Here is a 144,179-nt window from a genome sequence, read left to right as displayed (position 1 = left end):
TTATCTGATGTTTCCGCCGTGTATCTGAGAGAAATTTGTCTTTCCCCAATAGAGATGAGAGCTGTGAAAAGTGCAAAAAATCAGATACTAATCGATACTAAATAAAGTTATTCACAGTACAGAAGTGAACCTTTCCTGAAAAGCTTTAGAAGAGCTTTTCTTGAGCTGCATCAGAACAAGTAAAAGAGCACAGAGATTAGTATATGCTCCTGGACCACTGAGGGATTACGGTATTTTTCAAACTATAAGTTGCACTTTTTGGAGGAAATGTATTTTATAAAATCAGAGACTAGGAACCGACATTTTATCTTGAAAGTCAAGTTCTAGTAATAACAATAGAACAGAGAACAACAGACTGTTACTGGACAGTTCTTCAGATAACTATAACATAAACAACAGAACAGAACAAGTTTACCAAACTCTCCATCTCACTCCAAATCACTAAATCTATTGAATTCTTCATCATCGGTGTCACTTCAGAGCAACTCCTCGACCTCCGGAGGTAAACAGAGCACCTCTTCCTCTTCTGTGTAGCTGTCGTCAGACTCAGCATCAGTTCAGTTAGAATTATTCCGGCCTTTCTGAATCCCGACAGGATGATTTCTGTTGTCAATGAAGTCCAGGCTTTGTCCATCCGTCCAGTGACATCAGGAAAGGAAGTCACAGGAAGTAACAACAGCTGATATACGACACGTCACCACCAACACCGGTGACAGTTCTGAAGAAGGCTTGCAGCTCGCAGCCGAAACATGTCAACAAGGTAAATACGCTTTACTACATTGTCTTTAAAAAGAACCCAAGAAGTTAGACTTCCACAAAAATTTCATGGTGCACACTCCCGGTGTCACAAGTTTCTCACTCTTTCCAAACTTTCTTTCTGTTGCTCGATTATCGTTTTCAGCTGCAGATTTCACAACTTGCAGCTTGTAATCTAAAAAATTTGATTTTCTTTTGGGGGCATTTGTGTTCAGCCTTCTCAGTCATCTTTATAATTTAGTTTAAATTTTTAATTTCCAGTGGTACAGAAGTAATGGTGCGATCGACTGACATGATACAGACAGGACAGAGGCTCTTTCCGCAGGAGACATGTGCAGTAGAGTGAAGTGACAGTGGTACAGGAGGAACAGGAGCAGCAGATACTGACACACAAGACTAGAGCCTCTCGCAGCTGTCAGTGTGAAAATGTTAATATATAAGTAGCACTGGAGTATAAGGAATCACCCAAACCATGAAAAAAGAACAACTTATAGTCTGAAAAACGGCACACAGATATAAGACCAAGTGGAATATAAAAGAAAATACTATGATTTGATTGAAAATGACACCGTTTTGTCTAAAGAAAGTGTTTTCATCATTGTGGTATCAGAATCGGTATCGAGTATCAAGTCTATTCTTTATCTTAACATCAAAGTTGAGTTTGAAATTTACGTATCGTGAAAACACCAGTACAGATTTATTGTGGACACAGCTCTTGAAGTTAAAATAAGTTGGCTGTGCACTGTCTGGGCCTAAATAGAAAGCATTGCACTGTCCGAGAATCAGGAAGTACACAATTAGCATGCTAGTTGATGTGGGCAAAGAGCTTATAATGAATGAGGTAATGCATTAGTTTCGTTTCTCACATTTTTAAGACAGTAAAAATCAGGTAGAGCGCCTTTAAAAATCACAATGTGGTGGTGGTTTGGACAACAATAGCAAAAAAGTAAAATGATGTGTGTTTTGGATCATAAAAATAGACATAAACATGGGTACACAGTCTGCCCAGCATGGCCTGATCTAGCCTCTGGCACAGTCTGTTGTAGTTTTGATCCCTCCCCTCGTAATCACTGCTATAGAAAATCCAGCACATGACTGCAGGGAGTGGGAGGTTAGATAAGGTTTTGGAAAAAGCTGCAGATTTTTATTGGAGAAGACATATTGATTTTTTATTCTGGCAATAAAAAGTAGTTTTGCATTGTTGCATATAAAGTCCGCATCTGCTCGTCTCCATAAATGTTATGGCTCTGCTTCGAATGTTCCACAAATTTATATTAGGCCCGTATATTATCCAATCCTGGAGGGAAGCAGGGGACACTAACAGGCAGAGTTACAAGGCAGGTCTATGTAGAGGCAAGCACGCTCTGTTAATTTATTTTTTTTATAATTTTTTATTTATTTTTTTTCTTTTGGAATGCAAGTTTAAGCAAGTGCCTTACTGTGGGGCATTCTAGGCAAAATAATATATCTAACAGTGAGTTAGATATATCTAATTAATTAATATATCTAACTTTGAGTGGAAGTAACACTTCCACTCAAAGTTACATGTCAGATCTTTTTTTTAAATGTAAACACTTATATTCAAGTTAACTGTCGTACTCTGGAACATTCTAGGCAAACCAATACATCTCCATCGGAAACAAGCAGGTGGCACTACCAGTCAAAGTTACAAGTCAGATCTGTGTAGAGGCAACATGCTCATTTTTTTTTTTTTTTTTCAGGCAAAGCAATATATCTCCATGGAAACAAGCAAGGGAAGCTACCAGGCAGAGTTACAGGTCAGAGCTATGTCGAGGCAAGCTTGCTCAATTAATTTTGTTTTCCTTTTTAAAATTAAACCATGCAAGATATGGAGTGTAAAGCCTTACTGTGGAACATTACAGTCAAAGCACTATATCTCCATGGAGATAAGGAGGTGAGTACCAGACCGAGTTACAAGTCAGATTTATGTAGAGGCAAGCATGCCCAAATTAAGTTTTTTTGTTAGTTTTTTTAGTTTTTTTTTTTTTTTACTTTTTAAAATTAAAACACTACATACAAGATCATTTTAATGCCCTTGGGTCATTCCAGGCAAAGCAGTAACATCAAACATGTGGTATACTCTGCACTAGAAAAGTTACATAGAGTCCCTTTAAGTAAGTAAGTCATTTTTAATTATTATTATATTTTTTATTAATATAGCACTTTTCACAGACATTTGTCATAAAGACACTTTACAGATCATTATTCATTCACTCCAGACCCGGTGGCTAAGCTAATATTACAGCAGCAGCTGCCCTGGGGCAGACTGACTGAAGTGCAGCTGCCATGCCAGTCAGTGCCATCGGTCCCTATGATCACCACCACCACTCACACACACATCACTTTCATACTAGACAACGTGGGTGAAGTGCCTTGCCTAAGGACACAATGACAGTTTTTGTGACTGGTGCCCCCCTGTGGCACTTGATTTTCCCAGTGTCTCCCATCCAAGAACTAACCAGGTCCGGCCCTGCAGACCTTCTGGGATCTGACAGGATCAGGCTTTGACAAACCAGTTTAACAAACTCTTAAAGGCACTGCACCTGAGTGGAGCGTCCAAAGTTATTCCTCACTTAGCTTGTGCATTCAGAGCATCCTAATGATTCACCAAGATGAGTTTACAACTTTCAGAGACCAGAGTGGAGTTTTACCTTCATGGTAATGCTAACTACAACTAGCAAGCTGACACACACTTCCTGATTAAGTGACAATAAAACACTTTATAATTATTTACAGGCAGTAAACAGTGAATTTATTTCGACCTCAAGAGCTGCTTATTCCACAAATCTGTACTGGGAAAAGACACATTTTTCTTAAATACATGGGGGAAAAAAGTGATACTGGCCCTTTAATTTGTAATGTTAGAGTTGTCTGCTTGTCCGAGAATCAGAAAGTGCATAGTTAGCATGCTAGATGACTTTAGTATTAGAGCGTGAAAAGCAGAAAGAATAACTTAAGACCATTGCAAAAACTGAACTAGTTCTGTTTTGTACGTTTTGAAGAAAGTAAAAATCACAAATCACGGCTCCTTTAAGTTTAACTTAATGGTAACGCTAACTACAACTAGCATGCTGACACACACTTCCTGATTAACTGACCATAAAATGCTTTATAATTATCTGCAGACAGTACACAGTGGACTTATTTCAACCTCATGAGCTGCTTATTCCACAAATCTGTACTAAAACAAGACACATTTTGCTCAAATACATTGAAATAAATATGGTACTGGCCCTTTAATTTGTAATGTAAGAGTTACAGAATCAGGAAGTGTGTGGTTTGCATGCTAGTTGACTTTAGCATTACAGTGTGAAAAGCCCAAAGAATAATTGGACCATTGCAAAAACTGAACTAGTTCTGTTTTACACATTTTTAAGAGAGTAAAAATCACATACAGCGCCTTGAAAAACAACTACAACATCTACAACTAGCATGTTAATACACACTTCCTAATTATCTGACAATAAAACGCTTTATAATTATCTGCAGACAGTACACAGTGAATTTATTTCAAACTCAAGAGCTGCTTATTTCTCAAATCTGTACTAGAACAAGACACATTTTGCTCAAATACATGGAAAAAAAATGTAGTACTGGCCCTTTAATTTGTAATGTTAGAGTTAGAGAATCAGGAAGTGTGTAGTTTGCATGCTAGTTGACTTTATCATTACAGCGTGAAAAGCCCAAAGAATAACTGGACCATTGCAAAAACTGCACTAGTTCTGTTTTACATGTTTTTAAAAGAGTAAAAATCACGTAGAGCGCCTTGAAAAACATCTACAACATCTGCAACTAGCATGCTAACACACACTTCCTGATTATCTGAAAACAAAACGTGCTATAATTAGATGCGGACAGTACACAGTGGGTTTATTTTGACCTCGACAGCTGTTTATACACTAAATCTGAACTGGGGCAAGTCACATTTTGTTCAAGTACACGGGGAGAAAAAAAGTGGTACTGGCCCTTTAATTTGTAATGTTGGTTTGACAATAGTGGAGCACATAAACAGTATTTGAACCCGAAGCAGGGACACGGTGTTGGTGACAGACTAAAATAGATCTGTTTATGTTGGCAGCAAATTTTTGACTCAGAGCTGCGAAATCCAGAATCCCCACTGTCAGAAGTTTCACGAACACATCACTACGTGTTTCATAAGCAGCTCCCTCACGGTGACACGACCTCACGTACCCTCCCAGTTTTATCAATGGGAACACGGATTTAATAAGTCAAATGTTGACAGGTTTTTGCCAACACTCGATGCCATGTTGGTTCTGTTTTGTTTTTTTAAGTTCTATATTACGCTATTTTCTGATCTGTTATAATAATGTTTCCGCATTACAAACATATACAGAAATTTGTGTTTTTTTTAATCACACAAACCCTGCACATTTAGGCTGAGTTCTTCTCTCAAACCGAAAACACTCTGTTCCACCTTGTGATGTCATCTGGTAATAAACTCTCCACTGAACTAAAGTTAAAAGGTGCTGTAGCTGTTAACATCAAAACTATAATAACATTTACTGATGTTGTATTTGAGTGACCTCCATTACACTGGAAATAACATTATCTACAGAAGTTAAAATGACGTTTTACTTTATTTGAGTTGATTCAACTTGACAAGTAAAATTATCTACCAATGGAATAAGTGTGTTTTTTTAGTCTAGCAACATGTATTTTAATATTTTAAAGGTTGTATGGAGGATTTTTTTTTTTTTTGAAATTGTCAATGATAGCATTATAGAGGTGCTGTAGCCTTGTAATTATGATGACCAAAAAAAAGAGAATAAAAATTCATCAACTCTGGACGTGGTGGGGCTAAACATTTGCCAATAGATAACGACACTGCCTCGTTATCTGTTAGCTGACAGGCTGTCAATCAAAATCTCCCTACGTTTCTAGCGTAACTGACTTGCCTGCGCGCTGCCGTTACGTGGTTTACGTACGACTGTCACGCAGTCCACAGACGCAAGCCGCACAGACGCTGTTTACTCCACCAACGCAACAGTTCTTAGCGGCTTTTTTTGACCTATATCTTCCTCGCAGTTCGCACAAAGTTTGTTGCAATGGCAGACAAGAATCCAGGAGCAGTTAGCCGCAAAAGAAAGTCCGTTTTTGAGGTCGCTGAAAGAAGAAGACAAGGGGAAAAGCAGCGAAGCCAAATTAAGGTGATTCTTGTAGATTCATTCCAGTGATGGCGCAACTGAAGCAGACGCAGGGTCTAAAGACTGACGCACTGGTCGCCAAATTACTCCTGGACAGGAAACTTCTGCTTATTATGAAAACGTACTTTATTTCCAAGAGCTAGACAAACGTTTTTCAGGACACGAATGCGATATCCTATGTCTGAAAACGTAATTTTCAAGGCAAAGAAAGAGTCCGCTTGCTGCTGCATGTTGTAGTAGTAGCTAGTTCATTCGCACGGAATCTCCGCGCACCCTTCTCTGCACCCCTTTCCTGCTCCTCTCCTCGCTCCCCGCTCCGCTCTTCTCCCTGCTCCTCACTTCTTCTCAGTGCATGGAATCTCCGCGCACCCCCCCCCCCGCTCCTCACTTCTCCACCTTGCCTAACCAACACTGTAGTTAGTTGTTTACAAGTCATGTGCAGCGCACCGGCTGTAAACAAACCTGTTTCTGGCATAAGGAGGAGGAGGGAGGAGGCGTTTCTACGTAGGGAGCTGTAGGGGAGGGGGGGTGGTTTCACACATGCGCAACATTTGAAAAAGGACAAACAGTCGCTGGATTTCTCGTTCCTTGGAAAATCCTCTATACAACCTTTAAGTACAAAAAGTCTTGTTCCACTGGCAGATAAATGTACCGGTATTTTTCGGAATATAAGTTGCACTTTTTTTCATGATTTGAGTGGACAGCTGCGAGAGGACGCACTAGGCTTCTGTGTCAGGTTTCTGCGCATGACTCCTGCAGAAAGTAGCGAAATATCCAGCCGAAAACGGTAATCAAGCAGCAGAATGAAAGTTTGGAGTGAGTGAGAAACTTGTGAGGGGCCAGCTTCACGGCAACCGGGAGGATGCACCATGTAACATTCCTGGAAGTCACTGGATGGATCAACAAAGCCTGGACTTCAGTGACATTGAAACCATCCTGTCGGGGTTCAGAAAGGCCGGAATAATTATAACTGGAACTGATGCTGAGTCTGACGACAGTGACACAGAAGAGGAAGTGGCGCTCTGTTTACCTCCGGAGGTCGTGGAATTGCTCAGAAGTGACACCGAGGACGAAGAATTAAATAGATTTAGTGATTTGAAGTGAGATGGAGAGTTTGGTAAACTTGTTCTGTTGTTTATGTTATATTTATCTGAAGAACTGTTCATATGTGACTTTAACAGTCTGTTGTTCTCTGTTCTATTGTTATTACTATAACTTGAATTTCAACAGGAAATGTCGGTTCCTGGTCTCTGATTTTATGAAATAAATTTTCCCTAAAAGAGCGACTTATAGTCCGGTGCGATTTATAAATGTTTTTTTCTTCTTCATTACACATTTTTTGGCTGGTGCGACTTATACTCTGGAGCGACTTATATTCCGAAAAATACTTGTCAAGTGAAAACTCAAATCATGAGGAAACTTTCTTAATTCAAGTCATTTTAACTTGACTAGTTTTTATTTTTTGCAGTGTAGCTCTCAGCTGTTCTTTGCTGGAGAGCTTTGTTGCATGTTTTTTTTGGGTTGATAGGGGAAACCGGAGTGCCTGGCAGAAACACACCTAGACACGGTGAGCACATGCAAACCACACAGAAAGTCCCAGGCAACCCAGGGATCGAACCCAGAATCTTCTTGCTGTGAGACATGAGTGCTACATGCCACCAAAACTACCACTATATGACATCACAAGGTGGAACAGAGCATTTTGAGCTTTGGAGATGTAGTCAGACTAATAATAAAGAGTTACTCAAACATGTGTGAATGAAACAAAACTCTAAGTATGTTTTCGATAGTGGAACAAAATTATAACATGGCTAAAAGCTCACAAGACACAATTTTGTGTAATATAGGACCTTAAAATGATTTTTTTCAGTACAAAATTATATACAAACATTGCAAATATTTTCTCAATTGAATGTCCCACATAAATTGTTGAAAAAGCTGAGACACTCAAAAAAGTACAAAATTATTAAAAGCCTTTATCGCCACATGACAAAGATAAAGTTACAATTTTTTACTTTATCTGCAATGTGGTAATAAAGGCTTTTAATTATTTATGTACTTTTTGAGTGTTTTTGAGACTGGTCCCTGCATTGAAGAGCACTAAACACACAATTTTGCACAATCTCTGTACATCCAAGTAGCACTCCGGCCCCCTACAGTTTTACACAGTGATTGTTTTCATTAAAAAGTGCAAATTCTAACATAATGATCCACAGGTGTCAAAGATTCTAACTCTAAGCAGACTCCAGAACTGCAGGTCTTCTTTAAATCACTCTAGTATTTGCTGGTGTGGATGTTTTTTTGTAACACTATCTGTGAGTTCAATAGGACATTTTCCAGTTGTGTTTGGAGCTGTTAAACCTGAAGTGTTCAAGTGTTACAGACATGAAGCAGCTCTGAGGCGACGACCGGCCCAGCGCTGCAGGAGATCCACTTCCAAGAAACTCCTCGCTCTGAGCCTCTGCGCAGGATCATCGTCAACAACTCAACCAGAGAGGCCCGACGCTGGAGATGTTTTACTGCACGTCTTCAGGTTTGTCTTCTATGCAATGTCATTTCTTTATTTTAATCGGTTTGCAGTGGTCCAGAGTTATTCCTGCGTTCAGAGCATCGTAATTATTCACCACAGTGACTTTATAAGCGCTTTTCACAACTTTCAGGGGCCAGAGAAGAGATTTGCTACCCTTTGCTTCAAGAAATAGACCAATGCCACAGGTAAGTATGTAAATAAAAAGGACAACAACGTGATTTAAAATATGTAATTAAACTAAACTAAAAAGGGGCAAGTAAAAATTTAAAACAATTTATTTCTACAAAAAACCAGGAAAAAACTATAAAATGGCCAAAATTTATAAAATCTACGAAAATAAAAATCAAACCTTGCACTCTAGGCGGAGGAACCAAGTCCAGAAACAGAAATAAATGTTAAAAAATAAACCAAACAAGGATGACTTGAGAGGGGGCAGCCCAACCCAGAACAAAACAGAATGTGCTACCACAAAATCACAACAAAATAACTTAAAAACCCACCAAAAGGTACAGGCCAAACCCATCCCAAGTACGACCCGGAAACTTAAACCTAGAAGCCTTAAACTTAAAACTTAAAAACTAAAACTTTAAACTAAAACTTAAAACCTAAAAGCCTAAAAACCTTAAACTTAAAGCTAAAAGTCCAAGAACACCAACGATAAAAAACATGTTTATTTAAAGGTGTAGTTGAGCTAAAATATGATATAACCTTTAACAAACAATATAAAACAAAACAGTAGCAGACCAAATCCTACAATAAAAGGACAGGCCAGGTCTGTCTCCAGTTTACTTTAGCTCTAAAATAGTTAAGAACTAGGGATGTAACAATAACTGAAATATCGTGATATCGTATCATCAAAGTTCTCTCAGCAATATCGTGGTCCATCACAATATATCGAATTACAAGTCTCTTTGCTTGGATTAAGAGTTATGGTGCAGCAAGAGCTAAGAAAAGACAAAGGAAACTACATAGACCATGATCCTTTTCTCCATTTCAGCACAGACTACATGAAGAAATTCTTGAATAACAGTTCTATGTCTTGATTGGATTGTTTGGATTAAGTCTTGTCAAGGCATTTTAAGAGGAAAAAGTAGCATATTCACAGTTTTGTTATCCTCCACAAAATATCGCAATGAATATCGTACCGTGAGATGTATATTGTAAAAATAGCATAAAGATATATCAAGAGATTTGGATATTGTTACATCCCTAATCGTGAGCAGTCCATGTATCATTCGTTCAATCATTTTTCAATATAAAACCAAAAATAAGAAAACAAAAAAACAACTGTTTTCTTCATTATTTGTCTCCAAAACCAAAATGAAAAAAACGAATAACGATTCATTTTTCAGTTTGATTTTGTGTTTAAATGAATAATGGAAAAAAACTCAACCAGGACTAAACCAGGACTAAACCAGGTCCGAGACCAGACCGAGACTGAGACCAGGATTGAGACCAGGACCAGAACCGGGACTGAGACTGGGACTGAGACTGGGACCAGACCAGAACTGAGACCGGGACTGAAACCAGGCCCAGACCAGGACTGAGACCAAAGATTGAGAGCGGGAACAGGACCGGGAACGGAACCAGACCAGGACTGAAAACGGCTTAGTCCTGGTTTAGTCCTGGTTCAGTCCTGGTTCAGTCCTTATGCAGCGCAAAAATCTGGCATCGCAGTTTAAATCACGGAAACGAGAGATGTCCATTATCCATTTTTTCCATTATTAATTTAAACACAAACACGAAAACCGAAAAAACGAATAGTTATGTTTTTTCATTTTGGTTTTGGAGACAAACAATGAAGAAACTAGTTGTTTTTTCATTTTCTTATTTTTGGTTTTATATTGAAAAACGAATGATACACGGATTGTGAGCCTCCCCACCATATCGTGAGCGTTCCCACGGTATCACAATAAATATCGTACCGTGAGGTTCATACTGTGACGATATCGTATCGTGAGACTTGGACATTGTTACACCCCTATTAAAAATCCAGTAAAATCTGTTTAAAAGAGCTAAAATAATTAAAATGAAGGAGATTATTAAAATTTTAACCTGACATCAGCAGCACTGAGGCTTTACCACGCGGCGTATTTAAGCCCGACCTCCTTTGGCACAGGAAGATGGCATCAGGTAAATCTAAAAATAAGTGAGCCCCCTGCTGTCCGCCACACCAAGAACAACTAGCATGCTAATCGGACAACAAAACACTTCATGATTAGACGCAATCACGCAGACAGTACGACAGACTTCGCTTTGGGTTCTGCACGTACCTGAATGCTGCTCTGTGATTCGTCCGCCCACCGAATTATCCTTACAACGGGCAAACTCCAAGATGAATTTTCATAAGTCTGTGAAAAATATTGTGCAAATCCCTCTTGGCGTGCACAGCTAATCCAGAAAAGGACACTGCGGTATTTTGGAAACCTGTAAAGAATCCTCCTACACTGAAAATTTCTCTGATCTGGCCAAGATTTTAAAACTTATATCAGGTTATTCATCTTGTTTTAAAATTCATTATCTACTTCAGGGGTCATCAAATTAAGCCCCGCCGGCCGACTCTGGTTCTCCACTTTAAACAGCCCCCTCCACTTGAACTGGTCCAATGAGGCAATCCTCAAAAGTTGTCATGGCTCATTTTTTTTAATTACTTTCTGGCAAATAATAACACATCTGCCTCTTGTATTTTCTTGATTTTTTTCAGTTAGAAGATGATTTTTATGTGAAGTATTTATATTTATATTTAAATTATTATATGATATATTTACTTTTGCCGCTGAATTTTTGTCACTTAACAAACTCGAGATCAAACAGTGACAGTCAACACACGAGTAGAGTTCTTTAGTGCAGTTAAGGACGGCAAAATGTCTCGTGTTAAAGTACAACAACTTGACAGGAAGTACAGAGTTTTCAAAGAACAGTGGACGCCCAACCATTTTTTTGTTCAGTGTAAGGACCGTGCAGTTTGTCTGATATGTAAAGAAAGCGTGACGGTTTTCAAAGAATATAATCTGCCTCCTCAGGGTGAAACCATTCTATTATACGGCCGACCCGACCTCCGCAGCAAAAGGAAAGGTACACTTTACTGAGCGTGTGTGACTGCAAGGAAGATTGTGATTAATGTGGACACAGAATCAAGAAAGCTGCAAACCAAGACGTCTGGGAAGCTGTGGCACCCAACCCTATACAGGACAGAACACAATTAAATTGAATTAAGAAAAGCACACTTTCGTTGATAGATAATTATACTTGTCAAGTTGAATCTACTCAAATAAAGTCAAATGTTCTTAATTTAAGTCATTTTAAAGGTGCACTGTGTAACATTTCTAGTGCCAAGGGCTTGGCTCCATGGAAATGTTATTGGTTTGTCTAGAATGTTCCACATAGTGTTGTGGTCAAGACCACGCTAATCAAGACCAAGACCTCTGAGGGTCAAGATCGAGACAAGACCGAGACTTTTAAAGGCGGAGACCAAGACAAGACCGAGACCACAGCCCATCGAGACCAAATTGAGAACATTTTGTCATTTTCAACATTTATTATTTATTTGTATTTTACAGTTATTATGGCACAAATATATATCAGTGTTTTTATAAATCTATCTCCATTTTATCACTTGTCGAGTGTCAGACCTCAAGACCAAGACAAGCCCGAGTCCAAACGCCTTTGAGACCGAGTCCAAGCTCCTTCAAGAACAAGTCCAAGCACCTTCAAAACCCAGACAAGACCAAGTCCAAGCGCCTTCAAAACTGAGACGAGATTGAGTCCAAACTCCTTCAAGACTGACACAAGACCGAGTCCAAGTGCCTTCAAGACCGAGACAAGACCAAGATCAAGTGCCTTCAAGACTGAGACAAGACCGAGTCCAAGTGCCTTCAAGACCGAGACAAGGCCAAGATCAAGCGCCTTCAAGACTGAGACAAGACCGAGTCCAAGTGCCTTCAAGACCGAGACAAGGCCAAGATCAAGCGCCTTCAAGACTGAGACAAGACCGAGTCCAAGTGCCTTCAAGACCGAGACAAGGCCAAGATCAAGCGCCTTCAAGACTGAGACAAGACCGAGTCCAAGTGCCATCAATAATGAAACAAGACCGAGTCCAAACGCAGTTGATTCTGAGATGAGACCAAGAAAAAAAAAAAAAACAGTCTCAAGACCAAGACCAGTCTCAAGTACTTCGACACTAGTTCCACAATATAGATTAAGCTTATCTATCACAGGAGATAAATGGAGTGTCGCTTCCTCTTCTGTGTATCTGTCGCAGACTCAGCATCAGTTCCAGTTAGAATTATTCGGGTCTTTCCGAATCCCGACAGGATGGTTTCGGTATCACTGAAGTCCAGGCTTTGTCCATCCATCCAGTGACTTCCAGGAAAGTTTCATGGTGCACGCTCCTGGTTACTGTGAAGCTGTGTTCTCCTTCCTCGCTTTCCGCCAGTCCCTCACAAGTTTCTCGCTCACTCCATACTTTCTTTCTGCTGCTCGATTATCGTTTTCGGCTGAATAGTTCACTACTTGCAGCAGGACAGCGGCTTTTTCTGCAGGAGACATGAGCAGTAGAGGAGTAGGATTAGGAGTTATACTGATGCACAAGCCTAGAGCCTCTCATGGCTGTCAGTGTGAAAATTTTAATATAAAAGTCGCACCAGAGTATAAGTCGCAGGAAACATCCAAACCATGAAAAAAGTGCCACTTATAGTCCAAAAAATACGGTACTCCAATGGGTTTTATCACAGTCGGTCAGCAAGCCCAGTGTCGGGAACTACACCAGAAGCTGTCATCGCATGTTTCCAAAATCTTCTTGGTTTGTGACGTAAGCATGAAAAGAGCCTATTTTTTTGTGCTTTTTTTCTGCAGTGTGACGCTTTATTCTCTCCACGAGATGCAATTTAATCCTCACACAAACTACAAAACAAATTCTTCAAGATAAAAAAAAAAGGTAAATAACATAAATATCTCCACACATTATTTACCCTTTCACCAGGTCTCCCCCCCGTCCGCTGCTGACACATGCTCTGATTACGTTGCTATTGTTTGAATTATACAACAGTTCCTTTGGCCGCCCTCCCACGCATGATGCACTGAAGTCTGGCTTCAGATCTCCGCTGTGGTCCCCACGGTCCAATCAAGGCATCCAGTCAAAAGTCCTGTTTAGCTCGGCTCTGGTACAAAGTTCGAAGCCTATTCCTGGAAGAACTATGTATTCTAGAAACATCATACCACGCACCTGGAGAAAACATAGGCGTATTTATGTTTCGATGATTAAAAGCTGCTAGAATGACTTCCTCCAATCATCTTGACGGTCGGCCACGTTGATACTGTCCAGGTATAGGCCAAACATGTGCTGCAAATATGTGGGGTCTTGCAGTTTCTGTTGCAGTTTTGCTAATGAAGAAAGCATGGGTTTAATTGCACAGACAAAACAGACAGGGAACTCCCATTAAAAGTACACAGCTCACATGCTAAAGGCCATGTTTTAGATTTGTACTGTCTTAAAAACGAGAAAAACGGAACTGGTACATTTTAAAGAATTTGCAGTGGTCCAAAGTTATTCCTCACTTACCTTGTGCACACTCCTTATGCTCGATTGTCTGAAATTAGTGGACAACTTAATCTGATTTTTTTAATTTATGAAGGTGTTCAGTGCAGTCCTTTATCTTCAGTCATTTTTGTGCAAGATTCAAAACATTCTGAGTGCTTGATTTTGATACTAAGGGTGGACCGATTCCGATACCACAATATTAATTAAGAACACTTTTTCTTTAGAATGTGGTCCTGGTAGGTTCCATAGTGGTCCATGGGAGTAAACTAGTCTATGTGCTCTTATATTTGTTCTGATACAGCTCAAGATCATTCTAAAGCAAGGGCCACTATTTTATTTTTTTCTCTGGGGGCCACATTATCGCTCCTGACTGCGATGGGGTCCGGGGTCAGGTCGGCTGTATAACAGAATTGTACGACCCTGATGACGCAGATTATATTCTTTGAAAACCGCCAAACTTTCTTTAAACATCAGACAAACTGCACGGTCCTTACACTGAACACAAAAATAATTGGTCATCCACTGTATTTGAAAACTCGGCACTCTGTCAACTTTAACTTTTACTTTTAACTTTAACACAAGCATTTTGCTGTCCTTAACTGCACTACAGAACTCTGTGTGTGCGTCGACTGTCACCATTTGATTTCGAGCTTGTCAGGTGATGAAAATTCAGCGGCAAAAGTAAATATGCCATATAATTATTTAAATATAAATATAAATACCTCATATAAATATCTTTTTTTAGTTGAAAAAAATCAACAAAATACAAGATACAGAATAATAATAAAAATAGACCATGAACTTTTGAGGATTGCCTCATAGGGCCAATTCAAGTGGTGGGGCAGAGGGATTGGGCGGGCAGTCTAAGGGGCGTGGAGGGCTATAGTCAGCCCAGGGGCCTTAGTTTGATGACCCTTGTTTTAAATATTCAGCACAAATATTTCCAAGTCCTCAAATTCAACAATCAATATTCAGAGTGTAAAATTCGCAGTGAAAAATTTAACAGCAAATATCCAAGATGCCAAGGCAACAGCAACTGACCCTGTGTGAGTGAGGAGGACAGAGGCTGTTTCCTATTGGTCGTTCTCATCTGTGGGCGGTTTTACACTTAAGAAATAAAAGAGATGAGATTTTGATGAGGATAATTCTGACCAATCAGGATCGCTTCACTGCACCATTTCCTGCTTGTTAGTAAATTAGATCGGTATCACTTTGGATCGATTGCTTTTGCCTTGGCATTTTGCTGAACATTTTTTCATTGCAAATTTTACACTCTGAATTTTGACTGTTGAATTTGAGGGCTTGAAAATATCTGTGCTGAATATTTAAAAGGTGAAAAACACTTTGAAAAAATGTAGACTTAAAATTTCAACAACTAAATTCAGAATAAGAATAATTCAAACAAAAAAGTGTGAAATTCCACGGCATTTGAGTATCTAATTTTGATAGTAGTTTTAGTTTTGATTAGAATCTGATTTTTACTAACCATTCTATAGAAATATGCAAAGTAACAGACAAAAAAATCAGCAAAGAGCAAAACAGACGATATCCATCCGTTGTACTTTTTATATTTTATTTTATTAAGTTGGCTTTACTTTTTAAATTTCAAATGTCACTGAGACCTTTTCACACAATATCGAGTTAAATCCACCCCCACCTGCACTCGGAGCTGAAGTGACATTAGTCCGCTGTGTATTTGAGTGTCCCCGGGTCACTGTGACTTTGGCGTTTTAATGGAGCTAAATGGGTTCTGAATGTTTTGCGTGTTTCTGGATGAGGTGTTGGTTCTGTTAATAGTTTGGCTGTTTACATTCCACTGGTAAAATCTTCTGACACGTGCTCAAGATGCCACAAGGTTATGGTCTCTCTGGGGAATTGTTTTTGTTTTATTTTTCTTTTCGCCAATCTGCAACCAATAGAGTCACTTTTGCGGCCGAATGACCTCTTCACAGCTGTTTTTGTTTGTTTGTTTCTTTTAAATTTGGCCACAATTCTGCCTGTTTTGGCCCCAGAAAAGACATCACGCTTGATGATTCTAAGTGATTTTACAGTGCCTGCTCTAGCTCTAGAGGTCAATTTTCCATTAATTTTTCCCATAGACTTTACAAAAAAGTTTGGAAACGTGCTCAGGGCTAATCATCAACGGTGTAACAAATGATCACAACACCTACAGTTTTATTAAAAATCTGTTTCTGATACTTTATAAACCTCTAAATGTGCTTTTGGACGTAAAATAAACATGTTATGGATGTTAGTTACCACAGAGCTGGTTTGCCTCCAAGATGTCGTTGAAATTTTGAAAAGTGTACGGGAAAAATGAGTGGAAAATTTACTTCTGGAAGCGGAGGGGGCAGTCAGGTCACTCAGGTCACAGCTGAGCTCCATAGGTTACATTAAACAGCTGAAGAGGACAATCATTTGCCATAGTATCAATATCGTGGGCTGCTGTATTGATAAATTACTAAGAGTACTTTTTAAAAAATATATATTTTACTAAATTATTTTGTTACAGCACTACAGTTTTGTTGCTTGCTTACTCGTTTATGTGACACATTTGACATTTTCACTGTTTTGATGATTACAATTTTTGTGTTTCATATGAACTTTGCACAAGAAGTGATTTAACAAAGACTTTTAGTATCACAGATATGATTTAGCCTTTCTTTTTATTGAACCGTATTGGATAGATTTGAAATATATTGAATCGAAAGCTCACTGTACCGAGATAAGTATCGTATCACGGCCTATGTATCAAGATATGCATCGTATCGGCAACTTCTTAATGATGTCCAGCCCTAATAAGAATATGATGTCTGTATACCGTAATATTCCGTAGTATTAGGCGCATTGGATTATAAGGTGCACTATCATTAAATGGTCTATTTTTGAACTTTTTTCACAAATAAACCACACTGGACTTTAACCGAAACACAACAGTTGGACGGGTCAGTGGGACTTTGTTTGTGGCGTTCACGGTGACTCTGGGCTTTGTTCAGTTGTGGCGTGTAGGGAGGGTGCTGTCTGGGGCCGCTGGATTGTCGGCGTGTTCGCAGTGACTCAGTTGTTCAGTTGTGTCTAGAAGTAGCACATTGCACTCATTTTTTCGGTTTGTTCCTCTGTTCCGTTCCTCGTCAGCGTGGAGTGATGAGTGTGGCTGGGTGTTTTTCGCTGCACGGTCGCCGTCTGCTCCGTGTGTGTTTGCGTGCGCTGCGGGTGGTGCGGCTTTGTAGTTTCGAAGTCGTGCTGGGACACCCGAGTGGATTCGTCTATAGGGCGCTCTGGATTGTGGGGCGCGCAGTCGTTTTTCTGGCCTGGAGTTGGAGGCTTATGAGCGGAAAATGCGGTATGTAAATCTCTTGTCTGGAGGACCGTTATCAGGTCTTGAATTGTCTTGTAGGTTTTATATCTCATCCCATCTCTAACATATCCAAATGTTTACAATATATGTCTGCTGTTGATAAAACATATCAAGCTTGGATTTATTCACATAAAAATACTTTTTAGGCTCAAAATACAAATTAAAATTTTTCACAATGTGGTGTAGATATTTTTTAAAGTGTTTAAAATAAGGAGCCCTTAATATTTAGCAGAAAAATATTAAATTTGGCAACAGCTCTAGCCCCCAGCGTCTCATCGTTTGCCTGGAAATCGAAACAAGACAAAACAAAAAAGCAGCATGGGGGCGACTGTAGCAGCAGGAACAACAAAGATCCAACATATGAACATTTAAAAGACTCTAGGACAAGGCCGGTGAGGAAGGGAATAACCTCATATTTATGTGTAAACTTTGCCCACTGGCTTTCAAAAAGAACATCCACACTTCAGTCACATCAACAGCAAACTTAAAACAACACAATGAACTTTTTTTTGTTTTTTTTGTTTGTCTTTTTAAAATTTGGCCTCAATTCTGCCTGTTTTGGACCCAGAAAAACATCACGCTTAACGATTTTAAGTGATTATACAGTGCCTGCTCTGGTTCTGGAGGTAAATTTTCCATTAATTTTTCCCATAGACTTTACAAAAAAGTTTGGAAACATGCTCAGGGCTAATCACCAACGGGGTAACAAATGATCACAACACCTACAGTTTTATTAAAAATCTGTTTCTGATAGTTTATAAACCTCTAAATGTGCTTTTGGACTTAAAACAAGCGCGTTATGGATGTTAGTTACCACAGAGCTGGTTTTCCTCCAAGATGTCATTGAACTTTTGAAAAGTGGATGGGAAAAATGAATGGAAAATTTACTTCTGGAAGCAGAGGGGGCAGTCAGGTCACTCAGGTCACTGTTGAGCTCCATAGGTTACATTAAACAGCTGAAGAGGATTTGAAAGCATGTACTAAATCAAAAGTAAATCAAGACAGATCTACCCAAATCCCACTGACTGCGAACAGTAGCGGCTCCGTTGTCATCACTCAACCTGGTGCTGCAGTATATTCTAGGAGACTTGCAGCCTTTGACTAAAATGGAAAGACCAGCATTCATAAATTTAATTCTTGGGTTGCAGTCATCCAAAAAAGTGCCATCAAGAACAAAAGTACAGGCATTGCAAAAGAAATTACTTTTTTTTGGAACTATGAATGAACTACTGTAAATTCCAGTGAGAGCACCTAAATATAAGCCGCATCAACTAAATTTTAACAAAATTTTAAAATTGTATATAGGCTGCACCTGAATATAAGCCGCAGGTGTCCACGTCTTCAAGAACGTTTTCAAGTTTGGGTCGTCTGCTTTTATCGCTTCTGAAAGATTTTGTCGTCTTTTTGCATTGAGTCAGTTCGTCAGGCTGCAGTCGCCAACATCTCACCATCGACTCACTCATGTCGAGCTCACGTGCAGCAGCTCTTTTCCCTTCTTCCACAGTCACATTAATCTTCATTAACTTAAAAGCTGCATCATCTGCATTTCTTCGTGTGTTTTGTGTTTCTTCGTATAATGGTGTGTGCATGAAGCGCAAAATAACTGTTCAAAACACACTCAAACGAGCATCTTCCTCAGCGCATCACCCTCGTCTCTGCCCGCGCTCTACAGCTCCTGAAAGAGCTGCTGTCCTGTCTGTATCATGTCAGTGTCTTGTACAGGGTGACCATATTTCCATTTGTGAAAACCCAGACACCTTACCGCGGGTTGGGGGTAGGGTTTCGACATTGAGCTACTCTCACCTCGCAAACTGTGCACATTGCCTCCCATGTGTCCCAACCGGGACGGAAAACGGGGAATTTCTTGTACAAGTCATCGTTAAATGCACATTTGCGCTTTGGCGTGTTGCAGGCTGACTGACTGTTTCTGTCTGCTTGCTCCTTCTGAGTGCAGAGAGAGCTACGAGAGCCACTCAATTTAATGAACAAATGAAAGATAATGAAAAGCCGGACGCAAAAAAATGAAATTTCCGGGGAAAAACTGACGTTTGGTCACCCTAGTCTTGTAGGATTTTAGCAGATTTCAGACTCTCTCGGGAGCAGGCTTAGTTCTATTGATCAGGTATAAGTGGATGTCCGGCTACTGAAGTTTGAGACGTTTTTTCTCGTAATTTACACATAAGGGTAAGACGTATCCCCCTCACTAATGTTCATTTAGCATCATAACTTATTTTATCACATGATGATAAACTATTTGAGTGCGCTGACAATATCGCTCACTAGTGTAGCAACTTCATGTGAACCCTAGATCCATGTGTAAACTGCACAGACAGCGATGTTTTCTGGACTCAGGCTGCACGTGTCCACTCTGTCGCCAAACCATAGACTGTATTTATGAATGGACAATGTGCCAAACAAAGAATCCATCCGTATATTCTCCACATCGTTTTATTTGCTGCAGGGTTCAAAGTGTGAGAAAAAAGTAGCAGCTTACCGTCCAGAAATTACGTTAGTTCATTTTGAAATTTGTAATTTAGAAAATAAACTTTCTCGGCACAGATTCCAGGCAAAGCAGCATGAGGTGTACACCCCATCAGAAAAGTTGCATAGTGCAGCTTTAAAGCGTCTCTAAAGTGTCTCTTCCCTTTGTAATGAGCTCATTCTGAGTTTGGTCTGGTTATTTACAGAACCATCTTGACAGTTCCAGTCTTTTAAAACGCACTTTTGGGAAACACCTCTTTGTTTTTGGTTCCATTAAACACAGAGGGGGAGGGGGTTTACGGGTATGAGTCTGGGTCGGGTCCTTTCATGTTGGACCTTCTGATGTTGTGTCCTGGTGCATGATCGGAAAACATGTGTGACTAAAACAAAACCCTGTGTAACGTGCAGAGAGACTGGAGCGGGAAGAGAACAAAGCTGAACCTGCCATCTACAATGATAAGGGTCACGTGTTTTTTGGAAAATTGAGGGACTCTTGACAGTAAGTCAGAAAAGCTGTGCTGGTAGAAACACGCTTGTGGTAAATTGGAATTTGAGGTATTCGTACTTTCTGGGAGTTTGCCACCTGTTTGTCTCCATAGAATGTTACACAATATGGCATTAAACTTGAAAATCATGCATTCTTAGTGAAAATTTGAGTGCCAGCTTGTGTTCATTGTTCCCTATCAAAGCTGAAATATTTAAATGAATTGTTAATTAGTAACAATGAGATATGGGACAAGGCCTCGGAGAAAACCAAGGACACGCTGGAGAGATTATGTCTCTGGGCTGGCCTGGGAAACGCCTTGGGGTCTCTGGAGGAGCTGGAGGAAGTGGGTATGGCGAGGGAAGACTGGGAGTCCCGGCTCAAGACAGCAGCAGGAGAAAAGCATTTGATGGACTACCAGAAAAGTTACACAATGCACCTTTATTGTGTAGAAAATACAATAATTGTGTGCAAAAAAATAAATAAAAAATAAAAATTACAATTAAGTAGAGTATTAAAAAAAAAATCTGTGGGTCTTGTCTGGTGTGGTAGATCTGGGCCTCTATTACTCGAGTGCCCAGGGCCTGGTCCTGAGCAGCCAGGATCAGTGCCTCTGTGCTGTCCTTCAGACCAGCCCTCTCAAGCTATTGGTAGGATTTCTTGATATCAGCCACTTCAGTTATGTTCCGGTGGTACGCCCCATGTAGGGGTTTGTCCTGCCATGATGGTCCCTCCAGCACCTCTTCCTCTGGACCCCACTGTCTGAGACATTCTCTGAGCACCTCATCTGCCGGGGCCTTGTCCTTGATGTACTCAAAGAGTTTGAATGTTTCATCCTGGACAGTGGTTCCCACACTCACTAGTCCTCGGCCTCCTTCCGGTTTGCGTACAGTCTCAGGGTGCTGATGGAACCCTCCATGCATGGTCAGGAGCTTTCATGTCTTATCATCTGTGGTCTGTATCTCCTCCTTTGGCCAGTGCATGATTCCTGCTGTGTATCTGATCACTGACAGGGCGTAGCTGTTTATTGCCTGCGCCTTGTTCTTGCCACTGAGCTTGCTGACTTTTTAGAACTTGTCTCGCTCTTTGCAGATATTATCTCATCTATTTCTATCTCACTTATCTCAAAGAGTGATATATATATGTATGTATATATATATATATGTGTGTATATATATATATATATATATATATATATATATATTATATATATATATATATATATATATATATATATATATATATATATGTGTGTGTGTGTGTGTATGAGAGAGAGAGGGTTATAGTGGTATATAATGGGTTTTATAGCTCAAAAATACTAAAAAAAAAAAAAAAAAAGGCTTTCTGTCTATGTATGAGCAGGGTCACCGCTCCACAGATCTGACCTGCAGCTTGGTCTGTTTTGGTCTGTATGAAGATAGAAAGGTTTAATGCCAAACTGTGAAACATTCCGGGCAAAGAAATAACATCTCCACAGAGAAAAGCACTTGATGGACCACCAGAAAAGTTACACAATGAACCTAATGTACCTTAATGTGTAAAAACATCCGATAAGTGCATTTCTTCCTCACGCCATAGGGTTCTTGTCAACAGTTCTTTTCACAGCATGATCCTCTGAGACACTACAGTATATTCTGCCAGATACATTTATCCTTAAAGTTGGATCAGTCCCTCTGTCTCCGCTGTTGTGTCCTCAAATCTCAAAGCTCACATCGAGCAGTCACTTAAGGCCAGTAAGTTTTGGACTCCGTTTTCTGTTCGTGGGAGGGCAGATAGCAGTGCATTTTTATCAATTCAAACACGCTTCGCCAAAGAAATCAGATGTTTAGTAAAGTGCAGAGGTGATTTGGGAAAGCTTTGGCGAAAACATAACTTATTTCTAATATTTGGCGACCGATCGAACCAGATATCTCAGTCACCCTGAAATTTTGGATCATCCCGACGAAAATTTGCCAGATATCTCAAGTCATAAAATTAAACAGGGGGTATTACGCAAAATTCACTTTCTGGAGCCTTCCACTTTGTTATAACATTATTACCTCATCAAAAACATGCCTGAAGAGATTTTAGAAGTTTGAGTAATTTTACGTTCTCTCTCGGGACCTGTTTGAACCCTTCTTACAGTTCGCAGTACAAGGCTCCGCCCACGAGCCTACACTCCAGACGATAATTCTCCATAAATCAGAGCAGTAGACAGATCGTTGTCCCGGGCTCCAGGGTTTTAGGGGCCAGAATTGGACCTTCATCCTAGAGTTGGGAACAAGTCTTTGTTTTGCAAGTCTCAAATAAGTCTTTGGAGTCCGAGTCAAGTCCCAAGTCAAAGACAGGAAAGTCCAAATCGAGTCTCGAGTCACTGGCCCATAAGTCCAGGTCAAGTCCAAGTCGTCTGCTTTGAGCTTCAAGTCATTTCAAGTCTTTAAACCAAAATACCAAATATAGTTTTAAGTCTTGTCTTAAGACTCACTTTTAATCTCTGGCTTTTAATACCACGTGACTTGTGTGGTCCTCTGTGTCTTTTATTTTATTTATTTATTTTTATTTTTTTTTATCTATTTTATTTTTTAGTACTGCTTTTATGTATTGATTTTATTATTTTTTGTTTGTTGATTTAATTTTATTATTTTATTTATTTATTCTATTAGTTTCCTCATGGTTGAATCATAATTCTTTAAATTTTTATTTTTTTTTTTTAGTAAAATGATTTATATTTCTATGTTAAGCACTATGGAAACTGTTTTGTTTATAAAATGTGCTATACAAATAGTAATTGGGATTGGAATATTTTACTTAAAAATCAGGGTATATTTATATATAAGTATTTATGTGGTTGTAGAAATGCTCATTTTTCCTTTTTAAATGTTTTGGTAAGATTTAAGTGTGAATCATTACGGTCAGAATAGAAATAATTAAGATTTAAAAGTGCTTAATAAGAGTTATTTTGTCGTGTAACTGAAATGGAGGGATAATATTTTATGTCGTTCCTTCTGTTTATTTTTATATTGTACTGTACATTACTGTAGTACTTTTAAGGATACCATCTTCTTTTCCATCCAAAGTATCAAACAGAAGTGGGAGGGACATGTTCCAGTTTGTTCCTGTAAAATTCAGCACAGCATTTATCAACTGTAAAGAGAAAAGTATTTTCTTAAAACATGTATTTTTTTTTTTAGCAGAAGCATCAAGTCTTCTCAAGTCACAGGCTCTCAAGTTCAAGTCAAATCCCAAGTCATTAACCTTCAAGTCCAAGTCGAGCCCCAAGTCTTAGTCTATTTTATGAAGTCAAGTTTCAAGTCGTAAAAATAGTGACTCAAGTCTGACTCGAGTCAAAGTCATGTCTGCTTCTTTCTATTAATTTCTATTAAAGAGGCTTTTTACCCCAGGCCCTCAAATTTCTTTTCACGTTCCTGCCATAAATGTAAATATACAAAAATATGATACAAAAGAACTTCACAAACCTGCTGTAATGTGCAGCAGTTTCATTAGTGCGATGTACGTAGATTGTGTTGTGATAGAACTCTGAAGGGGGAGTAACTTAGCATGGGGAGCAAGGGGAGGGGAGACTCAGAGCATCAAAAACGAAACAGAAACAAATTAAACATGGTAATACTTTGTTTTTGGCGAATATAGCAGGTTCCAAACAATAAATGGTAACATAGTGAAGCAGTTAGTACCTCATAGAAGTGTAATAGCCACCACTTTAAAATATACAAGGATCCAAAATGAGTTGGAAAAGCAGATGACGAGTTGGTTAACTGCAACAGGCTGTGGGGTCTTTTACTGACGGACAGGAACAGGCACGGAGGACTTACCGATCGTGAGCCAGTGGGAGCCATAAAGATCAATGGAGGATGGAGAAAAGCTTTTGACAAGACGATAACAACAAATCTGCGTTTGGACACAGCATCAGTGTTATGTAAGTGAACACTGGACACCAGAGGAGGGGAGGGCAGCCAGGAACCACACTCAAGTTAAAGTAACATTATTTCAACATAATATTACTCAAGTAGAAGGACAAAGTAGTGGTCCAAGAAATTACTAAGAAGAAATAAGAGTAACTGTCAGAACATCTGATTTGTACGTAATTGGAAAGATAAAATACTAAATAATGCACATAATCTGTTCAAATCTTTTCAAAGGATAGACACAAAAATTAGATAAACTTAATCATATATGAAGGAGCTGCGCAAGAAGAGTAAATCGTCACATTTTTATACAGCGCTTTTCCACCTTCAAGGCATTCAAAGCTCTTTACATCAAGGAACCTCTCACCCATCCACACATACATTCATACACCAGTGTACGCAGACACTGGGGGCGAGGTGGGTTAAGTGCCTTGCCCAAGTACACAAAGATTCAGTATAGGGATGGGCATGATTAGTCGACTAATCAGTAATTGATTATTAAGAATTTCGTCGATTACGTTCGTTTTTAATCGACAAACTGAATGTAGGTTGCTGTGCGTAGCCTAAAGAGACGAGGCTGCGTCTGACACAAACATTGGAGTCTCGGCCTCACAGTCCCATGTTTGGGCTCTGGCTCCTTGGAGACACTGTACCACTCAGTGAGTGTGTTTACAGCACATCAGTGTCCTGGTTTCATCATAGTGCATGGTGTATGTTTATGCAGCATCTCGGTTACTCCAACATCTCTCCAACACGACACACACACAGAACAAACTCATCATCGTCGTCATCAACATCCCTCTGTCACAAAGAGAACACTCATATTCCACTGAGTCGTGTCCTTTAGTCCCACAGAAGCTGAACTGCATCACCGCAATTTGTTGTTGTTTTTTTCCACTTAGTTTATGCAAATTAGCCATGCGGTTTTAAGTTTCATTTCTGTGAGACTTGCGCAAATGTCAAACGGGCTGATGTGGCTCTAGAGTGGTTATGGTTTGTAAAGTTGAGTTTAATTATGCAGATTAGTAATAGTAATAATAATGATAATTTTAATATAAAAACATTAATAATTAATCGAAAATTGATCATTAATTCTCCGATGGTTGATTAAGAAAATTTTATCAAATGCCCATTTTCAGCCTAATTCAGTATTCATCTGTGGGAGCTAGAATCACATCGCCAACCTGTGAGTCTGTGGATCTGAGTGCTGACCCCTCACCGCTCAGTGATGTTTATATAGAGAGTGGGATTCGAACCGCCAACCTACAGTGGACAAAACGCTCCCGTGTCCCCCTAGAGTACTTTTACTCCAATACACATATTGCTTGTGCAGGAATAAAAGTACGCTGCTAGTACAATACTCAAGTACATGTACTACCCACCTTTCCTGAACGTTGTATTTAAAATCTTTGTAACACTTAAAAAAATTATACCAATAGCCTTGAACAAAGACTTAATACATGATGAGCAGATCATTTATTTCGGTCCTTGCACCAAATTTTCCCCACGTTTTTGAGCAAAATGTGTTTTACCCCAGTACAGATATATTTTTGAGTGAGCTTAAGTGTTTAACTGCTATGTACTGTTTGCATCTAACTATAAAACATTTCATTTTCTGATAATCAGGAAGTGCATAGTTAGCATGCTAGTTGGTTAGTTTTACCATGATGTCAAAACTTCATGCTGGTGTCAGAAAGTTGTGAAAAGTGCTTATAAACTCATCTCTGTGATTAATTAAGATGCTTGGAATGCATAAGGTAAGTGAGGAATAACTTTTGAAAAAAATCGTCCACTAATTTAGTAAACAAATAATAAAAATAATTGTTGTCATGTGCTTAATTAGACTTGAAAATAGAAAAAGTTTGCTTTGTAATTCAAGTGCAACTGTATAATTTAATGTAAGTTAATGTAAATGGAAGGGCAAAATATTAAATAATAAATAATTTCTGAGACAGTTTAAATGTTGTCAACATGAAACTTTTCTCTCTTGGATGCTAGCGTCCAAATTATTTATATTCATTTATATACTGTCCCTCCTCTGTACGTGCCAAAACTTCTCAGTTTGGACATATCTGAAACGTGTAGGTTTGTGTGTTGTTGTATGTGAGTGTACTGACACCTGGAGGCCAATGAAAGTAATGCCTCAGTAAACGGGGTAATAAAAAATTGATTTTGGCATAAATTTGACAAACAAGATCTATGCAGTAAACTTTGCAGTAAATGTTGCAGTAATATTTATAAAAGTGCTCTATGAAATCTCTCTGGTGAATGGTCAGGCATCTTCTTGTTTACATGGAGACTTTGCCTGTTATATTCCACAGTATGGCATTAAGCCTAAACATCAGTGGAGATGTGACTCTGCACACAGTAAGAATGCATTCTTATTAAACAATTAACACCTGCAGTTGAATAAATGTATAAAAACAAGTCCACAGTTATATTTTCTCCACAAGCAGATTCAATTCAGACAATACTTTTAGATCACAACACAATGATAGTACTGTAATAATAGTAACACCTGGTCATGCACTGATTCGAGAATATTTTAGTCGATTAAAAAGTCAGGTTCCACCGAGATTTGAACTCGGATCGCTGGATTCAGAGTCCAGAGTGCTAACCATTACACCATGGAACCGCGTGTAGAAAGTAAGAAGTCACAGCATTTAGAGCATGCGCACTAACGACCTAACGGTATTTTTTGTTTTAAATGTATTATTGTTTATGAATTATTTTATTTAAATTTTTATATTACTCAAAAATGTGTTACCACTTAAATTTTGAATAAGTACGGGGCTTTTAGTTAAAAAAAAAAATTTCCTCATATTACATTATTTTAATCGCTACAAAATTAATCCAAAACTTTATATGGGCAGTAAACAATTATTTTTATGTCCAACTGTAGTATAGGACAAGAAAAGAAAAAAAAAAAAAAGTGTTATCTTGGTTTTACTGTAACGAGGATGCATTTTATCCCTTGTCCACCAGATGGCGGTGTAATTCAACGTTTCATTCAGAAATATTGAAATCTTGTCAAAGATCTTGCCAGTTTCCAAATATATTTAAAATTTTGCTCCAAAATAAATAAATAAATATTGATAGCATAAAATAATATGTTAGTTAATCTAGATCTGCTCAATTTTATCGAAAACTTATGACTATTTATTATTCTTAGGGCAAAATAAAAAAATAAAATAAATAATATAGATTCTAAAATAATACAATGAATAAATAAATTAATTAACAAATAAATAAATAAAACGATATAGATTCTAAAATAATACAAAATAAATAAATAAACTTGTAGATTTAATTTCAAATTGTGTGTTTGTGTTATAATTTCCAGCATAACCAAACCAAAGTGCCTGTTGTTTTGCTCACGGACCCCTGAGAGTTTGAGCGGGAAAATGGCGACACAGAGAACCATAATGACATTATTCTGACGAGACTGAAACATGAGAATTGTTCTGTTTTGGGACAGAAGCTTTTAGACACCTCCATCTGTGTGGGAAACTGAATACTGGTTTTACACCCTCAGTACGTGATAATTATTTCTTGTTTTGATCATTTTTTACACAGACTGAAACATGTTATAATATTAAATAAAGGGGCTTATTTTCTCTTCCCCATGATCCTGCACATCTGAATATTTTACAGTCGGAATAATGAAGTTATAGCCACTTATTTACACCAACAGTACACAGGATATATGTATGACATTTCTATGTTATTGTATGACGTTTCTGTACTTTGGAAGTGTGAAATCTTTGTTGATAGATTTTGGGTGCTCACAAATATTTCCTTTTTGCTCATGTTTGAGTTTCTATATTGAAAGTGACGGAGTTTGGGCCTTTACCATGTGTGAACAGACCTGTAGTGTTGACAAAGAAAGAAGCTAAATTCTTTGATCATGTGTGTTTCTGAAAGACAGCTGTGTCCAGTGTTCGGAGAAAGAGCCTGAGAACTCTGTGAACTGATGAGAAATGTTCCAAATGATTTGACGACGACCTGTGCCCTTGTTTAGAGACACGTTTGCATCAAATGATCAAACTAAAGCAAGACTGAAAAAAATGGCCTAAAACAATTGAAAAAACTGTAACAAACAAATCCTCCATATTTAGGCTGAGAAACTGACACAGACTGAAAACACTCTGTTCCTCCTTGTGATGTCATACTGTGTTTTTAAACTTCATACACCTTTATGTGGATAATTTCAACTCCAGAATTGCCCATTTCTACTGAGCTAAAGGTAAAGGTGTATCCCTGGTTATAGAGGGCTGTATCCGTGGTTACAGAGGGCTGTATCTCTGGTTACAGGGGGCTGTATCCCTGGGTTACAGAGGGCTGTATCCCTGGTTACAGGGGGCTGTATCCCTGGTTATAGAGGGCTGTATCCCTGGTTATAGAGGGCTGTATCTCTGGTTACAGGGGGCTGTATCCCTGGTTATAGAGGGCTGTATCTCTGGTTACAGGGGGCTGTATCCCTGGTTATAGGGGGCTGTATCCCTGGTTACAGAGGGCTGTATCCCTGGTTACAGGGGGCTGTATCCCTGGTTATAGAGGGCTGTATCTCTGGTTACAGAGGGCTGTATCCCTGGTTACAGGGGGCTGTATCCCTGGTTATAGAGGGCTGTATCTCTGGTTACAGAGGGCTGTATCCCTGGTTACAGGGGGCTGCATCCCTGGTTATAGAGGGCTGTATCTCTGGTTACAGAGGGCTGTATCCCTGGTTACAGGGGGCTGTATCCCTGGTTACAGAGGGCTGTATCTCTGAGCTCTTGTACAGTGAGTGCTGATGCAGCAGAGACACTGTTATCTCCACTCCGCTACTCCTCACTTTAATCACGATGAATGTCTCTCACTCCGGCTCCGCAGAAACACACCCACACCAGAGTGCGCACTGGCCTGATCAGGCTCTGCAGACGGTTTAAAGCTGCATTATGTAACTTTACTGCACCTTGCTTGCCTCCAGGGAGATGTTATTGCCTTGAATGTTGCCCAGTATGGCATTTAAGTTACCTCTCCATGGAGACAAGCATGTGATTATTGCTGGTTTTCAGATTCTTGAATGTGATCTTGTCTTCCACAGATGGGGGAAGGGACAGATTTCCCTTTTCATTTCATTGTACTCTCTTATGAAATATACAAACGGTCAATTCACAAATGTTGAACCTGATCATTTCTGTTACTGACTAGACCCAAGAACTCACAACTCAGATATTACAACAAAAATCAGCATTTTACTATATTAATTGCCAATGCCCAATAGAATACTGTATCGAAAAAAAATTACATTCACAGAACAAAAATGAACTTGATTTTGAGCTGACATTCATATTCTAATTTGGAATCAGTATTGAATATCGAGTCTATTCCTTAGTATCAAAGTCGAGTTGAAAGTCAGATCTGTGGAGATACCGTGAAGAATTCAACACAAAACACAAACATCTCAACAGAAACACCAGAAACGAAAAGTTATGCAAAATTTTGAATACCCCTCACACAGTATTCCCACAAAAAACCTTCATAAAAATCTTAACTCATTACCAAAAATCAAGATAAAAGTTTTATTTCATTCTTTGCCGTAGGACATTTTTGTTGTCTAAACTTTTTAAAGAGGCAGGAAAAGTTTTATCAAAGCCAAGTCTACACTTCACCACATGAGCCCTTGAACTACAGGAGACTATGATTGTCTGAGGCACCGGTCACAACAACAATCACAAAGTTTAACATGAAAAACTAGAGAAGCCATTTACACTGCAGAGGAGGACGTCCATGCTGCTCCCATAGGATTGCATAGCTCTTATCTGTGTGGCCCTTTTGTGCTTTGAAAAGGTTAATAGGTTGCGTTCACGATATTCATTTTGGCGTTATAATTTCAGATGGAGGACAGTGGTTAGGAATACACATACTTCTTCAATACATCACAAAAAAAAAAAATAGATAGAATCTGGTCAGCGGTGGATCTCCTAGCATTCAATGGGTGTGATTGACAGGTGGATTATCCAAAAAAGGACAAGCATGGTCTGTCTGAAACTGAAAACAGAGCTCAACAGTGGCAACCCGCCCCTGCACCCGTAAATATAAATATAGCAGTAAATTTCCCATTCATTTTTCCTCTAGGTCAGGGTTGTCAAACTCATTTAGGTCCGGGGGCCGTATCCAACCGACTTTGATCCCAAAGGGGCCGGATCAGAAAACTCATGTCATATAAACCCCAAAAATAAAAATAAGTTCAAATATTTGTGCAGAGAAACACAAATCTAAAAGAAATCTAGAAATCTTTTTTAATTGATGAACTCTTTCTTTTACAAAATATTATAATATTATGAACAAACTGAAACTTTAAGAAAATTGCAATTTTAACACGAACTTGCGTGCAAATAGGAATAAGTAAATTTTTCTTGGAAAATCCTGCACTTGGCGTCCACTTTTCTCATTTTTGACATTTTGTTGATGAGGGTGTTGCGGTCAACAGTTAAAATGATCGTCCTTTAAGAGCGTTTGGAAAGAGACAAGTCTTTATTTGTGCTGCTCTGGTGGGAGGGGCCACGTACAGAGGCTCTGGAGATGCTGCTATGATAAGCACCGCAGAAAATTATCAATATTTTAATAGAAAATAGAATTAAAATATTTTATTAGAAAATCAGCCGAGGGCCAGATTAAAGGTCTTGGAGGGCCGGATCTGGACCCCGGGCCATATGTTTGACACTCCTGCTCTAGACTTTCTGAATAAAAATAATATTAAAACTTTGAAATCTCAGGATATTATCAGCTACTTGGTAACTAATAACCACAAGATGTATAATTTTATTCCAAATCTGTTTCTAAAACATTATAAACTGAAAAGTTATTAAACATTTTCTTGAATCTTGTGTTTTAAACATGCTTTTTGGACTTAAAACAACAGCGTTTATGGATAATATTTAGCACGTAGTTGGTTAACCTCTGTGATGTCAGATTTTTCAAAAGTCCAAGAGAAAAAATTGATGGAAAATTTACTTCCAGAACCGACTTCAAAAGGGGGTGGGACTGCTGTGTTCAATATGGGGACAATGAAAGGAAAAAAATATCATAGGGGACTGAAAAATGAAAATGAGAGAATGAATGAATTTCTGAAAAATCAGTGAGCAAAGTGCTAAACTCTGTTACCGTAAATTCCAGACTATAAGCCGCTACTTTTTTCTCACACTTTGAACCCTGCGGCTAATAAAACGATGCGGCGAATATATGGACGAATTCTTTGTTTGGCACATTGTCCATTCATAAATACGGTCTATGGTTTGGCAACACAGCGGATACTAGCTCACGATATTGTTCAGTGTACTCAAATAGTTTATTGTCATGTGATATAATAAGTTATGACGCTAAATGAACATTAGTGAGGGGGATACGTCTTACCTGTGTGTGTAAATGATGAAAAGAAACATCTCAAACTTCAGTAGCCGGACATCCACTCATCCACTAAACCAGCTCCTGAGAGAGTCTGAAATCTGCTGAAATCCTCCAAAACACTGACACGATACAGACAGAACAGAGACTCTTTCTGCAGGAGACATGCGTGGGGGGAGAGTTTGGGTGATTCGCTGAAGAAGATGCTCATTTGATTGTGTTTTGAACAGTTATTTTGCGCTTTATACACACCCTCCTCATGGAAAACAACAAAGAAATGCAGACAATGCCGCTTTTAAGTTAAAGGTGATTGATGTGACTGTGGAAGAAAGAGTTCGGCATCAATGAGTCGATGGTGAAATTTTGGCGACAGCAACGTGACAAACTGACTCAACGCAAAAAGACAAAAAGATCTTTCAGAAGCGATAAAAGCAGACGGCCCGAACTTGAAAACATCCTTGAAGACATGGACACCTTTATATGTACAACTTAAAAATTTTGTTAAAATGTAGTTGATGCGGCTTATATTCAGGTGCGCTCATTAGTCCGGATTTTACGGTAATCTAAGGTGACAGAAATCTGAAATTATTCCATATGTAGAGTGACCAATGAGCTCCTTCGTTTCACATGCGTCACTGAACAAATAAAATAAACAAATCTGATTGGACGATTGTGTTTGAGCCTGACTTGAGACTTGACGGAGGGCGTGATGACCAGACTGAAATCCCTTTGTACAAAAAAAAATAAACATCAGACATCGCTGTGGACTTGTGAGGCAAATACACTTTAGCTGTCCCCCATCTGTATTAAAATTTACTGGCCTAACAAACTTTTTTTTATGAATGAATCCTTTCGCCTGTTTTCATTTAGATCTTTAACTTTGTGTCAGTTTTTGTTTCATGTGGACAGGCCCAGTCATTACAGAAATATTAAACCATAAACCAGGTCAACAAATCTACAATCTGACAAATAAAAAAAGCTAATTTCTCAATGCTGACCTGTCCTCCAACTCAGTTTTGACCCACGTTCTTTCATATATTACCACGTCACATGAACGCAACCTATTGTATCATAGTAAGGGGTTTTCTGTCAAGCACTAAACTCAGAAAATCCCAAATAAAGTCCATTTTTGCTGCCTTGTCTTGTCCATATCAGTTTTACAAAGAGGTCCCAAAGTCTTCGAACTTCAACAGATTAGCCCCATGGAGTTTTATCAGGTTTAAAGAGGTCCATTTTGTAAAGTTTTTAGTGTTTTTGAAGAGAATATTTCATGCACAAATGTCTGTTTCTCTCCCTGTGTGCTTTGCGGAGGCTCTCTGCAGAGTTCGGGACAGGCACTGCTGGGTCCGAGCAGGATCCTCTCAGATTCGTATGTGGAAGTTACTGTGGACACAAAAAACAAAATAATGTGTAAAACGTTTTGTTAATTCAAGGACAAATGAATTAAATCACTCAAGACTCAGACTAACAGACTTATTGAGTGCGTATACATGCACATCAGTATCCTGGTTATTAGCCATATCCCGGTTATGTCAGTATTCGGGTTACTGTGTTTACATGCGCACTGAGAAATCGGGATACTCATATCCGCGTATACATGATCAAATGGAGTATCCCGGTTTCTTGACATAATCTTACAAATGCGCAGGCGCAAAAATTAACTGAAATCTATTTCATAAACCAGGAAAAATACAAATCATGAGCTCCTTTAGCATAAGAAGCTAAGGAGCTACGAGATATCCCACAATCCACTGCACACATCAAACCCAACAGATTCTTCATTAAACTCTTCTGCATAAATAAACTCAACTTTACATATAAACCATAACCACTATAGAGCCACATCAGCCCGTTTGATCAGACAATTCAGCTTGATCACATTTGTTCACGTTTTACAGAAACGAAACTTAAGGCCGTTTGGCTAATTAGCATAAACTGTTAGAGCTGATAAAAACAACTCGCTCCTTGTGCCGCTTCTTTTGGACTACTGACACGACTATGGATTATGTGTGTTATTTTTGTGACAGAAGAGGCGCTATTGTGATTGTACATGTGCAGGTTTAGCGCAGCTCTTAATTTTACAGTCATTTCACTCATTTGGTCACTTTATTTATGTTGGTCATGTTGGTCACTTTATTTATGTCGCTACTGTTGTGGTGAAAGGCTGGAAAGTGTCTTTTGGATGCATGCGCACTCAACTTTATGTTGCAGTAACCGGGACACTGTGTTTACATGTCACAAGTAACCTGGTTACTATTGGAATAAACCAGCTACAGTAACCCGGTTTCTAATAACCGGGATACTGCCATAACCGGGAAACTGAAACCGGGTTACTGCGTATACATGCACCATCAAGAAACCGGGATACTCAAAAAAAAACATCATAACCGGGTTATTGATGTGCATGTATACGCACTCACTGATTATTATACGTAACTCTTGTCTAAGTTTGGGAGGAAGTACATTAACTGATATTGGTCACTGGAAGATGTAAAAAGCACTTAAAGCACTTAAACTCTTAAGCACTTTAAAGCACTTAAACTCATTGTGGTGAGTAATTAGGATGGACGAAATAACCGTCAACCACTGCAAACAGTAACATGAACTGGAGATCACATTTTTAAGACAGAAATTTGATACAGTGCCATGTGTTTTTTCCATGGATATCAGTACTTTGAAACATTCCAAGTGAAGCAATAACATCTCCAGGGAGACAAGCAGGTGACGGACTCTCCATCAGAAAAGTTACATAGTGTTAAAGGGACAGTTTGGACTTTTGGACACAGGATCTAATTTCCTAGTGAGCCAGAGTGTTGAGACGTGTGGAGACACTTTTTTAAACTTACTTACCCACTCCACAAAACACCCAAAGCAAATCTATTATTACACCAGACTGTCGATGTGAATGTCTGTGTCAAGAGAATAATGTTTGAAATAAAACTAACCTTGCATCGCATGAATCGTCGCATGTTGAGGAACTATTTTCTCATATATCAGTCCGCCGCTGCCGAGCTTTCTATCAGGAAGTACAACTCACTGCTGCTGGCAGACATAAATTCTTCAAATGCAACGTTGATTTTACTTCTAAAATTATTCTATCGACACAGACATTCAGTCTGGCATTATAATTGTTTTGCTTCAGGTGTTTTGTGGAGTGGGTAAGACTGTTTTAGTGGCAGGATAACTATGGCCTAGCACCAGCGACCTCTGCAAATACAAAGACTGGATGAAAAAAAAAAAAAAAAAAGTGTCGCTACACGTCTCCAACACTCTGGCTCACTAGGTTACTTTTACACTGAAACAAATCCACGTATCACCTTATCAGAAACGATCTGCGTCCACACACGTCATTTCTGTGTCTGCGAGCCTTCCCTATCCACTCAGCTTTGAGCATATTTGTTTACGTTTTGCAGAAACGAAACTTAAAACCACATGGCCAATTTGCATAACCTGAGCACTCAAAAAACAGCTCACTATTGTGCGCTGATGCGGTTCAGCTTCTGTCGAACTACAGGACACGACTCAGTGGAATATGAGTGTTCTTTCTGTGACAGAGGAATGTTCTGCTGATGGTGAGTCTGTTATGTGCTTCTATTACATTGGAGATGATTCATGTTAAACTTTTAAGAGATTATACGTCTGCAGGTCGTACACATAGACCATATATATGAATGGACATATATTCTAGCCTCTTAGCGTTTTGGAGGTGAATTATTTCACGGCGCATAGACCTACATCAGCGTATCAACGTTTCCAGGCATCTACATAGTGCCGGATCAGATCTATACTGAGATGAATTTGTGGGAGCTGGCGGCACCAGATCGTTCCGTCTCTGGAGCTGTTTTCTATTGGATTAGGGTAGACGAACACTGCAAACGACTTGAATACATACTAGTGTGGACGGAGCCTAGGAAATGAGGCCCTACATCCAAAATTCTGAACTGTCCCTTTAAACTCGCACAGCAAAATGAATTCTTGTCATATTTGTGAGTTTACAAACCCATGAGAGTTTCACAGAGCAGCACTGAGCTCGCAAAAGCCAAAGAAATCAAAACAAACAGCGACGCCAACGAACAAACTGCATCTTATTTCAGCAAAAACAGACTATTAATATTTGTGAAAAACGTGCTTTGAGTAATCAGATTCAAATAAGGAGCCAGCTTAACATAGTGCACCTTTAACTTTAAAAACATATTTCTGTTTTATACCAAGTTCTTGTGTCTGTTGGTTTTTATTGCTGTGGATTGTGGGTCTGCTGCTGTGTAATATTTTCCACAGTTTAGGTACCAAAAGATTCATTCATGCCTAAATTGAGCAGTATCTCCCCAGGCCTCGTCCGTCTGAAATGTAACAGTAAAATCGATGTGTTTCTCACTGTTGAACCTGATACTGTACGATTCTCCACTTCACTTTTATATCTCTACATTTCATGAGTCTCATCTTTAGTGTGACTCATCGTTTTACTGGCAGCGCGCCTCTATCGGCCCTGCACACTTTCACAAAACCCATTCTCCCCCCTCCTCTCTCCTTCCATTCAGCATCTTTCTCTCTTTCTTTCCCCACCCACTATTCATCTCTTGCTCTCTTTCTCTCTCTTTCTCACCTCCCACTGTACATCTTTGTCTCTTTCTCTCTTCTCTCCGCCCACTTAGCATCTCTCTCTCTTACTCTATCTCTTTCTCCCCTCACTGTTCATCTTTCACTCTCTCTCTCTGTCTGTCTTTCTCTCATTTCCTCCCTTTCTCTCTTTCTGTATATGTTTCTTTCTCTCTCCTCCCACTGTTCATCTCTCTATCTGTTTCTCTCACTCTCTCATTCTCTCCTCCCACTAAGCACCTCTCTCAGTCTTTCTCTTTCTTTCTCCCCTTTGTTCATCTCTCTCTCTCTCTCTCTCTCTCTCCCATTTTCTCCTCCCACTGTTCATCTCTCTCTCTCATTCTCTCCTCCCACTGTTCATCTCTCTCTCTTTCTTTTCTCTCTCCTCCCATTGAGCACTTCTTTCACTCTTTCTTTCTCCACCCACTGTTCATCTCTCTCTCTCTTTCTCTGTCTTTCTCTCATTTCCTCCCTTTCTCTCTTTCTCTATATGTTTCTTTCTCTCTCCTCCCACTGTTCATCTCTCTATCTGTTTCTCTCTCTCTCTCTCTCTCTCTCTCTCATTCTCTCCTCCCACTGTACATCTCTCCCTTTCTCTCCTCTCTTCCACTAAGCACCTCTCTCACTCTTTCTCTTTCTTTCTCCCCCTTTGTTCATCTCTCTCTCTCTCTCTCTCTCTCTCTCTCTCTCTCTCTCTCATTTTCTCCTCCCACTGTTCATCTCTCTCTCTCGCTCTCTCCTCCCACTTCCCTCTTACTCTCTCTTTCTTTCTCCCCTCACTGTTTATCTCTCTCTCTTTATCTATCTATCTATCTCATTCTCTCCTCCCACTGTTCCTCTGTCTCTCTCTCTCTCTGTCTGTCTGTCTTCCTCTCATTTCCTCCCTTTCGCTCTTCTCTATCTGTTTCTCTCTCTCCTCCCACTGTTCATCTCTCGCTCTCTTTCCACTATAGATCTCTCTCTCTCTCTGTCTCTCCTCTCTTTCTCTGTTTATCTCTCTATCTGTTTCTCTCTCCTCCTACTGTTCATCTCTCTATCTGTCTCTTTCTCTATCTCTTTTTTTTCTCTCTCATCCCACTGTACCTCTTTTCTTTCCTCTATCAAACACATTAATATAGAATAAATCTTTTCCCATGGTGCTTCGAGGACTAATCTAAACAAATTTTCCCACACAAATATATATATATATATATATATATATATATATATATATATATATATATATATATATATATATATATATATATATATATATATATATATATATTATATATATTTTTTTTTTTTTCCATCAAATAACCAATCTCCGTTTTATCACTCTTTACAAATTCCAATCAAACTTTTCTTTTAAAGCCAGAATAAGTAACTTTTTAATCAGAAAAATACTAAAATAAAAACACTGGATTGCTATATGGTTCTAATTTTTTGTTTTTATTGACAGTATTCAGGCTCTTGCTTGTCCCCATGGAGAGCTATTGCTTTGCCTGAAATGTTCCACAGTACGGCATTAAACTTGTCTGTTTACACGGAGACAAGAAGGTGACACAATCAGGCCAAAGTTACTGGTCGGATCAGCGGAGAAGCAAGCCCACTTGTGTTTTTCAAGGTACAATAAAAACATCTGAATGCAAGTTTAAAGCTGTTTAGTATAATTAAATATTCCAGGTAAAGCAACAACATCTCCATGGAGACAAGCAGTTGGCAGACAGGTTACAGAGTGCACCTTTAATAACTCACTTTCTTTCAGATTTTGCTTAGTAACTGTCTGCAGGAACGCGCATAACTCTGCATAAATACATAAGTCCACACATGTACACTGGTTGTACACAGGCCTGTGCGCAGGTTATGGAGACTTTATGACCTCATAGTGAATGTGATGAATGGCGAGCGTAAAAAGAGTCAGATGGCACGACGCGCTTTGGGTTTATCTGTGAAGGAGCAGCTTTATGCAGGCCAGCGTCAGTAAAAACACAAATGAGACCTGCTCCACTGTGCTCGCATGTAGAGGTAATGGAATACACTATATCACGGGTAAACACGGAGGTGGATTTAACTGTTAAAATGTGCAGAGAAATTACATGTAAACAGAAAATACAACCACGTATCTGCTAATATTCAGCAGAGCCCATGAGAAAAATCAACACTTTTGCGGCTTTTAAGATATACAAAATGAACAACAAGTATTACTGGCTCTGACAACTGGTTGAACTCAAATTTGTCAACAATAATAATTCAAAAAAAGGTCAAAAGCTCGAGTTTGCCCTGATGAAGGACAAAGAGCCAAAATGTGTTGCCGTGATTTTAACTTGGGCTACATTTATATAATGATGGTCTGAATAGAAGACGCAAAAGTGGCGTCGCATCTTCACTTTTTCTTCCACATTTAGACAAGCGTTTTCGGGAGGAAATCTGCGTGCATACGGCGACGCAAAAGTGTGTGGAATTTGATTGGGTATGCATGCCATGCGGCTCGGTGGTGACGCTCGGTGGTGATGTATGTGACATAAACATGTACACGACGTGAGCAGATCTGACCAGAGTTTTGCGTCTTGGGTAGTGTAGATGGAAACCATTCCGAGGGGTGGTTTCAGATTTTTGCGTTTTTAAGCCCCCAAAACCATCACCGTCTAAACGAAAGGCACTTCCGATAAAATCTTTTGTCGTTATTACCCGCAAGCGTTCTCGTGTAAACAGGCCCTAAATTATTTTGTACTTTTTGAGTGCTTCAGCTTTTTCAACTTTGTATTTGAGACTGGTCCCTACAATGAAGTAGCCAGGCTGGGGTCACCTAGTGCCTCCGCTCAATTTCATTTCTCTCCAGGTCAAGAATCAGAATACACTAGACAGTTTGCACGAACCCCGGAAGTTGTAGACTGCACAACGGCCAATCAGTAAAGAGCTGTGAAGTCATGACGTCAAACTCAAGCACCTGTCTGGGTCCCATTTGTGGAACAACACAACAGTAAACAAAGCGTCGAGATGGATGTAGACGAAGACAGACATTCTGTGTTGGCAACAATTCCCGAGATCAAGGATTTAAAGCCGTAACAAAGAGAATATTTGGTGAATTTTATCAAGGGGAAAGATGTTATTGCCCTTCTTCCTATGGGACTTGGTGCATTACATACGTCACGAACAAATAGCAGTGATTGGTTAAATAAAAAAATTACCCGCCTACCATCGAACAAAGGAATCCTAATGCTGCGAGATCAGACGTTTTCCATGAAGTGAAACCAACTGATGAATCAGACTGACACTGAAGAGCACCAAAAGGACAATTTTGCACAATCTCTGTACATCCAAATAACACTCCTGCCTCCTAATGTTTTGCAGAGCTTTCACCGATGTTTGTATTTATTCTTGATTTAACCAGAATTATCATACTAATACAAACCTTATACAAGAGAGTCCTGAAATTGGGAGAACATGCAAACTCCATACATACAAAGAAAAACCTTACCCAATCCAGAAATCAAACCACGGACCTAGCACTAACTTCTCTGTGACAATGCCATTACAATAAATAAGTGAAAACAACTTTGATCCTGATCCTGATCACGTACAAAGTCATCCATAATCATGCTCCTCTATACCTCACTGACCTCCTCCTGAATCTCATCCCTTTCAGTCAGCTGATTCTAACTTCCGACGTTTACGTTAAAAAACTTTAATGCCCAATGGGAGCTGTCATCGCCATAAACAGCATCATAACAAAGAGGCGTTAAGTTGCCGGCACCTCTAATGGATAACTGCACATTTTCTAAAAAAAATTTACTAAAATGACTATGCGGCACTCTCGAATCCTACATGTATAACCATTTTAAGAAAATTTTATAATAATAAAGTAAGTGCAGAGCAGTGGGCATAAGCCAGTGGAGATGAAAATGGTTTGGGGGTTGATCAGCAAAATGGTGTCTTGAAAATAATCGATACAAGATTACTCAAACATGCACGAGTCACTCCAAATACAACTTTCGCTGAGAGAATGGTGAGGGGAAACAACCATAACAAGATTAAAAGCTCTGAAAAACAGATTTTGCATAGTAGGTTAGATTGCTTTAAGTGATTTAATGTTTTAGGAATTGGTTTTGTAACATTATTATCTGCCTCTTGTCTAAACCAGTGTTACCTGAGGAAGTCTGGAGCTTTGGAGATCATGTTTTCGAAGTCGCTGAAGGAGAGTTTAGAGTCTCCGTCCAGATCGGCCTCCTCCATGACCTTCTCACAGACCAGAGACACCTCCTCAGGACTCAGCTCCCCTTTGGTCAGCTTCACCAGGGTCTGCTGCAGGTCCTCTTTACAGATGAAGTTATCACGGTTATAATCTGAAACACGAGAGGAGGATAAAGATGTAGTTTAGTCCTTCGATTCGTGTTGTTCCTCAGTGCTCCTTTCCTTTTAAGTTCAAAGTTAGCGTTACTGTCAATTTCTTCACATGTACTAGACAAAGAAAGAACTCAAAATTACGTTTCTCTCTATCCCATGCGTAGACAAGACACGACAAACATTAAAGTACAAGACAGGACAACATTTACGAACACAGACACAACAAATAACATCAATTCTAACTACTACAGTAACCACAGATAAATAAATTAAGATAAAACAGCAGTAATAAAAGGCATGTTCTTATGTGGGTCTAGTGCAAATGGTAAATAGTGCAAAAGCAGAGGTGTAGTTGGGATTTTTTAAGTGGGGGTACACAATTCATAATAACCTACAGAACATAAATCAGAGGCTAAAACACATGTGCCTATGTGGACTAAACCAGGACAAAACCAGGTTTAAACCAGGTCTAAACCAGTAATAACGATCAGGTGACGTCTGCACTTAGCTCCGTGGGGTGCGGAGCTCGGTGCTGGTCTTTTCTCCGGCGGTCACTTGACAGTCTACATGGGCGCACCTTCAGGTCTGTCCCGACAATCAGTCCTGGTTTAGTTCTGGTTTAGACCTGGTTTAGTCCTGTTTTAGTTCTGTTTTTGTCCTAGTCTAGTTCAGTCCTTGGCACATGTGTTGAAGCCTATGATTTATGGTCTGTAGGTTATTACGAATCGTCTACCCCTACTTAAAAAATCTCTGTTTTAGTCCTGGTTCAGTTCTGGCTCAGTCCTGGTTCAGTCCTGGTCCCTCATGTCTCAGGTCACTATAGGACAGTCCTGCAGATATCATGAGTCTATGTAGATTGTTTTCACCGTTTCCAGTAGCTCCGGTTTGACATTTAAGTTGGAGCTATTTTATATTTCAAATTTTTTTTACACCTCACGCTGGGAGAAGTGAGTGGACTGCATACCCACGCACCACTATAATCCAAACCGACTATGCTTCTCTCTGATTGGTTAATCCACCTGTCAATCACGCCTATCTGCAATTAAGGAGACAGGATATGGTTCCAGACCCACGTGTCTTTGTTAAGATTTGTCAAAGCACCTGGTTTTGGCTGGACTGTTAAAGAAATGTCTCTGAAATATTGTATAAATAGTAAAATAATCCAGCCACATCACAATGGGCTACTCATATACTGGGCCTTTTATTTCCATTTCAGTTCTTAAACATGGTTCTGTTTCTTACCGTAGATCTTGAACGCGTAGATGGTCTTGAGTTCTCTGGGGGAGGCCTCACACAAAACAGAAAACATGTCCACGAAGTCATTAAAGCTCTGGTTTCCATCTCCGTCCTCTGAGAAGGTCTCCACGATCCGATCTCGAAATGGATTCTCCTGAACACAGAAAGAAAACGTTTGAATAAAAGCATAAGATGGTGCTCATTTAAAGTGCACTATGTAAGTTTGTATGCGAATACTCTTTGTCTTCATAGAGGTTTTGTCTCCAATGTTCAACACAATGACATAAATCTGCACGGAGAGTATTTCTTGAAAATAAAAACGCCTTTGATTGAATAAAAGAAAGTGGAATGCCATACTGTGGAACATTTCAGAGAAGCAAAAAGTTACACAATGGACTTCAGAGATCGTGCACTTTCTCCTGGGCTTTTGAAATACATAAACACAAGGCCTCAAATTACAAATGATAAGTTTTAAATGAATTGATTCTTTGCAGTGACACCATGCTGGGAGTATCCTACATATACTAGAGGTCCATTTTTAGAGACCCGCATCCGTCCGCACCCATGCAGAACAGCGCCGCACTCGCCCTTTAACCCGTGATTATATCAAAGTTAAACCCTTTAACAAAGGGTTGAAAATTGAAACGTTACAATTTCAAGAATTACAATCACAAAATGAAATGGTTACGCTTTCTTCTGTACAAATACAAATTCACTGTCATCACTTCACAGGTATTATTTATTGAACAGAAGAAACATTGATTGAGATGCCGGACTTTTGCACCGCACACGCAACAGACTGAACCAGGATTAACCCAGGACTAACCCAGGACTAACCCAGGACTAGCCCAGGACTAACCTAGAACAGATTCCAGGACTGAACCAGGAGGACTAAACCAGGACTGAACTAGGACTAAAACAGGACTAAACCAGGACTGAACTAGGACTAAAACAGGACTAAACCAGAAGTGAACCAGAACTGAACCAGGACTCACTATAGGGATGATCGCGCTTTGCAGAAACCCTGCTATGTGGGCTCAGTGTTCTCTCTCTCTCTTAAGTCCAAGATTAGTCCTGGTTTAGTTCTGGTTTAGTCCTGACGTGTGTAATTACTATCCGCCCACATACCCGCCCCTAAAATTCCCATTTCCCGGTGCAGGACTCTGACGTGTACATCTAATGGTATCATGTTCAGGAGTTACCACAGTTTTAAGAAAAAGAGAAGAAAAATACAAAATGGAGCCTGGATCAATACGAATGTTCATGGTTTTGTTTAGGAGTTAGATTTTCAGCAAAAACGTGAGAGCAACTAACTGAAAAACTGTTGGTGTCTGTATTTTTATGTGTAAGAGACTTGTTTTACAGCACAGATAAGCTCACCTCCAGCTATGTCAGTTCTTTATTTTAAAATTATTTTAAAATAAAGCACAATTTAGAGTCCAATAAAGTCTCAGACAGAGCAGAGCAGCTGTAAAGTATCAGTACAATGAAATCTCCATGCAGAGGAGGGGCAGTAGGGCCCGGTCAAGCAGAAGTAAAAAGCAAGGCCAAAAATTCAAGTTAATGCATCTGATATAAAAATGTATTGAACAGATAGCATATGTACTCTAGTTTATGAAACTGTTTACCTTTTTTCTGTACCATTTTTGGTTCTAAAGTTACATATGTTTTAAACAGACCATGTAACAAAAATTATTTCCCAAATTTCAAAGACCTGCAAATCATGTAAATAAATGGATGTATTTCATCATATCTTGTGTTTTTTGATCTTTGAACTGTTGATGAAAGTACATGATTTTTAAAAAAAAATATTTAAAATGATAAAAATTTGCTTGGAAGGACTGACATATTTTATAGAAATAGTTTCCTTTCATTTTGAAGTAATATTAAAGTTTTCAGAAGAAAAAAGCTGACAAATTATGCAAAATCATGCACCTTCTACTTGCTTGAACAATTTTCCTTCCGTTACTTTTCCCTTCGTTACCATGACCTTTCTTAATAAAAAATCTCATTACTCAAAAAGTAAGAGGTTTTTTAACCTAATCTTGTACCATATGGTAGAAAACTATATGAAGCAAATATTCAAACCAGTTTGTTAAGGATATGTAAGTGAGAACCACTAGTTATCACTGTTTGTATTTATTGCCCTCCGTTACTGACATGAGTTTTAAAATTTTTTGTCAGCAACTTGAAAGAATATCACAGATTTAACTTTACCCTGTTGGAGTGTTAACTCTTTCCTACATTCTGATACCTTACTTATTTCAATAGTCCCTCTAGTTTCTGAATAAAAGCTATTTGAATGTAAAAAATCTGCCCGTTTCTCTCCGTTACTGCTTGACCGGACCCAGTACAGTACCAGAGCAGCTGTAGTGTTATTTAGTGTTTTTAGTATTACCTTGAGCTCAGGCATAGTGACGATCAGAGCCAGCGGCACTCTGATGTCGGGGTTGTTGGTGTAATCCAGAGGGACTAAGTGTGGAGCCAGCTCTCTGTATCTGCCATGTAACCTGCAGCATAAACACAAGAAATACAATATCAATGGAAAAGTTGAGTGTCTGAAGAAATCAAATGTCATTTACAAATCATTCTATATGGTTTGGTTTTACTTTTAGTCCAAGTACTTATGTAGTAGGTCTGAAAAAGCATATGATATTCACAAAAAACTGCACTGCTCACAGCTAGAGAGTATCTAAAGATTAGAAAACCTTTATTTATTTATTTATTTGTATCACAGTCGGGAAATTTCTGTCTTGCAAAGCATAGTACAAGAACAGAAAAATACAAATATGCAGTAAAATATATAAAGATAAATCAGTCTAATCACAGTTAGATGAGCGGATGATGCTGTCAGGCCAAGTTACAGGTCAAGTTTGTGGAGAAGTGACCCTGCTCACTGTAATAATGCACGTTTTTTAAGATGTTTTTGAGCAACATAAACTTTGGTATTGAGTAAATGCAATGTAGATAAGTTGTGATAATGTTATACTGTGGAACATTCAAGGTAAAGCTAAAACATCTCCAAGGAGATACACAACGTGGAAAGTTATATTTAATAATAATTGTTTTTGTTTTGACAATGACATTTATCAATAACTGCACTATTGATCTAAACTAACGCAGCAAGAGGGATTCTCACGATATTTCTGAGTTCATAAACTCTTGAGGTGCTCCCATTGAACAGTTTATGTGATGATTATTTAGTGATGATTCCGGTCTTGGTGAAAGCTCAGACCACAGTTGATACTGATCCTTAGCCCAGGCATCCACGAGTCGTTGGCAGATCGTGGCGTAAGTCCCTCGGCGCTGTCTCCCTGTCTCCCACGCAGCTCGCAGTTTAACTTTATAATAGCCTTGAGTTTAAAGTCGGTGTTGTAAGCGAGTCTCTTGACAGGTGCATTTTGATATTAAAAGGAATCACAGTATGTATTATTCTGCGATGCTCCTGACTACGGGAGCCGTAATGCTGCAAGTGGTATGGCTTTGTAGTTTACTAAAGTTGTACTAAGACACCCAAATAAACTCATATATAAGGGCACTCTGGATTATAAGGCGCACAGTTGTTTTTTGATGAAATTGAAGTGCACCCTATAGTGTGGAAAATACAGTAATTTTAACTGTAGAATCAGTCTGAGTTAACATGTTACTTATGTTTCATTCATTACTAACACTAGTTTTGCGCAGAAGTAGTTCACTAATGCGTCGTCATTGTTCGCCTTTAAGTTTTCATCTTTCTTACCTTGATAGCTGTGGATAAATTCTTCGATTTATGAAGCTGGTGGAGAGTGAGACATTTCCACAAACATTTTGCCATTGAAAACCATTAACCAGAAGTTCCACAAACCTACAGTGGGGCACTTCTAGCTGTTTTTGAAAAAGGTCTATTGAGCAAACCGCTTTGAAGTACCCACCCACCTGTTTTTTTTAGCCAAGTGAGACATTTCCATAGACATTTGCCAGATAAAACCATTAACTGGAAGTTCTGTGATGATTCCGATCTTGGTGAAAGCTTTGACCACAGTTGATACTGATCCTTAGCCCAGGCGTCCACGAGCCTTTGGCAGATCATGGCGTAAGTCGCTCAGCGCTGTTTCCCTGTCTCCCATGCAGCTCGCACTTTAACTTTATAATAGCCTTGAGGTTAAAGTCGAAATTGTAAGCATGTCTCTTGACAGGTGCATTTTGATATTAAAAGGAATCACAATATGTATTACTCCGCGATGCTCCTGACTACAGGAGATGTAATGCTGCAAGTGGTGCGGCTTTGTAATTTACTAAAGTCGTACTAAGACACCCCAATAAATTCATATATAAGGCGCTCTGGATTATAAGGCATACAGTCGTTCTTTGATTAAATTAAAGTGCACCCTATAGTGTGGAAAATACAGTAATTTTAATTGTAGAATCAGTCTGAGTTAACAAATTACTTATGTCTCATTCATTACTAACACTAGTTTTGCACAGAAGTAGTTCACTAATGCGTCGTCATTGTTCGCCTTTATGTTTGTGTCTTTCTCACCTTGATAGTTGTAGATAAATTCTCCACGTTAGAATATTTATCTTTTGTAGATCTTGTTGGTTGAACATTTAGTGATGGGGCAGATTTATGAAGCTGGTGGAGAGTAGGCAAGACATTTCCACAAACATTTTGCCATAGAAAAACCATTAACCAGAAGTTCAGCTAAACCTACAGCGCAGCACTTCCAGCTGTTTTTGAAAAAGGTCTATTGAGCAAACTGCCCTGAAGCGCCCGCACACCTGTTTCTTTTTAGCCAAGTGAGATATTTCCATAGACATTTTACCAGATAAAACCATTAACTGGAAGTTCTGCAAACCTACAGAGCTGCACTTCCAGGCCGTTTTGAAAAAAAAAAGGCCTATTAGCTCGAGGTATTCTGTTGCAAGTAAATCCTTTTTCTAAACACTTTCAGCGAGAACCGTTCCAGATTGAGAATGTGCAGAACTCAACTCAGAGCGACACACATTAATCTGACGTGAACCAGGTAACTGTTGACCTCTTCTACATGAAACAAGCGCTACAAGCTCAAATCGTCCGTTAGAATCAGTGTAGGGCGGTGTGCAGCGGAGTGGATTAGACTGACTGTAGGGCGGCGTGCAGCGGGCCGGAAGCATTCACTAATCGACTTGAACAAACGCTGGCCAAAAGAGTGGAAAAAACACGGGCTGATTTACACAGGGAAATGTAGGAATAACCTGAACCAGCAACACTGCAACAGCTAATGCTCATTATCAAACCATAAGCGTAAATAATGGGCATAAATCTGTAGTTTTCATAGAGGAGCCGTGACCTACTGTAGTCTGCAGCTGAGCTAATGGAGCCGGCAGAGGGGGAGTTTACAGGCCTTTAATTGGACCTGGAGCCATTTTGAGTCGTATATCAGGAGGAACAGGAGGAACAGTGAGGGAAGAATGAGAGCAGGGGCGGGCAAGACTGACTGAAATGAAAAGATAGATTTTGTTTAGCAATACAGTGCGTTTATAACAGTATTTAAACTGTATTTTAAAGGAGCGCATCGCTTTGTCTGGAAGGTTTCACAGAATGGAGTTAAACCTTTCTAATCTGTGTATCATTTGTTTATTCGTTTTTCAAGATAAAACCAAAAATAAGAAAACAAAAAAACAACTATCTTCTGCATTATTTGTCTCCAAAATCAAAATGAAAAAACAGATAATGATTCATTTTTTCAGTTTTCGATTTTTTGTTTAAATGAGTAATGGAAAAAACGGATAACGAACATTTCCCATTTCTGTGACTGAACCAGGACTGAACCAGGTCTAAACCAGGAGACCAAGACTGAGACCAGGACCAGACCAGGACTGAGACCCGGACTGAGACCAGGACAAGATTGGGACTGAGAACAGGACCAGACCAGGACTGAGAGTGGGACTGAGACCAGGACCAGATTGGGACTGAGAACAGGAATGAAACCAGGACCAGACTGTGAGAGAGACCGGGAGTGAGACCGAGATTGAGACCGAGAACAGGACCAGGACTGAGACAAGGACTGAGACTGGGACCAGATCGGGACTGAGAACAGGACCAGACTAGGGCTGAGATTGGGACCAGATCGGGACCGAGTCCAGGACTGAAGCCAGGACCAGACTGTGAGAGAGACCGGGACTGAGACCGTGCTCAGACCAGGACTGAAATCGGAACCAGACTGGGACTGAGACTGTTACTGAGACCGGAACTGAAACTGAGACAAGGGCTGAGACCGGGACCAGATCGGGACTGAGAACAGGACCAGACCAGGACTGAGACTGGGGCCAGACCGGGACCGAGACCAGGACTGAAACCAGGACCAGACTGTGAGAGAGACCGGGACCGAGACCGGGATCATACCAGGACTTAAATCGGGACCAGACTGGGACTGAGATGAGGACTGAGACCGGGACTGAGACTGGGACTGAGACCAGGACTGAGACTGAGAACAGGACCAGGACTGAGACCAGGATTGAGACCAGGAACAGATTGGGACTGAGAACAGCACCAGACCAGGACTGAAACTGGGACCAGACTGGGATTGAGAGCAGGACTGAGACCGGGACCAGACCAGTTCAGTCCTGGTTTAGTCCTGGTTCATTCCTGGTTCAGTCTTGCATCGCAGTTTAAGTCACAGAAATGGGAAATGTTATCCTTTTTTTCCATTATTCATTTAAACACAAACCAAAAAAGAAAAAAAAAGAAAAAATGTACTGTACTTTACTGTGGTCTGCTGTCATAGTGAGGGACAGGAGGACACTGGACAAACTGCTCTTCATCATGGACACTCCTGCTCACCCACTGCACTAGACTATAGAGGGACAGATAATACTCCCTACAACTGTACACCAACTCAACCACCGCAGAGTCCTGCACGGGTTCATTTTTGGAGACCCGTGATAATATCAAAGTTAAACCTGCACCCGTTAACAATCCACCCGTTAAAAACATTCTAACTGAAGCGTCCATCAGAATATAAACTGAAAAGTTACGACTTCAAGAATTACAATCACGAAATGAAATGAAACAGTTACACTTTCTTCAGTATGGACACAAATTCACAGACGTGACTCGACTGTCATCACTTCACAGGCTTTATTGTGTGAGCAGAAGAAATGAACCAGGACTAACGCAGTACTAGCCCAGGACTGAACCAGGAGGACTAAACCAGGACTACACCAGGACTAAACCACAACTAAACCAGGACTAAACCAGAACTGAACCAGGACTCACTGTCTGGATAGGCTTGGAGGTGCGCCCGTGTAGACCGTCAGGTGACCACAGGAGGAAGGACCGGTGCTGAGCTCCGCGCCCCACGGAGGTCAGAGCAACCATCGCCCGATCATGCTTTGCGGACACCCTGCTCCTCGGGCTCTGGGTTCTCTTTCTCTCTTAAGTTCAACATTAGTTCTGGTTTAGACCTGGTTTAGTCTTCTTTTAGTCCTGGAGTAATCCTGGTATAGTTCTGGTTTAGTCCTGGACATGTAAAATTCCAGAACGTTAAAACCCGCCCATTTCAGCAACTATTTTTCCGGGTACCCTACCCAAATGCAGGACTCTGACCCACTGCACCAGACTATAGAAAAACAGAGGAGCTCATTCTCCAACAGGCTCCGACAGCTCCACTCAAACAGTGAGAGATACAGGCCTACATTCATACTATAATACTCCCTACAGCTGTACAACAACTCACCCTTATGTAACAGATAATACTCCCTACAACTGTACAACAACTCACACTTATGTAACAGATAATACTCCCTACAACTGTACAACAACTCACCCTTACGTAACAGATAATACTCCCTACAACTGTACAACAACTCACCCTTACGTGACAGATAATACTCCCTACAACTGTACAGCAACTCACCCTTATGTAACAGATAATACTCCCTACAACTATACAACAACTCACCCTTACGTGACAGATAATACTCCCTACAACTGTACAACTCACCCTTATGTGACAGATAATACTCCCTACAACTGTACAACAACTCACACTTATGTAACAGATAATACTCCCTACAACTGTACAACAACTCACCCTTATGTGACAGATAATACTCCCTACAACTGTACAACAACTCACACTTATGTAACAGATAATACTCCCTACAACTGTACAACAACTCGCCCTTAGGTAACACATAATACTCCCTACAACTGTACAACAACTCACACTTATGTAACAGATAATACTCCCTACAACTGTACAACAACTCACCCTTACGTAACAGATAATACTCCCTACAACTGTACAACAACTCACCCTTACGTAACAGATAATACTCCCTACAACTGTACAACAACTCACCCTTACGTGACAGATAATACTCCCTACAACTGTACAGCAACTCACCCTTATGTAACAGATAATACTCCCTACAACTATACAACAACTCACCCTTACGTGACAGATAATACTCCCTACAACTGTACAACTCACCCTTATGTGACAGATAATACTCCCTACAACTGTACAACAACTCACCCTTATGTGACAGATAATACTCCCTACAACTGTACAACAACTCACCCTTATGTAACAGATAATACTCCCTACAACTGTACAACAACTCGCCCTTAGGTAACACATAATACTCCCTACAACTGTACAACAACTCACACTTATGTAACAGATAATACTCCCTACAACTATACAACAACTCGCCCTTAGGTAACACATAATACTCCCTACAACTGTACAACAACTCACACTTATGTAACAGATAATACTCCCTACAACTGTACAACAACTCACCCTTATGTGACAGATAATACTCCCTACAACTGTACAGAAACTCACCCCTATGTAACAGATAATACTCCCTACAACTGTACAACAACTCACACTTATGTAACAGATAAACCTATGTCTTATAAAGCTGTGATTTTATATTTTATTACTTATTTTTCTATTTTATTTTGACTTTACACACATACATTTACATTTACATAATTATGTCTTATTTGACACCTGACTCTTGCTCTTTTTTTGAATTTAATATTGCCATTTATATTTTTCTCTTTGTTATTATATTGCATTTAATGATTGTTGTATCAGAATCAATATTGAGTACCGAGTCTATTCCTTAGAGCTTAAATCGAGTTTGAAATTTGACTATCGTGGGCTAAAAAGTATGAGTGCAGTAGGTAAGTTATAGTTAATAAGCAGGTCTGTAAAAGTTCATGTTTACATTTACAGAACCAACATCCTGCAACTGAACCAAAGCAAACAAGGATTTGTGCATCAAGAAGGACACTTTTGAAACAAGAGAGAAAAAACTCACCGTAAAATTTCTTTCCGGGTGAAAAAAGTGCAGTCCTGAAAAAATAAAACAAAAGAAGAGTTAAATTTTTAAAGGTCTGTTTATACTGTTTTACTGTATTGTCTGTTAAGTCTCTATTACGTGTTACAAATTAGGATAAAATAAAATATCTGTTTTAGTTTACACATTACGTTGTACTGTCACGATTATTACTATACCAGTTTATTGTTCTATAATTGAAAGACGGAAGCATTATTTTTAGTTCATGAGCGCATTTTCTTTTCTGTATAGTGAGAAACTTTTTATATTATTATAATTTTGTAACTATTGAGCTGCACAGAGTCTAAAAATTACCATTTAAAACTCATTAAAACACAAATTAACCACATTAGATTTTTATTTTACAGTTTATTTATTGCAGCTTATGTTAATTTAAAGATGCATTGTGTAACTTTTCGGGTGGAGGGTGCATCAACAGAGGTGGGGACTTGCAAGTCGTGACTTATTTTTCGGACTTGAGACTTGATTTGATAAAATGGACTAAGACTTGGGACTTGACTCGGACTTGAGGCTTGTGACTTGGGAAGCACTTTTAAATCTGAATTCTTTCTGTTCTGACTGTAATGATTCACACTAAGATCTTGTCAAGACATTTAAAAAGGAAAAAATAACTAAATTAATTTCTACAACTCTACAAATTATATACTCTATAAATACTCATATATACTGTAAATATTCTGTTTTTTAAGTACAAATTATCTTAAAATTCATATAAACTGCAAAAATCTAAGCTATATTTGGTAGTTTGGTTTAAAGACTTGAAATGACTTGAAGCTCAAAGCAGACGACTTGGACTTGACTTGGACTTATGGGCCGGTGACTCAAGACTCGACTTGGACTTGCTTGTATTTGATTTTGGACTTGACTTGGACTTGAGGTCAAAGACTTGAGACTTGCAAAACAACGACCTGGTCCCACCTTTGCCCATCAAACTCCTTTTTTTCATGGACATGTTATTGCTTTGTCTGTCTTGTTATTAAACCTTTCTATCGTCATGGAGACCAAACCAGACCAAGTTACAGGTCAGATCTGTGGAGAGGCAACCCCGCTCACAGTCAGAATGCCTGTTTTTCTTAGTGTTTTTGAATGGAACAAGCAGATGACAGACCTCTAACCAAAAAGTTACACAGTGCACCTTTAAGATACAGTAGTTTCAATGATCATGATCTCAAATGATCACGTATTTGCAATAATTCACACTTTTAAAATGTCTACAGGTCTATTGTTTTGACAACTTTTCATAAACGCACAACAAAATATCGATTATTATGGGATAAGATAGTTATTCAGAATGTTTTATTTTATTTTATTATTGTCTTTTTCAACAAATTTCATCACAAAGCCTCATTTTGTAAGATGTATTTGTAAAATCTAATTATTAAAAGTATTATTATTTTTGTTTTAATGTATTTATTTTGGGCAAGTAAAGATTTACATTCTTATACAATAGGACATACAACATAAGTGAAATTATAACAGAAATGAAAATAACCACGATTAAAAAAAATAATTTGCCCAATAGGAATAGGAAGAAGAAAACTTATTTAATCCCACCCCCACCCAAAAGTGAACCATTAAAAGGTAGCTGTTAAAAATAATCTAGTTTATTGTGCAAATCTTTTTTTAATATTTGGCATTATTCTGCAAAATACTGTAGACCCCATCCTTATTAATTGTGATTATGTAACTTAAAATGTGATGACACTTCCATTCACAAATCCTGGACCCAATGGATGCCAAAAAAGAGCTACTCCAAAATGTAAAATATTGGATTATGAGAAGATCTATGCCAAAATAAGTTAAAATATCTAAACATTATATTTGAAGATGATTGTGGGGTGGCAGTACCTGGAACGCCTCCAGTTGCTCATCGGTGAAGGTTGTCTGCTTGTTGCCCATCCTCGTCGATTGGCCCCGGCTCCAGGCAGATGCATCACACTGGAAGTTCCGCAAAAACCATCAAAAGCAACGAGAAATATCCGCTTTAATCCGAGTAAACAGCGTCCAGAGAGGCAAGATCCACCCTCATATTTGCATCGTGTTTGATTTTAGAGCAAAGCAGCGCAGGGAAAAGGTGGGATTTCGCGCAGATGCGGAGGAGGTGAAGACGGCAACGAGGGGCGTTCACGGGCACGATGGAAAGTGGGAAAAGTGAGGCGTGTCAAAGTTTTACAGACAGAAGGTGTGGGGAATGGAGGATATTGCGCTGTATAAAATAAAATAAATTAAAATACAATGAAATACAATACAATACAATACAATACAATACAATACAAAACAAGAAAACAAAACAAAATGAAATATACATAAAGAGAGTCTACTAATTTTAGTGGCCGCAAAAAAATGGGACGATTATAAGAAAGAGGAAAAGCCTGTGGGTACAATGCCTATAAAACATAAACCATTGTCCATTTATTAGTGCACAATGTTCTGCTTCAAAATTGTACATTTGTAATAGTAATAGGCATGTAATCAACCAAATTTTAATTTTAAATTTTATTCTGAGCAAAAAAAATATTATTATTATTATTATCATTATTATTTATCATCATTATTATTATTATTATTATTATTATTATTATTATTATTATTATTATTATTATTATTATTATTATTATTATGTATTTATTTATTTACTATTTTTTCTCTTTGGAGACAATGGGGGATTGTAATGGGAAGGGGGTTTGGGGATTAAACAATGATCATTATATTACTACTAATTGTTTTTCTTTGTGACATCTGCTTTATGTGCACCAAAAAAAATAAATAAATAAATAAATAAATCCCTTGGAGACCCCTAGTTTAAGGTGTATTGTGTAACTTTTCAGATAGGGGAATCGCCACCTGATGTCTCCATGGAGATAGTATTACTTTGTCCAAAATGTTGCATTAAACTTATCCACCATTCATTCAGTCATGGGTGTTTTCTTTTATTGCTCAAAGAACACACACAGCTTCAGTCAGCGGGGCGTCCTTTGCACAGATCTGACCTGTATCTTGGTTTGGTGGCGTCTCCTGCTTGTTTTCATGGAGATAGTTAAGTTTTAGTTATCTCGTACTGTGACACATTCCAAGCAAAGCAATTACATCGTCATGGAGACAAAAATGTAGGCAGATCCTCCTCCAGAAAAGTTTTATATTGCACCTTTAAGAATAAATATTTCCAAACTATTTCTAGCATACAGAATATAAATATAAATATAGAAAGACAATAACCTTATTTTGCAACACCAACATTCAACATAATTAAACTTGCCTTATTATGGTTATCATTAAATTAAGTCAATAAAAAAGCTGATTATCATTTAAGTTTTTCAGATGATCGTGAACGTTTCCTAAAGGTGAGTGATGCTGCGGTGCTGCTCGTGCAATTCCAAATTCAGCCACAAGAGGACGACAAATCTCATGTTTTTTTTACAACTACTTTACAAGCAATAATAAAACGAAAGCAATTAAGCCAATTAACTAATCGTCTTTCTATCTTATTCATTCATAGTACGTTTTCTAGCATTCTAATTATACATTAAACCTAAAAAGGGCACCAATAATGTTCTATTTATAATATTTCACGAGGATGTACAGATAATATTCGTTTTCATCATGAAACGAGACAATTTTTTACTGTCATAATTTGCAATATTAGCCCCTCAAATATATTTATCTTCGAGGTTTAAATCAAACAAGAAATAAATAAAAATAATTCATAAAAACAAATCTGGCAACCGAGCAGCGTCACTGATTACGTTGGAACTGATAAAAAAAATAAATAAATAAAAGAAAGAAAGAAAAAAATAAAAGAAAAATAGAAAAGAAAAAAATTTATGGGAAATTAAATAATATTGAAAAAAAAAAGAAAACAAAAATAAATTAAAAAATAAAAAATAAAATAAACTCCTGTATTTCCGCATTGACCGCTCTCCTCTATCGAAGATCGTCTCTTAAATATAACCACTCTTCAAACTTTGAGCATTGTTCTACAAGGTTATAATTTACAACTTAGCCGCAAACTTTAGTATACTCTACACATTTACGTTTAAAAGCTGTCATAATTGAACATCAGCTGTATCTTAAATGACGTTTTGAGGAGTTTAAATCTATTTTCGTACATTGACACGCCTCTGCAGAGTAAACGTATTGTTGCGCACACGCTCTCTGTCCCGCACATCTTCTCTTCAGTAGCATGGCAGGCAACGCGTGGAGGTCAATGGTGAGTAAATTAGATTCACTAACCTATTAAAAGTCCGTGTGATGATTTAACTTATCTTAATTCATCTTGGGGCTTGTTTTAGAAGGAGATGCTGCGGTTTTACGTAAGATTTTCCTCCTTATTTCTCTGCTGAACGCGGCTATTAGCAGTTAGCTCCTGTTAGCTTTTACCTGTGTCCTTCAGTGGGATGACAGCTCTGCTCCTTTCATCAAACTTAACTTTAACAAATAAATATAAAATGACTGCACATATACTCGTGTATTTATTAGAGTGAAATATACAGCAGTTCTTCACATATAGCAATAAGCCATAGTTTTATATCAGTTAATAAATTGTGTTGGTTAGCTGATTTATTACTGTAAATTACCTAAGTTATCACAGAAATGCCTTATTGTCATGTCCATTCTTTGCAGTTTACAATCCTAAACACATATTTTAATTCCACCTTATTGGTTTTATATTAAATATTTTAAATGATAAGGAACCAGCTGTGTATTTTTAGGTTAATTATTGTAATAAATGTTAAATGTGTGACAGTGTCTTTGATTTTCCTCTTTCTATATTTCTAATTGGGAACAAGGTGTGTATATTTGTAACATTTAATCTGTTCATAGAGAATTGCATTTACAAACACGTACGAAAACCAATAATCCTGATTGCTCAAGTTTACATAGCCAATATTTTACCTGTATTGAACTATCTTTAATTTATAAAAGCCAGAGAACATTAATTTAACTATTTACTGTAATTCTTTGTAATGTTAATAAGCAATAGTCATAATAATAGAATATTTCTTAAGTGAGTTTAGTAACAATCTCAGTACAAAGCTTGAATTATTTGTGTAATGGGTGTTGACCTTGTGCTGTGCCCTGCAGCTGTCCCAGGCCGTGGGGGCCGTCAGGAAACCGGCTCTGTCGTCCTTCTCCAGAGGGGTGAGTCCCACCTGACCTCAACCTGACACCAACAATGGACCAGGACCTCTCTGAAAAATGTACCTGAACTTAAATAACCACTGACAAGGAACAAAAGAGTCTCATCTAGTTTAATACAGTAGTCTTGTATCTGTAGTGTTTGCTTACTGATAGGGACTCTGATAAAGGCATTGTTTAATTACCTGAGTACATTACTACATAAATAAAAGCTTGCTGATTCCAACACACATACTTACAAGAAAAACTTCAACCATTTTCATTTTAGAACAATGAATGAAGTGTCAAATGGATACAGCAGCCCACGATATCAATAATCATCAAATTCAACTATACCGTATTTATCAATATTTCTTAATTTCTGCACACTCCTAATTGGAATCTTTTGTGAGTAATGCCATTGTGATTGGAATTCCAGTTTTTATTATTAGACATGCATATTTATAGTGATGCCATTTGAAGCTTGGGAGGATACAGAAGTTACAGTTGATGCGACTTGGACAGAGTTGTGTGTGGATTTAGGTTTGAAAGTCCACATAATCCTGATGGTGTGAGAAGGTCTAATCCTGTGTTTAACCTCCTCAGATACAAACGGTCACTCTGATCCCAGGAGACGGGATCGGACCTGAGATCTCCTCTGCTGTCATGCAGATCTTTGAGGCTGCGAAGGTAAAAAACAAAACAAAACAAAACAAAATAAAACACTACTGATAATGTTATTTTTAAAGGTTCACTGTGCAGCCTTTGTAGTGGAGGGACCGTCACCTGCTTGTTTCTATGGATATGTCATTGTTCTGCCTTGAATATTCCACAGTGTGACATTAAACGATTTGGTTTTATAGCTTAGAACAGGGTAGCCGCGGGGTCTGAAAAGTCTTAAAAAAGGTCTTAAATTTCATGTTCCTAAATTAAGGCCTTAAAAAGTCTTCAATTATGTTGTCCAAGTCTTATTTTTTTCACAAAGGTCTTAAATTTAATGCGATGTTAAACGGAGGGAGGGGAAAAAAAAAACAATGTGAATGAATGTATGAGCAAATAATACTCTGGTTTGTCTGTTGTTGTTGTTGAAAATGTTAAATGGTTGAAGCACTTTGAAAAACAATGTGAGACAAGAAGAGGATGAAAGGTGAAGGGTTAGTTTGTCTTGTTAGAATGTTATAAATTATTTTTGGTACAAGCAATGCATACTACTATAAATTAGTTCTGAATGAGATTTTATAATGAAAGTATTTTTTGTTATTTAAAGCAGTGAGTAACGTTCATTTTTAGAATTGCATCTGGTGTTTTTCGCCCGCATAATGGGTGCGATTTTGGTCTTAATTTTCATTTAAGTGGTCTTAAAAAGGTCTTTAAAAAGTCTTAAATTTGGCGTAGTCAAACCTGGGGATACCCTGTAGAAATACCTAGAAAAACAGGCATTCTGACTGTGAGCGAGGAAGAGCATTTGACGGACCCTCCACCAGAAAATTTACACAATGCACCTTTAAATTTTAGCATTATAATGTTGTTATTGATCTACTACAAACAATGAAAAACAGATAGATACACGTGAGTTTGATTTTTCAAATCTATTGCTTTGTTTCATACTCCAAAACATGGAAATGTATATGGTATACATTTTCTATTTTAATTTATTTTATCTATTGACTTCATAGCTGAGACAAGGTAGAGTGATATGGCTTAAAATTATGATATGAAAAAGAATTTGTTGTATAGGGATATCTTAGACTTAGACACTTCACATTATAATAACAAAGAGTAAAAAATATAAAAATGGTAATAATAAATTCCAAATAAATTGCAGTAAAAATGGCAAGAGACACGTGTCAAATAAGGAATAATTATATAAATGTATGTGTTTAAGTTCAGTACAAAAAACAGAAATATAGTAATATAAATACAGTATATCACAGTTATATACAGGAGGTGTTCCGGAAAAAAAGTGCCAAGACGATATGATGGTGGTTTATTTCAGGCTAAACTGCAATGTACTAGGAAATTATACTGTTATTTTAGGGTTGGATGATCTTCTGGGCATCAGGTTGACTGGTGTGAAGCTCCCACAGATGAATGCTGTTGTTGTGTCCTTGGGCAAGACACTTAACCCACCTTGCCCACAGTGTCTGCGTACACTGGTGTATGAATGTGTGTGTGGATGGGTGAGTGGTTCCTTGTTGTAAAGCGCTTTGAGTGCCTTGAAGGTGGAAAAGCGCTATAGAAAAATGTGACCATTTACCATATTTGATTACGTATTATTTAAAAAAAATAATTCAGATTTAAAACGTCTGTAATTGCTTCTGTCTGTTAAAACAGGCTCCGATCAAATGGGAGGAGAGGAACGTCACAGCCATAAAAGGACCTGGAGGAAAGTGGATGATTCCCCCTGATGCTAAAGAGTCCATGGACAAGAATAAAATGGGTCTCAAAGGTATTTTCTAGATTAGATGTGTTTAAACTATAGAATAATTACATTAATTTCACAACATTTGTTTGTTTGTTTGTTTGACTGGGTCTAATCTACAGGGCCAGTAGGCTTGATTAAAAATAAATTCTGAGACCTCATGTTGAGTTTTGTGCTGAAGACATGGTGTTGTGTACATCATTGTAGCATTAAAATATTATTGATAATTTTTTAAATTATTATTTAAATTTTTTTTTTTTGTTATTATTATCGATTAAATCTTTCAATACCTTAATCCTGATTGGTTTAACTGTAGCTGATCACCACAAGATTAAAACTTAAAGCTCCTCTTCCTGAATTTGTTTTTGTATTTTGCAAAAACTTTCTTTCCCCAGTGTAGATATATTTTATAAGCAGCTCTTGAGGTAAAGAAAATTGTCCACCACGTGCTGTCTATGGTACATCTAATTGTAATTACTCTTTATTGTCCAATAATCAGGAAGTGTGTCTTAGCATGCTAGTTGCTGTTAGTGTTATTGTCAAGGCTCCACTCTGGTTTATAAACATGTTGCGGTGAATAATTAAGACTCTAGGAAAGCATAAAGTAAGTGAGGAATAACTTTGGACCACTGCAGAAATGTTCAAAGGTGCACTAAAAGTTTATGGTTGGGGGTCCGTCGCCTACTTGTTTCCATGGATACGTCATTAATCTGCTTGGAATGTTCCACAGTATGATATTAAACAGCCCTACCTTACATTTATTCAACTACTGGTGGTTGTAGAGTTCAAAAATACCTAGAAAAACAGGCATTCTGACTGTGAGTGGGGATGTTTCTCCAGAGATCTGACCTGTAACTTGGTCTGGTTGGGGCTCCTTGAAGATGGAAAGTTTTAATGCCATATTGTGAAACATTTTAGACTAAACAATAGCAACTCCATGGAGAAAAGTATCTGACGGACCCTCCACAAGAAAAGCTACACATTGCACCTTTTAAGCTATCAAAATCAGTTACAGCACCTTTTTTTTTAAACTTAAATTTCTCTTTAGGACCCCTGAAGACCCCGATCGCGGCGGGACACCCCTCCATGAACCTGCTGCTGAGAAAGACCTTCGACCTTTATGCGAACGTGCGCCCGTGTCTGTCCATCGAGGGGTACAAGACTCCGTACACCGACGTGAACCTGGTCACCATCAGAGAAAACACGGAGGGAGAGTACAGCGGCATCGAGCACATTGTGAGTCTGAACACCAGTGTTATTATAAACAAACAGGTTTAACTGTAGAGCAGGGTGTGCTGTAATGACAGACACGATTATAGACTACTGAAAATTACTACTATTACTAAACTTACTATTACTATTGAAATTAGAGATTGACTGATGTGGGTTTTTTCATGTCTGATATTATTATGTCTCTCTTTTTTAATTTTAATCTTCATGATTATTTATGTTTTGATTTGTTTTTATTATGATTTTAATGTATTTCTTATTCTGTAAAGCACTTTGAATTACTTAGTGTACGAATTGTGCTATACAAATAAACTTGCCTTGCTTTGCCTCTGATATTGGTAGCATTTTGAATCCAGAGAAATCAGGGCAATTTTGATTATTTTTCTGAAATTATGTAAGAAAAAAGTGGTAAAATAAAGCTTTGTGTGTACTCTTTAGGCAGCAGGTCGGCCAAAACAAAACATTGGCCTGTGCTAAAGATTTAAGGCCGATAACGAATGCACTAAAAAGTTATACCTTATTGGAATCCAGTTTTACAGAGTGACGTGCATCAACACAAATATTCTTGAATTAAAAATAAACATCTTGCTTTGAATTCTGTTTGAACCCTCCTTGTTGTTATTTTCAGATTGTCGACGGTGTGGTTCAGAGCATCAAACTGATCACAGAGGAGGCGAGTCGGCGCATCGCAGAGTACGCCTTCGAATACGCCAGAAACAACCAAAGAACCAGCGTCACCGCCGTGCACAAAGCCAACATCATGTGAGTCCACACTGATGGAGCAGTCCCCTACTTTGTCTTAAAACCAAACAGAATAAACAGACATGGGCCAGTCAAGTCCATTATTAAATACATTTTTAAACCCATTGCTCTGTCAGGTTGGTGGTCTGAATCCTGCTCTTAACTTAGACTTGACATATAAACATCTTTGGTGGAACGGTCAGATCCTCAGACCCACAGGTTGGCGGTGCGATTCTAGTTCCTACAGATGAATACTGTCTTTGTGCAAGACACTAAACCAGGGGTGGGCAAACTTTTTGACTCTTGGGCCCCAAAGGGTTCTAAAATTTGATGGAAGGGCTGGACCAGGAGTAGCCAGGCTGGCGCCACCTAATGTCTCCGCTCAATTTCATTTCTCTCCAGCGACTAGGTCAGGAATCAGAATACACTAGACGGTTTGCAAGAACCCCGGAAGTGCAAGTTCAGGCACCAGCCAATCAGCGAAGAACCATACATTTTGTGTTGTCAATGATTCCCAAGATCGAGGATTTAAAGCCGGAATAAGGAGAATGTTTGGTGAATTTTATCAAGGGGAAAGATGTTATTGTCCTTCTTCCTACGGGATTTGGGAAAAGCTTAATATACCAGTTAGCCCCGTTAGCGACGCATTACATACATGACGACCAAATGGCAGCGACTGGTTAAATGAAAAAAGTACCCGCCTACCATCAAACGAACAAATTATAACACTGCGAGGTCAGATGGTTTCTGTGAAGTGAAACGAAGTGACACCGGCTGATGAATCAGGCTAGAAAACTTATCCCATGTTATTGAAATATACCATAATTGAAAATCATTACAAGCATTACAACTAAATATCTGTCTTTCAAGTCTCACGGTATTTACTATTTATACAAATGACTTTTAAAACACTGAAAATTATTATTACTTTTATTCAAGTTTGCTGGGCCGGATTAAAAAGATTAAAGGGCCACATATGGTCCCTGGGCCGTAGTTTGCCCACCCTGCACTAAACCCACGTGTGTGTGTGTGTTTGTGTGTGTGTACACTGGTGTATGAAAGTGTGCATGTGAATTTGTGAGTGGATGTAAAGTGCTGTGAGTGCCTTGAAAGTAGAAAAGCTCTATATAAAAGTGACAGTTTACCATTTAATTAAATAATTATGATTTATTTCTTACATTGTTTTCTCTTTTGTGTTTAGGCGAATGTCGGACGGTCTGTTTCTCAGGAAGTGTCGTGAAGTGGCAGAAAACTACAAAGACATCAAATTCACAGAGATGTACCTGGACACAGTGTGCCTCAATGTGAGTCCAGTCTCCAGGAGGATTTCAGTTATTACTCTAGTCAGTTACGAAAAATGCAGTAATCTAAAACATCGAAAAAATTACATGTACTACAACTCTGAGCAGCTAGTTACTTGGATGGATGGTTAGATAGATAAAGTTAAGATAGTAAGAGTTTGAAATGGTCAAATGAGCCAAATAATCATGATTTTTTTATTTTTTTTCCTTAATAGAGTCTTTTTTAAATTGAGACGTAGTAATGTCATTGAATTAAATCATCATGAGTTAAATTAAAAGATTTGTCTTTATACAGATGGTGCAGGACCCCAGTAAGTTTGATGTGCTGGTCATGCCCAACCTGTACGGAGACATCCTCAGGTGAGAAAAACACCACATCTTCTTGTTTCTATGGATATGTCATTGCTCTGCCTGGAATGTTCCATAGTGTGACATTAAACAGCTCTACCATATATTTATTCAGTTAAAGGCAGTTTTATAGCTCAAAAATGCCTAGAAAATCAGGCATTCTGACTGTGAGCGGGGTCGCCTCTCCACAGATCTGACCTGTAACTTGGTCTGGTTTGGTCTCCATGAAGATAGAAAGTTTTAATGCCATACTGTGAAACATTCCAGACATAGTAATAACATCTCCATGGAGAAAAGCGTTTGATTGACCATCCACCAGAAAACTTGCACAATTTAATTATTTTTTTCTTTCTACCATGTTGTTATAATGTTTATTCCTCGTCTAAAACATGCCTGAAGTGGGTTGAGATGTCGTCTGTGCATGTTTGAGTAATTTAGCGATCTATCGTAGGCCATATTTGAACCTTTGGCAGTACGATTCTGTCCAATGTGCCTAGGTTACTCCCCCTACTACACGACAATTCTACATAAATATACAAAAACATGATACAAAACTGTTCGCAACAACTTCACAAACCTGATGTGATGTGCAGTAGGTTCATCTGCAAAAGCACATAGAATATATTGTGATAGTGCTCTGAAGGGGGAGTGACTTCTAAAACATGTAAATCAGTTGTTTTTGTTATGTTTGCACAGTTAATACCCCACAAAAGTAAAGTACCTCTTCTTTTAAAGACATTTAAACCTGATTGGTATTAAAGTCCTGTCTATTTTCACAGTGATCTTTGCGCTGGTCTGATCGGAGGACTCGGAGTCACTCCCAGCGGAAACATCGGAGCAAACGGAATCGCCATCTTTGAATCGGTTTGTGTGTTTTTTTAAAATACATTTTATACTTAAAGGTACAGAAACTTTCCATGTGATTCCCTGGAAACAGACATTTAATACCGTACTCAAGCATATTTTCCATGGAGCTAGATACATTTTATGCCAGACTGTGCAACATTATCACCATAGGCCCTTCTCCAGGCCAAATAATAGTCAGGTTTGTGGAGATGCAAGCCCGCTCAGAGTATGGACATGTTTTTCAGTGCAATAAACGGTTAAAGAAACATGCTTTTATTTAATTACATTTTGGGTGTAGCGGTGCATTGTGTAACTTTTATGGTGGAGCGTCCGTTTGTCTGCAAAGTTCCACGGTATGATATCAAACCGTTCTATCTTCACTGAGAACAAAGCAGACCAAGTTACAGCTCAGATCTGTGGATAGGCAACCCCACTTACAATCAGAATGCCTGTTTTTCTAGGTATTTTTGAGCTATAAAACCACCTGTAATTGAAAAAATGTAAGATGTTTAATGTCGTACTGTGAAACATTCCAGACATAGAAACAAGCACTTGATAGCTCCCCAACCAAAAAGTTACATAGTGCACCTTTAAGTGTATTTTTGGCTGAAATGTGACATACTCTGGCTTTAAAGATTAAAGAATAAAGAAAATGTTATAGATTTTATGTGTGTATAAAATAGTAATCTGTACTTGCCTGTATTCTGACCCATTTTTGACCCTGTGTAGGTTCACGGCACGGCTCCAGACATCGCAGGGCTGGACCTGGCGAACCCCACGGCTCTGCTCCTCAGCGCCGTCATGATGCTCAGACACATGGGTCCTCCACTCCTACGCAGACAAGATCCAAACGGCCTGCTTCGACACCATCAAGGACAAGAAGGTCCGGTTTTAATACAGGATATAGTACAAACAAAACAAGACAAAACAAAACTCGCAAATCTCCACTGACAGGGACATGGCATGATTATTGTGACACAAAAAAAAAATATTACAATGACTGACACTAGAGTTAAACACACATAAAAGCACTTTATATTTACTTTAGGTGTCTAGATTGAGAAGACTTTCTGTGGCCATACTGGTTTGTCAAAGATTAATCTCGTCAGATCTCAGATGATAACAGGGCCGATGTGGTACAGGATTTTGACCCCACGGTGAGGTGACCCCGGGGTTAACATAGCACATAGTATTTTGACCCCGGGGTCAGAATACTGTAGAATATTGACCCTCCTATGAAAATCTATATTTTATTCATAAAGAACTTGAATTCTATAGAAAAACTTTGAATAGTAATACTATATCTGCAAATTAAAACATATTTAAAAGTTTTTTGAAGAACTCAGATGCATTTTTTTGTTGATTATAACTTTTGAATGTTAAAAACACATATTTTACTGAAAATGAGATAAGTAGTTATTAATGAGTTAGGTAATCAAAGTGATGTATAATAATTTGGAATCTTGTTCAAATAAACAGGGCTGATCAGTTGAGTAGTTAAATAGGGGATAACTACGGCTATAGTAATCTGACCCCCAATATGTTTATTATAGTTATTATGATGTAAAATAAGAAGTAAAGTTAGTTGAATATCGACAATGATGAATTTTATATAAAAAGGTCAAAAGCATATGACTAGTAATCTGATACCCCCAATATGTTTATTATAACATAACTAAATTCAAGGTCATTATCCTTACAAACCATTGCCTAAATTGACATTATGATTAAAGATTATCTGAACAGAGCAAACTAAAAACCATAACAATGTAACATACAATATAAAAAGTGACAAAATTGCTATGTATATGCAATTTTAACAATACGTTACATTTACACAAAATACCAAATCTTTATCCATTAAAACATTCCTTAAAATACCTTAAAAGAAAGTGAAAGTAATTACATGAGAAATAATGATCAGATAAGTAACTACTAACGAAAAAAGTAAGGGGAGTCAAAATCGTATGGTGGGGGGGGGTCACTTTACTATAACAGTATGTTGACCCCAGGGTCAAAATACTGTCTCACACCGGGCCTGGTTTGAATGAATATGAAAGATATGAATTAATGAGAAATATGAATGAATAATGTACTGGAAAAGCTCTATATAAAACTGATCCATTATTATTATTTTAATCCTTATAATAATCACAAATATTGATAAAAGTGATTATTTTGGCACCCCTACTGTAGAGAAAGTTGGACCAAAAGGATGTAACTGAGTCAACCAAACTGACTTTATATGAAATTGATTTTTAGAGCAGAATATTTTTTAGTACATAAGTGTAATGTCTTTGTGTCTTTTAAATAAATATGATGTCCAAAAATGGGTAGATTCTTCTGTCTGTATCTGTGTAATCCCACAGTGGTCTCATAATTGTTCTGATTCAGCTCAAGATCATTCTAAAGTTATTCACAAAAGGTTAATTTCTGTCCTGTGAATGTGACTTTTTTAGTACTGACACCTGCTCAAATGAGGATCTAGTTTTGGTAGTTTTGGTTAGTGCTGTCAAAAGTGCTGAATATCAGAGACTAACTTACCTAAAATTTTTCATAGCGGGTGAACTTTCAAGTGAATTAACAATGTCATTTCTAATAGCTCTACTAATTCTTTTTTTTCTGTTTTTTTTTTTTTCTCTCAGGTTTTGACAAAGGATCTGGGAGGGAACTCAAAGTGCTCAGAGTTCACAGGAGAGATCTGCCGTAGAGTTCAGGACATGGACTGAATCGCTCACTCACACTGACGCAGCTCTCCTGTCTGACCTGTGGAGGGCGCTGTTGTTTCACTCCTTCCAATGCCGACTGTTCGTTCATTTCTCTGAAGACGCAGAGGAACGGAGGTCGGCTTTAGAGAGCTCCGTGCTGCCATCTACTATTTATTTCTGTCACGTTTCATTTACAGCTAATACAGTCCAAGTCTGTGTGTTTCTGGTGAAGAACATTGGAATTTACTATAGAGTATGTGTTTTAAAGAGGGGGTATTATACAAAATCGACTTTTTAAAGCTTTCTACCACGTTATAACGTTTTTCCCTCATCAAAAACATGCCTGACGAGGGTTTAGATGTCATCCAAATTCAAACCCTCCTTACAGTCTACGTCTAAATCTACGTCACCCATGCTCCTACACGACAGTTCTCCATAAATATACAAAAACATGATCCAAAACAATACACTACAACTTCACAAACCGGATGTAGTTTCATTAGCTGTGTTGTGATGATGCTCTGAAGGGGGACTGGTTTAGCCCGGAAAGCAAAGAGAGGGGGAAGGAACTAAGGCGACGTTCAGACTGCAGCCTGAAGTGAGATCTGATTTTTTTTCACCCCTATGCGAACTGTAGCTGATCTTTTAATGACAGTCTGAATAACATAGATCCGATTTTTTTCAAAAGCCACCCAGGCCACTTGGATATGTGCTCCTAAAACCGATACATATCCGATCTTTTGACATGCGACTTCAGTCTGAACGGGCAGGTCACATTCATCCCACCTACATGTCAAACTCGGAGTCTAGTCTATGGAGAGAAAGCAAGGTTTGCGAGTTTATTAATAGTTGGGGAGATCGCTGTATTCAGGCCAAAATTGGAGGAGTCTTATCGGTTTTTAAAATGATTGCCAAAGAAATGTCCGGGCGCAGCTACAGTCGGTCCGGGCATCAATGTCAACAAAAAATAAAGAGAATGCAAGCGAAATACAAGGAGACTAAAGACTCAAACTAACTAACTGTGGACGTGTAACCTGTCCATTTTACGAAGAAGTGGACCGTATTTTGGGAGACAACCCCAAAGTTTAGGCGACTTCTGTAAACACTGAGCACGGTCGCTGTGTGACGTCGTCGTCGTGTCCTTTTGGGGCGTTTAAAGTTCACACTGGAGATCACATACAAGTCGCATTTAACTGGAAATGTGAACGACCTTGCAAAAAATCTGAATTGAGCATTAAGCCCTGCAGTCTGAACGTAGCCTAAGAGTCAAAAACAAACACAAGAAAAAACAAAACTTGCTAAAATATTGTTTTTTGGCAAATATAGCATTTTGAAAACAACAAAACGTAACCTGGTGATCTAAATAAGCCACGTCTTAGCAGTTAATACCTCTCAGAAGTGTAATACTCCCTCTTTAACAATGTCTAAACTACATTAAACCTGGGCTAAACCAAGTATATGACCAACATGTCTATATGACCTGCGCTCCACTTGTTGAAAACTACTAGGGATGTAATAATAACCAAAATATTGTGATATCGCATCGTCAAAAGTCTCACAATATATCGAATTACAAGTTCCTTTGCTTAAATGCATGGTTTTATAGTAGTAACAGATTATGAACATTGGGAACTACATATCCCATGATTCATTTCAGCATAGTCAACATGAAGAAATATGTTTTTTACTTGAATTATTGAGATTTTGACAGAAATAATTCACAGCAAATTCTTGTTAGGGTATTTTAAAAGCAAAAAAAGCATCCTGTCTGCAAATATATCAGCTTATTTCCAAAATATCGCAGTAAATATCGTACCAGGATAGGAATATCGTGATAATATCGCATCGAGAGATTTGGATATTGTTACATCCCTAAGAATTACCACCGTTTTCAATTTCAAATGCGTACAGTTTAAGACTTGAGACACCATGCTGCCTTTGACATTAACATATTACTGTAATAACAAGCTTTTCCATTGCCTTATATGGAAGAATGTAACTTAGCAGGTATTTGAGGCACTGTGTGTAAGACTATGGTGGGCCAGGAAATATTACATGAAAAAAGTACTTGGTTTAGGCCCTGTGCTGAGATTCATGCATTTTATAATATATACAAATGCCTTTTTAAAGATGTACTACATAACTCTTTTGTCTCGACGAATAGGTTAAGTTATGTTATTAGGTTCTTTTTTCAGACCAAGAGTTTGTTTTCATACAGTTTCGACTGCTCACACACCTGCGATACTGTCCTGAGGAAGTTGGAGTGCAGATGGCGCTGTCGTCCTGCCTCCACTGGTAGGAAAACAGCGTCAAAATCTGTTTGTCACAGCAAAATCCATGTCGTTTTTCAATATAAAACCAAAAATAAGCAAACGAAAAAAACAACTATTTTCTTCATTTGTCTCCAAAACCAAAATGAAACAACAGATAACGATTTTATTTTATTTTTTCAGTTTTTGATTTTGTGTTTATCCGTGTGACTTAAACTGCAATACCTGACTTTTGTGCTGCATATGGACTGAACCAGGACTGAAGCAGGTCGAGAACCGACCCGGGACTGAGGGCCCGGGACTGAGGGCCCGGGACTGAGGGCCCGGGACTGAGGGCCCGGGACTGAGGGCCCGGGACTGAGGACCCGGGACTGAGGACCCGGACTTGACACCGGGACCAAACCAGGACTGAAAACAGTTTAATCCTTATTTAATCCTGTTTTTGTCCTGGTTCTGTCCTGGTTCAGTCCGGCATCGCAGTTTAAGTCACATAAACGTGAAACGGTCATTATCCATTCAATTAATGAAGAAAACTGTTGTTTTTTCATTTTCTTATTTTTGGTTTTATATTGAAAAAAACTAATGACACACGGATTCAGCAACATCACGTGACCACTCTGAGGAAGACCACGAAACTATCGGGTATGAAAACAAACTCGGTCTGAAAAAAAACCAAAACCTAATAACAGATAGAGCAGGTTGATGTTTTGCCTGGGATGTTTCACAGTGTGGCATTAAACTTTATTATTATCTCCATGGAAACAAGCAGATGAGAGCTATTTCAGTTTATCCTGCGCACAGAAAGAATGCGTATTTTTGAGCACGAAAAACATTCGTAATTGAATAAGTGTCTGGATGGCTAATGTAACACTGTGGAACATTGCAGGCAATGGCGTAACATCGTCGTGGAACAAGGAAGCGACAGATCGTCCACTAGAAAAGTTGCATAGTGCAGTTTAAAAATACCGTAGGCTAAAAAGCGGATTTGAAAGTTTGAAAGTTGACGAAAATATCAAAACTGGTTATTCGTTTCCAATGGATTTCGCCAGTTAATCGGACTTGGATTTTCTCTTCTCAGACTTTACTTATTTACCATTGCTGCCTGTGTCTCTGTACTTTTGCGTTGTTATTTGCAGCTTTTGTGGATTCAAACATTCACTTTGAAATATACGCACAATTTCAAAACATGACCAAGAACGATTTGAGATTATTTCTTAACCAAAAAGTGATTTTCATATCGTCATCTTTGCCTGTATTGTCTTTGCCGTAAAATAATCACTATTTTTTTAAACGGTGAACTGCTGTAACCGTTTTTAATATCGTCTTATTTATTGTTCAATGTTACTGTCACATGCTGCCATCCACAAATATACAGTTTAAACAGTTTATGAAGGTCTATATAAAGCAAGCTATGCTCATTGTATATTTTCTGTTACCAACAGAACAGTGACAGAATCTCGTCTTACAACAAGGTGGCGCTGTCTTCACTCTGTGCAGCTGATATCACTGTGACTGCAGTAAAGGAGACTTTGAGAAAACTGGTGAAATGAAAAGCAAAATAAAACTTGTATTTATCTCAATGCAGACTTTTATTTTGAAAAATTATTTCTTAAAGGTACAGTGTGAGCATAAAAAGTGCACTTTACCACTTCAGATTAAAAAAATTACTTACTTACTGTTGGATACATGGTGTATGTGAATGCAGATAAACAGCAAGCCCAAAGTCCTCTAGACGGCTAACAATTCTTTACAATTGTGGTGTGAAAAGCTCGAGTCAAACTGGAAAACTAAAATTGCACTCGGCCAACCTGCCACTCCCTCAGGATGTTGGATGTCCCTTGTCTCTGTTCCTGTGGCTTCAGGCTGTATTTGTTATCAAGCAAATATGTCACCACACACTGGACGCACTGATGCACTTCATTGCCATGGCAACGTCATGCAAAACACAACTTTGACAACCAAACTTTTTGATCGGGATGACCTGAAGAGTCACTGCTAAATTTCACAATCTTCAATGAAACTAATAAATTATTTTCTTTCCTTCACTCATGTAGAGCGTCAAAAAAGGTTGGATCATATTTTCAGAAATCTACGCTCAGACTTGACCGTGTTTAAACTCGGTTTTGTCTCAGTCTTGAAGGCGCTTGGAATCGCTCATGTTTCGGACTCGAGGTCTGACACTTGTCGAGTGTGATCATATTTCATTGTGGCCGCTGCTGCCGGCAATAAATTTGTACTGGTGTGCAGGAGCACATGGGGCTTCTTTCTGCTGTGTGCTTGTCTGGATCCCGCGGACACTGCGCGGCGCCAGTGGGGCACCAGTGGCAAAAAAAATGTCATTGTGTCCTTAGGAAAGACACTTCACCCACATTGCCTAGTATGAAAGTGGTGTGTGCATGAGTGATGGTGGTGGTCGGAGGGGCCGATGGCGCAGATTGGCAGCCTCGCTTCTGTCAGTCTGCCCCATGGCAGCTGTGGCTACATTATTAGCTTACCACCACTGAGTGTGGAATGACTGAATAATGAACTGTGAAGTACTTTGGGTATCTTAAAAGGCACTATATAAATGGAATCAATCAATCAATCAGTGGCATGCACAGACATTTGGGGGGGGCAGGTGCTCAGTGAAAAATAAGGGCACTTTGTACACACGTGGAACTGCCAACTGCCTTATTAGAGAAGTGTGAGATAAAAATTAAAAAAAAAGAGAAAATTCAGGCACATGCTGAATGCATGAGCATCCTTCTCCTCAGTGCCATGTCTTAAAGATTCTGATGACCTCACTATGATTTATATTTTTAGATGATTTTTTAGCTTTGTGCTCTTTTCCTGGATGAAAACAAAGCCAAATGAAGATGAAAGGTCAGAGTCAAGACCAGAGTCATGTTCACTGTTCCTCTAATTTTATTGAAATATCTTAAAAGCCGTCCACATTTTATTTTTAATTACACAAAGTGGTTTTATATTTTGTTAAATAAAAACAAATTAAAATTGTAACTTGTAAACTCTGTGGATTTGTGACAAACCATGATAATGAGCTATTTGCATCAACCTGCTCTTTATTTTACACACCTGTATCCTTCTTTATGAGTTCTGTATGAGTGGGAAAGCAGCAGGTTACTCATGTTACCCATAACCCAATCCTCTAGCCACCTAGCAATGCAAAAATAATTTACATTATTTGTTATTGGAGAAATATCATAATTATTATTAGAATGATAAGTTTACCCAAAGAAACCACAGCAGGTTAAATTTGACCAGATATACACTGGCCCATTTGTAAAGTGGACCACTGGCAAAATATTTTATAATAAAATTAGGGCTGGGCAAAAATAATTTTTTTTAATCGTGATTAATCGCATGAGTTCGAGCGATTAATCGCGATTAATCGCATGTTATACGCAAAACCAATTAATGAATTAAAAAGTAGAGCATAGCACTGTTTATTACCTCCGCCAAGGAGGTTATGTTTTTGCCGGCGTTTGTCTGTTTGTCTGTTTGTTTGTTTGTTTGTTTGTTTGTCTGTTAGCAACATAACTCAAAAAGTTATCGACCGATTTTGATGAAATTGGATTTGTTGGAAATGTGAAAAGGAAGAACTGATTTCATTTTGGGAGTGATCCGGAAGAAATTCTGGATTCTGGATCACTTTGAAATTTTAGTTAACATTGTGGTAAATGGGGCCAAAAATTTTGTTTGTCAATATCTCGGTTAATTATTGACCAAACCCCATGAAATTTGACTCAGGGATGGACAATGGGATCCTCTTTCATATTCTAAATTGAAAGATACGAGACAAATATTTATGGAAAACACAATTAATATGAGGGGGACTGTAGTCCTTGGCGGAGGTCTGCGCTCTCTGAGTGCTTTTCTAGTTGGAAATGTAAATGAAAGAGCCACACATTTGTTGTGCAAACAGCAATTCTTTCACAGGGGAACCCTCAGAGTCTTCAAGGTATTCAGGGAAGGCTCAAGAAAAAATATTGAATGGTCCGTTTTGTTTTTCAGTGTGTGAAATGAATGGTAAGGAGGCGACCGGAGCGAGTGCCATGTTATTTAGTGCAGTACGGCAAATAAAACCACGAGTCTTGAGCGAAGACCTGACTTGTTTATTGAGCCCACGCACTCACTGGAGGTTCCGAACACGGGAGTTAAACTCCAAGGGACGAGCGGCTGCTGCGACCCTTTGGCCCTGGAGACCAAGACGGTTCTCCCCTGTGTCCTCTGACCACGGTCCGAGGACCGAGACAGGAACGGTTTAACAGTACTCCGGCTCGCGGAGGCTCGGGCAAGATGCATCTCACGTGTTCAGAAAAAAGTGAAAAAAGTGTAAAGAAAATACGTCAAACTTAAAGAAACGCTCGGGGAGGACTTTTTCAAAATAAAAGCCAGTGAGAAACAGACGTTTACAATAAAATAAATAATAAAAACTGCGTTAACTAGTTAACACAAAGTTAACGCGTTAACGTGCCCGGCCCTAAATAAAATTATCAAAAGTAAGGTGCATGTCATTTTTGCGTGTCATGGTTAGACTAAGGTTCAATGTAAGTCACAGACATGCATAGATTTAAAATAAAAAAGGATCAAACTTGACTGTACCTCCTTACACACTGTTCCATTTTACCCACTGTTCCTGTCAGTAAAGTCCATTCTCTGAAATCATGTGACCATGGACAACACCCTCTCACTGTTCAAAATAAAATCTGCATCACCCTGAAAACTCAAGCTGCATCTGCACGCACACAGCAAAGGTAAGAACTGCTCCAAATTACTCTTTAAAATGTTATTTTTCAGGCTAAATAAACTGGGTGAGTATAAGAGTAGATTTTGATGAATTATTAAAATATATGTACTGTACTTCATATTTCTACCCTATAGCCAAATACAAAATTCACCGATGTGCATCATTTTAGGGATAAAATATCTGCTCAGTGTCAATAAGGATAAATACTTTATATATATATATATATATATATATATATATATATATATATATATATATATATATATATATATATATATATATATATATATATATTGTTATTTGCCATACTATGGTGATTTCTTGTGATTTGTGGTGAATTATGTGGTTTAAAATAGCAAAAGGTCCCAGTATTTGCCGATATGATGCAAAGAGATAAGAGGAGAGGCTGTCGTCCACAGCGCGGCCACATAGATACACACTGCACAGGACACGTTCATTCAACGTGCTCCTCACAGTTTCTCCATTAACTCACTCCAGGCAGGCATTGCAGATTTGCAACAGCTAAATGCCAATTCCCTACTTACTCCACATCCATATTTTATGAGCCTTTTTTCCCATCCATGCTGATAAACGTGGACGATGCTGACCGTGCAAGAATGGCTACCTGCAAACGTCCTGCCAGAAGTGCAAAATACTTTTGTGCTTTACAAAGGATAAAAATTGTTTCTTGGAGTACCACACGAAAAAGTGATGTTGTTCTGTCACTGTAAAGATGTTACACTGTGCTTTTTGTTTTCATTGTTATGAAAAGTGATATACAAATAAAGTTAGCATTCATATCATTTTCAGTCTTCAATGTTAATTTACCACACCGGACCAACGCTGCAAATCTGCAACATCCCAGAATGCATTGGATGTGAAGGTCTCTCAAAAAAAGTCAGGATTGTATATTACTACCCCATATGATCATTTTCCCCAAATATCAGATTTTTCCTGTTACTAAAACTTAATTTGAGCCTGAGAGGGTTAAAAGTGATCAAATACCTTATATAAGAACTTTTTTTTAAAAAAGGATTTATTTATTTATTCTTATTGAATATGAGCAGATTTTTTTAATCTCTAAAATGACTGGTGCCTCACTTGTCTTCCCTGACCATACGTCGCTTGACTAAATTTACTAGAGAAGTAGCATTCCAACAGCCTTGTTCTTGCATGTCGCCTGTTTCCTTATCACTGTAATGCGGGCCAAGACACTGAAACATAGTTCAACCCAACAAGATGTCGGCAGAATTCAGTCAAAACAGGATCAGCTCTAATATGATATTACAGAAAGCACTAAATGGATTTGGATAGGGAAGGTACCTGGTAGTAAAACAAAACGTACAAACAAAAAGGGAAAAGATAATTAATCTGCTTGCACAAGTGCTTCAGAAAACATAGGTTTTACCCCAGAGCAGACTAACTAAACCAAAACAAACAGAGCATTACAAGATTGACAGTAAGGGAAATGTTTTCTTTACACTCAAGCTTATCCTGTGTCCAGTGGGAGAAAGACGTGATGTCAGTCTGTGGTGTGTGGGGAAACAGGAGAATGCATCACAAAGTTTGCTGTAGATTTATTCAGTGCAACCATAGACTGTATGAAGTGGTTATAGGGGCAAATTTGGAGCCAAGCATGATATTAGGACTAGGAAGTTATTTATGAGCAAAATAAAAACCCCAGGATGATGCAGAGCGGGTTAATACGAACACTGCAAGACCAAAATTACGCACTCACTGCAGCACTTACAGAAAGAGGGGTGACAATATTCCAATGTTAAGTCAATTGTAGCCAGGGTCAGAAGAAGCCCGAAGCAACCCCATGAACACTTCCTATTTCGAACATGGCGGTTAGCTATGTCCATTTATATACAGTCTGTGAGTGCAACACTTCAAATGAATGATTGATCTGTTCTGTCACTGGGACTCTGTGTGATCTGAGGCCGCCTACCTGCTGGTGCAGAGTCCAACATTTTAAGCTTACTACATCTCACCAGCTGTAAATCTCACTGCATGTCACTGTCTGCAGGCTCATATTATTTTTTTCCTATCACAAATATACTTTGAAGTTGAATGTGATCAAGCTCTAACTAAGTGTTCCTCATCCACAGATCTCATTCAAAACGAAGAAGAAGTAAAATACAAATCATCTTTGTGCTTTTACCGTAAACAATATGGCATTTTTATGCAAAATTCCTATTTTCTTTGCGGGGAAAAAGTTTCAAGAACATCTTGCAGAAGCCAATAAAATAGATGATGGGCCACCTGCTCGTTATAAACTGGAAACAGAATGCACTGATTTGGACAATCAACCAGATGAAGAATCTAAACTCAAGAGATTCACATTTGGAAAACGTGACCCTAAACTCCAAAACCGAACCGTCCTTCTGGTCGGAGCAACTGGAACTGGAAAATCCACTCTGATCAACGCCTTGGTGAACTTTGTGATGGGAGTGACGTTTGATGACCGGGTTTGGTTTGAGATTACTGAAGATGGAAAAGATCAGAAATCTCAGTCTCACAGTCAGACGACTGCAGTGTCGATGTATGAAGTGTTTGGATTTGAAAAAGTAGTTGTTCCTTATTCTCTGACCATCATCGACACTCCGGGATACGGAGACACACGAGGAATAGAATATGATGATATTATCACCAAGAAACTGCAGGATTTGTTCTGTGGCCCTGAAGGTGTGGATACCATCGATGCTGTTGGTTTGGTGCTGAAAGCAACTGAGAACAGACTGGATGAGAGAATGATCTACATCTTTAACTCTGTCACTTCTATCTTCGGAAAAAACATGGAGACCAATATCGTGGCCATGATGACTCACTCAGACGGTAGGAGACCCACAAATGCTCTACAAGCTCTAGACGAGGCAAACATTAAATATGCCAAAAATGAAAACAATGCAACCAATCTATTTCCTGTTCAACAACTGTCAAAATAATAGTTATGAAAGGAGGAAAGATGATGAAAGAGCCGCACGGTATGCCTATGAAACATCAGAGAGAGGTCTGGCAAAATTCACAAAATTTGTCGGTCAGTGTTTCCCTCAATCCCTGAAGACAACAGTAATAGTCATGAAAGAAAGAATCCGACTAAATGCCTGCATCCAAAATTTAGAAGGAACGGATCATTGATATTGAGAAAAAACAGAAGGTGATAAAAAACATCAAAGAAGAACTGTCAGAATATGAAAATGAGATAATGAACAACCAAGACTTCATCATCAGTGTAGAAGAAACCTACAAAGAGAGAGAGGACAATACCCACTGGTCGGATTACTGCCTTGAATGTCAAGAAACCTGCCATTACCCAGAATGCACTTGGGCCATAAACACATCTTGGTGTTATGTCTTGTACCAATAAATGCCCAACAAAAGATCACGTGAGAGAAAACTGGAGATATGTGACCAAGACCAGGTGCCTCATTTATAAAAACTGCGCAGGAGTTGTCGTAAGTTAGTGCGTACGCCTAGTAGCTACGACAGGCGTGCGCCACGCAAACTCCATATTTAGAAAACCCACCGCACGCACCAAACCACGCAATCTTTGCTTTATAAATCCCACCTGCAACTACAATTTGCGCACGTAAACCTACGTCACGTCACGCCCTCTCCACACCTCCACCTCACCATAAAAGGAGCATGTAAAGTGACTCGTGAATGAGCTTTCCCTAAACATGAGCCGATAATCAGTGGGTTTGACCGAGACACGCGGGACAGAGGGAGGAGGACGCTCCACGCAGCACCACGTGATCACGACACTTTATTAAAGACTTTATTAAACCTTGTTTAATAAATAAATACAAAACTAAAAGTGACAACAATGACTCATCTGTTCATTTAATCATTTTTTATAATATTTAGGCAGCACATCTTTGCAGTAAAGCCCATGTGTTTTTTCGCTGTTTCAAGAGTTTTATCGCTATATTTTTAAGTCTGCCTATGAAGTGTGTGAGGACTGGCCCTGTATTTATGCATATACACGTAGATACGTGCACGCGCAAATTATGAGCGCGTGCGAGAGATTCAGATGCCCTCCTCTGGAGAGGGAAAGGAGCGAGGGGGGGACACGAGGATACGAGGACACAGATTTAGCACGAAACACATCAGATACAGATGTTATTCTTCCAATTAAAGTCCACACGAAACATCCAAACTGCTGAACCTGTGAGTGTGGGTCTGGGTCGGGACGGGCACGGGCCTTATTCTGTTCTTCATACAGTCAGAGAGCAGCGCTCATGTACAAGAGTTCCCCATTACACAAAAATGTACGGAAGATTTTGGTTCGGGTCAGGTTCGGGCAGTAGGCTTCGTGTTGTCCGCAGACTCAGGTCACTCTGCCGCTCGGTGCGTAAAGACTAAAGTAAAAGTGTTAAAGTTGCGTTCATTAAATCAAAGCCTGGCTCCTGCTGCGTCCAAGGGAAGAGTTTTCTCTCAGGTCGGGTCATTATTTCGTCCTCTGTGTCGGTCACAGTCTGTGTTCTATAGAAGTCTGTGGTCGCGGTGTGGACTGTGGGACTCTGCGCTACACCGAGTCCGGGAACGTGGCCGCGCTCGTGCACGAGTGTCAAATGTATAATATTGTGGAGAATAATGAGTGGAATAAACAGCCCTTCTCCGTATTTTGGCGAACCAAACACTTAGATGCGCAAATCAGAAGGTAATTCTTCTATATACGTGGATTTTCTGATCAAACACTTCCTCAAACTCTGTTCACTTCTGCTTCTCTCCACGAGTGTCGCTTTTTCCCCGTGTCTCCAGACTTTGCGTAGAACTTACAGGAGGTCCCGAGTTGGCGTAGAGTTAAGCAAAAAGCCACGCCTTAGGCGAGTTTAATAAATACCGCGGTTGGCGTAGGAAGCGCGGATTTTTGCGTAAGCAAGCTTTATAAATGAGGCCCCAGAACCGTAAAAAAACAAAAAAACAAAGAAGAAATGAAAAAGAAGTACGACGAGAACAAGGCAAAGAGTACAGAGAAGACCATTCTTTTGGAAGAAATGGAGAAGGAAATGTCTGACCTTCAACAAAAGAAACACCAGGGGCCTCATTTATAAAGCTTGCTTACGCAAAAATCCATGCGTGCAACCGCGGTATTTATAAAACTCGCCTGGGTTTTCTAAATATGGAGTTTGCGTGGCGCACGCCTGTCGTAGCTACTAGGCGTACGCACTAACTTACGACAACTCCTGCGCAGTTTTTATAAATGAGGCCCCAGATTCTGGACGATGCGTTCAGCATAAGTGAACAGCTCGAGAAGTTTGCCCTGAACATAGATTCAGCTTTGACCTTTATCCATCTGGACTTCTTGATTGAGAAGATGACGGAGAAGGAAGACACAGAGAAGGTCCAGAAACTGAAGACAATGAAAGATCAAATAAACGAGAGTACAAAAGCTGGGGGCAGCATGAAGTCAGTTTCAGCTTTGAAATCAATTGCTCAGATTTAATAGATATGACTTCCATTTATGGCCTCCATAATATGCTTTATTTCATTAATTAAAAAAGTTATAACATGTACAATATGAATGCTAAGGTGTGCAATGTATATGCATGAGAAACAATTATAAGATGTTAACATATAGGAAATGCATGGTGATGAAGCTGCATGTACTAATGTAAGACCTTCAAGACACATTTACAAGTGTTTTCATTTGCTTATTCATTTACTTGGGACACTTATATTGTATTTACTGTTATTCCATTAATTAAAGAAACAATGTTGATACCTTTATGATCCATTTGCCCTCTTAGGTCTGCATCCAAATGTTTTAATTCTTCAATAAAACTATAGTGAAACCACCCTTCAAGTTTTTTTTTTTTTTTTTTTTTTTTTTTTGTCATATCCCATAGCCACAAAATTTTACGACACAATAGGGCAGAAAGTGTAACAAAGCAACTATAGAAATACAATAACAGAGCTATTACAGTATGATGACAAATACTTAATTTAGTCATTTGTATAATTTCATATAACCGCGCTGAACTTGGCCGTGCAAAAGCCCAGCTTTACTGGTCAGGAAACCTCGGCTCAAGGACAGCGAGTCACATTAGCATCTAAAAGTTAGTTTCTGCCACGACATGTGCAAAAGTCCATTACTGTGTAAAAACTCATACACTGAACACAATATTAGCTCATAAATGTTCCAAATGACATAAATAAGATGTACAATTATGTTCTGATCATATAGTGAATAATTAAACAGAAATACACAATTTATACCGACAGAGCTAAACTCAGTGACCCACCTCGTGTCCGTCTCTCATGAACTGTAGTGAACGATCCGGCTCTTAGAGCCGGTTCTTTGAAGTGAACGACGGGAACGATTTAGTTTTTTTTTTTTTTTTTAGAGGGCCTTTCTAGTTTTTCCTCCGCTTTTTTGTGAAAACCGTACGTGATTGGTCAAGATGCGTAGCGGCATCTGTGAGTCCACTGAGCAGAAGAGGAGAGAGTTTATAAACACACACAGCGCGAGCGCAACACACACACACGACACGTGGAAGACAAAGAGACACAGAGACAGAAAGAGACAGAGACAGAAAGAGAGGGAGACAGAAAGAGACAGAGACAGAAAGAGAGGGAGAGAGAGAGACAAAGAGAGGGAGAGGGGGAGAGAGAGAGAGCGAGAGAGGGAGACGAACAGTGAGAAAATGAGTGACACCAAAACAGTAAAAGTTGGACACATTTCAAAGCAATATGCAGTTGAAAGGCAGAGTGTAGATTGTGAAGGTGAAAATATCATATCGAGCAGACTCCACAAATAACTTACACAGACACATGAGAACTGTTCATCCATCAGCGCAATTGGAAGAAATAAGAGAAACAAAGGAACCTGCTGTTAATGAAGGTGCCAGTGTGTCAACTACAACTGCTGCTGCTGCAGTGTCTTCTCCCGCTGCATTGGTAATTAATTTTACTCACAGTTTTGCATAGTTTTTTTGGTGATAAATTAATTTAAGAAGCAGAAAATCTGAGGAGCCATTTGGGAGCCGAAAGAGCCGGATCTCCAAAAAGAGGCCCTTATTACTATCGGTCATCACAAGAGGGCGCCACTCAACCAAACTGCAATAAAAGTAATGACAAGTGGAATCAAATACCATGTAATCGCTGTTACATACATCAACACATAAAACACATTCACAGCACAATAGAAAAACAGCAACGGAGCAGATCCGGCACAGAACCATGCGCTGAACGAAATCAACGCGAACACAGGCTGCAAAAGACTGGAGCTTGGATGTGTGAAAAGCTCACATAAACGCCCACAAAGAATGTCTAAATTTTAAATGCATTTAATGACAATTTACACATCCCATATATTTGTAAGTTATTACAGGCTACAGATCGCCAAATCCAGATATTTTTATTTGTGTTGCTATTTTGTATAATGAATAGTTTGAGTTATGATTAAAAAATAATTATAAAGTGCTATCATTAAGATGTACCAGATGTTAGGTTACAAATGTCCTCAGTCTTGGCAGCACTGTACAGCTTCATGACTCTGGAAGTATTTAGAAGCTGTAGTAGGATGATTTTGTCCAAACCTGGCAACCCAGTGGAAGGACACGCCCCTCTGAGCGCGAGCTGATGTTGCGCTCGTCTAAAGTCAAGCGGCACAAAATACAGCGGCCAACACTCGTTTCAGAATAAAACTGAAAATGTTTCGTATTTAAACCACATGTGACCCAGTGGTTTATAATGCACTAAACTAAAAGTACACGCTGACCTGTGGTGGAATGTAAAGTAGTTTCCACGAAGATGTTATTTGTCTGAAGTGTTTCACAGTACGGCATTAACCATTTATCTTCATGGAGACCAAAACTGACCAAGTTACAGGTCAGATCTGTGGAGAGGCGACACTGCTCACAGTCAGAATGCCTGTTTTTCTAGGTATAAAACCACCTGTAATTGAATAAATATAAGGTAGAGGTGTTTAATGTCACACTGTGGAACATTCCAGGCAGAGCAATGACAGCTATAGAATCAAGGACGTGACTGAAAAGTTACACAGTGCACCTTTAAAGCTCACATGAGTCAGTTTTGCCTAATATATGACCTTTAAATGCCCCACTGAAGCACCTGCCTGTGGCCTTGCTCTTCGAACATGTTTAGATTTGTGGTTCTTGCTTTAGGGTGACCAGATTTCAAAAACTGGGGCTGGTAATAATAAAACTGTGAAACAAGTACGTAATTTAGAAAAAATGTGATGCACTCCACCCATTCATGATTTATTCAAGACTAAATGTGAGTTAGTAGTCACATTTTCTTTGAGTTTTGGTCTTTTTTATGCAGCTTTTCTGTATTTTACCTAAAAAAAAAAAAAAAAAAAAAAGACAATTATGCCTCTCTTTACTGTTCAAATTGGTCAAAAATAGGGACATTTCTAGTATAAAACTGGGACAAATCAATAGTTTTGGATCAATCTACTGGAACAGAGGGGACGAGGCTCAAAACTGTAAAGAGGGGTAAAGAGGGACGTCTGGTCACCCTAGATCAGATGTGTCAAACATACGGCCCGGGGGCCAGATCCGGCCCTCCAAGACCTTTAATCTGGCCCTCGGCTGATTTTCTACTAAAATATTTTAATTATATTTTAAAACCTAAAGACAGAATTTGCAATTTTTCGCACACCATTCACAGTCAAAACCTCTGATGTGCCCACAGACATGCAACTAGAAATAATAGATTTACAGTTACTACCTTTGTGAGCAGGTTTTCTCAGTGATGAACATTAATAAAACAAAGCTGCGCTCAAAGCTAAACACACAAGCACATTAACGACATTCTGAAGATCTCAGCTACTCAGGACATGCTGCCTGATATTGATGCACTTGTGCAGGCTAAAAGATGCCATGTTTCAGGAGAAAAATGAAAGCATAACTAAATTCTATGAAATGCAATGTTTGAAAGTTAATGTTTTGAATCAATCAACGTGACAGAAAAGTTACACAGTGCACCTTTAAAGCCCACATGAGTCAATTTTGCCTAATATATGACCTTTAAATGCCCCACTGAAGCACTCACTGTATTGATTATATTGTGTTGAAATTGTGTTTGGTTGTTCATAATATTATAATATTTTGTAAAAGAAAGAGTTCATCAATTAAAAAAGATTTCTGTAATAGATTTGCGTTTTTCTGCACAAATATTTGAACTTACTACTATTTTGGGGGTATATATGCCATGAGTTTTCTGATCCGGCCCCTTTGGGATCAAAGTAGGTTGGATGCGGCCCCCGGACCAAAATGAGTTTGATACCCCTGCCCTAGACTAACATAACTAAAAAACATTTGGACACCCCATCTAGTGTCGAGCAAACATTTTATTTTGATCGTAGAACGGATATAGCTCGTGTGTTTCCTGCTAAGCTTCGGTCCTGATCGGGAAAACCCGGAGAGGTGTGACCCTTCCCCATGATCCGTGTGAACCTCCACGGTCTGAGGGGGCGACAGCAGCGGGCCAGACCGGGCACAGAGCGTGGCGCACGGGGAGAGGTGTGTCCGAGAGGCCGCTGTGTGACTGGAGCTCCGATAATCCAAACCGAAGGAAACATGGCAAAAACCTACGATTATTTGTTCAAGTTGCTGCTGATTGGAGACAGCGGCGTCGGAAAAACGTGCCTCCTCTTCAGATTCAGCGAAGACGCGTTCAACACAACCTTTATATCCACTATCGGTAAGAAAATACGCACTGACATTTGGCGCTGGTCCATGGCGTTGACCTGTTCTAGTCCTGGTTTAGTCCTGGTTTAGTCTTGGTTTAGTATTGTCTGGAATAGATCTGGTCTAGTCATGGTTTAGTTCTGAAAGCCTTTTTGGTGCACTTGAGAATTTGGTATTTGTCCGTTTTGTTTAGACTTGGTTTGGTTTGGTCTTGTCTTGAATGGATGTGGGTTAGTCCTGGTTTAGTCCTGGTTTAGTTTTTTGTAAAGTGTAGTCTGGTATGGGTCTTGTTAGTTCTGGGTTAGTCTTGGTTTAGCCCTGAGTTAGTTCTGGGTTAGTTCTGGTTTAGTATAGTCTGGTATGGGTCTCGTTTAGTCCTGGTTTGTTTAGATTTGGTAAAGTGTAGTCTGATATGGATCTTGTTTAGTGCCGGGTTAGTCCTGGGTTAGTTCTGGTTTAGTATAGTCTGGTATGAGGTTTTGTTTAGTCCTGGGTTAGTCCTGGGTTAGTCCTGGGTTAGTCCTGGGTTAGTATAGTCTGGTATGGGTCTTGTTTAGTCCTGGTTTAGTGTTGGTCTAGTCCTGGGTTAGTTCTGGTTTAGAATAGTCTGGTATGGGTCTTGTTTAGTCTTGGGTTAGTCCTGGTTTAGTTCTAGTATAGACATAGTTTGGTCCCGAGTGGATCTGGCCTAGTCCTGGCCTAGTCCTGGCCTAGTCCTGGCCTAGTCCTGGCCTAGTCCTGGCCTAGTCCTGGCCTAGTAAAATCTGGAATGGACCTGGTTTAGCCCTGGTTTACTTCTGATAGTCTATTTAGTGTACTTTAAAACTTCATATGTGTCCATTTGTTTACACTTGGTTTGGAATAGTCCCGGTTTAGTCCTGGTTTAGACCTGGTTTAGACCTGGTGTGATATTGTATTTTAATAGATTTGAGTAGCCTATTATACACTCAAATTGTGAATTTAAGCATAGTTCTGATCTTGTCATGGTTAAATTGTGATCCTGTTGAAGACCTTGTTCAGTAGGTTGATATTTCTAGTCTTGATTTAGTCTGGTTTATTTCAGAATTATACTCGTCTTAGAACGAATAAAACTGGTTTATTTTATTTTTTTCGGTTATAGATTAGGCTTGGTTCAGTCTCTGTTTAGTCTTGGTTTAGTCCTAGTATAGTCCTAGTTTAATTTTGGCTTGGTCAAGGTTCAGTCTTGGTTTAGTCCTGGCTCTGTTTTGGTTTGGTCCAGGTTCAGTCCTGGATTGGTCTTGTTTTGGTCCTGGTATAGTCCTAGTTTAATTTTGGTTTAGTCTAGGTTCAGTCTTGGTTTACTCCAGTTTCAGTCATGGTTTAATCCTGGTTAAATCCTTGTTCAGTATTGGATTAGTCTTGGATTAGTCCTGGTTCAGTCCTGTTTTAGTCCTGATTTAGTTTTGGATCTATACATTTAATCACTGACACCTGCACTGCTGATTTAGCCATTTAAGGAAATACAAGAGTGAATACAATTTTGAGAAGGAACAAACTGACTCCTAATTCTGTTCTCTCTATTGTGTTTAAAAATGTCAGCGTTACAACAAAATGCAACTATTTCTTCCTTGTTGTGGAGAAACCCAACCTACAAATCTCTCAATTGTATTCTGTCCAACCACTGTCTTAACAATAATTACTGCAATGTAAATATGAACCTATTACTGTATTTTCCGGGCTATTAGGCACTCTGGATTATAAGGCACACTGTCATTAAATGGTCTATTTGGAACTTTTTTCACAAATAAACCGCACCGGACTTTAAACGAAACACAACAGTTGGATGGGTCAGTGGGACTTTGTTTGTGGCGTTCACGGTGACTCTGGGCTTTGTTCAGTTGTGGCGTGTAGGGAGGGTGCTGTCTGGGACCGCTACATTGTCGGCGTGTTCGCAGTGACTCAGTTGTTCAGTTGTGTCTAGAAGTGGCACATTGCACTCGCTTTTTCAGTTCGTTCCTCCGTTCCGTTCCTCATCGATGTGGAGTGATGAGTGTGTCTGTTTTTCGCTGTGCGGTCACTGTCTGCTCCGTGTGTGTTTGCGTGGTCTGCGGGTGGTGCGCCTTTGTAGTTTACTGAAGTCGTGCTGGGACACCCAAGTGGATTCGTGTATAGGGCGCTCTGGATTGCGGGGCGCGCGATCGTTTTTTGATGGGGTTAGAGGCTTAAGAGCGCGTCTAATAGCCCGGAAAATACGGTAGATGATGCTCAAAGCCAGGAGACATCTGACCTGAGTGAAAGATGCTGTAGACTGTAGCCATAAAAATAAACAACTCTTTAAAGGTCCCATATTACACAAAATGGACTCCTGGGTCAGTCCACCTCAGTTCACCCAATGACTTACCGTATTTTCCGGGCTATAGGACGCGCTCTTAAGCCTCCAACCCCATCAAAAAAACGACCACACGCCACAATCCAGAGCGCCCTATACGCGAATCCCGTACCCGAATACCCGAATTGGTGAACTACAAAGCCGCACCACCCGCAGAGCATGCAAACACACACGGAGCAGACAGCGACCGCACAGCGAAAAACACCCGCAGACACACTCATCACTCCACGCGGACGACGAATGGAACGGAGGAACGAACGGAAAAAGCGAGTGCAGTGTGCCACTTCTAGACACAACTAAACAACTGAGTCACTGCGAACACGCCGACAATCCAGCGGCCCCAGACAGCACCCTCCCTACACGCCACAACTGAACAAAGCCCAGAGTCACTGTGAACGAGTCAAACAAAGTCCCACTGACCCATCCAACTGTTGTTTTTCATTTAAAGTCCCGTGCCTTTTTTGAAAAAAGTTTGAAAATAGACCGTTCTATGTCTGTACGCCTTATAATCCAGAGTGCCTAATAGTGTGGAAAATACGGTAAACCCTACTTTGTCAAATTTTGATCAAACTTGGTAAATAGGTAAATCATAGCCAGAAAAGTCAAAATTTTAAAATATAGCATGATCGTAGTAACAGTTTCCGAGATATCACAATGTCATTTTTTCAGATTTGGATTCTTTATGATGTTCGCTTTCCAGAAACACCTTGATTTTTGATATCGAACCAGTAGTTGCTGAGTGAATATGAATATGAAATTCGGTGACCACGCGAAAAAGTGAAAAAATGAAATTGCGATACCTCGGAAATCGTTGGTCCAATTATGCTAAAGTTTGAGATTTTGGCTTTTTTAGGGGGGTATGACTTACCCATACACCAATTTCCTTTGCAACTGGACAATGTGAGCATTCAGATTGCAATTTTTTTGAATAAATTGAGGTGGGATGAGCTTTAAGTCATGTTGTAATGTTGTTTCCTAATCAAAAACAAACCTGGAGCTGTGTTTGTTTCATTCACACACGTTTGAGTAACCCTTTGTTATTAGTCTGTCTACATCTCCAAAGTTTAAAATGCTCTGTTCCACCTTGTGATGTCATGAAGTGGCAGTTTTCACCTTAACATGATTGAAACCAAACACAACTCCAGGTCTGTTTGTGATGAGGATACAACATTATAACAAATCAGAAAACAGAGTAATATGAACTCTTTAATGTGTTTATTAGAAACACAGTCCAGTATTTTGAGAGGAAGTCAGAGGCTGCATTGGGCTGTGGTTTACTCTATTAGCTGGGACAGGAGAGAGAGGAGTAATTTGAGAGGGTTTCTTGACACTAGGGGGTCCAAAATGGAAGTTGGGTAAGTCACTACAAATTGAATCTAAACTAACGTCCTTTAAGCAGGACCTATGATCAAACTGGACCCTGAAAAATCAACAACAAACCCTCAAATTCACTAAACGCCTTGAAAAGAAGAAGAAAAGACACAAAAATGGGGGGAAAATCTGTTATTATGTAGACAGCCCAAGTTAAAGGTGTGATAAAATTCCATAGAAATAGAAAGTTAAATCCACAGTTTGGAATAAATATCGATATATCGTATTGTTTAATGCGATGATAAAGTATCAATATTGTGGTGTGCTGTATCGATATATCGCCAAGAGTATATTTTGGTGTATTTTACTAAATTATTTTGTCACAACACTACAGTTTTGTTGCTTGTTTAGTGGAAAGAAACTTGTTTATGCGACACATTTAACATTTTCACAGTTTTGATGATTAAAACTTTGTACAAGAAGTGGTTTAACAAAGACTTTTAGTGTCATGGCGACGATTTAGCCTTTACTTTTTATTGAACCGCATCGAATCAATTTGAAATATATCGTATCGAATCGAAAGTGCACTGTATCGAGGTATGTATCGTATCGGCGACTTCTGAGTGATACCCAGCATGAATGGAGATAGATTTTGTTTTATCCCGTACTGCGGAAGATTATGGCAAGAAGGAAACGAGCAGGAGGACACCCTCTTCCAGGCCAAGTAAGAGTCAGGTTTGTGGAGACGCAAGGCCGTTCACAGTAAGGCCACATGTTTCTCAGCAGAATTAAAAACAACCAAAATGGGCTGTAAAGTTACATAGTGGTACCCTGATTCATCAAGCGTTTTCACTTCGTAGAAACCGTCTGACCTCGCAGCATTAGGATTCGTTCGCTCGACGGTAGGCGGGTACATTTTTTAATTTAACCAATCGCTGCTATTTGGTCGTGACTTATGTAGTGCACCAAATCCCGTAGGAAGAAGGGCAATAACGTCTTTCCCCTTGATAAAATTCACCAAACATTCTCTTTGTTCCGGCTTTAAATCCTCGATCTCAGGAATCGTTGCCAACACAGAATGTTTGTCTTCATCTACATCCATCTCGACACTTTGTTTACTGTTGTGCTGTTCCACAAAATGGACCCAGACAGACGCTTGAGTTTGACGTCATGGCTTCACAGCTCTTCACTGATTGGCTGGTGTGCGGTCTACAACTTTCGGAGTTCTTGTAAACCATCTAGAGCAGGCATGTCCAAACTATGGCTCGGGGGCCAAATGCGGCCCTCAGACAAATTTTTCTTGGCCCTCGGGCTTCCAGGTGAATTGGCCCAAATGACCTTGCATCAATAAAAAAATATTTTTTACTGCAACTTTTTTGAAATTCTACCTTGATAAAGCCAATATTTAATATTTCGTCTGTGATTTTAAGGATCTTAGCATGAATAAAGACTGATGGCTCATTCTAACATGTTAAACCTGCACACATTTCAATTATTCCCTGTACTGAGCACCAGTCTACGGCCCTTGATCGGCCCTCTGCTTCATCTGTGTTTAGATATGTGGTCCTTGATGAAAAACGTTTGGACACCCGTGATCTAGAGTATTCCAATTCCTGACCTAATCGCTGGAGAGAAATGAAATTGAGCAGAATCAACATAGTGTGGCTTGAGAATCTTGAGAATATAAAACCAAATGATTATTCCAGTTGTACTTTATTACAGAATCATTGCAAATAGTTGAAATTACACCCTCTTGTTGTTGAGTTGTTCCTGTAACTACGGACCAAAGAAACTGATCCAAATGTGTTTAGAACGCACTGTATGTCAAACCGATACTTGCATCTGTGGTTTTGTCTTGTTATGAACATGTAACCTGGTCCATCAGAATGTTTGTTGTCTCTCATTTGTTCCTCGCAGCAATGTTATTCACAATCGAAATCAAATTGAAATATTACATTATATTTACAGTTATAAAATCATCTGTGCGAATGACCTCTTCTTATGTCTAAACCTAAACGGACCAGAGCAGATTGTGGTGCTGCAGGTGAGGCTGAAGAGCTTCCTGTCAGAATGCTGCACTTCCTCAGGAAACAGGAAGTGGGTCCTCTGCCACAGCTCAGGCGGGCTCCAGCTGCTCTAGTTATGAATATGATAAAAACTACATTCGTGAAGGGAAAGTAAAAAATTCAACTCTCTGGATTATGACAAGACATAATCGTTAGCACTTTATAATAACTACACCTTTAATTAACCCTAATAAAGCATGAACAGACTGAATTTATGCTGAGAATAATTCAGCTTTAGTAACTTCTTAACTAATAGCCTAACTTTATTCTCTTAATTAAGTAGTTTGCAAGCTTGAATCAGCTAAAAAAGGTACTTTATGTAACACCCGCTCTGTCTGGAATGTTCCACAGTATGACTTTAAACAGCTCTACCTTACATTTATTCAATTACAATTTGTTTTTTTAGCTTAGAACTGGGAACTCCAACCTTTTTCGTCCGGTGAGCTAACTTTACAAAATAAAAATGCCAGAGCGCTACTCATTTTATCAATCATAAAAATGAAGACGATTATAAGAAAGAGGGCGAGCCTTTGAGTTAGACGCCTATAAAACATAAAACATTGTCCATTTATTTGTCCACAAAGACTTGCAATAGTAACAGGCATGTAATAAAATATATTAAGAAATTATTTACCTCTTTTTCCCTATATTTATTCATAGGGATGTAACACTAACTGAAATATCGTGATATCGTATCGTCAAAGTTCTCACAATAATATCGTGGACCACCGCAATATATCGAATTACAAGTGTTTTGCTTAAATTAAGAGTTATGGTGCAGCAAGAGCTAAAAAAAAAGATAGAGGGAACTACATGAACCATGATCCTTTGCTCCATTTCAGTGCAGACTACAAGAAGAAATAACAGTTCTAACACTTTTAAGTCTTAGTACTTTGGATTAAGTCTTGTCAAGGCATTTTAAGAGGAAAAAGTAACATATTAACAGTTTTGTTTTTGCCTCCACAAAATATCGCATTAAATATCATACCATGAGATGTATATCGTGAAAATATCGTTCCGAGAGATTTGGATATTGTTACATCCCTACTCGTGAGCTTTCCCAAGATATTGCAATAAATATACCATGTTACACCCCTATTTATTAATGTTTTATTATTATTATTTTTATTTTTTTCTCTCTGGAGACAATGGGGCAGGGTAATGGAAGGGTGTTTTGGGGAATAAAAAATAACCTGTATATCATTTGTTCATTCATTTTTCAATATAAAACCAAAAATAAGAAAACGAAAAAACTATTTTCTTCATTACTTGTCTCCAAAACCAAAATGAAAAAAAAACAGATAACGATTCTGCTTTTTTAGTTCTCGATTTTGTGTTTAAATGAATAATGGAGAAAAAAAAGGGTAACGACCATTTCCCATTTCTGTGACTTAAAGTGCAATGCCGGACTTTTGCACCGCAACCAGGACTGAACCAGGTTCGGGACTGAGGCCGGGACTGAGACCGCAACTGAGACCGGAACTGAGACCAGGACCAGAAACAGGACCAGGACTGAGACTGGGGCCAGACCAGGACTGAGACCGTGACTGAGACCAGAACCAGACAAGGACTGAAAACGGTTTAGTCCTGGTTTAGTCTTGGTTTAATCCTGTTTTAGTCCTGGTTCAGTCCATATGCGTTGCAAAAGTCCCGCATCACAGTTTAAGTCACAGAAACGGGAAACGGTCGTTATCCATTATTCATTTAAACACAAAAAATGAAAAAAAAAAATCGTTATACGTTTTTTTTTTTTTTTCATTTTGGTTTTGGAGACAAATAATGAAGAAAATTGTTGTTTTTTTGTTTTCTTATTTTTGGTTTTATATTTAAAAACGAATGAACGAATGATACACAGATTAAAAATTGTCACATTATATTACTACTACTTGTTTTTCTCTTTGACATCTGCTTCATGTGCTTTTCGAAATCCCTTGGGGAGCCACTTGGAAGGGTGTGGAGAGCTTCTATTTGGAGACCCGTCTTAGAAATCCCTAGAAAACCAGGCATTCTGACTGTGAGCACCTTTAAATAGTGTGTGGTGTTTGTTTAAGTATTGATTATTTTGACGACTGCTCTTCTGGGAGCTGCTGCTGTGACAGTCCACTCTACTCCAGCTGCAGTGGTCAATTATTCAGCCACTGGTTTACCACCGTGTCCAGTTTGAATGGTGCATATTTAGACCAGATTTCCCATGATGCTTTGTGCTGCGGACAGTGGCTGTTCTGTGTCCGAGGCTCGTGGGTGTCAGCTGACCTCTGTCACACTGAGGAAGAGGGAAGTGCCCCGTGAATGTGTCAGACTGACTTCATTTAGAGACAATATATAGACATGTGCATTATAACACACAGAGAGAGTTGTGTTTAAAGACGGGGTGTTATGCAAAATCTACTCTTTGGAGCTTTCTACCATGTGATAACACTGTTGTAATAACATAATACGCTACGTCTTCACAAACCTGACGCAATGTGCAGTAGTTTAATTAGAGGAATGAATGCAGATTGTGATGATGATAGCACTTTATAGGGGAGTGAGCAAAAGGAAAACTTAAACAAATTTAGCGTGTTAATGCATTGTTTTCGGCAAATACAGCGTTTTTAAAATGATAAAAGGTATCATGGTGATCTAAATATGTTATCTGTTATCAGCTAATACCACAAAGAGGTGTAATACAGGGGGCATTATACTTCTTTGGAGCATTGGAGGTATTAATGTCATACTGTGGAATTCCAGGTAAAAAAAAAAAAAAAGAAGACAAGCAAGTACCAGAAAAGTTCAGTTTTTTGAAATACCTTCAGATCTGCTTGCATTTGCAGTATCTTAACATTTCTGTTTGGAAGTTTGCATTCTTTTTCCTGGAATGTTCCACAACATAGCATTAAACATATTTATCTCCATGGAAGCAAGCAGGTCACGTCACCAGGCCATGCAAGTTGTAGATCAGAGACCAGAGACGCCGCCTCAGTCAGGAATGTTTTTCAGTGCCTTTCTGATCAATAAAAACATGAGCAATGAAAAAAATAACAAAACACAACAAAATACAAGATGCAGATGTGTTATTATTTGCCAAAAAAACAGGCCATGAAAACTTTGAAGGATTGTCTCATAGTTCAAGTGGTGGGGGGCAGAGAGGCTGGGGGGCCGGTCAAAGGGGAGTGGAGGGCCGGAGTCGGTCTGTGGGCCTTAGTTTGATGACCCCTGGTTTAAGCCATACTGCGGAACATTCTGAGCAAAGCAGTAACATCTCTTTGGAGAGAAGCAGTAGGTGGGGACTCCCTCTAGAAAAAATAAAAATTGCACAATGAACCTTTAAGCTTCTTTTCTGAATGAGAGCTCTGCTTCCTGTTTGAAAGAAATGGAATATGTAGTATTATGCAACGGACACTAAATTGCCATAATTGCACTTTTTTTTGCTCATTGCCTCATTCAGATTTTGATTTCAGTTGATCTTGGAGCCCCACGTGAACATATATAGGATGCAGTTGTTATTACGGCCCGTGTCTGTACTGGGATTGTCAAAAATATCAAAAATGTGATTCTAAAACTAGTATCAAAAATAGAGACTCATTTGAGCAGGTACTAATACAACAAAAACTAGTATACGCCCATGGACCACTGTGGAACCTATTTGGACCACTAAGGGATTACACAGATAAAGAAAGTACTATAATTTAATGTTGAAAATCAATCAAAATAAATAATGTATCATTGTGAGATCAGAATTGGTATTGAGTATCGAGTCTATTCCTTGAAATTTTAGTTTGTATATACGTTAACCATGTACTTTTCTCGTAGATGGTCCACCTCCTGCTTGACTTGAGTGTTGTTTTTTCCCGAAATGTTCTTCAGTATGGCATTTAACTTAGCTATCTCCATGGAGACAAGCAGGCCACGTCACAGGTCAGATCTGTGGAGAAGTGGACCCGCTCACAGTAATAATGCATGTTTTTTTTTTTTTGTATGTAGTTTTGTGAAATAAAAATGCCTGCAATTGAGTACATGTAAGGTAGAGCTGTTTAATGCCATACTGTGGTACATTCCAGGCAAAGCAATAACATCACCATGGAGACAAGCAGGTGATGGACCGTCCACCAGAAAAGTTACACAGTGCACCTCTAAGTTTCCCCTACCACTATAAATAAGTTGTTTTTGGTGTTGTTTATTAAAGGTGCACTGTGTAACTTTTCTGGTGAAGGGTCTGTCAGGTGCTTATTTCCATGGAGATGTTATTGCTTTGTCTGGAATGTTCCACGGTATGGCATTAAACAGCTCTACCTTACATTTATTCAACTGCAGGTGGTTTTAAAGCTCAAAAATACCCAGAAAAACAGGCATTCTGAGTGTGAGCGTCGCCTCTCCACACCCACAGATCTGACCTGTAACTTGGTCCTTTTTGGTCTCCATGACTGTAGCTGACGATAATGCCAGTGTATTTGTTTTCATGGTAATAAGTCAGAAAATCATTATTTTATTGTTCAAATATTACGATGTGTCAGAACAGCACAGTTATTAATTTTATATTTTATTGGTAAAAATATTAACCTTTGAGTTATGTGACCTTTTACCTTGCCCCGGAAGTAAACAGAGTGAGAAAATAGTAGCCACGAAATAGACGATCAAGATAAACACAGGAAAAGGTGTAAAGAAAAGATGTCGAACTTAAAGAAACGCTACTTAACGCTGGTGATGTACAAGCAAACACGGTAAATATATTGTTATGAATTCAGTATTTATCTAAAGGTATTTTATGTAAAGCTGAGACATTTTCTCTGTCTGTCCTTATTTTAGTTTTCACGGTGTTCAATGTTTTGATGGAGTTGAAAATTAATGAGAATAAATATTGGCACATGATCGTCAGTGCAGAGCGTGAAGTCCTTTTTGTTGCGAAGAAAACCAGGGTAGCTACAATGACGATAGAAAGGTTTAATTTCATACTGCGAACATTCCAGACAAAGACATAACATCTCCATGGAGAAAAGCATGTGACGGACCCTACACCAGAAAAGTTACACAGTGCACCTTTTTAAAATGATGATGAAAAGTGCTTACGTTCTGCTCTGCTCAGGTTGGTTATGCACATTTTAATCTGACGGAGTTTCGTGCGTCAGGCCTCTGGTATTTGTTTGACATTTATCATAGACTCGGACTCGCTCCCGACGCTGCAGTAAATGTCACGGAGAAGAAGAATCCACCAGATCAAACCGAGCACAGAACAACACCGAGCATTGGGTTAAAGGTGCGCTGTGTAACTTTTCGATTGAGGGTCCGTCACCTGCTTGTTGCTATGGATATGTCATTGCTCTGCCTGGAATCTTCCACAATATGACATTAAATAGATCAACCTTACATTTATTCAATTACAGGTGGTTTTATAGCTGAAAAATACCTAGAAAATCAGGCTTTCTAACTAGGGGTGTGCAAAAATATCGGTATATTGTATCGTTTAATGTGACGGTACAGTATTGATATCGTGGGCTGCTGTATCAATATATCGCCAAGAGTATTTTTTGGTATATTTTAATAAATTGTTTTGTTACAGCGCTACAGTTTTGTTGCTCTACACAATGCACGTTTAATACAATCTTCACTGAGGCGAGTTAGTGTTTACAGTTTCATGAGCTCAAGTAAAATTGATAGCCGCCTCGTTGCAAATAGGAAGTGTTTGTGGGGATGAATCTGACTCTTTGAACTCTGACTCCAGTTGACTTTACGTTCAACAATTGTCTCCTCTTTGTAACCGCTGCGCTGAGTCTCGTTATTTTGGTCTTAAAATGTTCGTATCAACCCACTCTACACGATCCTGGTGTTTTTATTTCACCATTTTGTCCGTTAATAAATTTGTATTTCTAATTTGGACCTGGCTCCAAATTCTCCCTTTAACTGCCACACTGCAAAAAACAAAATCTAGTCACGTTAAGATGACTTGAATTAAGAACGTTTCATCATGTTATTAGGTTCTTTTTCAGACCAAGAATTTGTTTTGACTGATCATTGCGGTCTTCCTCAGAGTGGTCACGTGATCTTGCTGTGATATGTTCAGTCAGCTGATTTATACAGGTTTTGGTGCTGTCTTCCTACCGGTGGAGTCAGGACTAGGGATGGGCATTCGATTAAATTTTCTTAATCAATCGTCGGAAGAATTAACGATCGATTATCGATTAATCATTAACGTTCTTATATTAAAATGATCATAATTATTATTACTATCTGCACTACTAATCTGCATAAATAAATTAAACTTTCCGACATATAAACCATAACGACTCTAGAGCCACATCAATCCGTTTGACATTATAATGTGTTTAATTCAGTTTTGCGCAACTCTCACAAAAACGAAACTTGAAACTTAAAACCGCATCGCTAATTTGCATAAACTAAGCAAAGATAAAACTACAGCTCTTGTGCACTGATGCGGTCAACTTCTGTCGGATTAAAAGACATGACTCAGTGGAATACAGGTTAGTGTGACCAGATTTGCGTTTGTCAAAACCAGGACACCGTACGGGGGGAGGGAGGTGGGGACTCGTCATCGACATTGCGCGACTCTCACCTGGAAAAACTTTTTCCCACTGGACACCGAAACATATGTGCTGCTTTGTTCACTGTGCACATGGACTCACACTTGTCCCGAACGCAACGGAAAGTGTGGAATTTCTTGTACAAGTCATCGTTAAATACACATTTGCGTTGCAGACTGACCGACAGTTTGTGTCTGCTCGCTCCTTCTGAGTGCAGAGAGCTACATGTACGGATCCCTGTTTGGTCACGCTACGCACAGCAACCTAGATTCGGTTTGTCGATTAAAATTAACATAATCGATGAAATTCTTAATGATCAATTATCGATTAATCGATTAATCATGCCCATCCCTAGTCAGGACAACAGCGCCATCTGCAGTACGACTTCCTCAGGACAGAATCCCAGGTGTGTGAGAGTAGAAATGCCCCCTCGTCACAGTTTATAGTTCTGTGGGCATGTTTCCGTATTTCGATTGCCTCTTTAATCCAGCGACGGTGTTTGTTTTCCTCTGTCCTAATGATCTTTGCTCCGTCACGGTCCATAATGATCAGCTGAGCCGACACGTCACAGCAACATCACGTGACCACTCTGAGGAAGAGCGCTAGTGAGCAGTCGAAACTGTCAGGTATGAAAACAAACTCTTGGTCTGAAAAAAGAACCTAATAACATAAATTATCGAATGACCAAATGAACCTCATTGGACTACAAGTTTCATCGTGATTTGAGTAAATTTCACTTGACAAGTAAAATTATCTGCCAGTGGAACAAGACTTTTTATACTTAAAATATGTAGAGAAAAATCCCACACACCATCTTACTTGCAAAATGTGAGATTTATTAGGACAAACCATGCAACGTTTTGACATTAGGCACTGCTTGCTTGATGAAGCCCTAGTGCTGAAACGTTTCGTGGTTGTCTTAATAAATCTCACATTTTGCAAGTAAGACGGTGTGTGGGATTTTTCTCTATGTTCATGGGCTGCTCCTTCTCCTCCAGCGCACCCGTCTCAAGTAATTTTTAATTTGTTTATACTTAAAATATGAAAATACAACTTGCTACACTTACAATAAGAAAAACAACAACTCTTTGCACTTAAAATAAGAAACAAAATTGAATGTTGCTTGAATTAAGAAAAACACACTTATTCCATTGGTAGATCATATTACTTATCAAGTTGAATCAACTCAAATAAAGTAAAATGTTCTTAATTTAAGTCATTTTAACTTGCCTAGATATTGTTTTTTCCAGTGCAGCCTTGTGGGGTTAATTTGGTCTTCCGATTTATTTATTTATGTTATTAGTCGAAACTGTCAGGTATGAAAACTCTCGGTCTGAAAAAAGAACCTAATAACATAAACTATCACACTCCCTCAGTCCACTTCTGAGTGTGAAACGAAAGAGCTCATTTGTCACCTCTCATTTCGAAAAAATTCTCTCACCTAACAGAATTTAGTGCTTATTGATTCTACTTTCCCTTTCTTTTTTCTCCAAAAGCAGCCATATTTGTTTTGATACAGACGGATATCTCATTGGCTAATCTACCTGTCAATCACGCCCATCTGAACCCAATGCTGACCAGACTTAAGCCCTTTTCACACGAGATAAATTCAACCTGGGGACGTCTGGTAATTTGCAAATTACTTCCCTACCTCTCTGTTACTTGCAGCGTGTTCGCACAGGATCAGCAAAGTCCATAAATTACTCTACTTTACTGAAATTGACACAAAGATTGAAAGAGAAAAGAACACGGAAAGAAAAGAAAGAGATCGAAAAGGTGCGCAATTACAACAACAAACACTGAGATGCAGGTTCAAGGCTAGTATTATCACCGGGCGTCTGTGTTTGGCGAAATATAGTAGGTTATTTGCGGCGGAATTTTTGCTTTACATATTGAGGAAGTGTGTATTCTGGACCCAAGACAAACCAAAAATAAAAATAATTCATCTAATTTACATTCCAGACTCTCGATGCCAAATACAGACAGAATTGCACTATTAAAGGACCTGTTTTGCGCTATTTTCTCTTTTTTGATCTGTTATTATTAGGAATGTAACGATATCCAAATCTCACGGTACGGTATTTATTGCGATATTTTACAAAATTGTGAATATGCTACTTTTTCCTCTTAAAATGCATTGACAAGAGTTAATCCAAAGAACTAGAATTTAAAAGTGCTTAGAGCTGCTTTTTATTCATGTAGTTTGCACCAAAACGGAGCAAAGGATCATGGTCGATGTAGTTCCCTCTGATTTTTTGAGCTATTGCTGCACTATAACTCTTAATTTAAGCAAAGAAACTTGAGATTCGATATATTGTGATGACCTACGATGTTATTGTGAGACTTTTGACGATACGATTGGTTATTGTTACACCCCTAGTTGTTTTCTCATCACAAACATACCTGCAATTGTGTTTTTTATGTTGTTTATGTATGTTTATGTTATGTTTAACGCACACACCCTGCATGTTTAGGCCGAGTTCTTCTCTCAAACAGAAAATACTCTGTTCCACCTTGTGATGTCATGTGGTAATACAGGTGCTCCACTGTGTTTTTAAACTCCATGCACCTTCACTAGAACCATTTGGATGATTTTAGCTCTGGAATTGCCAATCTCTCCTGAACTAAAGGTAAAAGGAGCTGTTAACTTAAACTACCACTACATGACATCACAAGGTGGAACAGAGCTTTTTGAGTTTTGGAGAGAAGGACTAATATTTAGGATTACTCAGACATGTGTGAATGAAACAAAATGTAACTCCAGATATGTTTTTGATGAGGTAATAACATTATAATATGGCTTAAAGCTCACAAGAGTCAATTTTGCTTAATACTGGACTTTTAAAACATAATGTGATCATCTAATAACCTGAATCACGAGACAAAATATTCCAAAACTTATAATTCAAAGCTGTGTGAGGTTTTGTGGACAAATTATAAACTGGACAAAAATGTTTAAATGTTGAAATATTGTACAGCTCTTGCGTAGTTTCAGAGGACGTTGACCTCGAGCTGTTTCCGTAACAACCAGCCCAGCACAGTTTCACTTCCTGGTTACAGAGAGCCCGCGCTGAAGAATGAGAGGAAAGGACCAAGAATAAAATATTATAATCCATGTTTTCTACACAGTCAAACTTTATTACAATTGAACAGGGAGTTTACAGTGACCCAAAGGATGCTGGTTCAATCCGTGCTCATGTGCTGTGTCTACAGTAAAAAGTCAAAAGTATCGAAAATCAGATACCAGAACTAGTATCGAAACTAGGCATTTGGGCAGGTATCGATACTAAAAAAGTCACATTCACAGGACAGAAATGAACTTTTTCTGAATAGCTTTAAAATAAGGCTGTGCAATTAATTGAAATTTGATCACGATTTTGATTTGTGTGTCAGATGCTCTCCAAAATCATATAATTGAGTTGAAACAAATTAAAGCTTCACAAAGCCTATTTATTTATTTATTATTTTATTTAATATTTAGTATATTTATTTTATTTTTTAAATATAGAGATTGTAGAACAGCTCGATTTTGGATACATTTATGTTTTTGTATGCCTTATTTCATGTTCAAAGTATATTTTATTCATTTTATGTTTTATACATCGCAAAACTGCTCTAAGGTAAAGGTTTGCGTAAATTACCAATACGTTTTGGGGGGGGTTTTGAGAGAGAGAGAGAGAAATGCTGAATAAATGCATTGTGTAACTATAAAATAATCAGTTGAATAATTGTGATTTCAATATTGACCAAAATAACCATGATAATGATTTTTTCCATAATCCTGCAACTTTACTTTAGAATGATCTTGAGCTGTATCAGAACAAGTACAAGAGCACATAGACTAGTAAACACACATGGACCACTGTAGAACCTACCTGGACCACTGAGAGATTACACAGATATAAGATCACATGGAAATAGAAAAGAAAGTACTATTAAATGTTGAAAGTGGCATGTATTGTGTACTTTAAGTATTTAGTACCTAGTCTATTCCTTAGGATCAAAATCAAGTTTGAAACCTTCTTTCACGGCAACACTAATGGCTTAACTAGTAACTATAACTAGAAACAAGTGTAGGAGCCATTTGCTTATTTTGTTGATTCTAAAATTAGTTTATTATTTTTGTTTGTTTAGTTAGTTTACTAATTTAGTTTTGTTAATTTGTATAATATATTTTTGCTATGTTAATATTATTCTTACTAATTTCTTAGTCTAAGTTGGTATTATTTACGTTAGCACCTCTTTTTTGTTTCTGATATAATTTGGGTCACCTAGGGGATAAAGGAGGGTGGTACGCATAGACCAGAGGGCACCTGGGTGGGCCTATGGTTTTTTGCCAGTCACGAGGAGAGGCAGCAGGAGTAGGCCTTAAACATGTATTCCTTGTTGCTTGCCAAAAAACTGGAAAATAAATCTTGGAAAATCATCTCTAGTCATGGACATTGATTTGTACTGCGTAAACCACATACCCATGTTGCCCAAAGGTGATTATTTGAGTTATGTTTAGTTCTGAGTTGGCTCACGGTTTTGTTTGTTACTTTTATTTGACAAATAGTCACTACAACAAGTGATATGATTAGGCCAAGTTATAGATCAGATCTGTGGTGAAACAAGCCCAAGTGCAGTACAAATGTATGTTTTCAAGGTATTTATTCAGCCGTGAAATACCTGTAATTGAATAAATGCAAAGACATATAAGTTTAATGTCAGCCTGTGGAAAATTACATGCAAAGCAATAACATCTCTATGGAGACAAGCAGCAGACCCAGAAAAGTTACATACACACAAATCTCTGGGGTAGGGATTGCTGGGAGAGTTTTTTTTTTTTTTGGTATATTTTACTAAATTATTTTGTTACACTGCTACAGTTTTGTTGTTTGTTCAGAGGAAGGAAACTTGTTTATGCAACATTTTCACTGTTTTGATGATTAAAATGTTTGTGTTTCATTTTCACTTTGCACAAGAAATGGTTTAACAAAGACTTTAAGTATCACAGCCATGATTTAGCGTTTATTTTTTATTGAACTGTATCGAATCGATTTGAAATATATCGTACTGAATCGAAAATGCACTGTATTGAGGTATGTATCGTATCGTGGCCTATGTATCGAGATTTGTATCGCATCGGCAACTTCTTAATGATACCCAGCCCTATTAGAGATGATAGTAAGGTTTACAAATTAATTTATATTAGTTTTCTTCTTATTTAAGTGAATTTATTTGGGGTGTAAATTCATATTTCACTCATGCAGTCTGCTCTAAAAGACCAAAGTTTACATAGTTTACATAGGCACAAGATAAAAAATTTTAACCGATATCAAGCACTGATTATTATTTTTTTTTATATTGCACCGATACGTTATCTGAGGCCACCGTCTGATATCGCAAATGACTGATAACTAATACAACATTCCTAGAAGATAGTGTGTAGTCAGAACAGATACAGGAAGAGCAGAGATTTGAACCAGCAACCTCCAGGTCAAGAATCACCCCTCGCTGGCGGAAACACGCCTTCAAATCTGCATTGCATTTTAAAACAGGAAATATTGAGTCTGTTATATTCACATCCTCTATGGTGTTTTCTGCAGCGGGCACACCCAGCCGCTGCCCTGTAGAGAGAGCGCTTGTTTAGATGACCCGTGTGTCCGAGGCGGGTGGAGTTACACACTTAAACATGTGCAGACAGAGTTATTAGAGCCACAGGAGGAAGAGGGATGAGTCCTTGATGAAAGCTTGTGGTCAGCAGTTGGTCTTCCTGCAAAAGGGAACGTCGGAAACCCAATAGACCTGCCCAAATATGTCGACGAAATATGTTGCGTTCATGTTTTTAAAGGTCTCATGATTCACTATTTTCTGACTTTATGTTATAATGTTGTTTCCTTATCAAAAACAAACCTGGAATTGTTTTGTTAACACACAAACCCTGCATATTTAGGCTGAGTTCTTCTTTCAAACGGAAAACACTCTGTCATGTGGTAATATAAATACATGCCATGATAATACTAATGGATGCACATTTGTAGTGCCAATTTCACAAACTGATTCAGAGTAGTAAGAACAAAAATGTGTCTGTTTGCTGCAGGTGTTCCAATCAGTAGGAGCAGGTAGAGGGTGCTCTTGGAAAAAAGGATCAAAACTAAAACACAACAGATTCCAAGCACTCCAAAAAAGTAGAAAAAGTTTTTTAAAAATCGCACTACTATATTTTTCCTCGTGCGATTTTTAAAAACTTTTTTCTACTTTTTTGGAGTGCCTGGAATCCGTTGTGTTTTGATTCATGGTAGTCTTTAAAGATGCGTTATCATGTAAGTTTTCTGGTTATTGTTTTTCCCAGCGTTTCCTCAAAGAAATGGAAATCATGAACATTATAATTCTTATTTGTTAATCTAGAAAAAGATTAAGATTTCCAGACAAAATTCTTCTTTTATTTAAACTCTATCTGGAACAACATTCTGCCCTAACAGCTTGCCCACACAATACCACCAATGTTTGTTTATTAATGATTTATGTCCTTATCTTGCCCCTTACGCAGAAGCCAACCATATTTGTGTTATACTGTATTATGAATATTAAGAATATTCCACTGTAGTTGTTTATTTATTTCATTCCTAAAGTATAAAAAGACATCGGCAGTGTTACAACATCAGACATACAAGAAATGAATGAAAAAGAGCAGAAAGAAGAGAAATCTTATGTTATCTGCCCCCCTTTCAAGACAATACATCAACACCGATGGTTAGTAAACAAAGGGCATAAAACTCATTTATCTCCATGGAGACGTTTGTCAAGATATGTTTGAGCAATAAAAACGCTAGTACTGAATAAATGCATGTAGATTAGAGTGTGGATTGGGACAATTTTTTTCTGAGACTGGTCCATTAGAGCAGTGATCGAATCCAAACCGAGCCCGATAGGCATTAAGATATTTGCGAGTCCGAACAAACTTGACACAATTAAAATCAGACTCTCTTCTCAGGTCTATTTATGACAAACGTAGGATACTGTTTGTGTGGAAAGTCTGATTTTATCAATCAACTGAAAAAAGGAATTCAGGAATGTCAACACAGATGAGCGGAGCGCATCAGCGGGGGCCGGGAAGTAAAACAGGCCCATTGGCTACCTACATAACAACCTAAGCCGTTTTCAATTTTATATTTTAAATGTCTTATTGCACAGATTTGTCCAAGTCTGACCTGAGCCCAAGCATAAGTTCTAAACATTTATCTGAGTCCGACCGAGCCCGTCAAGACTCCGGTCGAGTTTCAGTGCTCTAATGTAGACTAATATCAGAACGATGAAATTTGCTGTCATTGCAAAATAACAATTTAAAACAAAACATTATATATTTTTGAGGGGAAAAAAGTCCTCAAAATGTTGGATATGACAGGAATTGTGTTTCCTGTCGCAGTAGTGGAGCATTCTAAGTAAAACAATAACACCTCCATGTAGAGAAGAAGGTGATGAGGCATCCACCTGAAAAGAGACATAATGCACCTTTTAACTTCAAGTTTCACATGACAATAATGTTTTGTTTTGTTTTGTTTTTTCATAGGTATTGACTTCAAAATCAGGACGGTAGAGTTGGACGGCAAGAAAATCAAACTCCAAATATGGTGAGTGCTTTTTTTCCAGTTTTAACTTGTTTATAACTCTTGGCTACCTTGGTACAAATTCACTGTTTTCCTGAAGAGCCCCATTGATTCTTCAGAACTGTGGTAGTGGCAATAAAATAAACAAAGATGGTTTTCAGTAGAACGGATCTTTGTGTAACAGATTTCTATTATAAATTCTGCTAAATTATCTGTATCTCCGGTAATAAGAGACGTGTTTTGTTTCAGGGACACAGCAGGTCAGGAGCGATTCAGAACTATTACTACGGCCTATTACAGAGGAGCTATGGTGAGTGAAACCTCCGTGTCAAAGTCTGATTTCACCAGAACTCAGGAGCTGATTTTAGTTTTTTTTTTTTGCTTATTACTTTATTTTTACTGTTTGTTATTATAATATATTGTGATGTGTGAGCTGTGTCGAAATAATTTCCCTTCTGGATCAATAAAGACTGTCTAAGTCTAAGTCAGTGGTAAAGTGGTAAAAAAAAACTGTCATTGTGTCCTTAGGCAAGACACCTCACCCCAGAGTCCTGCAAGGGTCTGTTTTCGGAGACCCACACCCGCCCGTAAACCCGTGATTAAATCAAAGTTAAATCCGCCCCCGCCCAGACCCGTTAACATTCCACCCGTTACCCGCCCGTAATAAATCAGGGTCAGCCCAGTACACCGACAGCCTAATAGTCCAGGACTAAACCAGGACTGAACCAGGACTAAACCTACGCCGTGTTATTAGAAGATTATAAATATATACACACCGCAAACCACTGAGCCAATCTCTAGGACTAAACCAGGACTAAACCAGGACTAAACCAGGACTAAACCAGGACTAAACCAGGACTAAACCAGGACTAAACCAGGACTAAACCAGGACTGAACCCGCGCCGTGTCATTAGTAAATTATAAATATATACACTTCGCAACTGCAGAGCCAATCGCCAGGACTACACGAGGACTGGACCAGGTCTAAACAAAGGACTTGGCTAGGTCTAAACCAGGACTAAACCTACGCCGTATCATTAGCGGATTATAAATATATACACATCGCAAATCACTGAGCCAATCTCTAGGACTAAACCAGGTCTAAACCAGGTCTAAACCAGGTCTAAACCAGGTCTAAACCAGGACTAAACCAGGACTAAACCAGGACTAAACCAGGTCTAAACCAGGACTGAACCCGCGCCGTGTCATTAGTAAATTATAAATATATACACTTCGCAACTGCAGAGCCAATCGCCAGGACTACACGAGGACTGGACCAGGTCTAAACAAAGGACTTGGCTAGGTCTAAACCAGGACTAAACCTACGCCGTATCATTAGCGGATTATAAATATATACACATCGCAAATCACTGAGCCAATCTCTAGGACTAAACCAGGACTAAACCAGGACTAAACCAGGACTACACCAGGACTAAACCAGGACTAAACCAGGACTGAACCTACGCCATGTCATTAGCAAATTATAAATATATACACACCACAAACCGCAAAGTCAATTGCCAGGACTACACCAGGATTGAACCAGGTCTATACCAGCATTTAGCCAGGTCTAAACCAGGACTTAGCCAGGTCTAAACCAGGACTTAGCCAGGTCTAAACTAGGATTTAGCCAGGTCTAAACCAGGACTAAACCAGGACTGAACCTACGCCGTGTCATCAGCGAGTTATAAATATATACACGCCGCAAACTGCAGAGCCGATCACCAGGACTACACGAGGACTGGGCCAGGCCTAAACCAGGTCTAAACCAGGACAGGACCAGGCCTGGACCAGGTCTAAACCAGGATTAAACCAGGAATGCAGCCTGGGAGCCGATCACCTTCTGCTGATTGGTTTTATGTCATAAAAACACTAAAGCCAGTCTCTCAGCCTGGTCAATCGTTCCAGGAAAAGACCGGGAAATGACACTTGTTTCCAGGGCAACGGACGTCCTGGACACGTCAGGTATTTTTCTCACATTCGTTGTGCATTAGATTCACCAGACCCGCCCGTGTGTGATCACTACCCGCCTGCATACCCGCCCGTAAAACTCCAGAACGTTAAAACCCGCCTGTTTCAGCGACACATTTGCGGGTACCCGACCTGGTGCAGGACTCTGATTCACCCACATTCCTTGGTATGAAAGTGGTGTGAGCGTTGCCTAACCAGACAGTTCCTTCTACATTCTGTTTGAATCCCGAAGAGTCTGGAACCGGACCATAGAGCATGAAAATCCTCTGTCCAATCTTGAGACGGTCCAACCACAGCTGCTAATCTCCTCGAAAATTCTCAGAACATTCAGAAGAAAATATAAAAATGACCTGAAATAAGTCATAGATCAGTGCTTCGATAGTTGATTCTTTAAAATTCTGCACTGTTTCTCTGTCCTGTCAATAGACTTTTTTCCATGCATCTCTCTGATTGGTTAATCCATCTGTCAATCACACCCTCTGAAATCAGGGAGACAGGACACAGCTCCAGATCCACTCGTCTTAGTAAAGTTTTTTGTGTTGGTGGTTGTCGGAGGGGAAGATGGCGCAGATTGGCAGCTAATGTAATTTCCCCTGTGGTAAATTACATATAAATTACAGATAAAGTTTGTCTAAGTTTGTCTAACCATCGCCAAGTGTGGAGTGAATGAATAACGCACTAAATTGTGAAGCGACTTTGAGCTTCTGGAAGTGCTATGTAATGTAAGACTAATGCATTATTATTATTAGGGCTGGGCAAAAATAAAAAATATTTATCACATTAATTGCATGAGAAAAGTAAAGTGCATGTGATCAAACTTTGTCACAATACACAAATAAAAAGACATTCTAGGCTCGCTCGTGATTAACTTTTTCAAAATAAAAGACAGTGAGCAACAGAGTTGTACAATAAAAAAATAAATAATAAAAAAAACTGCATTAAGTGGTGAAAAATAATTGTTGGCGATAATGAAATTGTTAATGTGCCCTTCCCTTATTATTATTATTATTATTATTTTATTTATTATTATATTTTTTCTTTTTATTTATTTTATTTTAAACAAATTAATTATTCTTTTGTTTATTTAGAAAAGTCTTGTTTAGATTTGATATCCAATTTAGTCGCTTTTTGGGTCTAAATATAAACATGGTTCAGTCCGGTTTTAGTTCTTGTTTAGTACAGATTCGACCTGTCACAGCAACACATTTTGAAGTGTTATATACTAGTGTTGCTGAAGTAAATATAGACATTTAGCGATAACACTGAAACTAATTTAAGCTACTGGCACAGACACCCAAAACCACAAAACCCCAAAAATGATCTAAATTTACAATATGCTTAAAAACCCATGAGCTGCAATAGACAAAGCAGAATAAAACACTTTAATGCAGGGGTGTCAAACTCAAATTCACAGAGGGCCAAAATTAAAAACTGGGACTAAGTTGTGGCTCAAACTACATATTTACTGAAAAATGTCAACAACATGTGGATGTTTTCTCTTCTTTTCGTATTAAAATAAATGTTTAATAATAGTTTTACTTAAACATTAAATCCAGAACAAGTTTGACAACAGTGGTCCCCAACCTTTTTTGCACCACGGACCAGTTTTATATCAAACAATATTTGGCAGACCTGTGGGAGTTGGGGGGCGGCGAATGGGAGGAGGTGCGATGCACGGTGCGGCAGCATGGTTAAGTCTTGACTGTTTTAGTCCTGGTTTAGACCCTGTTTTAGGCCAGTTTTTAGACCTGTTTTGGTCCTGGTTTAGACCTGGTTTAGTCCTGGTTTAGACTTGGTTTAGACCTGTTTTGACCTGTTTTAGACCTGGTTTAGACCTGGTTTAGACCTGGTTTAGACCTGGTTTGACCTGTTTTAGACCTGGTTTAGACACAGTTTAGTCCCGGTTTAGTCCTGTTTTAGACCTGGTTTAGTCCTGGTTTGACCTGGTTTAGTCCTGGTTTAGTCCTGGTTTAGTCCTGGTTTAGACCTGGTTTAGACCTGGTTTGACCTGGTTTAGTCCTGGTTTAGTCCTGGTTTAGTCCTGGTTTAGTCCTGGTTTAGTCCTGGTTTAGACCTGGTTTAGACCTGGTTTAGTCCTGGTTTACTTCTGGCTTGGGGGGGGTGCTTTTGCAGCCCTGCACCAAACGACCTACGGCCCTGTAGTGGGGGTTGGGGGACCCCTGCTCTATAGTCTATCTGCAGCCGGGGGGCCACCTCTAATACATACTTGGGCCAAATTTGTGAGTCTGACATGTCTGCTTTAGTGCAGAGTTTGCTTCTGTACTGAGTCACAGACATTATTAATTGAACCTTTTATGGCTTAAATCTTATTGTATAGGCAAAAAAATAACAGACATTTCCCAATAGTGCAAAGAAAATGTGCACAAAATAAAATATTGTACCAGCTCACCTGTTGTAGTTCCAGCTAAGTCAGTTCTTTATGGTTAGATTGTCTAACTTCAGTACCAGAGCTTCAAACAGGGCAGTGCCTCTAGTTAGTATCCTCCTCCTACAGTGAAGTTTAATTTGTTGTTGACTTTTTTTTGGTGCAGTATTTATTCTCAAAGGTGCACTGTGTAACTTTTCTGGTGGAAGGTTCGTCAAATGCGCATATTCTCCATGGAGATGTTATTCCTTTGTCTGGAATGTTTCACAGTATGGCATTAAACCTTTCTGTCTTCATGGAGACCAAAGCAGATCAAGTTACAAGTCAGATCTGTGGCGAGGCGAACCCGCTCACAGTCAGAATGCCTGTTTTTCTAGGTATTTTTGAGCTTTAAAACCACTTGTAATTTAATACATGTAAATTTGAGCTGTTTAATGTCATACTGTGGAACATTTCAGGCAGAACAATGACATCTCCATAGAAACAAGCAGGTGACAGACCCCCAAACAAAAAGTTACACAGTGCACCTTTAACCTTCCTGGTCTGGACAATATAAATCTATTTCTACAGCTCAATAGTTGTAAACTTCTGCATTGTTTTCGTCTCACTCTGTCTCCTGGCCTCTCCCTCGGCTCGGGTTTGTTTCTGTGCGATTAGAGCTGGTACTTCCCGTGCCGATGTCATTTCCTGTCCCCTCTGACCTCACTTCCTGTCCGTGCAGGGCATCATGCTGGTGTATGACATCACCATGGAGAAATCCTTTGACAACATCAAGAACTGGATCAGGAACATCGAGGAGGTGAGACTCCAGTTGCACAGTTATGTCATAAAGTAACACTCAAAACTTTGTATGTGCTGCCCTCTAGTGGATATCCAGAGTCAATGCATTAAGGCTGTGGAATGAAGCAATAAATTGTGATTATTACACCCAGTGATTACAGAAATTATATATTTGAGAAAAGTAAAATAGACACCAAACTGTGACGGTCATTCTGTCATCCTTCACTTGTTTAGTCATTCAATGGTGTCTTAAATAAACAGTGATTTTAAATTTAACACACAGATCAGTGGTGTTTTTAATCATTTTAATTCATTTCAAGTTTTTATCATTTGCGGCTTTTATCTAAAGTCAAACCTTTTTTAACTTTTATACTTTTTGAACAAGTCATGAACGCTTTTATTTCATCACGCCCGGACGACTGTAATGCGCTTTATTCCGGCATCTCACAAAACACACTTTACCGACTTCAGTGAGTCCAAAACTCTGCAGCGCAACTTTTAACAGGAACAAAAAGAGAGCACATTACCCCTATCCTTGCTTCTTTGCACTGGCTTCCTTTATTTCATCATTTTATTATTGTTGTTATTATTATGTATTTGTGCAGCACTTTGGAAACTGTGAAATGTGCTATAGAAATAAAGTGGATTGGATTGGATTAAATCAAACAAATTAGTCAAGTAAAAACGTTACTGAGATTTCATGTGACTAATTTTGATTTCAACTACAACCTAATTACATAGAGAAAAATAAGGCACACTGTCTTACTTGCAAATTGGGAGATTTATTAGGGCAAACTGTCTATATGTATCTCGATACTCTTCTTATTTTTCTCATTCTGTTTGCCTAGTGCTGAAATGTTACACGTTTTTTCCTAATAAATCTCACAATTTGCAAGTAATATGGTGTGCGGGATTTTTCTCTGTGTTTTTCTCTATGTTCTTGGGCTGCTCCCTCTTCCTCCAACGCACCTGTCTCAAGTAATTGATGTGCGAAGTTCTTATTCTTTTATATCGTTCACTACAGCGTAATTAAAATGGTTGTGATTAGATTATTTTTCTGTGCCCCCACCTTGCATGAATCACATACACGTCATGACTACTTTCCCCAAAAGCTTTTAACCACTACTCAAATTAAGTAAGCTTGTCAATCAATCAAAAATGTCCTATAGTGAATGCTGTAATAATTCTATACAGCAGCGGTATATATTTTATATTTTTTATCAAGGGCTGCAAAACACAGGCAAAGTGGAGGGCCGATGGAAGAGCATAGAGTGATGATGAGCCTAAAGAATAATTTAAATCATATTTCATATTTCATATTTGCTTCATCAAGATAGATTTTCATGGGCCAATTTACCCACAAGCATTTGACCCCCTGGCCATAGTTTGAACATTTCTGCTTTACAGTTTTTCTTTTGTACAAACAAACAAACTAACCATCCCTGTATTTTTCAGCACGCCTCCTCTGACGTGGAGAGGATGATTCTGGGGAACAAATGCGACATGAACGACAAGAGACAGGTGTCCAAAGAAAGAGGAGAGAAGGTACGGACTGTGTGAATGTATTTAAGTGTAAACCAATGATATTATATTTAAAGACTGACCATTTTGTTTTGGTGTTTCTAGTTGGCGATCGATTATGGAATAAAGTTTTTGGAGACCAGTGCAAAGTCCGGGATCAATGTAGAAGAGGTGAGTGTCTAAAACTGAACTAAACCCACTAAGGTTTAAGTACTTCCAAAGAGGGATGTCCCTATCGCATTTTTTTACCTCCGAGTCATTTGATTTTGAGTATCTGCCCATACCGAGTCCCGATCCGATACTTCTATAAAACATTATGAAATGAGCTAAGACTAAAGAATGAGATCCAGGATGTTTGGGGGGATCAGACTGTATGGATTTCAATGTGTAGTATTTGGGCTGAACTTGTGAAAAAATGTCCAAAAGTAATTTTATTAACTTTTCTAACCATTCATCATCATTGTTGAAAATCTTTACTTTTACTACAATCTGGTCTTGGAATGTGTAACTTAGTAAACTTAATGAACTGAGCAAAACAGAACCAGAATCAGAGAGACTAGACTCTGCATAATCTACAGTTTGTACATTTGATATTATATGTTTGCATGTGCATTACATTTGAAACATTTAGGCTTATGATCTCCAAACAATACAAAATCTTACCAAATAAAAACAAGATGACAGAAACCCCACAGCCTCTCTCCCCTGGCCGCCCCCCAGTCCCCCGCACCTCCGCCACATCCACAAACCCACAGCAGAGCACCGCAACATTGATCCCACTGCTCAATAGACACTTCATTCCGCTGTTCCCACCCTCCCCACTAAAATCGCCAACTCCGCTACACAACATGTAAATAAACAGCGCCGTGCGACGATGCCATCGGCTGCGCAGGTGTGAACACGGGCTACCGAACCACAGGTAACAGCGCCTGAGCACGACACGGCCCAAAAGTCCCAGTGTAAGTGCGCCGCTAATACAGCAGGCGCTGGGGGGACGTCCCTGAGCAAATCCCGCAAAAAGTTATATATACCTGATCAGAACATAACGTCCGAGTCCGGATCGAGTCCACAGTCACGTGATCGGCACCAATTTTGATTACATGATTGGACTGGGACAACCCTATTCCCAAACAATGAACAGCTATTTTTTTTTTTTAACCCTGTCCCCTCTGGCCTTTTTCTGTCATGCACACTGACAGCAGTAACATAGGCAGCATCTAGTGGTGAAGTGTGAGAATACAACAGGGGAGGGTCGGCCATTCTTATTACAGATGGCAGCTTTAAAAACCTTGTATCTGTCTTGTCAGGCCTTTTTCACTCTCGCCCGGGACATCATGACGAGACTCAACAGGAGAATGGTGGGTTGAACAAAATCAAAATCTTTTTCTTAATTTATGTTTATAAAATGTCAATATTGCCATTATCATCCCTTGTAAAAAAAAATAATACATACATTTGTTTGTCTGTAACCAAGTTTATTTCCTTCCTCAGAATGACAATAACGCGCCCGGCGGTGGAGGTCCAGTCAAAATCACCGAGAATCGCCCCAAGAGGAGTTTTTTCCGATGTTCGCTTTTGTAGGCGGAGTCTAGAGCCGTGGGACGCTCTGATTGGTCCTCGTGGTGCATGGGCCTTTTTCGACGGGACACAGCGCCACAAAACACAGACTTATCCCAACGAGCTGAAGTAAAACAAGACAGAGGAACACACTGAAGGAAGGATCTTATTTGAGCTTTTTATGGTTTTGAATTGACTTTTTTAAACTTTTTTGAATTTCGCGTCTTACATTTCACTGTGTTGAGCTCTGATGCTTCAAACTAACTTTTTTAACAACAAAACGGAGACTGTTACATCATACCAAAGCCATTTTTTTGGGTCTTTTTAAACATTTTATGCCTTTTTTTTTTTTTTTTTTTTTTTTTTTTGCAGTTGACTTTTCAATCACTCCAGTGGCTTTACGGACTAGCAGCAACACGTCAAAGCAAGTTTTCGCAAAGTTAGTAGTATTATTTTTCGAAGATCAACTCATTTAAAGGTGCATTACGTAACTTTTCTGTCCATGGAGATGTTATTGCTTTGCGAAGAATGCAAGTTACAGGTCACAACGCATTTTTCAAGGGTTTTTATGCTGTTTTTTGCAGTTAAAACACCTTAAGCTTGAGCAAACTGGTTGGGAAGACAGCACAATCAGGCTAAGTTACAAGTCAGATCTATGGAAAGGCAAGCCCAAGCTCCATAAAAATGCATGTTTTTCAAGGTCTTTTTGAGCAATATTTAGCCTACTTCAAAACGAAATAAACACAAGAGCTATATATTTTTGATGCTATCCTGTGGAATGTTCCAAGCAAAGCAATAAAATCTACAAACCCAGCCTCAGAAAAGTTACACAGTGCATCTTTAAGTTCATGAGGAAATGTAGCAAATTTATGTTATTATTACTCATAAATTACAAGTTCCTTTAGGATTGTTTTTCAGTCATTACTTATGTATTAATCAATCTATAACCTTAATTGCCTGAGGTCCAGAATACAAACTGCTCCAATACTTTACGAAGATGTGAGTCTGGTCATCGCAGAATCTCCCAGAGTTCACTTGGGCGTGACTGACAGGTGGATTAGCCAATCAGGGTCACACGTGGTTCATCCATGTCAAAATAGATATGGCTGCTTAAGAGGAAAAAAGAATGGAAAAAATATACCGGATTTTTCGGACTATAAGGCGCACTAAAAATCCTTTAATTTTCTCAAAAATCGACAATGCGCCTTATGGATTAAATCTGGTTGTGCTTACTGACCTCAAACTGATTTTATGTGGTACATGGCGCTGTCAAAATGTTTTAGTACGACTTTGGTAAGCTACGACGCCGCACCGCTTGATGAATTGTCGGAGCTTTATAGCTACAGTAGTCAGGAGCCTCACCAAATAAAGGGCGAAGTATAGTTCTGCATCGACTCAACACACACTGCTGCCGTCGCCTTGTCGCAGAAAGAACACACATATTCCACTGAGACTACGTTTACACTGAAACAAATCCGCGTATCACCGCATCGGAAACGATCTGTGTCCAGACACGTCGTTTCTGTGTCCGCAAGCCTTCCCTATCCACACAGCTTTGAGCATATTTGTTGACGTTTTGTGCTCAAAAAACTATTGTGCGCTGATGCGGTTCAGCTTCTGTCGGTCTAAAGGACACGACTCAGTGGAATATGAGTGTTCTTTCTGTGACAGAGGGGGTGTTCTTCTCATGGTGAGTCTGTTCTGTGCTTCTATCGTGTTGGAGATGGTTCATGTTAAACTTTTTAGAGATTATACATCTGCAGGTCGTACACACAGACATACATATATATGAATTTACATATATTCTAACCACGTAGTGTTTTGGCGGTGAATTACTTTGCGGCGTGTAGAACTACATTAGCGTATCAGCGTTTTCAGGCGTCCACACAGTGCCGGATCAGATCTGTACTCAAATGAATTCGTGTGAGCTGGCGGCACCAGATTGTTCCGTCTCTGGAGCCGTTTTCAATCGGATTAGTGTGGACGAACACTGCATCCGCAATGAAAACAACTCGAATATGTACTAGTGTGGACAGGGCCTGAGTCGTGTCCTTTAGTCCAACAGAAGCTGACTGCATCAACGCACAAGGAGAAAGCTGTTTTTCAGCACTTATAGTTTATGCAAATGAGCCATGTGGTTTAAAGTTTTGTTTCTGTAAAATGTAAACAAATGTGCGCAAAACTGCATTAAGCACATTATTACTCATTGTATATTTAAGTCGTCCACATTCATAATACACATTCAACAAGACAAGGAGGCAACACCGTGCGAATTACGCCGCGATCTCCCAGTGGATCGTGGATGCCTGGGCTAAGGGAACAATCTCAAGTGTCGTCCATTTGTTTTGCTTAATGCGCCTTATAATCCGGTGCACTTTATGTATGAAAATAATCGAGAGAATTCAACATTACTGATATTGTGCCTTATAGTCCGAAAAATACGGTAACTGGGGACATTGAGCGAACCACTAAACCCTGTTAATCTGAAGTGAGAGAAGTTTGATTTTGTTTGTAAATAATGAGCAACCAATGAGCTCCTTCGTTTCACATGCGTCAATGAAATAAACAAATCTGATTGGACGATCTGATATTTCTCTGAAAAAAAATAAAATTAAATAAAATACAGAGATATCATTCTGGACTTGACAGGCAATAATATTAATATTTTGAAGGATAAAGGAAACGTCTTACATAGAACGAGAAAATACGATACCTCTTTGTTCATCGTAATCGTACATGTGAAGTTTATGGTAAAAAGTCAAATGAGCAAAGGTTTGGTGTTTCAGTATTAACTACTCAATATTGTTTTACTATTTACCGTTTAAAACACAAATATGAGTTTATAGAAGGTGCAATCGAAACTAAATATATAAAGTAAATAATAAGGAGAAATCTATTATCTTTAGGACATTATAGTAGATACGAGAAAGCAACAATGCAATAATGTACTCTGACAATGATAGACTGACAACTCATGGTTTTAAAGCCCCAGTGTGTAACTTTCTGCCAAAAATAGATAAAAATAAATGCATTATGGACGTGTTTCTTGCACTGAAAAACATAAAAACAAGCATCCTTACTGTGAGCAGGCTTATATCTCCACAGACCTGACTTTATTTCAGTTTCTAATGCTTGTTTCCATGGAAATTTTGTTCGTATTGCATAAAACTTATCACCACAGAGAATGTTCGCAAGTATGTTTTAACTTTTTATGTCCATGAAGTTTGCAGTTGACTTTCCACCCTCAGAAAGTTACACGCTATCACTTAAACTAAAAGTGCAATATTTAAAATTAGGAGCCAAACGTGTTTTATATGTACTTTTGGCCTTAAAAATTCAAAATAGTCATAATACTAGGGATGTAACAATAACCAAAATATTGTGATATCAAATCATCAAAAGTCTCACAATAATATCGTGGGCTCTCACAATATATCGAATTACAAGTTCCTTTGCGTAAATGCATGGTTCTATAGTAGCGACAGCTTATAAACATAGGGAACTAAATCTGTGTATCATTCGTTCATTTGTTTTTCAATATAAAACCAAAAAACAAAAATTTTCTTCATTATTTGTCTCCAAAACCAAAATGAAAAAACAGATAATGATTTGTTTTTTCAGTTTTTGATTTTGTGTTTAAATGAATAATAAAAAAAAACCAAAAAACATTTTTGTGGCTTAAACTGCAAAGCCAGACTGAACCAGGAATTAATCAGGACTAAACCAGGACTAAACTGTTTTCAGTCCTGCTCTGGTCCCAGTCTCAGTCCTTTTCTCAGTCCTGGTCTGGTCTCAGTACCGGTCTCAGATCTAGTCTGGTCCCGGTGTCAATCCCAGTCTCAGTCCCATTCTCAGTCCCATTCTCAGTCCTTGTCCTGGTCTCAGTCCTGGTCTTGGTCCCGGTCTCGGCCCTGGTCCTGTTCCCGGTCTCAGCCCCGGTCTCAGTCCTGGTCTCGGCTCTGGTCTCGACCCCGGTCTCAGTCCTGGTCTCAGTCCCGGTCTCAGTCCTGGTCTCGGCTCTGGTCTCGACCCCGGTCTCAGTCCTGGTCCTGGTCCCAGACCAAATCCTGGTCTCAGTCCCGGTCTGGTTCCGGTCTGGTCCCAGACCTGTTTTAGTCCTGGTTCAGTCCGGCATGACAGTTTAAAGGTTGTATGGAGGATTTTTTTTTTGTTTTTTTTTGTTTCAAGTTGTCAATGATAGCATTATAGAGGTGCAGTAGCCTTGGAATTATGATGACCAAAAAAAAGAGAATAAAAATTCATCAACTCTGGACGTGGTGGGGCCAGCTAAACATTTGCCAATAGATAACGACATTGCCTCGTTATCTGTTAGCTGACAGGCTGTCAATCAATCTCCCTACGTTTCTAGCGTAACTGACCTGCCTGCGCGCCGCCGGTACGTGGTTTACGTACGCCTGTCACGCAGTCCACAGACGCAAGACGCACAGACGCTGTTTACTCCACCAACGCAACAGTTCTTAGCGGCTTTTTTTGACCTATATCTTCCTCGCAGTTAGCACAAAGTTTGTTGCAATGGCGACAAGAATCCAGGAGCAGTTAGCCGCAAAAGAAAGTCCGTTTTTGAGGTCGCTGAAAGAAGAAGACAAGGGGAAAAGCAGCGAAGCCAAACTAAGGTGATTCTTGTAGATTCATTCCAGCGATGGCGCGACTGAAGCAGACGCAGGGTCTAAAGACTGACGCATTGGTCGCCAAATTACTCCTGGACAGGTAACTTCTGCTTATTATGAAAACGTACTTTATTTCCAAGAGCTAGTCAAACGTTTTTCAGGACACGAAAGCGATATCCTATGTCTGAAAATGTAATTTTCAAGGCAAAGAAAGAGTCCGCTTGCTGCTGCGTGTTGTAGCTAGTTCATTCGCACTGAATCTCCGCGCAACCTTCTCTGCTCCCCTTTCCTACTCCTGTCCCCGCTGCCCGTTCCGCTCTTCCCCCTTCTCCTCACTTCTCCGGGCACGGAATCTCCGCGCACCTCTCCCCTCTCCTCTCTCCTCTCTCCCTGCTCCGCTCTTCTCCCTGCTCCTCACTTCTCGTCCGCGAACGAAATGTCCGCACACCCGCTCCCCCCGCTCCTCACTTCTCCGCCTTGCCTAACCAACACTGTAGTTAGTTGTTTACAAGTCATGTGCAGCGCACCGGCTGTAAACAAACCTGTTTCTGGCGTAAAGAGGAGGCGGGAGAAGGCGTTTCTACGTAGGGAGCTGTAGGGGAGGGGGGGTGGTTTCACGCATGCGCAACATTTGAAAAAGGACAAACAGTCGCTGGATTTCTCGTTCCTTGGAAAATCCTCTATACAACCTTTAAGTCATGGAAATCTGTAACGGTCGTTATCTGTTTTTTCCATTATTCATTTAAACTCATTAAAAACTGAAAAAACTAATCATTATCCGCTTTTTCATTTTGGTTTTGGAGACAAATAATGAAGAAAATAGTTTTTTCTTTTACTTATTTTTGGTTTTATTTTGAAAAATGAATGAACCAATGACACACGGATTAAACTACATATCCCATGATTCATTTCAGACAACATGAAGAAATGTTTTTTTACTTATGAATTATGATGAGAATAATTCACACCAAAATCTTGTCAAGGTATTTTTTGAAAGCAAAAAAACAAGTGTCCCATCTACAATTTTATCAACCTCTTTAAAATATTGCAATAAATATCGTACCGTGAGATGCATATTGTGATAATATCGTACCGAGAGATTTGGATATCGTTACATCCCTACAGAATACACCACTAAGATGGAAATAATGACTGAATTTAATTGCCTTTTACAATCTCAAATACATTATCATTTTTTGTTTTGTTTTTTTCTGTCATGTCAAACCACTCGAAGGAAAACCACTCAGTGTTAAAATGTGCTTTTGGACTGCAGTATTTTGAATTATCCGCTTTATTTTGAATTTTATTTTTGTATTAATGTTTGTGTCTTTAAATGTTTTAATAGTTGTTTTAAGCAGAAGAATGTGTAGTCTTAAACAGCCCTAAATATTACGACAAGTGGCACTGAGTGAGAACTTGTAAGAAAATGTATACAATATTAAAAAGCTGTTTTCCATACATATATGCATAAGGTATAAAATGTGAAATTCAGAAGGTTGGGTGTTTGGACCCAGCTCATGTTAGTGCATACTGTTGTTGTGTCCTTAGGCAAGACACTTCACCCACTCGGCCTGTGTGAATGTGACGTTTGCTTCATGTTTGATGGCAGTAGCTTTGCTCCAGTGAAGAAAGTGAATGAATATTGTAATAGGTTGGGTTCACGTGACATAAAATAAAAACATGCTAAAGTCTCTAGAGCAGAGGTGTCAAACTCAAACTCAAATTCACAGAGGGCAAAATTAAAAACTGGGACTAAGTCAAAGCCAAACTAAATATTTATTGAAAACTTTCAACAACATCTGCATGTTTTCTCTTCTAGTGTGATCCGATTTTCACAATCAAAAACTGGGACACTTCCGATTCCCTGTATCATTTGTTCATTTGTTTTTCAATATAAAACCAAAAATAAGAAAATGAAAAAACAACTATTTTCTTCATTATTTGTGTGCAAACCAAAATGAAAAAAAAAAAAATTAAAAGGATAACAATTCAGTTTTTCATTTTTAAAATTTTGTGTTTAAATGAATAATGGAAAAAACGGATGATGACTGTTTCCCGTTTCCATGACTTAAACTGCGATGTCGGACTTTTGCGCCGCATACGGACTGAACCAGGACTGAACCAGGTCCGGGACCAGACCAGAACCAGACCGGGATTGAGACCAGAACCGAAACCGGGACTGAGACCAGGACTAGACCAGAACTGAAAATGGTTTAGTCCTGGTTAGGTTCTGGTTAGGTTCTGGTTAGGTTCCGGTTTAATTGTGGTTCAGTCCTGGTTCAGTTCGCATGCAGCACAAAAGTCCGACATCGCAGTTTAGGTCACAGAAATGGGAAATGGCTGTTATCCATTTTTTCCATGATTAATTTAATCACAAAATCAAAAAAAACAAAAACAAAAAAAACAATCATTATCAGTTTTTTCATTTTGGTTTTGGAGAAAAATAATGAAGAAAATGGTTGTTTTTTCATTTTCTTATTTTTGGTTTTATATTTAAAAACAAATGAGCGAATAATACACAGACTCTTCTGGTTTGGGTAATAATAAAATTGTAAAATGAGTGTGTAATTAAGGAAAATTGTTACACACTCGGCCCATGTGAGTCAGCATAATCGAATTTTCTTTGTGTTTTGGTCATTTTTAAAATGCTTTTTTGTATTTTACCTAAACAAATGACAATTTATGCCTCTTTTTACTGTTGGCAGAGATAAAATTTGTCAAAAATAAGGACACCTGGGTCATTTCTTGTATAAAATTGGGACAAATCATTGGTTTTGGATAAATCTGTTGGGACAGGGCACACCGGGCTCAAAACTGGGACTGTCCCGGGTAAATTGGGACATCTGGTCACCCTAATTTTAAGCAGTTACCATGGTGACACAACACAAATATTGGCAGTGAATACCAAAAATGTTTTTAGATTGTCTGAAAACTCAAGAAAAATACTAGATGGGCTTAGATTGCACATTTTCAGGAGCCTGTGATTGATACGAGCGTCCATGGTCCTGTTTAGGTGTTTGATTTTCATGTTGGGAATGTTGACGACCTCCGCTGCAAAGTATCAATAGTCAAATCAAAATCTAAACTGTGAACGCAACCTATTAGATCATTGTATTTGTAGATCATCGTCATCAAATCATTGTCACATATGAATTTTTTTTTTTTTACAGATCAAGCAGTGTTATTTTCTAAGCAAACCTCATTTAAATGCCACTTTAATTATTATTATAGAGATTATTTAGAAATGTATACATGAGGATGGAGAGCTGAAGGATAACGGTTTGGTCTTTTTTGTGTCCTTGAGCAAGACACTTCACCCACATGTCCACATTAAACTCTTTATATGTGACTGGTAGTGATTCATGGGTCTCAGCTTCCTGTTTTCTGGTGCCATTTTGAGGATGTTGACAGTTTGTTTTTATATTTTGAATTGCTATGACAACAGTAAAACTCCATCATTCTGAAACTCTCAGACAGGGAGGGCATCCGGCTTAAAAACAAGTTGAACGTGTCAGCCATAGGTCATGAAATAAGGAAAGAAAATTGGCCAAATCCAGATTTAGGTGTATCATAATACCAATCAATTAAATAATAAGTCCTCCTGGTTGAATCTTGGTTTACTCTTTCGTTAGTTCTTGTTTAGTTCTGATTTAGTCTTGGTATAGTCCTGGTTTAGTCTTGGTTTAGTCCTGGTTTAGTCCCGGTTTAGACAATTTTTTCAGCCGATTCACAACTAAATCTAACTGTGAACATGACGCTGTGATAATGGGGGGATTTTTATTTTGTAATTTTTACGTTTGGCCAATTATTTGTCCATTTTAGCAGTATTTTCATCACTTCTATGCAAATAACCTCAGTTCATTTTGTTCTTGAACCAAATATTTAGTTAAACCATTGCCTTTTGTGTTTTTAAATATCTAGTTTTTCTATACGTTGATGCCTTACCTGTGTGTTTTGTTTGGACTTAAATTGCCGCGTTGAGAAATTGTTGTCAGAACGTTGAGTGAAATGCATTTCTTCAACCAAATAAAAAAAATTGTACTTTCTATGTGTTTTTGAATGTGTTTTGTTTTGGGGCTGTTTGGTGACATCTAGTGGGAAAAGTTGAAATTACAAGAGGTTTAGTAGCACCGGATTGAACATTGATATCCTGAGATTTCCACTTTAAAGAAATCTGGAAACAAGAAACTAAAACTTTGCAAATTTGTGTTTAACTCTTGGCCTAAAATAACTTCATTTTCTGACTTTTCATACAGATTTACTGCCTGGAAATCCAGAAGGATATCTCTCTGTATTTGTTACACAGATCCATATCAGCCGCTGGTACAACGATGAATCTGGATTTTTCCAGGCAAACAATTTTACATTACAATGACAGAAAAGATTCACAGTACAAGTATGTAACACAGGGGTTGTCAGAATGATGGTCCAGGGGCTAAATTCTAGCCTGATTCATCAGCTGGTTTCACTTCGTAGAAACCGTCTGACCTTGCAGTGTTAAAATTCATTTGCTCGAGGGTAGGAGGGTACTTTTTATCATTTAACCAATCGCTGCTATTTGGTCATGATGTATGTAATGTGCCGCTAATGGGGCTAACTGGTATATTAAACTTTTCCCAAATCCCGTAGGAAGAACGACAATAACGTCTTTCCCCTTGATGAAATTCACCAAACATTCTTTTATTCTAGCTTTAAATCCTTGATCTCAACACTGAATATATGGCTTGCATTTCTGGGGTTTTTGCGAACCATCTATTGTATTTTGATTCCTGACCTTGTCGCTGGAGAGAAATAAAATTGAGTGGAGGCACTAGGTGGCCTGGCAAGCCAAATGTGGCCCTCAGACCAATTTTTCTTAGTCCTCAAGCCTCCTGCTGAACTGGCAGTATTCAGGCAGTAAATACTGTTTGACTCTCCTGTGCTGCTTCTTTTAGAGTCCTGGTTTAGTCCTGGCTCAGTTCTGGCACAGTCCTGGTTCAGACCAGGTCACTGCTGACTAAACACACGGGAAATAGTTGTTTTCGCCACCAGTGTAGCCGTGTACATGTGGGGTTTTCCTTTGTTTTGTCCATTTCTGTTGCTTTTGACTTTATTTAAACAGTTACTTTTTTGTAAACATGTAATTTTTCATTTTTTTCCCCACGAATCCACAGTGCAAGTAAGAATACATATAGTTTTGGTGAAAATTGACATTTTTTTTGTGTCTTAACCACTTTGGTGTGTGTGTTTGTTTTGTACTTAGATATACATATACAAAGAGTGTGTAGAATATATAATGAAAGAATAATTAAAAGAACACTTATACAAAAGAACAATTCTTTAAACAAAATGTAGAGGAATATATTTTTTGAAGATATTTATATGTTTTAACATCTTTTTTGTTTTTAACATTTTTTATTGTCTGGAAGTAGGGCTATTGCTTTATTTCATTACCGTAATGCTGTCCATTTGGTTTTGTATGGCCAACATAACAAGATTGAGTCTGTAAAGAGAAAACAGATCTTTGGGAATGGAAAGGAAATGTGAGTAAGTGCGGAAGTGGAGACACAGAGAGAGAGAGAGAATCAAACTAGAAACTGTAGTTTGACTTCCTCTCACTGTCATTTAGGGAAATAACATGTGGGTGTTGGTTGTTCCAGAAAAGTGAAACTCCAAACCGAAGCTGGAGCCATGGCCAAATGCGACTATACGTTAAAGCTGGTGATAATTGGAGATTACGTCGTCGGGAAAACGTGCTTCCTACACAGATTTGTTGAAGGCACGTTCAACGGACAAGTAAATGTCACTATCGGTAAGAAATTACACACTGACATTTGGTTCTGGTCCATGGTGTTGACCTGTTCAGTCCTGGTTTAGTCTAATAGTCTAGTGGGGATACAGGGGCTGTATCCAACCTACTTTGATCCCAAAAGGGGCCGGATCAGAAAACTCATGGCATATATACCCCAAAAATAACAATAAGTTCAAATATTTGTGCAGAGAAACGCAAATTTATTACAGAAATCTTTTTTAATTGATGAACTCTTTCTTTTACAAAATATTATAATATTATGAACAACCTGAAACTTTAAGAAAAATGTAATTTCAACACAATGTTTTAACATTAACTTGGATGCAAATAGGAATAAATTCATTTTTTCTTGGAAAATCCTGCACTTGGCTCCACTTTTCTCATTTTTGACATTTTACTGATGAGGGTGTCACGGTCAACAGTCAAAACGATCGTCCTTTAAGAGCGTTTGGAAAGAGACAAGTCTTCATTTGTGCTGCTCTGGTGGGAGGGGCCACACACAGAGGCACCGGAGACACTGCTATGGTAAGCGGCGCAGAAAAGTACCAATATTTAATAGAAAATATAATTAAAATATTTTTGTAGAAAATTAGCTGAGGGCCAGATTAAAGGTCTTGGAGGGCCGGATCCAGCCCCCGGGCCGTATGTTTGACACCCCTGGTCTAGCCTAATAGTATTTACTTTAGAATTTCTGATTTGTCTTCCTCGCCTGGCTCTGTCTTAGATTAAACTTGTTTTGGCAATGCAAGGCAAGGCAAGTTTATTTGTATAGCACAATTCGTACAGAAAGTTATTCAAAGTGCTTTACATAATAAGAAAAACATTAAAATCACAATAAAAACTAATCAAAACATGAATAATCATCATAAAATTAAAGATTAAAATTAAAAAATTTTAAAGAGACAGAAAGAAAGAGAGAGACATGAATTACATAAATTAGAGAGAAGAGTGTGAAATGAAAACCTTTCAGTTATATGCACAGTTAAACAGAACCATTTTGAACCTGGATTTAAAACAGCATCACTGTAGAAGTCTGTCTCACATGTTCAGGAAGACTGTTCCTGGTTTTAGCTGCGTGAACCTGAAACTCTGACTCCCCGTGTTTAATCCTGACTCTGGGCACCAGCAGGAGGCCGGTCCCTGAGCTCCTCAGAGTGTGAGATGGTTCATATGACATTAACATGTCACAGATGGATTTGGCACTCGGCCATGGAGAGACTTGTACAAGCAGAGCTGCTTTAAAGTCTCTGAGCCACAGGAGCCAGTGCAGAGACCTGAGCACAGGACTTATGTGCTTGTACTTCCTAGTTTGAGTCAGGACCCGAGCTGCAGCGTTCTGGATGTTCTGCAGCGTCTCACAGCTCGTTTGAAGCTGTGAGACAAGACAAACGCATGGATAACGCATGGATCCAAGTCTGCTTTAGACACTATATGTTTGATTTTTGCTATTTTTTTAGATGGTAAAAGGCTGCAGATGTTATTGATTTGAAAAAAAAAAAAGAAAAAATTGATTTGGTATGGTCTGGAATGGACAGGGGCAAGTCTAGACCCTAAATATTTTCAGCACTCCTAAAATTACGAAGTCTTTGTTATTTGTTATTTGTTATTTGTTATTATTATATCTGTTGAATGGGGAAAATGGGGACATGGCTGTGGTCTGCTGTGGGAGCAGCACCAGTAAAATGAACAATGAACATTGGGTGGATTGACAAACTGATCCATAAAGCTGGTCATGTGATCTGCTGTGAGCTGGAGACATTTTTCACAGTGAGGGACACAAGTAAACTGGACAAACTGGTCTCCATCATGAACACTCCTGCTCACCCACTGCACCAGACTATAGAGGGACAGATAATACTCCCTACAACTGTACAACAGCACACCCACTGCACCAGACTATAGAGGGACAGATAATACTCCCTACAACTGTACAACAGCACACCCACTGCACCAGACTATAGAGGGACAGAGGAGCTCATCTCCAACAGGCTCCTACAGCTCCGCTCAAACAGTGACAGATACAGGACTACATTCATACTATAATACTCCCTACAGCTGAACAACAACTCACCTTATGTAACAGATAATACTCCCTACAACAGTACAGCAACTCAACCTTATGTAACAGATAACCCTATGTCCTGTCAGTCATCACATCATTGTTGTCTTCATATGACCTCTTGTATAAAGCTGTGATTTTATACAGTATTTTATTAATTATCTTTCTATGTTATTTTGACTTGTACATTTACATAATTATGTCTCATCTGACACTTGTCTCTTGCTCTTTTTTTACTACTTATTTTATTATTACAATTTATATTTTTGTTGCTCTTTGTTACTGTATTATATTGTGATGTGTGAGCTCATGTGTCCAAATAATTTCCCTTGTGGATCAATAAAGTTGTCTAAGACTAAGTTCTCAAAATGGAAACAAGAAGCTGATGAAACCTCCACCTGAAAAGTTACACAATGCACCTTTAACTTCTGCAGTTTTGCATGACAATAGTGTTTTGTTTTTCTTTAGGTGCTAACGTCACAAAGAAGACGGTAGATTTGGACGGCAAGAAAATCTTACTTGAAATATGGTGAGTGCTTTCTTTCAGTCTAAAACTTTTAACTTATTTACTACATTTACTAACTGTCATATTGATTCATAATTTTCTATCATAATTTGCCAACAAAAAAACAATCTGTATCTCTGGTAATACGAGGTGTCTTTTGTTTCAGGGACACAGCGGGTCATGAATCCTTCAGAAAAGTAATTCCATTGTACTGCAGCCAAGCTAAAGTTAGTAAAATTAATAAATTATTCTTTTATTTATTCAGAAGAGTCTCATTTAGTTGATATTCAATTCAGTCTAATGCTAGGTTCAGACCATGGCGTCAATATAATGCTTCTAGTTAGACCACTTTGAGGGCAGGCTATAGACCAAACTAGCGCACTTACGGCTCCATCGACTCCAGCTCATTTTATATAGAAAAACTGTCGTCACTCTCTCTGTAACTGCTGCTGTTAGGCTCGTCATTTTGGTCTTAAAATGTTCATATTGACTAAAAATGTTGCTTAAAAACTAGAAAAGCACTCAGAGAGCGCAGACCTCCGCCAAGGACTACAGTCCCCCTCATATTAATTGTGTTTTCCATAAATATTTGTCTCGTATCTTTCAATTTGTAATATGAAAGAGGATCCCATTGTTCATCCCTGAGTCAAATTTCATGGGGTTTGGTCAATAATTAATCGAGATATTGAGAAACAAAATTTTTGGCCCCATTTACCACAATGTTAACTAAAATTCCAAAGTGATCCAGAATCCAGGATTTCTTCCGGATCACCCCCAAAATGAAATCAGTTCTTCCTTTTCACATTTCCAACAAATCCTGAAAATTTCATCAGAATCGGTCCATAACTTTTTGAGTTATGTTGCTAACAGACAAACAAACAAACAAACAAACAGACAGACAAACGCCGGCACAAACATAACCTCCTTGGCGGAGGTAATAATAACTCAACCTGTGTAAAATAATAACCCAGCACTGGACCAACAAAACTTATTTTGACCCAGCACTTTGGGTCATTATTTTAACACAACTTTTCGGGTAATTTTTTTTCTACTAAATTCTGGGTTATATTTACTTTATCTGCTGCTGGGTTCATTATAATAAATGGGTTAAAGCAGGACTGTGACCAGCTGCCAATATTTACAGATATAACTGTCAGGGACCTAAAGATGCCAAAGTGACCAAAACTTAGGTATCAAGCATAAACTGTTCCTCTTTGAATCCCATTGTGTGTCCAACAAGAAAGTTCAAATGAAAGCACATTCAGTCCGGCTCCGTGTGGCTCAGTCTGTGACACTCACACTCAGACCGGAGCTCTGCTGTTGTGTCAGTGTCTTTGAAGGCTGCACAAGGACCACATGTTCATGAGATAACAGTTCATTTATGAAGGGAAAAGACTGTTTATGCTTATGTTACATTTGCAATGATCCAACTATGACCCAACCTGTTTGCCCAGCGTTTGAGTTAAGCAAAATAACCCAAAAGAGTGACCTGACCACGCAAACCCAGCAGCTGGGTGGAGAAAATAACCCAACGTGCATTCACAGTTGTCCATATTTTTGGTTCTAGATTTAGCCCAGTTTGAGTCCAAATTTAGACTTGGTTTTAGTCCTGGTCTTGTTAATTTAAATGAAACAAATGTTTAGGTTTACTTTCAGTTTAATTTTGATGTGATGATTGTCCAAGCTTGAGCGTACTCTTGTTCTTTTCCAGCTTTGAACATTCATAATAGTATTTTTGTAGCTTTGTTCCGGTGAATGGCAGGTGGATTAACCAATCACAGTGAAGTGTAAACTATCAGAAGAAGCAGATTGCTTTAGTTCATTCACTTCTCGATGCCAAGTCACTCTATTCACCGCTACAAAGTGGAGAAGATCATATTGTTGACTTCTAGTTGCTGCATTGTGAACATTTAAGTATTTATTCTTAACTTCTCTGGTCAAACTTCGGCATTGTTTTCGTCCTTCTCTGACCCCTGGCCTCTGCCTCAGTTGGAGTTTATGGTCTTGTCTCATTTCTCGTTCCTCACTTTCTTCTTCTCGATTCCTCTCCTCAATTTTGCAGGAAATGGGTGAATAAGTCCCACCCACAGAGGAGGCAAAGCGAGGAGAGGATATAAACTCCTCACTGAGACAAATAAAGTTTGATTATTTTATCTTACTCCTGAAGCCTCCCTCATGTTTACTCATTCCTTCCGTGGTTTTCTTTGGTAACACCACTTGACACTGACAATGACACATTTAATTGGCAGCTGGAAAATGGAAGATCGAGGAGAAAGAAGCGAGGAAAGAGAAATGAGACGTGGCCTGTTTCTGTGAGATTAAAGTTGGTACTTTCTGTACCGACTTAATATCCTGTCCCTTGTGACCTCACTTCCTGTCCATGCAGGGCATCATGCTGGTGTATGACGTCACCAACGAGAGCACCTTTGACAACCTGAAGGACTGGATCAGCTTCATCGAGGAGGTGAGACTCCAGTTACACAGTTAAGTCACAATGTAACACTCAAAATATCAGTAACAGCACATTATTAAGTAATTTTGTGAATCTAAATATCCTTTAGTGAATGCTGTAATAAAACTTAACTGTTTTCTTATACACTATATACTTGTACTTACACCCTGTATTTCTCAGCATGCCCCCTCAGATGCAGACAGGATACTTCTGGGAAACAAATGTGACCCGAACGACAGCACACCCAGACAGGTGTCCAAAGAAAGAGGAGAGAAGGTACAGACTGTGTGAATGTATTTAAGTGTAAACCAAGGACATGATATTTAAAGACTGACTGTTTTGTTTTGGTGTCTGTAGTTTGCGACAGATTATGGAATAAAATTGTTGGAGGTCAGTGCAAAGTCCGGCATCAATGTAGAAGAGGTGAGTGCAAAAGTTTGTTCTCCAAATTTAGAAAGAATCCCACCTGATTTAACATGATTAAACCAGATCTAAAACTGAACTAAACCCTGACTGAAGTAGTTCTAAACAATGAAAAACTAAATCTTGTTTGACCCGGCCACCATCGGTTTAGACCAATCACAGAGCTGATTGAGGTGCCCAAAGAAACCGAAACAAACATGGTGATGCTAGTTTATCTATTTTAGCAAATTTTAGCATGCAATTAAAGCTGTCATCTGTAAATTTATTTGATTTGTTTCACCAATAGATGGCAAATTTTAAATCTGCCCCCCTTCCCCTCTCTGGTCTTCTGTCGGGTTTAAGGAGGAGTCTGATAGTCTGGGTGTAGAGGCTGTTAGCCGTTCTAGTGGTTCTGGCTGTAACCTGTTCCTGTAACCTGTACGTCCAGAAGGAAGCAAGTGAAACAGGCGGTGTGCTGGGTGGGAGCAGTCCCTGAGGATGTAGTGAGTCTGGTGCAGGTGGCGGGAGGTGTACATGGTGACAGTCTCGGGTAGGGTGGACCCAAGAATCTCCCAGCACTTTTCACCACCCTCTGGAGTGTGTGCTTCTCTGCTTTAGTGCAGCTGGAGAAGTTTAGTTTAGTTTATTTATTTATTTAATGAGACAGGGACAGTGCACAATAAACATTAACCTTAACAGGAGAGATGCTTTGTAACAGGTTATAGTGCCAGTGCTAATTTCCACTTGTCGTCACTGGGCAGGTTGATGTTATAGTTCATAAAATCAAACATACAGCATCATAACAATTCGGTAGTGTTCTCATCTAAGAATTGGTGTGTGAACAAGCCCTCAACTCTGAATATCTCCCAGTCCGTGGAGTGGAAGCAGTCCTGTATCTCTGGGATCACACTTTTTAGCCATATCTTAGGGTCTTCTCTGGGCCGAACATCTTTATGATGGTTTAGAGCATTTACAGATGGTAGTTTTAAACAACATTCTTGTATCTTGTATTTCTCTTTTCAGGCCTTTTTCACTCTTGCCCGGGACATCATGAGGAGACTTCCTCAGGAGGACAATAATGCGCTCAGCGGTAGAGGATGTTCACTTTTGTAGGCGGAGTCTGGAGCCGTGGGACGCTCTGATTGGTCCTTGTGGGGTATAGGCTTTTTTCAATGGGACACAGACATAAAATACAGACTTATCCAAATGAGACGGGGGAATGTACTGAAGGAAGGATATTATTTGAGCTTTTTATGGTTTTGAATTAACTTTTTAACTTAACGTTTTTGAATTTCGTGCATTACATTGCACTGTGTTGCGATCAAACTAACTTTTTAAAAATTGTTGTTTATTTTATTTCTTGTTTAATCTTGTTTAAATCCTGGTTTAGTTTTATTTTTCAGCCAACTAAACCTTACAGTGAATATGATGCCGTGATAATGGGGATAATATCACTTCTATGCAAATAACATCAGTTTATTTTGTTCTTGAACCAAAGATTTAGTTAAAACTTTGCATTTTGTGTTCTTAAATGTCTAGTTTTCTATACTTTGATGGCATATCTGTGTGTTTTGTTTAAGCTTAAATTGTCGCATTGAGAAATTGTTGTTGTCAGAGCATTGAGGGAAGTACATTTCTTTAACCAAATAAAAGAAAATCATACTTTGTAGTGTGTTTAAATGTGTTGTGTTTTGGGGGCTGTTTGGTGACATCTAGTGGCAATAGTGGAAATTACAAGAGGTTTAGAAGCACCGGATTGAACATTGATATCCTGAGATTTCCACTTTAAAGAAATCTGTATTAAGAAAACAAGAGACGATAATTTAGCATATTTGTGTTTACATTTTGGCCTAAAATAACACTTTGTGAGGTTTCATACAGATTTATTGCCTGGAAATCCAGAAGGATATCTCTCTGTATTTGTTAGACAGATCCATATCAGCCGCTGGTACAGCAATGAGTTTGGATTTTACGTTTATTATGCACATTTTAAGACTATTGATTGAAAAGATTATGATCACAGTACAAGTATGTAAAGCAGGGGTTGTCAAACTATGGTCCAGGGGCCACATGCGGCCCTCAGACCAATTTTTCTTAGTCCTCAAGCCTCCTGCTGAACTGACAAAATTCAGGAAGTAAGTACTGTTTGGCTGTCCTGTGCTGCTTCTTTTAGAGTCCTGTTTTAGTCTTGTTCCAGTCCTGGTTTTAGTCCTGGCTCAGTTCTGGCCCAGTCCTGGCTCAGACCAGCTCACTGCTGACTAAACACATGGGAAGTAGTTGTTTCCAAATTCAAAGTAAAAATCATTGATATTGCTACTAAATATCCACACGCTTATTCATTTATTTATTTTGCGCCGCTCTCAGTTTGAAGACTTCAGGGGCCGTTTTGCTGATTCCTGCCTCTTTTTGGATCATTTAAAAACTCAGATGGAGCCTTGTCTTTGCCATGCTGTCTCTGCATCAGGCCTGTCATACATCTTGTCCATGACAATGTGTGTCTTTTCTTAAATAAATAAATAAATAAAGGCTATGTGTAAATATATATATACGGTGGTTGGTCTCTCTCACCCTCATCCAGCTTGGGCCTGGGAGCTTACAGTATCTTTGCAGTTCCCAGTACTGGACTTTCCTGGACTGAGATGTCTGTTGTTTTCCCTGGTATCTGCTGTAGCCTATTCCAGTTCGGGGGTTATAGTCCCGAGTGCTCCAATCAACAAGGGCAGCACTGATGCCTTCACTTTCCAGGCTTTCTCCAGCTCCTCCTTGAGCCCCTGGTATTTCTCTAGTTTCTCGTGTTCCTTTTGCCATACGTTGTCATCGCTTGGTATTGCGATGTCCACCATCACGGGTCTGCTCCGTTTCTTATGTCTGGTTGGTTCACCATCACCATCATCATATATTTTTTTTATTATTTTATTTCTTATTATGTATATATTATTTTTTATTATGTATATGTGTATATATACAAAATATATCCCAAATGAACAATTGTTAAAACAAAATGAAGGTGGAAATTCTGTAGATATTGTATGATCCTTTATTGTATGTCTGGAAGTATTGCTTTTCATTATTTTTGTGCGTTATTTACTGCGTTTGGTTTTGTGTATATGATATTTGGCCAGCATAACGAGAGTCTGTGTGAGAAAACAGAGATCTTTGCTAATGGAGGGGTGTCTCTCAGTGTGTGTCGCAATGTGAGTGTATGAGGAAGCAGAGAGAGAGAGAGAGAGAGAGAAGTGTACTTATTGAAAGATTTACGCTGTTGACAACGCTGCAGTGCCTCACATTTCGGGACATTTTAGCGCAGATACTGTAGTTTGACCGCCTCTCACTCTCATTTACAGAAATTGATCAGCTGGTTCCCAAAAGTGAAACTGTTTCAGCCCCACGAGCGCGACGCGGCTGATCGGAGGTCCGCTGATCCAAACCGGAGCTGGAGCCATGGCCAAATACGATCATAAGTTCATTGTTTTGATGTTAGGAAGTAATTGCGTCGGGAAAACGTGCCTCTTCCACAGATCCGTCGATGGCACGTTCAAAGCAAACTCAACAGCCACTATCGGTAAGAAAATACGCACTGGCATGTGGCTCTGGTCCATAGAATTGACCTGTTCATTCTTGGTTTAGTCTAATAGTCTAACTGCATCCTCACGTTTAAACACTAAACGTTTTACATTGTGTTTATTTTCATTGTTGATTGGATGAATCAACCGTATCCGTGGTGTTGCATTAATGAAGCTACTCACCATTTCACTTTGTTCGTCTGCACCACGCGCCTTTTACTTGAAGTTGTTCTTGTAAAGTTGCTGTCTGATTTTGTTTTTGAAAGTGTTTTATATTTATCCTCCACATCTGTAAACTTTCCATAGTCCATCACGAGTCATTCCCCGAGCTCCTGATGCGACGCGCGGTGTTTACGCGACTGTAGTGGTTTTAGAGGACGTATTTTGAAAGGGCATCGGAAGTTTATTTTGACACCGCGTGCCCATTTCCTGTCTTGCCCCTGATCAAAAGCCTTGAGACGCTCCGTTTACAATGAAAAATTTTAACTCCAACCAATACACGCATCAAGAATCTCAGACTTCCGGTCATTGCACAGTGCATACTGGGAAGGATTTTCCAAAAAAGTGAGCATCAAACCGCCATGTTTGATTTTCCCAGTGAGATGCATCTATTGACAAAGCCGATCTTTTCATGTCTTTTGAACCGTATCACTTTTGTTTCTGGTTCTGATATTGTCAAAATTTTGTTTTGGGATTCGGACATCGTTAATTGTGTGGTTGTTGGAGCAGCAGAAAACGGCTCAAGAAATGTGTTTGCGAACTCCATAAATGCAAAAGTGAATCAGATGTGTGTGACTGCAAACCTCTGTTCAAACTCTTTCCCTTCCCAACGGAATTGAAAAATAGTGAAAGGCGAAGACGAGAGGCAGTATTGATCCACAGGAAGGACCAAAAAGGAAACATTTCACTGTCTAAAATTTAGACTGTTTGCAGTGAACATTTTGTATGTGGAGCTCCATCAAAGTGGGATCCTGTTTGTTAAGCAAGAGGTGCAGAAGACAAACAGGCTGAGCTTGCACTTTCACACTTTCTTGTTCTTGTGGTTTTACAGCAACATCACGTCTTGGTCTCTTTGCAGTGGAAGGTGTTTCTGGTGCCTTTCGCTTTGGCGTTGACTTTTTAAATTTGTAACCAAGGCTGAGTGAAGGATTGGGTTTTGCTTTGATGGTGCTCCACATACAAAATGTTTGCTGCAAACTTGGGATGATTTAGGCGGTCATAGTTTCCTTTTTTGTCCTTCCCGTGTATCCAATCCTGCGCATCACCATCGCCTTTCACTATTTTTCAATTCTGTTGGGAAGGGAAACAGTTTGAACAGAGGTTTGCAATCACATAAATCTGTGAGGACATCCAACAACCACACAATTAACGATGTCCGAATCCCAAAAACTAAAATATGATAATATCAGAACCAGAAACAAAAGCGATATGGTTCAAAAGACTTGAAAAGATCGACTTTGTCAATAGACACATCCCACTGGGAAAACAAACATGGCGGTTTGATGCTCACTTTTTCGGAAAATCCTTCCCAGTATGCACTGTGCAATGACCGGAAGTCCGAGATTCTTGATGCATGTATTTGAGCAACCTTTGAATGAGTGTGTCATTCGTTCATTCGTTTTTCAAAATAAAACCAAAAATAAGAATAAGAAGAAACAACTATTTTCTTCATAATCTGTCTCCAAAACCAAAGTGAAAAAACAGATAATGAATAGTCATACAGTGGAACATTCCAGGTAAAGCAATAACATCTCCATGGAAACAAGAAGCTGATGAAACCTCCACCTGAAAAGTTACACAATGAACCTTTAACTTCTACAGTTTTGCATGACAATAGTGTTTTGTTCTTTTCTTTAGGTGCTTGACTTCAAAAACAAAATGTTTGAGTTGGACGGCAAGAAAATCTTACTTCAAATATTGGTGAGTGCTTTTTTTCAGTCTAAAACTTTTAACTTGTTTACCATAAAATTACAGGTACTGGTAATTGTTATATTGATTCATAATTTTCTATCATAACTTGCAAAAAAAACAAAAAACTATCTGTATCTCTGTTAATGAGGCGTCTTTTGTTTCAGTGACACAGGGGGTTATCCATTACACAGAGGAATAATTTCGTCCATGTGCAGATATGCTAAGGTTAGTAAAATTTATTAATTATTCTTTTACAGGATTTATTTAGAAGAGTCTCATTTAGAGTTAATATCCAGTTCAGTCTAATGCTGGGTTCAGACCACGGCGTCAATATAATGCTTCTAGTTAAACGTCTTGGAGGGCAGACTATACAGTAGACCAAATGGACATAGTTCACCCGTTAGCCACTGAGTTACAAATAGGAAGTGTTCATCGGCGCACTTCTGACTCCATAGGGATCAGACTCCTCCTTTTAGTCTTAAAACTAGACACAAAAAAAAATGCTGCTTAAAAATAACCCAACCTGTATAAAATATTAACCCAGCACTGGACCAACAAACTCAGTGTTATTTTGACCCAGCAATTTGGTTTATTATTTTAACACAACTTTTCGGGTTATTTTTTTTCTACAAAATTCTAGGTTATATTTAATTTATTTGCTGCTGGGTTCATTATAATAAATGGGTTAATGCAGGACCGTGACCAGCTGCCCATATTTACAGATATAACCGTCTGGGGCCTAAAGTGACCAAAACTTATGTATCAAACATAAACTGCTCCTCTTTGAAAAATAATCCCATTGTGTGTCAAACAAGAAAGTCCAAATGAAAGCACATTCTATCTTTTTCTTTCAAAATTTGTCAAAAGTGAAGTAGACTGAGCTAGCACTAGTCACTTAGGCAAACAAACACTCTAGCGCCAGCTAGTGGCGAGTGCAGTCATGACAGGACTGAGCCGAGGCCAGCACTGAGCACAGTTTTAACGCTAGGGCAAGCAGATAATCCCCAGAACTATACTAAATCTGATAGGATACTCATTTATTTTATGTTTGATAGAGTTTTAGACCTAAAAAATACAAAATTGTGATTTAATTTATGTAATAAAATCACTGGTTTTACATTTTTTGTTGGAATGTCATAGTAGCAGAGAGCAGGCCCACCACTGTAAATGGTCACATTTTTCTATAGCTTTACAACAAGGAACCACTCACCCATTCATTCACCAGTGTACACAGACACTGTGGGCAAAGTGGGTTAAGTGTCTTGCCCAAGGACACAATGACAGCATTCATCTGTGGGAGCTGGAATCACACCAGCCAACCTGTGGGTCAGTGGATCTGACCGCTCAACCTGTGATGTTTATGTCGAGAGCTGGAATCAAACCTCCAACCTTCAGATCAGTGGGCAAATGCTCTACCAACTGAGCTACTGCCGCCCCGTATTAATGTTGATAATGACCACCACAGTGCTATTTTATACATTTATTTTGTAAAAGTATTTTTAAATAAATCATTATATTAAAAACATGTCCTGCCATAAACGATAACACATTATTAATTCCGCAGTAAAATGATCATCAGACTGTCCGTGTTTTAGTTTGTTCTTGTTAAATTTGGTGAAGTGACAGAAACCTCAGAGGTGAAAACATTTCAGTGTAAGGAGATTCTACTGTGGAACAGAGTCAGAGATGCTGACGTACAATGCCTAACAAACACAAACATGGATTTATCTAACCCGGGCTCAGACTGCACCTGGTCCAGCCGCAGCTCAGTGTGGCCCAGTCTGTGACACTCACCGTCAGACCGGAGCTGTGCTGTTGTGTCAGTGTCTTTGAAGGCTGCACAGGGACCACATGTTTATGAGATATCAGTTCATTTTTGAAGGGAAAAGACTGTTTATCCTTATCCCCTTATCCCTGTCCGCTGTTAGGACATTCAACAACCACACAATTAATGATGTCCGAATCCCAAAACTAAAATATGACAATATCAAAACCAGAAACAAAAGTGATATGGTTCAAAAGACTTGAAAAAATTGACTTTGTCAATAGACGCATCCCACTGTAAAATCAAACATGGCGGTTTGATGCTCACTTTTTCAGAGAATCCTTCCCAGTATACATTGCACAATGACTGAAAGCCTGAGATTCTTGATGTGTCTATCAAGAAGAAGGAAGCAAGGAAAGAGAAATGAGGTGTGGCCTGTTTCTGTGCGAGTTGGTAGAGTTGGTACTATCTGCACCGATGCCATTTCCCGTCCCCTCTGACCTCACTTCCTGTCCATGCAGGGCATCATGCTGGTGTATGACGTCACCAGCGAGTGGTCCTTTAACAGCCTGAAGGACTGGATCAGCTTCATCGAGGAGGTGAGACTCCAGTTACACAGTTATGTCATAATGTAACACTCAAAATGTCATATGTGCTGCCCTCTAGTGGATATCCAAAGTCAGTGCAATGAGGCTGTGGAATGAAGCAATTAATTGTGATTATTGACTGATTACAAATTAGATATTTATGATTAGTCAGTCAATTGTGTCTTAGTTGACCACATTCGTTATTAGTTAGATATAGTTAAGTAAAACTTTTATTGAGATCTCAAGTAAATAATCGTAATTTCAACTATAGTCTAATTTAGGGCTGAACAATGTGGGAAAAATAACATTTTTACAATTTTAGTTTTTATAATAGGATTCTGTTCAAAGGTCACAATTTAAACATGAGAATTGACAAAAAGAAATATGAGATGACAAAATAATACAGCAATCACAGATCTAAATTACAGGGTTGACAGTTTTTTATACAGCATGAGACAGGATATTTTGTTGTTTGTGTAAAAATTATTGCAACCTTTGCAGTTCTCTAATTTTGTCTTTTCAAATTGCGATATCAATTTGATTAATTTTGCAGCTATAGCCTAATTAAAATAGTTGTGATTATATTTTTTTCTGTTTTTGGGGGCTCTACAATGCATGAAGGCAAGGGAAGTTTATTGCACAATTCGTACACTAAGTAATTCAAAGTGCTTTACAGAATAAGAAAGACATTAAAATCACAAAACAAACTAATCAAAACATAAATAATCATCATAAAATTACTACTATTAATCATCATACAGTTACTTACAATTGTAACAAACCCCAAGTTCTGTTTAATGTTTTGAACAAGATTGTAAATCCCTTTTGTTCTGTAGAATTTTTGCTGCCCCAGACCCCAGTGTTGTTTCTCCCTGTACAGTTGATTTTAGAGACTTTGAGCCTATGACCCTCTCTGACTTATCCGAGATCGTACAAAGTCTAAGAGTCGCAAACTGTCCCTTCGGTCTGCTGCCGGATAAGATGTTTTAAAGAAGTTTTTCATTGTATTGATCCTTGTATTTAAAACTTGATTAATGTGTCCCAAACACAGCACAGAAACTGCACTTTTGAACATTTTTATGATCTGTTTTTAATTTCTGATTCTGGTAGCTTTTCTGTGCTGGTGCTCCTAGACCTGACAGAGGCATTTGACACTGTTAACCACAAAATTCTGGATGTTGCTGACTTTTCTGAACCTAAATGACAATAAAACTGAAATTGTGATATTCGGAGAATCTAATTTGGCCTTTAATCAGTTGTTTTCCTACTGCCACCTGTTTTTAAAAAGCCTTGATGTTTTTATTGATGATGCTTTTAAAATGGACAAACCGGTTTGTCCATTTTAAAAGCATCATATTACCGGTGGCTCTGTGGTCAAAAACAGCTTCTTTCAGCTCAGACTTTTGGGGAAAGTAAGTCCTACCTGCCTCCCAACCAGCTGGAAAAGGTAATTCACACATTGATTACGCACTGAGATCAGGACTTGTGTGCTTGTAATTCCTGGTTCGAGCTAGGAGCCGCAGAGTTCTGAATGAAATCAATCTTAAACATGCACAAGTGTTTAACGCCAACACAAATGTCTAAATATCTAAATATCTAAATATCCTTTAGTGAATGCTGTAATAATACTCAACAGTTTTCTTATACACAATATACCTGTACTTATACCCTGTATTTGTCAGCATGTGCCCTCAGATGCAGACAGGATACTTTTGGGAAACAAATGTGACCCGAACGACAGGAGCCCCAGACAGGTGTGCAGAGAAAGAGGAGAGATGGTACGGACTGTGTGAATATATTGAAGTGTAAACCAATGGTATCATATTTAAAGTTTTGTTTTGCTGTTTCTAGTTGGCGATAAATTGTGGAATGAGGTTTTTGGAGGTCAGTGCAAAGTCCGGCGTCAATGTAGAAGAGGTGAGTGTACAAGTCTGTTCTCCAACTTGGCACAAATATCATGAAAATGTGGAAAAAGTAGAAACAATCCCACCTGATTTAACATGATTAAACCAGATCTAAAACTGAACTAAACCAGGACCGGATCAGCCAGTCTAATTACAGATGGTAGTTTTAAACAACACTCTTGTATCTTGTATTTCTCTTTTCAGGCCTTTTTCACTCTCGCCCGGGACATCATGACGAGACTCAATAAGTAAATGGTGGGTTGAACGATAATGCGCCCGGCGGTGGAGGATGTTCCCTTTTGTAGGCGGAGTCTGGAGCCGTGGGACGCTCTGATTGGTCCTCGTGGCGTATAGGCCTTTTCAATGGGACACAGCCACAAAATACAGACTTACCCAAACAAGCTGAAGTAAAACAAGACGGAGGAACACACTAAAGGAAGGGTCTTATTTTATTTCTTGTTTAAACTTGATTAAATCCTGGATGGAACATGATGCTATGATAATGAGGGACACTTTTTTTTTTGTAATTTTTTACTTTTGGTGAATTATTTGTATATTTTAGCAGTATGTTTATCACTTCTATGCAAATAACCTCAGTTTATTTTGCTCTTGAACTAAATATTTAGTCAAAACGTTGCATTTTGGGCTTTCCTATACATTGATGCCTTACCTGTGTATTTTGTTAAAACTTAAATTGTCACATTGAGAAATTATTGTTGTCAGAACGCTGAGTGAAGTGCATTTCTTAAACTAAGTAAAAGAAAATCATACTTTCTAGTGTTTTTAATGTGCTGTGATTTTGGAGCTGTTTGGTCACATCTAGTGGCAAAAGTGGAAATTACAAGACATATCCTGAGATTTCCACTTTTAAGAAATCTCTATTAAGGAAACAAAAAACATATTTCACTTTCTGATAGTGTTTATACTGTTTTACATTTATTATGCACATTTAAAAACTGCTGACTGAAGAAATTCACAGTACAAAAATGCCAAATGTTCTATTTTTCTGCACACAATTCCTGGGAATATTCTGTAGATAATGTATGTTGTACCGTTTTTTTATTGTCTGGGAGTAAATAAAGACAGTTGCTTTATTACATTTTGTGTATATAATATTTGGCCATCATAACTAGAGTCTGTGTGAGAAAACAGAGATCTTTGGTAAGGGAGAGGTTATGAAGAAAAAAAAAAAAGGATGTATGTCTCAATGTGTGTCTCAATGTGAGTGTATGCGGAAGCGGAGATAGAGAGGGAGATGGAGGTGTAGAGAACTCAAATCGACTTATTAAAAGTTGTTGAAAACGCTGTAGTGCCTCACATTTCGGGACATTTTAGCGAAAACACTGCACTTGTGAAATAAGGACTTCTCCTTATTGGATCAGCTGGTTCAAAAAAAAAAAAAAAAAAAAAGTGAAACTGTCAAATCTGGAGCTGGAGCCATGGCCAAAACGTACGATCATCTGTTCAAGCTGCTGCTGATCGGAGATGACGGCGTCGGGAAAAAGGACATCCTCTTCAGAGTCACGGGAGACACGTGCAACACAACCTTTATAACCACTATGGGTAAGAAAATACGCACTGACATTTGGCTCTGGTCCACTGTGTTCAGACCTGTTCAGACCTGGTTTAGTCCTGGTCAGTGTTGGGGAGTAACAGATTACATGTACTGGAGTTACGTAATCAGAGTACAAATTATGAGTAACTGTATTCAGTTACAGTTACTGTTTCAGTGAGTGGTAATTGGATTAAAGTTACTTTGTTGAAATAAATGGATTACAGGGCGGTAATTTTCAGTTTTCACATTTTGGGCTAAACCAGGACTAAAACCAGAACTAAACCAGGACTAAACCAGAACTAAACCAGGACTAAACCAGAACTAAACTAGGACTAAACTAGAACTAAACCAGAACCTAAACTAGGACTAAACTAGGACTAAACCAGAACTAAACCAGGACTAAAACCAGAACTAAACTAGGACTAAACCAGAACTAAACTAGGACTAAACTAGGACAAAACCAGAACTAAACTAGGACTAAACTAGGACTAAACCAGGACTAAACCAGAACTAAACTAGGACTAAACCAGGACTAAAACCAGAACTAAACTAGGACTAAACCAGGACTAAAACCAGAACTAAACTAGGACTAAACCAGGACTAAAACCAGAACTAAACTAGGACTAAACTAGGACTAAAACCAAGACTAAACTAGGACTAAACCAGGACTAAAACCAGGACTAAACTAGGACTAATCCAGGACTAAAACCAGGACTAAACTAGGACTAAAACCAAGACTAAACTAGGACTAAACCAGGACTAAAACAGGACTAAACTAAAAAGCATGACAATATCAAGTAATCTAAAGTATTCAGATTACGTTACTCACTGTAAGTAATTTAATGGATTACTTCGAGATTGGGGTTGATCCGGATGGTTTAATTCAGTTTATTACAATACAATCATGGCGACTTTAAACAGCAAAAACAACATAAAATTGTCCAAAATCGCCAGCTCGTTAGATCAGCTGCCATAAAGTCGTCCTCCTGGGTTGTGGAATAGATCCCTGTCTAATTTTGATAAGATAAGATATGCCTTTATTAGTCCCACAGTGGGGAAATTCCAGTGTTGCAACGCGCAATTTCAGAACAGCAGGAAAAGGTAACATATAATAAAACAGATAATAAATAATATCTTAAAAATAATTTAAAAATAGACTTAAAAATAATTGCACATGGATATAATTGAATGGCACATGTTCAGTGTTAGCAGTGTTTGTTGTACAGTCTGACCGCTTTATTAGTTTAATCATCGCTCGCTCTGTGACCTCCAGTATTTGTTTTTTTTTTTTTTATGTTAGATCTTCTTTCATAGGAAATAAGTGAATGTTTTGCTTTGACTTTCACTGGCGATTGTGTGTATATGACGGGACGTAATCTGGTGAAAGTGGGTTATCATTCTTCATACCTACAAAAAATGTATCAGTTCATTTACTGTAAATCCCTTCTTCATTTGTGTGGAGGTCCCTCACCAGAAATGAAATGGTGACTGTGCAGACGATTGTACTCAGTGGGCTCCCATCCTTCTCTTTTTATGTCCATTATCAGTGTTGGGGAGTAACAGATTACATGTACCGGAGTTACGTAATCAGAGTACAAATTATGAGTAACTGTATTCAGTTACAGTTACTGTTTCAATGAGTGGTAATTGGATTACAGTTACTTTGTTGAATTATTTATTATTATTCCAAGCATAAAAATAACAGGCCTAAATGTGTCCCTGGAAGAAGTGTATTGGCCTATAGTTATTATAGATGTATTAGTTCAGTTATTTCACAATACTGCACCTTAAAGACACAATGTTTATTAGTCTTATGTTCTTACACGAGTTATTTGCGTAAACCTTTGACCCGAATAAACAAAACTGACAAAAGCTCAAACATTCGGCCTAAATGAGGAACAGGGCTCAGGGTTATAACAGGCTGAGACGGGGACATGAGCTTTAGTTGATGTCATCAGGTCCCAAAGTTGAGTGTGCACTTGTGAACTCCTCAAGTCCATTCTCTGAGTCTGCTCCCAGTCTGTACCCCGGAGTACTCGAGTACAGAGTCTGCAGACTGGTTTCTGTTTCTCAAATGTAAAGTGTCTTACCGTGGTCTGGTCTGGGCGTGGTAGGGCCTCCAGGTCATCACTCACTGTCCGTCTTGTTCCTCCATAATGTGTCCTGTGTTTGGTACATGTGGCTAATTTACCAAGGATATAAGAGTATATCCTTCGCTGACTTATTACCCATAATGCAACAGGATCATTGTAGAAGGAAAAAAAAGGGGGACATGGATGCAAGGTTCCCACAGTCATGGAAATTCTGGAAAAGTCATAGAATTTTAGTATCTCTTTTACGCAGCTTCAACTTAGTTCTCATTAGGTTATTACGATCATTTCCGAATGTCTGTGTCTTTTGTTTAAAAGAGACACCAATAAATGCACTGACAGTATTTTGAATGTTAAAAAATTATAATACCAAACCATAAGGTGAGTGGAAAACAGTGGATTAACATTTCATATTTAGCTCTAAAAGTCTACAGATGTAGGTGCCGTAATGTCATGGAAAATTCACTTGAGGTCATGAAAAAGTCATGGAAAATTTTTGAAACTTGACACTTGTGGATGTTTCGAATCAACTTATGTCTAATTGAAATAACGGTCATAATAATTATAAGTCAAACAAGCAATAAAATAATCACAAAAATCACAAGTCCTCAAAATGTTTTATATAACAGGAAACTGAAAGTCATACAGATCAAACAATGGAGCATTCAGCTTCATGGAGACAAGAAACCATCAAAGAAGTGACAAAGTTTTACATGACAATAATGTTTTTGGTTTTTTTTTGTTTTTTCATAAGGTGCTGACTTCAAAATCAAGACAGTAGAGTTGGACGGTAAGAAAATCAAACTTCAGATATGGTGAGTGCTTTTTTTGAGTCTAAAACTTTGAATTTGTTTATTGCAAAAATCCTGGTAAATCATATATTGTAAAAAAAAATATATATATACACACCATATTTTTTGGACTATAAGTTACCCTTTTTTCGTGGTTTGGGTGTTTCCTGCCTGAGAGGCTCTAGTCTTGTGTGTCAGTATCTGCTGCTCTTATTACTTCTGTACCACTGTCACTTGGCTCTACTGCGCATGTCTCCTACAGAAAGAGCCTCTGTCCTGCTGTAAGTAGGGAAATATTCAGTAGAAAATGGTAATCAAGCAGCAGAAAGAAAGTTTGGATTGAGTGATGACTGGAACCGGGAGGATGCACCATGCAACTTTCCTGAAGTCACTGGATGAATTGACAAAGTCTGGACTTCATTGACACCAAAACCATCCTGTCGGGATTCAGAAAGGCCGAAATAATTCTAACTGGAACTAATGCTGAGTCTGACGACAGCTACACAGAAAAGGAAGCGGCGCTCTGTTTACCTCCGGAGGTCGTGGAGTTGCTCAGAAGTGACACTGAGGATGAAGAATTCATTGGATTTAGTGATTTAAAGTGAGATGGAGAGTTCGTTAAACTTGTTCTGTTCTGTTGTTTATGTTATAATTATCTGAAGAACTGTTCATATGTGACGTTAACAGTCTGTTGTTCTCTGTTCTATTGTTATTACTAGTCTTTCAAGATGAAATGTAGGTTTCTGGTCTCTGATTTTATATACCAAATTTCCCCCCAAAAGTGCGACTTATATATGTTTTATTTTTTTGTCTTCATTACGCATTTTTTGGCTGGTGCAACTTATACTCCAGAGTGACTTATAGTCCAAAACCTACAGTATATCTCCAGTAATATGAGGCGTGTTTTGTTTCAGGGACACAGCGGGTCAGCAGCGCTTCAAAACAATAACGACGGCCTATTACAGAGGAGCTAATGTGAGTAAAACTAATTCAGAAGTGTCTTATTTAGAGTTGTTATCCAATTTAGTTTAATGTTGGGTTCAGACCGTCGCATCAAAATCACGCCAACCGCTTCTAGTTAGATGTGGAAATGGACATAGTTAACCTGCGAGCCGCCACGTTCCAAACAGGAAGTGAGCATGGGAGCTTTTCTGGCTCCATCAGCTCCAGCTCACTTTATATTGAAAAACTGTTGCCTCCGTCTCTGTAACTGCCGCTGAAAGGCTCGTCGTACCCGCTCCCGGCTAAACCAGCGGTCTGGGCGGGAAGGGGCCTCAACTTCAACACCGTCAACGGATCATGATTTGTTTTTTCAGTTTTCAATTTTATGTTTAAATGAATAATGGAAAAACGGACAACAACCGATTCCCGTTTACATGACTGAAACTGCGATGCCAGACTTTTGTGCTGCATACGGACTGAACCAGGATTAAAACAGGACTAAACCAGGTCTAAACCTGAACTGAACTAAGTCTAAACCAGGTCTAAACCAGGTTTAAACCAGGTTTAAACCGGTCTCAGTCCTGGCCTCAGTCCCAGTTTGGTCCTGCTCTGGTCCCGGTCTCAGTCCAGACCTGGTCCTGGCCCGTCCTGACACTCAGTCCTGGTTCAGTCCTGGTTCAGTCCTGGTTCAGCTCTGGTTTAGTCCTGGTTAAGTCCTGGTTTAGCCTTGGATGTGAGTGCCAGGATGCACTCACAGTTCTTTTGTCCTTGTTTTAGCCTAGTCTCAGTCCAAATGTAGACTTGGTTTGGTCCTGTTCTAATTCTGGTCAAGTCTATGTTCTGGGTTTAGTCCTGTCCCCTCTGACCTCACTTCCTGTCCGTGCAGGGCATCATGTTGGTGTACGACATCACCAACAAGAAATCCTTCGACAGCCTGCAGGACTGGATCAGAGACATGGAACAAGTAAGACTCCAGTTACACAGAGACGTCATAAAGTAACACTCAAAACTGTATTTGAGCAGCCACACAATGGATGAATGAAATCAGTCTTAAACATGTTCCCCAAAAGTGTTTAACCCCAACTCAAATTAAGTAGATAAATATTCTAAATATCCTTTAGTGAATGCTGTAATAATACTACACAGTTTTCTTACACACTGTACTTGTACTTATACCCTGTATTTTCCAGCACGCCTCCTCAGACGTGGAGAGAATAATTCTGGGAAACAATTGTGACCTGGACGACAAGAGACAGGTGTCCAAAGAAAGTGGAGAGAAGGTACAGACTGTGTGAATATATTAAAGTGTAAACCAGTGATATTATATTTAAAAATGGACTGTTTTGTTTTGGTGTTTCTAGTTGGCGACGGACTATGGACTAAAGTTTTTGGAGATCAGTGCAAAGTCCGGCATCAATGTAGAAGAGGTGAGTGTACAAGTCTGAAACACTTCAGACTATTTTAGCAAAAATACAGACTTTTATTTTTGACAAAAGTGCCGAGGGGAGCACTTTGGGAATCTGTGGACAGGAAAGGTGCTTTTCTCTCAACTGGATTCCATTTTTTCTTGATTGATAATGTGTGGATGTTAGGGTGCATCATTTGCCCCAGTGTCAGAAATTCAACTTGTACCCACTTTTAAAATGTGACAATACCAAATAAAAGAAAATCTGTGGAATATTAGCTCAATTCAATAATATCTACTGGCTCCACCAAGTCTCTTAAGTTCCACCTTAACGGTGTCCATAAGGCTCTGGCAGAAAAATTTAATTTTCTCAAATAACTTTAAAATTGATGCATTTAGGGTCATGGTTTCAATGAAAGTTGAATATAAATTTAGCTGTTGTGCATTTTTTAAACCAATTGTATATCTCTGTCTTCATAAGTGTTTTTCTTAATAATCCAATATCCACAAAGGCCAAAGATGAAATGAGAGACATAAAGTTTGTTCTTTCTGTAGTGATCATAGACTGTATAAAAAGTGGAGTAAGCGAGTGTGACGTCACCAGAGCGTCCCAATGACAGGTATGTCTCAGGGTTTGGTAAACCCAAGTTTCCAGAAAAGATAAGGATGTTATTAAAGAAAAACAGATTTTTCAGCTCAGATTTAAGGCTTCTGCAGGTACTAAACTTCAGAGGCTTGGTGGACCCAGCAGACATCAATAGAATTTCATGAAATCTCTCATGGAAGTTTACTTTGGCAAGTTTAAAAAAATGACACTAGGTACAGATTGATTTTAAAAAAAATTTCAAAACGTTGGGCAAATGATGCACCCTACACATCTCAATCTGTGTGAGTCAGGTCAATGAACAACATAAAAGGGGCAAAACCTCAATGTATTTAAACCAGGGGTGTCAAACTCAAAATTAAAAACTGGGTCGTGGGTCAAACTAAATATTTACTTTAAAATTTCAACAGCCTCTGCATGTTTTCTCTTCTTTTGAGATATGTAATGTTAAACCTTTTCTTATTAAAATAAATGTTTAATAATAGTTTTGCTTAAACACTGAATCCAGAAAAAGCATAAATGTAGTGACTATTTGTCAAAGAAAAGTAACAAACAAAAGCCGTGAGCAAACTCAGAACTAAACATAACTCAAATAATCACTTTTGGGCACATAGGCAACATCTAGTGGTAAAGTGTAAGAATTACAACAGGGAGGGTTGGCAGT

General features: G+C 38.8%; 7 protein-coding genes and 1 non-coding gene across 9 annotated transcripts in view; 6 read left to right on the top strand and 2 right to left on the bottom strand.

Annotated features, from left to right (window-relative positions):
• Window positions 1–26,799: 26,799 nt before the first annotated feature.
• trnaq-cug (transfer RNA glutamine (anticodon CUG)) lies at window positions 26,800–26,871 on the bottom strand. The gene has a single exon. It is a non-coding gene; the product is annotated as a tRNA-Gln (tRNA).
• Window positions 26,872–32,762: 5,891 nt separating this feature from the next.
• On the bottom strand, window positions 32,763–53,098 carry LOC110169098 (calcium and integrin-binding family member 2). The gene is made up of 6 exons (XM_020934616.2): window positions 52,971–53,098; window positions 51,084–51,118; window positions 44,182–44,293; window positions 41,790–41,937; window positions 40,351–40,546; window positions 32,763–33,008 (listed from the first exon to the last, which is right to left on the bottom strand). Exons 1-6 carry the CDS (start codon window positions 53,019–53,021, stop codon window positions 32,987–32,989), a joined length of 564 nt encoding a protein of 187 aa, XP_020790275.1. The 5' UTR covers window positions 53,022–53,098; the 3' UTR covers window positions 32,763–32,986.
• Window positions 53,099–55,281: 2,183 nt separating this feature from the next.
• On the top strand, window positions 55,282–69,683 carry idh3a (isocitrate dehydrogenase (NAD(+)) 3 catalytic subunit alpha). Its single transcript, XM_055154566.1, is given in 13 exon segments — window positions 55,282–55,329; window positions 55,412–55,432; window positions 56,205–56,261; window positions 56,844–56,927; window positions 58,572–58,686; window positions 59,708–59,895; window positions 60,518–60,651; window positions 61,832–61,934; window positions 62,227–62,291; window positions 63,059–63,143; window positions 63,855–63,947; window positions 63,949–64,008; window positions 65,771–69,683. Coding segments are annotated over 13 exon segments (1,116 nt in total). The 5' UTR covers window positions 55,282–55,302; the 3' UTR covers window positions 65,855–69,683.
• Window positions 69,684–72,759: 3,076 nt separating this feature from the next.
• On the top strand, window positions 72,760–76,813 carry LOC110169038 (uncharacterized). Its single transcript, XM_020934540.2, has 2 exons — window positions 72,760–72,857; window positions 74,962–76,813. The coding sequence occupies exon 2, from the start codon at window positions 75,025–75,027 to the stop codon at window positions 75,796–75,798; it is 774 nt and encodes a 257-aa protein (XP_020790199.2). The 5' UTR covers window positions 72,760–72,857; window positions 74,962–75,024; the 3' UTR covers window positions 75,799–76,813.
• Window positions 76,814–82,275: 5,462 nt separating this feature from the next.
• LOC110169058 (ras-related protein Rab-8B) lies at window positions 82,276–119,235 on the top strand. The gene is made up of 8 exons (XM_020934561.2): window positions 82,276–82,528; window positions 102,310–102,370; window positions 102,596–102,656; window positions 107,425–107,502; window positions 108,939–109,028; window positions 109,110–109,175; window positions 110,312–110,362; window positions 110,496–119,235. Exons 1-8 carry the CDS (start codon window positions 82,405–82,407, stop codon window positions 110,583–110,585), a joined length of 621 nt encoding a protein of 206 aa, XP_020790220.1. The 5' UTR covers window positions 82,276–82,404; the 3' UTR covers window positions 110,586–119,235.
• A 1,542-nt stretch (window positions 119,236–120,777) lies between these two features.
• LOC110169060 (ras-related protein Rab-8B-like) lies at window positions 120,778–128,065 on the top strand. The gene is made up of 7 exons (XM_020934563.2): window positions 120,778–120,980; window positions 123,508–123,568; window positions 123,711–123,771; window positions 125,931–126,008; window positions 126,177–126,272; window positions 126,354–126,419; window positions 127,422–128,065. The coding sequence occupies exons 1-7, from the start codon at window positions 120,860–120,862 to the stop codon at window positions 127,509–127,511; spliced, it is 573 nt and encodes a 190-aa protein (XP_020790222.1). The 5' UTR covers window positions 120,778–120,859; the 3' UTR covers window positions 127,512–128,065.
• Window positions 128,066–129,362: 1,297 nt separating this feature from the next.
• LOC110169061 (ras-related protein Rab-8B-like) lies at window positions 129,363–137,227 on the top strand. Of its 2 annotated transcripts, XM_055154564.1 has the most exons (8): window positions 129,363–129,962; window positions 131,822–131,880; window positions 132,037–132,097; window positions 133,973–134,065; window positions 134,159–134,236; window positions 135,907–136,002; window positions 136,076–136,141; window positions 136,333–137,227. In XM_055154564.1, the coding sequence occupies exons 1-8, from the start codon at window positions 129,840–129,842 to the stop codon at window positions 136,378–136,380; spliced, it is 624 nt and encodes a 207-aa protein (XP_055010539.1). In that variant the 5' UTR covers window positions 129,363–129,839; the 3' UTR covers window positions 136,381–137,227. The 2 variants fall into 2 exon arrangements, with proteins under 2 accessions (XP_055010539.1, XP_055010540.1); XM_055154565.1 differs by lacking the exon at window positions 133,973–134,065 and having other exon boundaries at window positions 129,376–129,962.
• A 109-nt stretch (window positions 137,228–137,336) lies between these two features.
• The window catches only part of LOC110169059 (ras-related protein Rab-8B-like), a 7,605-nt gene continuing 762 nt past the window's right edge, over window positions 137,337–144,179 (top strand). The window contains exons 1-6 of the mRNA XM_020934562.2: window positions 137,337–137,691; window positions 140,528–140,588; window positions 141,479–141,539; window positions 142,393–142,470; window positions 142,697–142,786; window positions 142,868–142,933. Of these exons, the coding sequence (XP_020790221.2) occupies window positions 137,568–137,691; window positions 140,528–140,588; window positions 141,479–141,539; window positions 142,393–142,470; window positions 142,697–142,786; window positions 142,868–142,933 (480 nt within the window). The 5' untranslated portion in view covers window positions 137,337–137,567. The remainder of the gene's footprint in view (window positions 137,692–140,527; window positions 140,589–141,478; window positions 141,540–142,392; window positions 142,471–142,696; window positions 142,787–142,867; window positions 142,934–144,179) is intronic.

The sequence above is a fragment of the Boleophthalmus pectinirostris genome, unplaced genomic scaffold (genome assembly GCF_026225935.1).
Source record: "Boleophthalmus pectinirostris isolate CB_2022bp ecotype Guang Dong unplaced genomic scaffold, ASM2622593v1 HiC_scaffold_19, whole genome shotgun sequence".
Taxonomy (NCBI): domain Eukaryota; kingdom Metazoa; phylum Chordata; class Actinopteri; order Gobiiformes; family Gobiidae; genus Boleophthalmus; species Boleophthalmus pectinirostris.
This window is presented reverse-complemented; position numbering and strand designations above follow the sequence as displayed.

Bases quoted from the DNA above. Each gene is read 5' to 3' on its own strand.
- LOC110169061 (XM_055154564.1), top strand. From the start codon at position 129,840: ATGGCCAAATACGATCATAAGTTCATTGTTTTGATGTTAGGAAGTAAT. The intron at 132,098-133,972 runs GTTAGTAAAATT...TCACTTTTTCAG, and splicing joins CCATGTGCAGATATGCTAAG to AGAATCCTTCCCAGTATACA. The intron at 134,237-135,906 runs GTGAGACTCCAG...TGTATTTGTCAG, and splicing joins GGATCAGCTTCATCGAGGAG to CATGTGCCCTCAGATGCAGA.
- LOC110169038 (XM_020934540.2), top strand. From the start codon at position 75,025: ATGGCATTTTTATGCAAAATTCCTATTTTCTTTGCGGGGAAAAAGTTT.
- LOC110169098 (XM_020934616.2), bottom strand. From the start codon at position 53,021: ATGGGCAACAAGCAGACAACCTTCACCGATGAGCAACTGGAGGCGTTC. The intron at 44,294-51,083 runs GTGAGTTTTTTC...TTTATGCTGCAG, and splicing joins ACCCGGAAAGAAATTTTACG to GTTACATGGCAGATACAGAG. The intron at 33,009-40,350 runs GTAACACTGGTT...TTGTGTCCACAG, and splicing joins AAAGCTCCAGACTTCCTCAG to TAACTTCCACATACGAATCT.
- LOC110169058 (XM_020934561.2), top strand. From the start codon at position 82,405: ATGGCAAAAACCTACGATTATTTGTTCAAGTTGCTGCTGATTGGAGAC. The intron at 82,529-102,309 runs GTAAGAAAATAC...GTTTTTTCATAG, and splicing joins AACCTTTATATCCACTATCG to GTATTGACTTCAAAATCAGG. The intron at 102,371-102,595 runs GTGAGTGCTTTT...GTTTTGTTTCAG, and splicing joins AAAATCAAACTCCAAATATG to GGACACAGCAGGTCAGGAGC.
- LOC110169060 (XM_020934563.2), top strand. From the start codon at position 120,860: ATGGCCAAATGCGACTATACGTTAAAGCTGGTGATAATTGGAGATTAC. The intron at 126,273-126,353 runs GTACAGACTGTG...TGGTGTCTGTAG, and splicing joins CCAAAGAAAGAGGAGAGAAG to TTTGCGACAGATTATGGAAT. The intron at 126,420-127,421 runs GTGAGTGCAAAA...TTCTCTTTTCAG, and splicing joins CCGGCATCAATGTAGAAGAG to GCCTTTTTCACTCTTGCCCG.